Genomic DNA, 116,391 nt, shown 5'->3' on the forward strand with positions numbered 1-116,391 from the left:
TCCATTGCAAAGAATAATGCATAAAGATCAGCCAAAGTGCCGGTATTGCCATCTTCAGGGTGATATCCTCATGCCTAGTAAACAGCTGCTCATGCACACAAAATTAGACATTATGGGAGAGCTGTTAGGGGGGGTGAAGGGTTAAGTCTTAGCCATCATCTTCAGGCAGCGTTTGATTTTCAGATTCCTTTAAGGCTGCAGGGCTTTTCCCCATCGTGTCAGGCAACAGCCACGTCTCCAAATGACAACCTCGCCATCTGCAGGCCAGCAAGACAACTCACAAGGACTGGGGGACAAAACAGCCCCACAAGCTCAGGGGCACCTTGCTTATGGTGGTCTTAGGATTTCTTCTTTTATGCACCAGTTAGCAAAAGGAAATAGCCCTTTGGGCGTTACCCCAAAGAAGTTTAGTGCCTGTCTCTGGGGCTTAAGCCTATTCCAGTGGATTGTTTAAAAAAATGGAAAAAAAAAATTAGACCTGATGTTCTTCAGCGGGCTTATTCTACTCTTGCTAGCAGTCTCCTCATGCCCGATCTTAGCTGCAAGGAGAGAGCATGCTGCATGGCTCCTGCCCCCCTCGGCTTCCCAGCCCAAACCTTAACACCCTCCACTTGCCTACTAGAAATCAGCACCAGTTTCCCTATGAAATATGGTTTCGATTGGAACATACTGTTTCTTCAGCATGTTTTTTCCATGAGAACATGTTTTATTTTTGAAAGATACTAAAACAGGGTGTTTCAGGAAGTTTGAGCTTGCTTTGTCAGGCTGGAGGAATGTTACTGGAATGTATTATTCTACTTGAAATAAATTTTAAGGTGAAATGTTACTTTATTTCTGTGGCTGTCTTGTAGTGCTCATGAATCACAGTTGCATCCAATTAACCATAAAAAGTCAAAACCTAAAGAAAATGTTTCATTTTTATAATATTGATTCAACTCAGCCCTTAAAAAACCCAAGAGGAACCTGAGGCAACCTCAGTTTCACCCCATTTTGAACAAAAGCTATCTCAAAGATGCTGAAAGGAAAACACATGTAGTTTAGCAACAGAAAAGTCTGAAAACACCACAGAGGAAACACAGAATCTGCAGCCCTTCTTTTGCCAGCCCTCTAAGCCATGTCCTCAATACGGCATGCTGATGAGAAACAGCAAAGCCTTGTAACTGCTATGCCTCCTGCCCATAATTCACCACACATTTGGCCCCACTGGTCCTTGCAACTGTGAGTGAGACCCAAGCCCATCTGCCGTGGCCTCCTCTGGCTCTTACCAGAGGTTTGGTGGTGGTCTTGTCCCGCCTGGGGCTTCTGCTGTGGAGGGAGCTGCTCTGCTGCCATAGGATCATAAGGAGGACAGCCAGCAGATGAGGGGCTGCCCAGCGGACCTGTCAAAGCTTCAGGGTCCTGTCACTGCTGGTTGACTTAATACACTCTCACAATCCTTCATCAGTCACAGGGCACTCAGAGAGGAATTTTACCATCTTCACAGAGGCTGTTGTCATCTCATGGCCTTTGGAAGTGAAGCTGAACTGTTTTTCAGCCCCTGGGAAGCGGACAGGAGCCCCTGGGAGCCCCTGTCTCAGTGTAGTTTAATCCCTGAGATTTGCAAACAGCTGATTTTTCATGTAAACCTGGGTTTCTAAAGGAGAAAGCATAAAGAAAGACCTCATTTTGTGTTTCTGTGTGCCTGGAGTTGCGAGTAGTGGCCACTTATTTTTAAAAAGTCCATGAACCCATTTTTTTAGGCAAAACTAAGCCTCAGTGTTACCTTGTTTCAAAGGGAGCATCCAGAGGTTGTGTCTGTGCCACATGTTCGCTTCCAGATGAGTTCTGAAAACGATGGACTGAAGTTAGTAGAAAATAATAAATGTAATCTTCAGTTTCCCACATTGCCTGGAAACTTCAGGTGAGCTCTTGGTTGCAGTCAGATAGGCAGTACATCCATATACATGCATTTGTTGCAGATTGCCATGACCCAAAGAACTTATATATCACGGATACAAAGACAGGCACCAAGGTGAGAGGAAAAGTCATCCATTCTCATTACGCAGATGAAGAAGCAAGGCATAGAAAGAAGCTGATTCTTTTGATGTCAAAAAGACTTACTGTTTTGGGGGGTGGAGGGAGGAGTCCACTTACCTGTATTTTCATCATATTTTCTTAGGAACAGCTTGAGCTTAAGTTCTTGCTTCCATGTGGTACCTATACCAGTCTGTTTCTTCTAATTCTTGGTGACGTTCAGCTTCATACTCACTCCTGCTGGGAATCACGCTCCCACAAACTTTACACAACCCCTTTGTGCCTTTTTCAAACATGGGTTATATGGGTTGGTAAGGAGAAACACCAGATGAACATCAGAAGTCCCCAAGCAACAGCTAGCATAGGTTTAAGTAATAACAGGGGAGTTGCAACTCAATTAAACATACAGCTGAAAGAGTGTTGCCCGTCTACAGGATCTCTTGGATAACCTGCATGTTTGTGTGGGTTGTCTCCCACCACAGCTCTGCTCACTCTGCACCGTACTTCTCCCACTCAGTGGCCATCTCACCTACACATGTCACCTGGAGAATTAACACTGAAAGAGTTGAAGGGAAGGTTAGGATCCGTGGTGGTGGTTTTGGAAGAGGAGTCATGCACAGAACAATGGAAAATGTGGGTGGGCAGCTTCTGTCCTGGTTTCCCTGTGCTGCTCGCATCCAGGTGGGAGGTCCAGGCTGGGTGCTTGCTGGACCCTGGCCACAGCTGGCAGCCGAGCTCCCTGCTGCCTGTTTTGCGTGTCCTCTGTTTTAGGTGGGACATGTGGAGGGATTAAGTACCGACAATTGCACAGTTTGTATCAAGAAGGAACAGAACGGAACCTGGCTCCTCTAAAACATCTTCAGATGGGGCAGGGTGAACCCTCAGCAAGATTCCTCTTTTCCCTTCACTTTTGGCATTTGAGGGAGCAGAAGAAAGGGTCTGGCTTAGGCAAGGGTCAGGTGTCTCCCCAGGGTTTGCTTCTCACAGGCTAGCCCCAGGTTTGTCCGACTGCTCCAGATGAGCAGCAGGCAGGGCTGCAGCACTTCGGTCACCCTGGACTGCTTTGCGGGTAACTATTTCCATGTTCAGAGGTTCAGTTTGCCTGAGTTTTGTGTTCTGGTGGGGAGAGCATCCAGAGTAAATGCTGTTTTCCTTAAAGAAGGAGTAGCTGCCTGAGGCTTTTCTGCAGCTCTAATGCACTAATGTGGTCAGCAAGTTATTGGCTTCTCCTGCCAGCCTTGAATCAGGGGTAACCAAACCTGATCCAGCCCTGCTGCGGCACCAGGTTCATTTCAGGTGTGCATTTAATCAATCCCTTCACCAAGCAAAAGCAAGAACAGACAGTGATGTCAGGTCATGCAGCCCTGGCTGGCTGCCCCCACTCAATGGGCAGCACAGGAGGAGGACGCTGGTCTTTCCAGCCTGATCCTTAGCCTGTCACTGCTCCTATTTTGGTGGCTGGAGTCACCTCCTTGGCATGCAGCCTGCTCTTTGCTCAGGTCTGAGGAGCCAACGGGGCCAGGGCAGCAAGGAGCAAGCTGCAGAAAATGCAGCTTGTCATGTTCTTTTCAAAGCCACAACATTTGCATAATTAATGCTCCATGTTTTCTACCTATTCCCAACTGTCCCATGAAACTCAGCATGTGTCAGCTCTCTTGGGTGTAAGGAAAACAGTTTGCATACTGATGAGATACTTACAGGCGCTGTTTCTCTGTTTCTCATGTTCCTTCCTTGATAATGACAGAATGATTACAAAATCATTATTTTGTACGCTTTTATTATTTTCATCTTCTGAACACACAAATAAGACTCCGTGGTACAAATAAGTAACCCATCTAAGAAAGAAAACAGTTTTATTAAGAAATCTGTATGATATGACAATGGTACAGACTTTTTTGTTACATGGTGGGTGTAATTTAAATGAGTTAATAAAGAAGATGTCTTTTGGGGACTTCTATTCTTCTGTGATAAGTTTCCTGGAGCCTGGAGACAGTTAGAGCTGAGATGCATTTGGTGGGTGCTTATTTGGGTGCTTGGATCACTGCTGCCAGCACTGTTCCCATTCTTCAGAAGAATGTAAGATCTCAGTAACAGCAGCTAGCAATCCAGAGCTGCCTTTGGGTGGTCCATTGCATTGGTACGAATCCCAAGGGTGACAAGAATTTCATTCTGATGGTGTCAGCTTGACAAGAATTTCATTCTGATGGTTTAGCTTGACTAAACACAGCTATTTCTTAGTAAGGATGGACTGGCTCTACAGTGTCCAAGAGTTTTCTTTCTTTGATCATGGGAATCATGATGGGAAGGACTCACCTTCTTTTTAGGCTGTCTCTCAACCGTATAAAAACTCTCACTTCCCTGCAAGGGCCAGAGTGACCAGCTTAGCAAGTGCCATGGTGCAGGCTAAGAAAGTGCGTGGTCTGCACAAAGTGGTTGCAATTCCTTGTGGTAAAAGCAACCTGCACTGGCTGCATTCACGCACAGGGCTGCAGCAAGCTGGCCAGTCCCTGCATGCCAATTCTTTTGTTCACAGTCTTGTTTTTCAGATGTAGAGGCAAGTAGGTATCTGTGAACTCTCCTGTATTTCAGAAATCTGCGTTGGTTTTTTTTTAGAAGGGGCTTTGGTTGCCTAACATGAGGCATCTTATGAAAGAAGCTTAATTTTCAGAAAGCAGGTGCTGAGCCCTTCCCCCAAAAATCAGACCCTTTGATGAAGTGTCCCATGTTGGATATCTGGAGTCACTAACTATTTTTTAAAATATATGCTGTAACAGCTATTTGATGGCTTTGTGAGGATAACCAGTCCAGTGTGATATAGATTTCTACGGTTTTATCTTCTCAGGAAATTTTCCCTCTGGCAGCACATTTGTGCTGTTGTGTGGCATGCACCACTGAGAGCCTGCTGTAGTGCTGCCTTGCCAAGTGACAATGCCACCATCTTACAAAGCTGTTCTTGCTTCTGCAGCTCAGTCGAGTACAAGCAACTGAAGGCACATTAAGGACAAACCAAGTACAATAACAGGAGGTGTGTAGCAATTCCCAAAATGGTTTCAGGTCCTTTGGGTCATAAGAGGTAAAATATTGACCTGCTGATTCTTCGGCTATTCAGTATACAAAAAGTCTTTTAGCTGGCAGGAAAGCAGATACCCAGCAAGACTTTTTTTTTCCTGTGTTGAAAGTTCTCATCAAAGAGTGGAAAATGTTTCATTTTATGAAAAGATGCTCATGGAAATGAAAAGGAGAAATAAAGATTAGAGGAGATGATGCATTTTGGAAACCAAATAGTGAGGGAAGTAGTTAAAATCGTTTCTGCTAATAGCTGATAATACCCTGTGCTGATTTTTCAGGTACCAGCCAATTTACTTTAGCGTTCCAGAGGAACTCCTCACCCCAAAATCCTTAAGGATACCTAGCTGTTACTTGTCGGGTTTCTCTGGTCACACAGACAACCTCCTTTTGGATGGCATGCAGTCCTTAGCGGCACAGGAACAAGATAAGAAATGGTTGCCTACATCTCCCTGCTATTCCCACCGCTGTCCCTACTTTCCCTCCGCTTTCGTCAGCGCTTGCTTGCAACCTGCTTTAAAATTCAGCCATTAGGTGGAGCGTTCCTACTGCCATCAGCCCAGAGCTTTCCTCTGGCATCTCGGGGCTGGGAGGGATGCTTCACCGAAGCGCTGAATAACCCCTGTGTGCTGGGATCTGCTGGCTGCAGGTGGGAACGAGAAAGTTAAAATGGGAGGAAGAAGCTGCATTTTAATGTGAGGTATCTTCTATTCTCTTTAGTGCTTTTTTTCCATTACCAGCTCCATTGACATCCAAAAAAATACAAAGGGGGAAAAAACCTGAGGCAAATCATACAGCTTAAGGTCTTGGTCTCTTTTTTTGTCATGTGTAGTGTGTTAAAGATTGTCTGAGAAACAGCACTAGAAGATGTTGATAAATACTAAGTTATTTCACAGTTCAGAGCTAGAAGTGTGCATTCATTAATTTTTGGTTTCATTTGAACAATTTGGAATTCGACAGCGCTACCGGGACAACAGTTTCTCCCCAATTTTGAGGTCTGGAGAAAAGCAGTGACACATTTCCTACCTTCGATGTGGACTGGTCGTGCCTTATGGTATAGCACTGGCCTGAGTACTTCCACTAGCTAGAACTTCTCAGGGCTTGGGCTCTTTATGCTTTATATCCCCTCTTTCAATTAAAAAAAAATATTGGGAACATTTCATTAGTCTCGTGGAGACAATACTCATCCAGCATGGCTTAGCAGCCCTTCCTGAGCTGGCGGGGGGGGGAGGGAGCTCTCAGATCTTCCCCTGGACTCTCTGAGCTCTCTCAGCGCCTGAAACCCCAGAAATATGGGCATCACATTCACTTCATGAAACTTCTGGAGAAAGTGGTGGTCTCTGTACAAAGCTGGGGCTCTGAGGCCTGGATTTGTCCCACTCAGCCCCGAGCACCTCAGTCAAGGGATGTGTTGCTGTAGAAGATGGAGGGAGAGCAGGGCACATCCAGAGGGCCATTGACCTTGTGCTGAGTTTGGGGACCAAAGGCAGAGAGGTTAGTCCTTCAGTCAGAAATGTGGGAGAACGAATGGGGCTGCTGGAGATGATGGGCGTGTGTTCGACAGTGGGAAAGGGGGCTGTGCTACCTGCCGTACTGGTGTGCAGTTTGTTCAGGTCCAGGCTTGGCTATCCAAATCATCCCAAACCAATCCCTTGGTGATTCCCATATTACTGAGCTTACCTGAGAGGTGTGCTGCTGATGTGAAGTGACTAGGGGAGATTTTACTATCTTCTAATTAGAGAGGACATAAAAAATCTGACAGACTTCACTGATGACTGCTACTGGAAGCCTGCCTGGATTCTCTGCTTGTCCTGATCTCTGCGCCACCACTAACCACTGAACTCCTCTCAGACCTGCTTTTTCAGCTGGGAACCTTTTAGGTACCCTAGTTTGGGCTCTTTAAACACCTCTTTTATTTGGGCTTCCAAAAACTCCTGGAAAGCTACACTTTGGAAAATCCAGAGCAATGGGCCATTGCCAGGGAAATTACATGGTCATTCATTGTGCCCAATCCCCTTAAAAAAAAATCTCTGTGGGAGTCTAATTCCATAAGAATCTGAGATTTTAAATGATGTCACCACAGAGGGGTAACCTTGAAAAACCTTGTCTACCTGGGCTTTGTTCTTTCTTTCTTTTCCTTGTGCCTGGCCTGGTTTTGGTTATCTGTCTGTATGTACAGCTAGCCAGGGCTTTAAGGAGGCATTACTAAAACTGGCAAAAAAAATTTCCTGCTGCGTTTAGTGCTTGCGAAGGACCTAATGCCTTCAGTGACCTTGAGAGATGCATTTTAGTAATGCAGAGACCTGGAGCATGGTGAAGGAACAGAACGGTACAAAACTACACCTGTTGTGCAAAACCACGAAAGCCGAGAGATGTGCTGGCAGGAGCACCAAAAAGATCTGCTGTTAGGTCAGACAAAGTGAGGTAGCAGCCCAGGAAGGCTCCCTTCACTGCCTCTCCGGTCACAGGGTGGGGGATGTGCTTAATGGAAAGCAGAGCCACGAGGCCTCTCCTCCTAGTGTGAAGGAGGCTGGGAAAGACTCCTGGAGACTGGGAATGACACTGTTTTCTGTTGTGTGTCTCCCTCAGGCAAGGGTCTCATCAGGGTTCAAGCCTGGCCATTTGCACACCTGGCACGGCTGACATTGATACACGTACCACTCCTTAAACTCCAGTTCTTTTGGAAATACCCATTTCTGGCATTTCTTTGCTTATCACCAGTGCTAAATTTCCTGTCAGCATGGTCTGGGGTGGCTTGTTTTGGACTGTTGACTGCAAGACACACCGAGTTTCTACTGCTCTTCCAGCCATCACCACAGGAATTTGTAAGGCCTTGCTCTCTCCTTCCTGAGGGATTAATTGTGTTAACTCCTGAAATGAAGTGATTTCCTTAAGTGAGGCATTACCCTTAAGGATGCATTCAGTGCAAATCTCTGTCACATTTTAAGTGCACTTCAGGGAGGAATGGCCAATTGACTTGGATAGGTGATTTACATTTTACCAGGGAGATTAAGGCATGCAGCAACCTAAAAGTTAATCCCCACAGGATGACTTCGGGAATTGTCCTGAACACAGGGTGCTGTGTTTTAGCCTCCTGGTGCTTTATCTCTGTTGAGAAAAATAGACATTGCGGTGTAAACTGGAACAGCTGAGGGTCTCCCGGTGCCCGCTGACTGGCTCTCCTGGAGGGTACCTGCCTAACACTTGGGTAACTTTCTGGCAGACAGAAGAAGTCCTTTAAGTTTTAAAGGGTAGTGATTTCCAGGTGTGAATAAGGGGCAAGCCCCCCCCCCCCCCCCCCGTAAATGTCTTTTAAAAGATTAGAAAAAGAATAATTAAAATGGCCTCTCCTGTGCTGGCAGGAGAAGCCAGCTAATAGAGCATTTACTATTCAAGTCTGGTGCAAACGCTCTATGTTGTAAGGAACTTTCTCAAATGGGTAATGAAATCATGGACAATAAAAAGTAAATTATGGTTTAGGTTTAGTACAAAGTGGGCTTTATGGTTGCCAGCTCATAAAAGCTCAGTGGGTGAAGTGCACCTCTGCATTTCTGCACACCTCTGCACAGAAGGGCAGTCTTCCATCTCCAATAAATTCTGCTGGGCCTCTGTTTTGAGGACTGGTGTGAAATACAAACGTGATTTTGATTTTGTGAGCCTCTGGATGCCAGAAAGCCAAATTCTTGACATGTTGTGAAGGGAAAGAAGTCTAACTCTAAGCCTTTTCAGTGGTCAGGGGACATGATGTTCATGTCCCCTTTTCCTCCTGGCAGCATCACCGTCAGGGCCAGCCCAGTTGTCACGTATGTGACTCACGCGCATTGTGCTGGCAGACGGGTTTGATCTCAGCTTGCTGCCAGCCTGTTCTTCTCCCTGTCCCCTCGCTGGCAGTGGGTCAGGGCGTTCTGCCAGCCTGGGCTGGAGGAATGGTCAGCCCCAGGCTGCACAGAGTGAAGTCTTGGAAAGCGTCGTAAAAATCGAAGGCAGGTCACTGCCATGGGGGAGCAGGATCTCGCTTGTGCAAATCCTCTCTCTTTCTGGATAGCTCTGCAGCTTTCTGAAGGTGGGACCTTAGAATATGCCTTTAGGGTTCCTCCACAGTAAGTTTTAACCTGAACACATGGTTACAACGCTAAGCTTAAGTGACATACGGGACAGTGGTACTGTAAGATTCCTCTGCCTGACACAGCTTTGCTACGGCACCCAAGGTGGCAATCCTGCCCTCACTTCTCCAAAACAACATTCATCACACACAAACTTTGCGCAGAAGCAGCTATTACTGTAAACACAAAAAATCCTGTCCCATTAGTAGGGTTCATTGACACCGGCTGCTTCTTACTGCTCCATTGCACGTTGCGTTGTAGAACAAACGCTTCCTAAGACTTTTAATGTGAGCTGTGGCACCTGCCTCCTGTCTGTGTGCCCCAGGCTTTGGAGTGGGACAGATGTCCCAGGAAGAGCTGAATTGCCCTGGCAAAGTGTTGAGTCTCTCTGGCTTACATTGTCCTCAGGAGAGGTCCTCAGGGCCTTTCAGCTTCGAGCTTTTCTGAGCTCTTACACTTGTTGCATCTGCAGTAATTAAGAACCCCTTGAAATGCTGTATCTTTACAGCAATAATGCATACAGTGTATGGCCAAAGTGCAAATAGCTTCAGAGGAGGTTAAATCACTATTTTTCCAATATTAATATTAATGAGGCTGAACATTTGCATTCATGGTAAATCCTCTTGTAGCATCAATGTCCTTTGAGGTTTTTTCTGCAGATAAATGAAGCATTCCCCTCCTTCCCTCACTACTTTTGCTAAGTGTCACTCAGTGCAGCAATAAATCAACAGTTCCTGCTAATCTGTGAAAAGGCAGAGTTTAGAATAAGTGGGTTTTGACATAATTAAAGCTGACACTGCCTACCACCATTCCTGGAAGAAGTACTAGCAGAGTTTCATTAGAATAAGTAAATACAAATAGAATTCACCCTGAACAGTCGTCTTTGTTACAAACAAAACCCATTAGTTAGCAGGGAGAGTCTGGAGCAGGGCTGAATTCACGCTGATCTCAAAACCCTTCTCATATTTAATTTATAAACTGATGATTAATTCAGTGATTAGCTAATTCACTTGCAGTGATTAATTTAATTCATGTCTTCAGGCTAAAGTTTAAGAAAGAAAAAAGCCCAGCTCAGATAGATGCACATCAATGTCCTTGTGATTAAAAAATGATAATATAATGCCCTGGAGAGTGAGGGAAAAAAGAAAGATCAAGAGAACTGGTGCCATGACCAGTTGTAAGTTCTTGCCTAAGCTGTAGCCATATTTTTTAGCTCTGATGTTTAAACGTGTCGGTTACTCTAATGATCAGTGGTTTGAAAGATGAATCTAAGGGTCTTTCACTGTAGCTTTCTACTGTGTATTTCGAGAGTGGCGCTGCTTTAGAGCAGTCCTCCAGTTCTGCTTTTTTCTCACTTGTTTTGCCAGCTGCCTGCCAGCTCCCCTCCCTTTCATCAATATCTTTCTCACACCTCACCAAATTCTTTGATGAGAGCGTTTGGTACTTCTTCAATCCAGGCTGTTTTTTTCTATTTCCAGCAGGATTTTCCTCATCTTTTGTTGCAACATGAAATGAGGATGATTTGGGGAACTTCTCTTCGGTAAGAAAACTGCTCTCTTTTGGGTTGGTATTGCTTTTACAATTTGTGCCATCACTTGGCAAGGGAGCTTGGTAGCTCTTGAACTTGCCCACAGGGCCTTCCTTTCCTGAGCCGTCATTGCTGTGCTTCTCTGATTGACCTGAAAAGCGTAGCTGATATTTCTTTCTTCTCTCAGATTCACTCTTATTTTCCGGACTACCAGTTTTATAAGTTGTTTTTTCATCAGGTGGTGGTGGCAATTGCTTAGTTTTGGCTGTGGTGTTCTCTTCTTGAGGCTTCACCAGTGAATTTGAAGATGGGGACTGGCGCATCCCAGAACCTGGATCTTTGCTTTGATCTTTTACAGCACTTGCATCAGGCTTTGTAAAACTTTCAGATACAGTTTGTTGTTTTTCTTTTCCTGGAGGATTTTTCTCAGCCTTTGATGATTTCCTGGAAGGAGGTACCTGATGGTTCCCAGAACCCTGGTATTTATCATTCTCTTTTACAGCCTTTGTTTCAGGTGACCTGATGTCTTCTGCTGCTGGTGTCTTTTGCTTTCTGTCTCCTGAAGTATTTTTTTCTTGGGGCTTCAGCACTTTGCTTGAAGAAGGTGACTTCCTGGAATTTGGATCTCCACCTTTTTGTTTTACAGTATTAGTACCAAGCTTCTTAAAACCTGCAGAAGCTGATGTTTGTTGCTTTTGCTCTGGAGTGTCATTTTCTTGAGGCTTAACCAATGTTTCTGACGATACTGATCGGTACTTCCTGGAACTTGGAAATTTGTCCTTCTCTTTTGCAGCATTCGCATCAGGCATGGTAAAATCTTCAAATCTCGTTTGCTGCTTGTCTCCCCTTGGATTGTTTTCCTCAGGCTTTGCTGATTTTCTTGAAGGAGGTAGCTGGTACTTCCCAGAATGCTGGTGCTCATTATCCTCTTTTACTGCCTTTGTTTCAGGTGGCTTGATATCCTCTGCTGCTGGTGTCTTTTGCTTCCTCTCTCCTGAAGAACTTCTTTTTTGAGGCTTCAGCACTTTGTTTGAAGGTGACTGGAGCTTCTCAGAGGTATGTTTAGTCTTTTTTTCAACCGGCTTAGTTTCAGGCTTTACAAAGTCACCTGGTGACTTCTGTGTCTCTAGAGGAGACGTCTGTTTCTGTGTCTCTAGAGGAGACAATTTCTTGTCTTGCTTCACAGATTGATTTGATAATGGAATTTGATTTTTAGGATCACACAAAGTATTCTTCCCTCCTTCATGACTCTTTTTATGTTGCACTGGTTCATTTTTCAAATTACGAGGGGTATTCTCCTCCTCATTATTGTCCTGCTTTGATGTATTTTTTGGTGGCATAGAATAATTCTTGAAGTTTGACTTGACGTTTTTTTCCCCTGCAATGTCATTTGCATGTTTCATTGGTTCATTTGATGAGGACAAGTGGTGTTCCCCATTATTGCAGCAGATATCTTCATCTACTGTCGTATCATGGCCATGTTTCACAGAATCTCTTGAAGGTGTTAGATGCTTCAAACTCTGCCCAGTATTTTTCAGTCCTTCACTGTTAGTATCACGCTCTGATGAAGGTAACTGGGATGTCTGAGGCCTATGAGCATTCTTCTCATTTGAGGAGTTATTACTATGATACACTGTATCCCTTGGTGTGAATAGTTGTTCCTCCTCAGATTTATGCAAGACATTTCTCTCCTCTCTCTCATCTGTCTCTATCCTATCACTCTCACGCTTCCCATTGTCATCTGATGACACAAGCTTATCCTTTGTATGTATGGAAACCTTATTTCTACCTTTTGCATGCTTCTTCTGGTCTGAGACCAATTCAGTTGATAAAGGAAACAGGTTCTTTTCCAGCATATCACTTCCTTGCTTCATGGTGTCATCTGAAGTTGGTGTTCGGTTCTTCTTCAAAAGTAATAGGGGCTTTCTTGCTAGCGCGGTTTTATTTTCATGTTTTCCTGGCTTCTTGGTTGAAAGTGAAAGACAGTTCTCAAATCCCTGACATGTATTTGTCTCTTCAGCTGCAGAGGTTTCATTTTCAGTTGCATGATCTGGGGACAGCACTTGGTTCTTCAAATCACACGTAGTTTCCTTCTCCACCATTGTATCATTCCCACAGTTTGTCAACTCATCTGAAGAGGGTAGTGGATGCTTCTCAGAGCCATGCTCATCCCCCAGATCACTAGCTCCCTGTCTCACCAGATCAATAGGTGGAAGGGCTGGGGTATTTCCAAGAGTGTGATGGATTCTTTGTCCTGCAATCCCACTCATTTGTGTTGGCAGAGGGGCTGAGGAGGGTGACTGCCCTACCTCAGAGTCAGGCCAGGGCATCTCATCTGCAGTGGCCTCTTCACGCTGAATGAAAGATTTGAATGGTTTGTGGCAGGTCTCCAGGTCTGTCAAGGTACTCCTGTGCAGGGCCCGATTGTTTGCATGATTCATTGCTTCATTTGATGAACTTAATTTGTCCTTCCCAAAATAATCTTCTGCTACATAGGAACTCTGCTTCACAAAGTCACCTGGCAGAGGGCATTGTGTCTTTTCCAAATGAGAAGAGATGTGCTCTTCTTCTGCAGCACCAGGCTTCTGCTCCTGGCTCTCATTTGAGGAGAGAGTGGATTTGGTCTGATTTGCATCTGGATGTGCTATGTCTGCATTGGAATTAACAAAGTTATTTTGTGGGCTGAGCATTTGAGGAGGCTGTGGCTGCTTGGTTTTGGATTCATTTTGCATTTGGCTGTTGGGTGTTTTATTTTCTTCTTCCTTTTTAGTTGGGACATCGCTATCTTTTTTGCCAGAAGTAGAGGATATTTTGTCTTCACTGTGATATTTCGCTCCTTCTTTGGCTTCCTCAGAACATCTGCCTCTTAAACCTGGTATCTTTTTTTGGACTATTGGTGGCCTTTTGCCAGAAGCTGGCATTAGGGCAGTTAGCTGTCGATCTTCCATTAGAGGCTCAACTTCACAAGCTGCTTGAACTCCTGGAGAATGAAATGGCAGGGTGTTTTCCAGTGCTTTCTGCTCTGGAAAAAATTTTTGGCCTGCAAACAAAATATCTTTTTCTGGCTCTGTGAGCTCTGTGTCAGCTTCCTCTGAACTGTATACATACATAGTTATTTCAGGAATCTCACCTGTTTCAGTATCCTGAGGACTTCGCTCATGGGCTCCTTCAGCTGTGCTAGAGTAAGGCAAGTTAGAAGGTGGGTTGTCTTCCTTAACATGTTGCCCAGCATTGGTAATCCACAACAGTGAAGATGTATCAGGCCCAGCTGTCATGTTATGCCTGTTGCAGTCTAGACTATGATCAGACAAGGGAAGAATGCTGTCTGCAGGAGCTTTGTTTTTACAGGTAGAAGAAGAGCTGTCTAGATTAGGATTAAAGTTGGGTGCTTGCTTTGTGGAATCTACTTTAGCTTCAGCACGGTCCTTTACATCAGATATGGCCTCAGGTGCCACCAGTAACTCTTCCTTGTCCTCCCTGTCCTGTGCTGCATTTGCCAGTGTTTTGTTCTTACCAGGTTCTTTGTTGGATCCCCCCTTTTCCTTCAGTGGTGTGTCATGACTGAAAGGCTGCTTTGCAGCATTATTTTTTGACCAGCTCCAAGGATGGTTAATTTCGGTAGCAATGCTGAGTTTGGGCACCGGGACTGTGGAGCACACTAAATATTGGGACTCTGGGCTGTTTATGCCTGTGGTTGTCATCGCTGCCGTGCGCAGCACTCTGACCTCTGGCTTACGAATAGTTTTTCTCTTTGGGAAGATTTTTGTCTTTTTCTCAGCTTTACGCAAGACCGGCGCTTTCACCTCTGCAGCTGAGCAGAGAGCGTTTCGTTCAAACTGCTCCTTCAGTATGGACAGGACCGAACTCCTGTTGACTATTTTGGGCAAACCACTCTTTGCCTCTTTCTTCTTCCAGATGGCAGACTTCTCCTTGGCTTCTTTTTCTTCGGCAGCTAAAAATTTCTTCAGGATGCTCTTCACCGTGTTTTTCCCACTCCACCTGGCCCTCTCGCTGGGCACCGTGTCTGCATCCTCCTCCACTGCTTTTCCATCTCCTTTCCTGTCTCTGCTTCTGTCCAGCTTGTTACCAGCCCTGCTCACCCACAGCTTCTCCTTAATGACCAGTTTGCCGACTTCTCTTCTTTTCTTGGTGTATGGCTCGCGATTGTTGTTTAGAAACCTGGACCGCAAGAGCTGAAACCGGGTGGGATGCTGTCCCCTGTTTGGATCTGGACATGGCTTGTTACAACTCACCTTGTTTTCTTTACCTTCCGCCCATTTTGTCCTCTTGCTGCTGAGCTGTGGGTCGCCAGCTGCGAGCTCGGTGACGTACAGCAGCAGGCTGCTGAGAACAGCAAAGGCCCCTTGCTCTGTTGCCATCCTATTGAGCTTCTTCTTCAGCACCAAAGGGTCTACCAGCACCTTATTATCTCCACAAAAGCGTGTGCTTTTTGTGCTGCACAAGAGAAAACATGAATGTTCTTTCAATCATCAACATTGCTGCTACCTCTTAACTTTGCTTTAATAGCATGCTGCCGCGCGTAAAATGGAAAAAAATACTCCAGTTTATAACTTCTCAAGAGAGTTGTTGTTAGTGGCCTGTTAAAAAGCATGCAAAGTGCTTTACAAGCTTCGTGAGGCATGGTGTAGCAGGAGCGCGCAGGGCTTCGCATGGTCCCATATGGCACTGCCGGCTCTGTCTTCTGCGCTTTGTGGGCAGTGGAAGCGCTTTGGTGGGCAAGCAACGCTCGTCGGGGTGACCACATCTCCTCTGGGCCACTCCTCACTCATTTAATATCACCGTGTCCTAATGAGAGGGCAACAAGGAAGGTGTTTTCCTTTCCTGCTAGGTAAAGCATAGGCAAAGATAAAACTGATGAGAACGCAGTTAGCAGGAAAACATAGTTCTGCCTCTGGGTTACAAAAACAGAGTCAAACCATTAAAACCAAATTTCAAGGCTGAGGAGCACAAATGTGCAGCTGATAGTTTTTGCTATTGGCACAGGTTAAAAGTCAGTAGGTACCTCTCCAGACTTAAAAAAAAAACACCACAGGATTTGGATTATTTGTTTTCTGAAACCCCACATCAGGACTATGCTCTTAAATCTGCTTTGTGAAGGGTAACATCACAACAGCCACACTGGCAATGTCCCTTGACAACAACACCCTTTAATCTGGAGGAAGAAGGCTGATACGTTGGACCTACACTTGAGTTTGAAGAATCAGACGCTTGGACAGCTGGGGATTTAGGCAATGCTTTAATTGCTGTGGATCAGTTACTGAACTAAATACTAAACCCAGCACAAAAGCGGGAGCCTACAGTCAATAACAATAGCTGGGGCTAGGAGAGGGAAAGGCAAGAGGTGTCAGCTGTCTGACACCATGAAAAGCTGCAAGGTTACTTCACTGTGCAGTGAAATAGCTTCATGTGCAGAATGCAGCCGGCATACCGGGAGGGGATTAATTTTTATGAGCAGAAGTGGAATAAAAAATTCTTTAAATTAAGCCCACATGTAGAAAATGCAGAAAGGCTGCAAAGAGGCTCATGCTTTAGGGAGTGTCAGGCTCGAAAGGTGCGGAAGGCCCAGCTGTGCCCCAGCAGCTGGCACCCCATGGACTCGGGAAGAGACTGGACCTGCCTGTCCCCCTGCGATATTATGGAGACTGCAAAGTGGGGGGCTAGTTCTTGTCCAGTCAAGTCGTAAAATTTGGATTTCACTTGGCTGCATTTCAAACGCACATGTTGAAAATTACATCCCTCAGCAGTGGGATGAAGTTGCCATCTTGAATGGGAGAAGGTCTATTTATAATGACTTTGTAGATATTTTTAAAGGCCAATAAAAGAAAAAAGCATGACAACTGGCCCGTGTCTAATGTGACAAACAATACTTCAAAGGTTTTTATTGGGAATAACCACATTTCAGCATAGCACAGGTGCATGCTCTCACGTGCATAATGGGGCAACACCCAGCCTTTCCTTTACTGAACTGACCACAGCTAAAGAGGCAAGGCTCCCATGTTACACCAAGATCCCCATTTGTCACAACTATGAGAATTTTCAAAATAAAGAAAAAAACAGAATTCACGGTATAATTGTCTAAAAGTATCCTGCTTCACTCTCTTTTCTATAGCCAGTCTGCTGATATTTGGACTGAAAGCTTGCCATGGCAGAAGACCACTTGTCTCCCCCCTAAGAAGTGCCTGGTGCATTCAGAAACACATGTGGGGCCATCAGCCAGCGTGATTTAGGTTATCTCTGATCTCTCAACACAGCAGTGGAACCAGATGCCCTGCTTACCTCTCCCTCCTGGGCTACTTTGGATATAGTAAATGGCTACAGTAAAATATAGATTAGTCCTGCTTTCAGTGAGGTCAGCACAGCCAAACCACTATTGATTGTGAAGGGATGAAGATCAGACCCTCTCTGCAAGGAATATTCACAGTCATTAGTCACTTATGAGCTACAAAATTCGAACAGCTTCATTAAAATGTATTACTGGTGAGCCCTGTTCAGGATTCTCCTTTTCTATGCTGGAGTGTTCTTGCAGGATGCCATCTGAAATAGAGCATTTGTGGGAGTACTGCATTGCCTAAAGTACCAAGACATGTTGCACAGGTTGAGTATTTGATCCATATTTACCAGCAAGCAGCAGAAAATGATCAAACAGCTATGGCACCTATTCAGGGCATGTGCAGGTCTTCCAAGATGACCTCACCTGCAAACCAGCATCATGACTGTGTAAATCTGAAATACATTCTGTGCAAGGGCTGTGGTACAATGACACTGAATTCTGTGACCACCACAAAAAATGTGGGTAGTGATGAGTCTGTGTTGTCCCAATGTTTGGAAAACACCATGCCTCCCTCTCAGGGAAGGAGGGTGAAATCAAAGGATTTCTCAGGTCTGGGAGCATGACCACCATTTTCAACAGACCAAGACATCATCCCTAATATTTCTTCACCATCTTTTCCCAACTGGCATCCTGCTGTTCTTAAACTATGTGACCTATCAATGAATTATAGTAACCTCTATATCAACTACGGATAGCCAACTCTACTCCCACCTATGGCCAGCAGGAACTAGGCAGGTATCCCCCGTGTACAAGGAGGGATCTGCCAGATGACAAGGCAGATACTTGGGTTCCTCCCTGATGCTGTGAAATGGCCTAATGTGGACTTCAGCCTCCTCACTCCTCTCCTCCCATGGAGACACTGGTTTTTATTGCTTCTAATGTGCGTGATGGTGCCTCAATGTGCTGCTGGTTTCTGGAAGTGCTGCTGCATGGTTTTCAGTGTCTGGAGGACAGACCAGTTGGACCTCCAGAGGAGACAAGGCCACCTTCAAAAGTTTCCTGTCTTCTTGGCCCACGAATAATTAAGATGCATAACACAGGCAGCTTAGTTATTTGTTCTTTGACACTTAGCATGGCAGCATCAGAGTGGCAACAGCCTGATATGCTAACAGGTAGCAGTGCAACCCTATCCTGCTGGCTGGCCTGCTCCAGGGAAACCTCTGCAGCAGACACCACTGTGTTGTGGAGCAGAGGAAAGCTGACGTGCCACGGCAGAGGGACAGGAGCTGGCACTGTCCCACCGCCCTGTATGCACCCTCCTGCACCACCGCATCCAGCCTTTCCACTCAGCCAGGGGTCTGGAGGCTGCTCAGCAGTGTGGTGTGGTGGCATCCTGTGGTGTCTGCTAAAAGCATACGGCTGCTGGAGCTTCTGGATTAGTCTCCGATGTGGAGAAAAGAAGGCCCTGTCCCTCCACTCTGAATTACATGTGAAATATCCAACCACCATTCTGCACGCCCTGGCAGCCTGAAGAACTAGCTACTGTGTGGGCAGCACTCAGGGCAGGGGCAGCGGCAGGAGAAGGCAGCACTACAGAGACTTCATCAAAAGACAGGAAAACATATTGGAAACCACTGTCCAACTCATAGAAGCTGCCAGAGATCAATGGATTGCTCTTGGTTGACTCTGGGGAAATGGCCACAAGCTGGAGCGTGTGAGGTGCTGCATCCCGTAGGCCCCCTCGTCCCTGGGCATTCCGTCACTGCCCAGCTCTGCCGTGGTGTTTGGTCCAACGACCTGCCCCTAGATAAGGAAGGCAACCGGGATTGGCTCTGCCTGCTCGGACGGATGCACAGGCCTTCATAGTGTTTTCAGTGAAATGGTGGCCAACACGCCGCTTGCCTTAACAGCTGCAGAAATGATGCTTTATAGGTTCAGTCTTTGGGAACCACCTTTTAAATTAGTTTCTCTCACTTGTCTGAAACAAAACTTGGTCCTCCCCAGCCTGGATTGAAGGTAAAGTGGGAACAGTTATGAATGCTCTTCAACTTTTTTTGTGATTATTTTTTTCTAAGGGAAGAAGAAAAGCCAAAATACTAGAGAAAAATCCTACCTTATGCAGGATATGTTCTTCTCTCTTCTCTACTGCTGAATTTATTACAGGTATGCTAGAGGCATCCTAAACTAGAAGGAATGTTTTTATAAAGTCTTGATATTCTCTTAAATCAAAAGCTACTGACCAAATGCTCCTTTTCCCCCCCCACATATCTCTGAAGCAAACATGAAAGCACCTTGCAAAGCTGCCAAGAGAAAACATGCTAAAACAACAGCTCATAGTACAGAAAACATTTTCATACGGATATTGTCATGCAGGCTGCTAATCATAATGACAGGCATCACCTGCTCCTCTTTCTGCCACATAACATCCCAATGACAATTCCAGCAATTGCTTACATGGAAAAAGGAGTAGGAAAGTACTTATGTATTTTTAGCTATCTTTTTAAAACACAGTTCAGCAGCTGGAGGAGGACAGGAGAAACCAACACCATTAGGCACTTACTCAAAGTGGAGATTGGAAAGTGCTATGTAGACCTCAGTTTCTGAACTTCTGAGGTAAAACATAAGTTTAAACACCAGGGACAGATTCTGCGCTCACTTCTTCTGTGTCATTTCATTGAGGATTCCAGATTTGTGCCCGTGCTGCTGTAGGGGCATCAGAATCTCCTTCACCGGGGTTTACTATTTACTTTGCAGGAACTTTTAAGTGAATCATAATTTGTTGGTTTTCTTGAAAAATAAAAGTAAAACATTGGGGAAAAAAAGGAAAAGGGGAAAAAGGAAAATGAAAAAAAAAGAAAATGGAAAGGGAAATGGAAAATAAGAGAAGAAAAATAAAAAAAGAAAAAAGAAAAAGGAAAAGGATAAGAAAAATGAAAAAAAAAAGAAGGAAAAGAAAAAGAAAAAATAAAAAGAAAGAAAAAGAAAGAAAGAAGAAAAGGAAAGGGAAAAGAAGAAGTTGAAGAAGTTGGAGAGGACATGTGAGGCAAGGCAAGGCAAAGTAAGGCAAGAAAGAGGAAAAATGGGAATAAAGGAAAAAGGAAAAAAAAAAGGAAAAAGGAAAGAGGAAAGAGGAAAAAGGTAAAGCAGTTGTAACTCTTCTTCTTGAGGTTTTTGTGGTGCTCAGACTTGTGGAATGTATCACAGCCTGACTGCTGACCTATTACAACTGCTTGAAGACCTCGGCCAAAATTTCTGATACTGATACAGCAACATGTAATCTGCTCAATCTAAAAATAAAGAATGATGCTTAGGAAATAGTGTAAGATTAATTTATTTACAAACATTTCAGCCAGTTATATTTAAAAAAAACCCTTTTGTTCTGAAGACTGAAGAAGAGTAAAAGCATAATTCAGAAATTTTAGACACACTGAAGCTTTGCTGTTCCTTGGGAGTATTTTTAGTGTTGGGTTTTCCTTTTCTGGAAGCTTCAATTGTAACAATACCTTGCACCACAGAACTGGTGTGGAGTTCAGTGGTTTATTAAAAGCTAATCCGTGAGACATTAGGTTTACAAGTGTCACAGACACATTAGATTTGAGAAGAAGGAGGAACACAGTGGTGAAAGGATTGTCAAATATACAGAGAATATCCCCATAAGTGGCTCCTACCATTAGTTTTGCAGGAAAGCATTAGTTCTGAAAATTAATTTCATATGTGTGATTGCTGGTCACAGCTGCTTAGGAAGTGGTATTATAGCAAGTTAGACTGAAATCAGTCAAAAGAGGTTTCATTTATTTTTTTCCATTTGAGATTGTCTCACTGGTTTGAGCAGCACTCTTTATACTCAGAAATCACTACATCTGTAAAAAAACCACAAAGACCATAAATATCAGTCCTGAATAATTCAGCTATCTTCACCTACTAACTCTCGACTAATTCCTTCGCTATGGATGTCGGTCAGTTATCTACAGCGTTTGATATAGTCTTTATAGAAAGAGAAAATGGCAGAAGCCGCTTTACTTTTCCTCCATGGATAGCCGGTAAAGATTCTCGCCCAAGTACTCGAGCCTCTCCCTTTGTTCCAGGTCCTGGTACAAGCCTCTGGGGACCTTGCTCAGGCCATAAACCAAGCCGTAGAGGCAGCCGGCAATGGACCCAGTCGCTGCACTTTCTCCTGCAGGTTTAAGCACAATTGCAATGGTCTCAGTGTCACCAGCACATACAGAACCAAACCTGTGCTGCACAGAGGTGGAAATACAAAACTGCTGCGGGGGCATGGTGGTGGCACGGTGAGTCGGTCCCAATGGCTTGCACCACCCCACGTACTGCCTCCGGTAGCACAGGTGAGGATGCCCAGGGAAGGGAGCAAGGCAAGCACGTGATGATGCCTCTGCAGCATGTGCTCCTGGGCTAGGAGCTTCTACAGTGTGGGGAAAATTCACTCCAACACAGCAGCTTTTGTGAGCAGCTAGCCATCATTAGGAATAAAGGAGGGGAAAGTAGTTGCAGGGCTCCCTGCTACACAGAAAATGTCCTGGACTGGAGTGTCTCTTCCTTCCTCACAGCACAGTGTGGCACTGCACGTGCTTTAAAGCCTCCAGCCATGGTGAGCAGCACTGATGCTCCATGCAGTGCCCGCGGGCTCGTGCCTGCTGGGCTCTGCGGTGAGGGGCTGTGAGCTCTCACCGCTGTGTTGGGGCGAGTGAGCAACCCAGCAGCTTTGCAAAGGGCCCATGCCAGGCTGGGAGGGAGGGAGTGATTTGGGGCTGGGGTCCTTTCCCCCCAGCTACGCTGGCCCTCTGGAAAGCCCAGCAGGATGCAGCTGCCAGTGAGAGAGTTATCTCTTGCGAAGCTGTAGAAGTAATAAATTGTGTGCTTTAAAGTGCTAGGTTTCATCTGCCTGGCACTGGTTGGGCACTGTATTATTTTTCTCCCTTACTTGGTTTTGCTATGTGCAGCTAAGAGGTTCCTTTACCTGAGGGACTAACATTTTGGTGGGGGAAGATGCCAGCCCTTTACAAAGCCATGCTGGATTTACTCCTTGTGCACCTCTGGCGAAACCATGAGACTTGGATGGAATAGCATTTGAAAAGCACCGTAAATGGCTTGTGCGGCAGCTGCTGCTACAAGAAGGGGGTTTGTTTGGTGGGTAAAACCAGGGGCACAGATACAACAGGCAACGTGGAAGATCGGCCAACAGCAGCAGCCGACAGCCAGGAGGACTCTCTCCCACCCTTGGCAAGGGTGCAGAGCATGGGAGGTGCAGGGGGGGCCTCACCTCCGTGGAACATGGAGCGGTTGCAGAGCTCCGTCCAGTCCCCGCCGCAGCCCAGCAAGGCATCGTAAGCAATCATGGGGGCATCGTGGCCTCGTCTGCCCCCCCGGCCTTCGGAGCTCCATCTCCTGTACGTCTGTGGGAGAGACGGTGGCATCAAGGTAGGGCATTGACAATGGGGGCGGGAGGCACACGGCTGTGCCAGGGTGACTTCTGCCCTGCTGGGTGGCAATAGCTCACCTCGCGGGGAAAAGGCAGTAGGCAGCCGCATTGCCCTTGTTGCCCACATTGCCCGCATTGCCCACATTGCCTGCACTGCCAGCATTGCCCGCACTGCCCGCACTGCCCGCATTGCCCACACCGCTGCCTGCGGCACAGGGTGAGACAGCACGGCCGCAGCTACCGCAGCACGGGTGGTGCCCGAGGTGCAGGTGTAAGCCTGCACCCCAGCTTAACGCACCAAGCTCTTGGCTGGCCATGAAGCTGGCTCAATTTAAGCAAGCCCAGAAGGCCAAAAAGTAGGTGACATAGATTCCAAGTTCACACCTTTGAAATATCTTATTATTTAAAAAACTCGGGTTGGTAAGGACTTACTTTGTCGGTCCTTTTCCTGCCTCTTGGAAATATTCTCAACTCCCCTTGTCACACATTTGCAAATGTTTCAATTAGCCAAGTTTTACATGGAGGGTGGAAAAGTTCCAATTCAGTTATTTCTTTAGGGGCTCAATTTCAGACTATGTTATCTTAAGCCCCTTCTCTGAATTTTTCTTGACAAGACTTTTCCCTCCTCTTCTACAAGTATTTGTTAAATAAAAGGGAAAATACTTTGCAAATGTAAGAAAAGTTTCTTCCTCAGGAGGAGAAAGAAGAAAAAAAAACCAAACCCACAGAGAGGTTTGCAGAGGAAAACCAGATTTTCTCTAGAAGAGGTAGCTCCAGAACTCACTTTTTCCTGCATCAAATCCCCAAATTAAATCAACGCTGATAAATTTACAGTAAAATAGTACCTCCCTTTAAAGGAAATGGGCAGCTTTGTTTCCTGAACTTTAAGTTTCATTACATTAGATCCACTTGTTGCTGCTTGGCTGGCTCTTGGTTTCTGCAACCCATATGCAGGGTTTACCTTTATATCTGTTCACGTTACCCTCAGCCATTACACACATGATTGTGGTTTATGTGCATATACATCAAACAAAGCAGAGTTGGACTGCAGCTTTACTCTGCTGCTGTCGGGGTTTTTGTTTGTTTGTTTGGTTGATTGGTTGTTTTTGGTTGTGGGGGTTTTTTTTTCCCCATCTATAAAGTATTTCTGTCTTTATCCTGTCCTCTGACACATGCAAACTTTCCAGCCTTCTTGCTGCAGCTCAGAAGCTGGTGGAGCAGTACTGGCCCATGTGTAATACTACCAAAGGCAAGAGGACTAAGCGTGGAGGTGCTATTCTGGGTGCGCAGGCAGGAGGCTCAAGTGTTCCTGCATTTAGCCCTTAAGACCCCATACGCTTCTGCACATGTCTGATGTCATCCCACCTGGCTGAAACAACTTTACATTAGGGATAGATGTCCTCGTGGCCGAGCCTGGGGGGACTTAACTGCACCAAGGCAGCCCTTCTCAAACTTCGCAGCCCTGTCGTGTGGCACCAGCCCAGCTTCCCTAGGGTGGGTGGGCAAGGACCCGTATCACAGAGTGCGTGGACTGGAGTGTCAATACCCACTCCTTCCTGCTGAAGGCACTGAGCTGCTGCCAAGCCCTGGAGGTAATTCACAGGTCCTCTCCTCGCTGCAAACCCCTGCAGTCAGTAATCACAGCTGCCTCTGACTTCCTCACCCTCCAGGAGCTGACCCACTACTGGCTAGCACTCCCTTTCCATCTTTCCTTTTCCTTTTCCACCCCTTTTTGGGTCCTTGCACAGTGCTGGTTTAAGCAACTCCATCTTAAGGGGATGAGCTCCTCAGAGTCTAATTGGCCTGGGTCACACACCGTGTCCAGCATGGGAAAGTGAGCAGGGTGACAGATTTATTTGCAGAAGCAAGGCTGACCTCAAGTGCAGAGCAATGTCTGCCTGCTGACTGTGTATCTAGTATGTTCCAAACATGTACCACTGAAAAATGATTTATCCTACATTGGCTCATCTTGTATTTATCCATTCAAGAAGGAGTAATTTGCCTTTTTTCTAGTTTTCTCCAAATTTAAGCTGTATACCTGCTTATAGAGAATGTGACCATTGCTGCTTAGAATTTTGAGGTGTCATTTCTTTTAGAGAGGGAAATTGCCCTTGTGATGTACTTGGATCAATCCAAGCCACATTTGAAGGCTTCACTTTCACAGCTCCTAAGCTGGTACATGCCTGCGAAAAGGCGCACATGGTCAAGCAGGAACATGTGTACAGTGACCTGCTGGCAAGAGTGGTGCCAGATATTGGTGCTTTAGTAATGGCCTGCAGAAAGGCGATCAGCTATACCTCCAGACACAAGTGGCCTGCTAGTTTGGAGGGAATGCAAAGGAAAACACTCCTGGGAAAAAGGCAGGCAGGATGGTGACCTTCTCCTCATTTATTCTTTCCATGGCTATTAACATGCTCAGCTTACAAGCATATTAAGTCTCTGGACTTTTGTCAGGCTGTGATCTCTGGCTGGCGGTGGAGTTTGAGGGTCAAGCAACATTTACCTTTGTTGTGCATCAAAATAAATAGCTCAATAGGCTAAATTAGTTGGGCTGGGGTGGTGAAAGTAAATTTTGTTTCTGCGTTAGGAATTCATGCAGTTCTCTCTTGAAATGATCATGGGGAAATACTATTTTAGTTTCTCCTAAAGCTAAGACTCTGGTAGAACTGGAAGGAACAAAAAGCTGGTAGTGAATTCATGGCACTGAATTAATAAATAAACCTGGAAGGGGATTTATTCTTTATGTTTAGAGTGAGCAATTTCTTATTATCCACAGTCAATCTATCTTCCATTGGCACCTTTCACTGCATAGATAAGCACCTAAAAATATACTAATTGACTTCTCAGAATAGAACTGTTTTAATAGTCTGGAAAAAGGATTGATTTATGGGAAAGGGTGACAAGAATCACAGACTCATTGCTTAGCTGCTAAGTGGAGAGTTTTGAGAGGTGCCAGCACATATCAGAAAGCTGTGAACACCAGGGAAGAAGACACATTCTTTCTCTTGAGTTAAGAAAATATAACCAGAATTGATGAGGCAAAGGAAAGATCATGTATGCTATAAAGTAGTATCCCATGGGACGTGGTGAAACACCATCTCTTGAGACACTTAAAACTAGTCTGGGCACAGCCTGCCTTGGCAGAGAATTGTGTAGGATGGCTGTCGTCTGTTCAGAGGACCATGACTAAGTCCAGCTCCTAGTATCCAGGGGGATTTCTGTGGGACTTGGGCCACAGCTCCATTAGGATCCATCCAGTGACATGTTTGCCCTCTCCACCCTCAAATAGCTGTGGCTTACGTTTTGTGCCTGCTCTGGGTGTCAATACATGTGACATTCAGTCGGCCTCTCTGCCATGTTTCCTCCCATTGCAGCAACCCCAGGACTGGTGACAACTGCTTTCTTACGCTAACACATACCAGGGCCAAGAATGGGAGTTGTTTTTTCTTGCTTGAAGAAAAAGAAAGACTTCCTGACTACTCTGGCACTGGGAACAGCTGAAAAATCCTGGTGTGTCTCTTTGAAAATACCTCTCTGGGTTTAAAGGCTTTCCGAGCGCTTCCTGAAATTCCAGTTACCTTTTCTCTCTCCTCTGCGTCGTAGTTGTCTGGAAAGACAGGTTTATTCTGATTTTCCTCATTGATTTCTCTCTCCTCCAAATAAAACTGCCACTTGGCTTCAAAATAAAACCAGTGCTCCTGATATTCTGAATACAAAAGAAATTAATGATGAAGTATTTCATCTTGGCAATCTTTTCAGTTTTACTTCAATACATGTTAAAGAAAATTACAGTATCGACTGACCCAGAACCCTAGGTATTTTACAGTAATGTACATTAAGCAGGCTTAGGTACTAAGTATGCATTTTAATATGGAGTGGGACATCTAACTGGAAACAGAAGATGTGAACGAAGGGAATATTTTCAGTCTTGTGGTATTTTTATGGTGTATTAAAATTACATTAAGATACATCAATATGAGATTTTTAGAGAACTTACTGAGAAATGATCCAAAGAAAAGGTAAGAGTCAACAAAAAGAGAAAAAAAATCAATATTATGCCAATTTTTATATTCCTTTCTTATGAGTAAAGAATATCTGAAAATGCTTACATGTCCTAAATGCAAATTGCCTCCTGCCTCAGTTATCACTTTTTAATCACGTAATTTCTCCAGTATTTCTGTTCTGTTTTCACAGAGTTTCTATGTGATCTTTCAGGAAAAGGCAGATAGGAAAGGCCAAATTTTCCATTTGCATATATTATAATACCTATCAAATGTAGTAGAAGGGATAAACAGCACACACATCTGCTATCTGTGCCCACAGAAATAAGCCTTTTTTAATAACCATAGGTCTTTCGCCTTTTTCTGTCACTATTGGAAGAGTATCTCTAATCACGCTTAACACTGTGCGTGTAAATAATCTTATGAAATTCAGTTTATTCTCAAACCAATGCTCTGGCTCAACCTTTTTATAAAAGATTATAAAGGTGTGTAAGTCACCCCGACCTGTTAAGCACACACACATGCACCCGTCTGCAGAAACGAGGCCTGAGTGAAACCTGGCCTGGGAAGCCCATGGGGATATGGAATTAGAAAGCAGTGACATGGACCGGGCGGCTAAGTGTGCCAAGGCAAACTAGCAATTCAGTATGGGACTGCTGGTGTACAGTTTAAAATAAAACTGAGCATTGCCATTTTTTCCCTGGCTCTGTCCTGCTTGGTCACTCCGTTGTGTGCTGCAAGTGGCTGAGGAGCATGCACACAGCCAATTTCTCTGAAGGACGTAATCTGATTTTGCTTATTTGCCTAAATTGCCTCTTTGGCAATTAAAATCTTTAAAGCAGTTCAACTCCTTGCAAAAAAATCCAAGCTGCCTTGTAGGACCTGATAGTCTCCCAAGGCTGCTGGCTCCCCAGCCCCAGACAGGGATGAGCCTTCAGCCACATGCCCTCTATGCGGGTGAATGCCCAGCTGCCCTTCTTCTGAGTCCATGCCCCAGTTTTGCCTGATCACAAGGAAGCCATTCACTAGAACCCTAAAAAACTAGGGTGGGGGTTAGAAAACAGAGTGAAAGTGCACTCACAGCCATCAGGCCAAGAGAGCATCTTGAGGGGAAAAAAAAAGTCACATGAAGAAAATGTTGGCAGTTGAAGTGAACTACCAGCACCCACTCCAGCAGCTGGTTGCAAGACTGCTTTTAGAAATGCAGGTGACCTGACAGGTTTCTTTCTTTTTTTTTTCTTCCCCTACTTCCCTCACAACCATAAGTGATGAATGCATCAAAACCAAATGTTTGCTATGAAGTGCCTCAACAAGCAAGGAAGTGTGATTATTCCAATGCACAGGTTCAGAAACAAAGGGATAAAGCAGCTGCAGGAGATCTGTGTTGCATGGGCGACCTGTAGCATGGTCAGAAATCCCTTGAGCCCAGCCTGAGACGATGGTCACATTTAGGCCCACAGGACTACCTGGGAAGTGATTGCAACTGAGTATTGGAGTGGTGTGTTGAATCAAGCCCTCTGCAACTGAACGCTGTGTTTGTTCCTCATGGGGGATAATGCAGCTAAAAAAGAGTTTTCTAAAACTGGAAGGCTCTGGCAGGGTGTCTTTGCAGTGCATCTCACCAGCCAAGTAGCTTAACCTTAATGCAGGAGATTTTTCCCACTACCAAAATAGGATGAAGCTCAACAATATGGGCACTAGCCGGAGAGCGTGCCTCAGGAGTCCAACATGCATACCTCCATGCTGAGGGGTCCTGCTCGGGTGGAGTGACAGGGACCTGCTGCAAAGCCACTCAGAGAGGAGCTCGCTCACGCTAATCCTGCACCTGCTCCTCATAGGTCTCGGCTAAAAAAATCCTGGTGCACCATGAGGCACAGACGAAAATGCGGGGTCTTTCAGAAAGGCTCCCTGGTGTTCCTTTCAGATTTTAAAGCAGCAGCTTTCCTTCCTGGGTAAATCTTCATTTCTGAGTGCTCTCAAGGAAAGGTTTCCATTGAATTCAATCTTTCTCAACAGCTGCCCCTTGAGATTAACAGGAAAACCTCTTTCCTCGATTGTTTAATGTAACAACACTTGTCTGTCCATGGCAGGTCTCACCGTTGCAAATGCCTCACTCCCTGGCAAGAGGGGATTAAAATACCTTTGCCGTGAAGATCACATACTTTAGTAAAGTAGCAATGTCAAGTTCAGTAGTTGTGCTATGCTCAGTTGTTTTAAAACAAGGATACAACAGGTTGTATTTTAATATTGGTTCAGAAAAGCAACAAGTCAAATCTGGATTTGTGGTCAAAAGCTAACTCTTGGTCAGGTGGTATCTGCAGGTGAACTTTTCCAGGCAAAATGAAGAACATCAGTGGGTTTTCTTATGGAAAATATTAGATGGTGCTAACTGATGGAAGGGAGATGAATAATTCATATCTCAGCAGTTAGTTTGCCTAATAACCTGCTAAATATCATTTCCTCCCTCCCCCCTGCCCAGCAATCTTTGAAGACTTCCTAAAAATAAAACTGTGCAGTAGGGCATTATCATTGCTATTTCTCTTCGTATTTTTGCCACTAGTATACCAGGCAACTAACAGACAGTAGAAGAAGGTGGTACCACTTGTGAAGAGCTGACAGTCTGAGCAGAGAAAGCAGAAGGGCAGCCTGTGGAGATGGGAGAGTGGGGAAAGCAGCAAAATGGACAGACTGGGGAGCGATGTCTCTTTGGTGTCTTTTTAGCAAACATAATTTTAAGAAAAATAACTCTTTTGATTCAGATACATTACCTGCCATGTGGCGAATGGTCTTCTTGCAGTATTCTTCAGCCATCGGCACAACCTTCATCATCTCTCTTCCCCACTGCGCAAGGGGTTTCCCTTGTATTGCATATGCCACAAAGAGAGCTGTGCATAGGGACCCTAGAAAGCCTGGAATTCATTGGTAGAAATGATTAATTAATGCACGGTCTGTGCTTGTACCATCCTTGTCATGTCCTTTGTAAAATCATTAGTGGAATGCCTCATGGCTGTTGGGTAAGATTAATGAATGTATATGACCTATCCCTGCCCGTTTGCAGGCTGGCTCGTGGCATGTTGAGATCCTTGGCTAACATGTGGTGCCCATTGGGTTACAACTTACTTTACATAGAAGGGAGCCTCTGTTCTCTGTGGTGTGATATGACAGAAATTGAGGTAGCATTCAAAAATAAACATAATCCACTAATGTGATACCAAAAATCTTCTGATTGAAATAACTGACTTGCGCAAAGTGATTCAATTACAAGCTATACCACGTCACTTACAGATTCATCCAGCCCAAGGGCTGTGGTTGTTAGATCTAACACTACTTCTGGCTCATTTTACTCTAAAGGGACAAGTCCATGTCCTGCTTGGACAATTGCTTCTTTCCTCTAAGGGGACAAGCCCATGTTCCAAAGAAGCAATTGTCCAAGACATGCTGTCGTCTGCCTAGCTGCGTCTTCCACTTTGGAAATGAATATACTTAAGATGAACTTGCTGTTGATGGGCACTGAACACTTCCATGATATCAGAAACAGAGGGGCTCATTTCTTGTCTTTTTTTGTGCTCATGGTATTCCGTCAAAGGCAACAAAACCAACCCCGTGCAACGTGCAAAAGAAACTTAAGCAAACAACTCAGTCATTTAAACAAGCCCCAGGTGAGCGAAGTATTGACGCGTGTGCATCTCAGTGCATGGGTACAAAAGCGCTCACTCGTGCGCAGAGGTAGTAAGGTAAGCATGAACTTTGTGCGTTTTGCTAAAGGTAAACCCAAATTATTTTAGGAGGTTAGAAGTCCAGATGAGACTATTACTAATTCTCTCTGCCATAAGACCTGCGATACTGCTCCAGGCCCAAGGCACATCTAACCCAGAATCTAACAGATGCTTTCATAAAGAATAAAACCCCAGGTAAAGCCAGCTCAAAGGGCCTCACCTGGGTAGGGAGCATCTAACCCAACTGCCATAAGGATCCTTGAGTGCCACATTCAGCGTGAGGGCGGCAGCAGAGGCTTTAGAGGGTGAAGCAAAGGGCAGCGGGACAAGTCACTGCAGAGGGTGGCAGAGGTTGAGGTGTGCCCAGAGGGTTTTGGGGGGGGGCTGGCAGTCTCTTTCTGCCTGTTCCCCAGGCAGCCCCCTCCCCCTGCTGCTATCACCCTGCTCCCCCTCCTTGCAGCAGCCCTCGCACAGCCTGCTGCCCCTCACCAGGGAAGGAAGCAAGCCCCAGCAGAGGGTTCTGGCTCTGCAAATTATGCCAATAGGGAGCGAGCCTAATTGGCCTGGCTTCTCCACACCCCAGAGCTTCTAGAGTAGCTCTAGGGCAATTTTAATTACACAGCTTGATTGCTTTTAATGGTGACAGCCTTTCTTGTCCGTTTGCCTGATCCCCTTTGAACAGAGGCGTATCTGTGGACTTTGCAGCTGCCTGTAGCAGCAAGGTCTGTGGCTTAACTGCGCACCACACAGGGAGGGATTTCCTTTGTCTGCTTGTTTCAGTCCTGACTGACACATCAGTTGGTTTTTTTCAGACTTTGAGTTATGAGAATTGCAACTGACATTTCCCTGACACCTTTCAGAATGGCGGTGAGGTCCATGGTGGCCCTTCCACCCCTCCTCTCCACCTCCCCGCTGTGCCACTTGCCTCTTTCCCCAGCTGAAAACTCCTTCTGGGTGAAATGCCTCCTTGTACGGAAGGTGTTTGACAAGGTGGATGCTCCTTGCTGCCTTTTTCTGGCTCTGCTAAGTCCTTTCTGAGGTGGGAGACCCGAACTGCAAGCAGTCTTACTGCTGCTAATGCACCATAGATTTATATATTGGCTTAATACTATTTTCTGCTTTGCTTTGAATTCTTTTCCTCTAATATTATACCATCCTGATGGCTTTTCTGACTGCTTCAGAGCACTGAGTGTGTTGAACATGTCACCATTCATTATGGTTTTATTTATTGCTGTTTAAAGCAGACAGAACGAATACACACTTACACAGCATAAAATTATCAGAATGACAGACCTGAATATTCAAAACAACTTCAAATCTATTTATTTATGTTTTGTTTAGAGAACGTTTCAGATTGTGTCCTAAAATGTGTGGAGTTAGATTTTTTTTGGCTTTCTACCTTTGCCTACAGTGATTGGATATGACAAAACCTGTCAAGAGAAAAATGTTATTATCTCCTGAACCATAAACTCGCTTGATAACAGTGAGTCATCTAGATGTACATGAAACCTAAAATTTGATCAGGGCAAGTGACATGAACACGATCCAGACATTGGACTCTTTAGTTATTGGTATTTTAGGAAGGAAAACTTCTATGCCTGAGGTTGTTGTCTGCATAATATATGAGCAAATACATAATCCTATGTAAATATTGTATACATCTATATACTACTCAAGCAAAATTCAAACCAAGGCCTTAGAGTCTGCAAAGCAGAATCAATTTAACCAGGTGAATTCACAGCCTTAGGGACATCAGCACACCAATACGTCAGTGGGCATTACCTGTAGGGTGGTTATGAGTCATTCGTCCGCATTCAATGCTCACTTCAATCAGCGACTCCAGCCTTTCCGGCTTCCAGTATCGCATCCCTAAACACATGGCTTTTGTGGATGCTCCAAATCCAGAACCTAAAGTAAAAAAATAATGCCAAGCATTTTAAAGGAGACTAATAGTACACAAATATGTTGATAAAATGTGAAACAAGCACATTTTATCAATTCAACTCATGTGTGGGAACTCCCCAGGGAATGGGAAATTAGCATGCAACACTAGTTACAAGTTTTGGAAGTTTCTTGCAAATAGTTTTGCTTCTACACAGCCATTCTGGTTTTACAGTTATTTTCCAATATTCTCAAGTGCTATGAAGAGAATAGTGGGTTCAGAAAGCAGTGTGCTTTCTCGTTCACAGACCTTGTTCAAACTCTCATGCTATCTTTACTCATTCCTGGCTAATAAGCACCGTTTTGCTTGCTCCAGATGCCAGCACTAGAAACAGAAGTTTGAGAAACAGATACACGCTTACTATCCGCTTGTTTTAGTAGTCTTCATGCTGAGATCATGATTAAAACACTTTATATGAGTATCACAGTTGATCTTTCAATTTTAATATGTTTCATCCTAGAGAGTCCCACAGGTAGTTAAAATAGTTTCTGTGACATACTAAAATATTGTCCAAAAAGAACCCAAGGGCTATGGAGCCAAATCATCCTAAGCTGGGCAATGTCAGAGCTGAGGTTTTCCGTGTGACCTGAATTAGTGCTTGTGAGCACACTCACGCTACAGCCTACACTTACTGAGCTTGGTCTTGGGAATTTCTGCCTTGTGCAGCACAGACTTCATTTATGGAATAGCTAATTCAGAATTTCTTTCAGTCCTCGGCATTGAGTGCATGATTCCAGGTGTTCAACTTTTAAACGCTTTATTGAATGGAGAGTTAAATTTACTAATGAGTTTCTCTGTGGTACTTATCACAGTAATATCAGGATGCTACAGAAGTTTTAATGAGCTTATCTTTGCAAGACACCAGTGAGGTGATTATCTCCTCTTTGCAACTGGTGAGACAAATGTGCCCAAAAAAGCATTAACTCATTGCAGGAGCCCACCCTGAGATAGATAGGGTTTGATTTTTCAAAGTACTTGGCATTTTTCAGCACTGTCTTTGCTCAATCACACTTCCCTGTGACCTTGGGTATAGCTGAGAGCAATCAGCATTTCTCTCCTTGGCCCCTGGAAGATAACGGGCATATTTATGCCACCTAATTTTAGCCTCTGTGGACCCTGCATTAGGAGCACAGTCTCTCTGTCTTTCCCAGACAGGCAGCATGGAGAAAGGCTGTATCTCTGTTAGCCAGTCTGATGGTGTAGTAGGAGCAATTCATGGGCTGGAGCGAACTGAAGCAGCAGATGCCAAAGAGCCAGGGTCAGGGCTTCTAGTCACCTCTTTTGAGAAGAGCCCTCAGCTGTTCCCCTGGGCTGTGGCTGCTGTGGGTGCAGAGCGCCAGGGGCTCTCTTGGAGCACTGCTTGTTGTTTAGCATCGTCTCAAGCAGCTCCAGCTCAGGTGTCCTAGGATCATGAGTGTGATCAGAGTGTGGTAATGGGGCTGGCAGGAAGATTTATTTCAAGCCAAAGTGAAGCCTGAGTGAAACTAACATAAGCCACCCATTGGCATCTCCAGGTTCAATACAGACTGACTAGGATCTGAATTTCTCCCTTGGGAAATGAACTCTTCTCCCAGAAAAGCAGCTATCCTGAGTGAGCACCCTGGCTAGGTGATGGAATTAGGTTAGCTGAAGGCATTTCTTCCCTTCCTCCTCAAAATCTGATGTGCAAATTTGCATGCAATAACTCTTCCAAATAAGGCTGAACACCTGATAAATGTGACATGAAAGGGTTTGCAAAATACCATTTTATTCCCTGCAAGCTCAGAGCTTGCTTCCCCATTCCTTGCTAGCCTTCCTGATAACAGTGAAAGGGGCCCTCTCCAGAATGCCTTTGGCCACTGCTCCTCATGAAAAGGCTGGATACTCGTTCTGCAAATGGCATGTTTGCTCCTGTTATGTCACATACGCTACCTCTGTAGTGCCTGATTATGAAGGAGCCAGGAGCAGAAAAAACTGTCTGCCTATCCCACAAATCACACAGAAACCACCAGGAAGAGTCAGGAAAGAAATCCAGTCTTCCAGAGTACCAGTCAGCTTAACTGGGAGAATGTATCTTCTCCCGCTTACAAGACCAAACTGTTCATTAAACTGTCTGCTGCCGTAGAGCAGTGGATGAGTCTTTTTCACTATGCAGTCCTGGTTCCTCCAAAGCACGCAGTCCACGCTGGTTATCCAAGAGGGAAGGGTGTTGCACTACACAGAGATGTTAATTAAATGACATCTCTTAGCATATACAAAGTGGAGGATGCACTACTGTAATCTGTCTGCTGCTCTGAAGAACCTTGTCTTTGCAACGTCATTGTGTTCCTCCAGTCTAGGAAGTTATATTAAAACCTTCTGCAGAATTAGAGAAACAAACTTGGTAACAAAAAATTCCATGACAGGGAGTAACATTAAGCCTAGACAGGGCTCCAGGTGATTAGCAGCTGTTAGCTTCCATGTCTCCCTGTCTACCATTTGAATCAATGAAGTAAAGGACAGCAAGACTAGTCCAAGCAACAGGTGAGACACATGTGTAAGAACATAAGGACTGTCCTGCATGATCACACCAAAGGTTGACCTAACTTACCATGTGTGATAGTGGCTAATGGAGAGGATACTTAAGAAAGAGCAAAAGAAAAGTATGATGATGCTACCCCCTTGTACTAAGCTGCTGTCAATTTGTGGCCCTGGTCCAGGAGGCAGCTGGCTATCCATCTTTCTGCTTAATAACCTTTGAAGGATTTCCTTTGGGTGAATTTTCCCAGCTCTATTTTGAACTCACATGAACTGTAGCATCTGCTCATCAGCATTGGAAAATATATTTTTTCATAATTAGGTGTTGTGTGAAGAAGTTCTTCCTTTTGCTTCCTTTGAACTCATGATCTGCCAGTTTCATTTGGAGTCTCTGGTTTCTGTGCTGGAGGAGACTGAGTTTTCTGTGTCCCTATTCATGTTCTCCAAATTATCTATGACTTTACAGCTCTCTATCGTACTACCTCAGACATCACAGCTTATGGATACTAGTCCAACCATCCTCTCTCATACTCTTTCTAGTTCTCTTACATCCTTTGGGGGGGGGGGGGCGGGGAGGGAGGGACCAGATTATATACAGTGATCAAGGAACAGCAGCTATGGATTTATACCATAGTGCAAACATGTTTTGTGTTTTGTTGTCTGTTCCTTTCCCATTAATTTCTGATAGTCTATTTGCTTTCTGGCTCTTATGGAGCAATGAAGTGATGAACTACTTTAGCTCCACGATCCCTTCCCTGAGTGGTAACTGAGTCAGCAATTGCAACTACATATATAAAATTAGGATTTCCCTCCCTGCTCACCTATGGCTTTTCACTTATCTGCATTGCATCTGGTACTGCTACTGTGCCACATGGTTATTCATCATTGTGAGCATCTTCCACAAGTTGGCATTATATTATATTTGACTTTGCTGATCCACTATACACTTGCATTTCTGGTTTGTTTGTGGACACGTTGAACAACAGAGGTTCAGCACAGGTACCTCCTTCTCCGTGGAGAAGACAGACTGCAATCTCCTGCTCTTCATTTACTGTCTTTTAACCAGTTGTCCATCCTCAGGAGACCTTTTCACCATCCAGCTTAGTGCCTCATCACTTAGTGCCTTTGGTGAGGGACCTCGTTGAGAGTCTTTTGGAAATCCTAACAGACCATCTTCACAATGGCTCCTTTATTCTTCCTGTTTCTTGGCTACTTCATGAGCTTTCTAATAGCATTCTGAGTTGTGAATTCTTGTCACAAAAGCTGTGTTGACACTTTCTTATTACATCATTTTAAATTGTGCACTATATTATTCTCTTGCAGTATATAACTCAGTGTGCTTTTCTTCACTCTACATCTGTAGAATAATAAAGATCAGCTTAGTGGCTGCTAAGCCCTGAAGAGGATGTGTCTTTTGTGACTACAGACTGTTCTGCATGAGACCGTAGAGCCTGGCACCTTTTTCTCCTGCCTGTCTGCGGTTTATCCTTCACTTTTGTTCCCCAACTTTCCACATTTAACTCATACTCTTTCCTCATGCTCCTCTACCAATGCCACCAGCAAAAAGGCACTGTTCTCAAGTGCCACGAGGAAGCCCAGCAGCTGCTCCGGTAGGTGTAGATAAGGACCTGTTTGGATGCTGCAGCCTCAGCCTGGAATACACACAGTGCAGGCAGAGCCAAGCTGCTGTTTGACTGACTTTTCAGTCATTTCAGTCAGATTCTGAAGGCACATCTCTGGCTCAAGGGGTACCACCCTACTCAGATTTTGGTTCCAGCTCTCAAACATCAGTGATTCTCCTCTGAAAAATTTGATTTTTTGGCAATGGAACAAAACATTTTTACCACGTCTCAGAAATGGTAGACTTATCTGTATCAAAACCTTGAACAACCGCTGACAGACGGAGGCAAACAGTGGAGAAAATTTTAGCCTTGAGCTTATCAACATCATAAACTGGAAACAAACTCTTAAAACAGAAGGTGTTAGACAGCCTTGGACAGGTCTTCTGGCCATCACAGGAATCTCACCAGCCTTTAACATAAACCAGGTACCTCTGCCATGAGTGTGGCATGAGCATGGCACGAGGTCGCAGAGAGACACGCCGGGCAGCCTGACTTAAGAATTCATGCTGCTGACTACGCCCACAAGAACTTGAGTGGAGGAGCATTGTATAAGGCAACACAAAATTACCTAAGCTAAGATTTCACTGGTCCATGAGGGCTGGCACATGAATTCTTGCTAGAAGTGAGGTAAGACAGAATAACCACAGGAAAACAGCATTTTGGTTCCAGCTCATCCAAGATATCATCCATCTGTTAGGCATCCAGTGCCCGTGGAATGTCTTTGCCTCAAGAAGAAATAAATGAAAGTTCAATTTCAAAGTTAATTATGCCCATAGCAGTGTCAAGTTGCACAGTAGGCTGAACATCGTCACCTCAGGTCACTGCTTCTTTTGCTCTCAGGGTGAAAAAAAGGCTTCTTGAGACATTCAGGACTATATTTGTCAGAGCACACGGAGCAGGTGGGCTTTAGCTGCCAGGTCTTGAAACAGGAATTAATTTTAGATCCTTCTAGTCCAGAGTATCCCAAAAGCAAATAGTTTGTTGTGGAAAGCTGGGGAGGAGGAAGGCTAAGAGAAGAGTTGTAGCTCCAACACAGCAATGGGCCAGGGAACAGCCATGCTCCACTGCTGGAGGTGTTGAGAACTGCTCAGGGCCAGCAGCAGCTCCCACAATTGTTCTGACCAAATTTTACCCATGGTCAGTCATAAAATATACGACAACGGCTGAAGAGGCACTTTCCTAGATTTGCCTGGCTAATAGCAGGGTGGGCAGAATACATGGGGAGGGGATCCTTTTCCCTCACAGCAGCTGTTGTGAGGAGTGGGGGCGGAGTGAAGGATGCTTTTTGTGTCAGACTGACTGCAGAGACCCAGAAATAGCCATGGCATTGTGCCACTGGGTCTTTGCCACCATGTTGCATCAATGCACAATGCGGTTGAGCGGTGCCAGTATGTACTGTGGTGGTACAGCATCACACTGACAGTGCAATGTCTGTGTGAGCTGCCATCACCTTCTGGCTGTCTAGGTCTGCTTCACCTGGTGATGCAGTGTCTCAACGGGCTTTCAAGGTTAATTGCACTCTATGGCTATATGCGTACTTGTGTGCGTGTAATTGCATGCATGTTATTTAACTTGAAGTAGAAATTCAATTTATCATAAAATGAAATGATCATAAAGAGAAAGAAAAAGAGGTTCAGGGGTAGTGAAACAGGGCTAGGAATATTAAGGGTTATCAGCAAAAGTCATAGTTGTTAGCAGGGCATCCACCTGGAGAAAAGCCTCTGCTTTCCCTCCAGTGAATGCATAGGTGCTGAAAGCAATTTAGAGGCTTGGTTTTTGTTTCAGATATGCCATCACTAAAGAGATCCAAGACTACAAATGTTTAAACAAAAAATGGCAGAAAATATTTCTTAGTGTAACCATTAAACTCAAGGACAAAGATCTGGACCCCGAGGCACAGAGCCAAGAACAAAGTCTCTTTAAATAGATGTTAAAGCGGGAAGGGTTAGTTTACGAGAGGACATAGTGCCCTACAGAAGGAATTCCTGGCAGACCTCCTGCCATCCTCAGGCAAGCATGGAAACGTTTCAGGGGTAGTAGCCTTTGATGTCAGGGGGAAAAAGGAAACAATTTCCATATAGGCACAAACACTGAAAGCATGCATTATTCCAGCCAGGATCTGTAAATGGAAAGTGGTACTGTACCCTTTTCATTGAATGGTGTGTGCCAAGCAAGAAGGTAGTTGTCTGGTTTTAATTCCCTGCAGCCTTCGATGGTAGCGGGGTCTGGCCGCCTCCCCGGGAGCTTGTCGATAGCGTCCACGTAGCGTTTTACCAGCTCCCGGTACAGGTCCTCTAAACACCAGTAATCTGCTCGGAGGAGGGAAGAGAAGGTTGCTGTGTGAAGGCAGAAGAGCAAGAGGGCACTGACGACAAACAAGCAAGCTCACTATGCATTTAAGAAACATTCCTATTTCCACTTCCAATACACTGAGTTGTGTTTCTGGTGCCACTTTCACCACATTTTTGCACCCTCTGAGAGCGGGCTGGAGGGAGAACAGTCTCGTCTCTCTGTTCTCAACCCACTTTTAATTCCTTTAATCCAAAGATGAAGGCATTCTGTTCGTCAGCAGTAGCTGCTCAGGGGCTTTATTTAGACTCCGTGGTGTGAAGTATTTACAGAGGTGTCTAACCGTAAGGTGGGTGCATGGCTGTCGTGGGCGCTGGGTGTGTGCATGAAGCCAGCTGCACCCAGCTCAGCCTGTTATTTGCAGATGGGGATCCAATTTAAAAGTGAAAACCTATTTTTTGAAAACTACCATCAAATTATGTTGAAGAGGTATGTATGATTAAACACAAAAGAAAATTACTGACCTTATTTTTAATCTATATTTTATATTTAATTTGTTCAAAATTTTTAGGTCTTTCATGCAGAGATCCCAGTATCCTATGTCAGCACAGTAACCAGAACTGTGAGCGTTCATAAAAATGTTTATAAAGATTAATAAGAGTAGTAAATCCATAGAGTCTGTAGTATTTCCAGCAGATAAATTTCTTTCTGGAATATGTCCACTAACAACATCTGTTTATTGATTACTATTACCAAGGTCTACAGTCTTGCCTAAGCAGGAACCTTCCCCCTGTTAAACATACGCTGTTTCTTCCGTATAGCTGCTTCTCTCAGCTGCTGTTGCATGTTGTTGGGCTTGGAGAGCCCTGCCCTCAGCTCTTGCTGAGGAAAAGCTTCCACCGGCATCTATTACAGTTGTGTAATCAGTGGGAACTGAGGAGGCAGTCGGGATTTGTCCATTTATATCTTTTCTACAAATGTAGAGAAACTCCATTTAATACTTGGTTTGATGCACAGATTGAATGACACAGTAGGGGAAGTTCTTCTAAAAACATCTTCATTTTGTGATGCATGATCAAGATGGTGATTTCTTGAAATCCGCGCAAGGTTTAATTTAAGAGAAAGTCTGAAGCCCCATAATCCAGAGCTGCTCACAAATGCCAGTGAAGCAGACAGGCAAATAAAGAAGATGCAGGGTAAAACCAAGATTCCCCTCTTTTCACATAAAAAAAATACCCTATCAGTTACGCTGGCCATCCCACGTACAATCCTAAAGGAACAAGATACTTTCAAGCTGCTGACCCTTTCCAGATTTAGGAATCAGGTGTCAGTTTATCTGGATTGGAGCCAGGAGTAGGATTTACTGCCCAGCAGCTTCTGCAGAAGTCTTGTCCCCAGAGCCAGAGTCCCTGTGGTCCAGCACCTCTGGGATGCCTGAGCCCACCATGGCTCCTGCACCTGGAGCCAGGCTGCTGTCTCAGCTGTCAAGCCAATCAGGCAGGTTCTTTAGAAATGAACTCTTACATTTTTTAAACCTGTGTTTAAGTCAGGGAGGAAAAGGCTTTCCTTGTTGCAGGGATAATTCACCTGGCTCTGGTGATGCTGTTCTTGTTCCTCCCTTGTGGGACAGGTTCCTGCTGGAAGCAGAAGTTTCATTCATCCTTCATTGTCGGATCGACCTTTCAGTCTGTGCACGTGGTGGATTTGGGGAGCGCCACTTCTGTCTGCAGCAGTGCCCACAGCCCCCACCTGCTTCTGGCCATGGCCTTCCTTGGGACATCTTCCATGCAGCTGGCAAAACTGGCCAGAATCACCTCCCCAGGTGAGAACTGCCTTTGTCCTTAACACAAACCTCCACCTTGTGCTTGGCTGCTGCCACAGGCTCAGGCTGGGAGCTCTCCCAAGGGCAGCGCTCTGGCAATGGGACTTCACAGTGAGCCTGAGCCTTGGACATGTCCGTCCCAGCCTGCCAGCATCCCGCATGTTCCTGCAGGCACGCACCTGCACCCAGGGGATGCTGCGGGGGCAGGTGAACAGGAGGTGTGGGGAGAAGGGCAGGAGGGACAGGAATATTCCTATTGCTTATTCACCCTCCTTTCCCTTGCTCCCCACCTTTTTTTTTTTTGGCTGGTAATGTTCCAGACACACAATATACTCTTTAGAATCGCAGCTTCCGTGGCAGTGAGGGCTCCCCACTCCAGGTCACCAGGGCTAGGGGTGGCTGCCTTCAGCCCCACGGACCCACGTTCACCTTCCTGAGCTTCACTCTGCTGACCTGGGTGACGTGGCACACAGCCTGCGCCATGAACAAGCCCAGTGGCTTTTTTGCATTCCCCTTGCCAGGAGGAGACACTGCTTCAGGCAGGAAGCAGAGAGAAAGACTCTCTTTCCCCCATTCACCAATGTTACTGTGAAAAGAAGTTTTCTTACTAAAATTCTGCACTCCAGCTTGTTGCTTTCTCACCAGCCCATAAAATCACTTTTTAAATAAGCTTGTCTGATCAGGACAAATAAATGAGAGTGTAGGATAAACACAGCCGATGGGAATTATAGCTGAGACATTTTTTCTTTAGAGCCATAGTGCTCCTGCTATATTTAAGTAATAAGATTTATTATTTCACTGTTAGTCTAACTGGCTTGATTACCCAGAAGTTATAGGTTTAAAGAGTTTAATAAGAAAGAAACATATGATACGTATTTAATCATAGCCTATATTCAGAAATATGTTAGTCATCTTTTTTCTTGATAGGCTGACATCTTGCCCTTATCTTTAGTGTATTAGCCACCCCTTAAACCATTGGTTAGCTAATAGCCAAGTATGAAGTGTCCAACACACTCTTCAACTGATCTCTATGTACTAAATTTAGAGCAGATTGGAAGCAGGCAGATAAAGTGGTGAAACAGAAGCACAAGGGAGGTTTCATTGACGTGAAGGATAGTTAGCCACGTTGTGAGCTTCTGCTACTGTTAGTTATCCAGCGTTACGCGTGTTTTTTTTTTTTAAATCAGGGGTATTTTTGCAGAAATTAAAAAAATTGATTCATTCTGAAGAGGCAAAATATTGCTGAATGGTCACTGTCTTCTGGTGTACTTTGGATGATGATCTTGGCAACCTCAGAAAGCTCTAGTTCGATGGGTAAGGTGTTGATACACATATCACTCTATCTTACAAAAGACTATTCCTACCTTAAGAAAAAACAAACATTCTCAAACTATCGTGATTTTAGGAGAGACATATTAATAACTTCCACTATTCTGATAGACTTCATTATAAGCATTGTGTGTTAGAATATTTTTTAGACTAAAGACACAGAGCTTTCCTTATAAAGCAAATTGTTCTTTTTCTGGCCTTGCAGGTGCAACATTTTGCCCGAGGGGCAGCAAAGAGGAGACAGAAATAGTGATTTTAGCCTGAAAGAGATATTAAGGTGACTTTACTCCAGCTTGGAGTTTTGGACACAAACATGTTAAAAATGTGCTTAGGAGAGCTCTTATCGTTTACAGAAGACTCTCTAGTGGCTATATTATTCCCTGCCATACTCCAGTGCACAGATAATTTACTTAGCAATTATTTTTGTTGTGCTGGACATGCGGTTTTTAGTCTTTAAACTTTAACAAATTGCATAAACCTAGGGAAAATACAGGGAGAGCCCCTTCACATTCAAGAAATCGAAACTCCCCAGTTTGTGTGATGGCTGCAGGATTACGCTCACGGAGGAGACAAGCTAATGCACAACATCAAGCGCATAAGCAGCATTTGTGACGCTTTCTCACAACTTCCCCAGTACTAAGGCTTATTCTAAGAAATGCAGCAGTTTGACAATTTTGCTCCTTTCCAGACTGCGTTTGCTAGTCCCATCGTACCTACCTGTGATGACAGCCTCTGCTGTAGCCATGTGCATGAGCGTGTTGTCACTTACTGGCCACTTGTCAGGAGAGAGCACCAGGTTCTCAAGCCCTCCAATTTCCTTCAGCTCCTGCTGGATTTTTGCACCTAAAGCATTGTTTTCTCGGGAAAAATTGCGATAACCAAGAGCATCCCCTACCCCAGCCAGCACAAACGCAGCCTTAAATTTATCCATCCCTGAGACGTTTTCCACTTTCCTTTTGTCTGAGACAGACACCACCAAATCCTGATCTTCCTTTGTTCCTTTGCCTTCAGCTCAGCTCCCCCGACACTTTATATCAGCCATTGTGTCACACCGAGAGTGCTCTCTATAAGGCAAGGACTTCCTTTTCTGGCTCTGCAGATGCCATCCCTTGTCTGGGACCCGACAGAGAGGAAATATTTCATAAGCCAGGGATCTTGCAGGGGCTTTGTTCAATGAAACTGCAAGAGCAGATCCACAAAGTGAAGTGCAAAAGCCTTGTTTCTGCAACCCAGCGTAAAGCAAGCCAGGAGAGCCTTAGCCCTACCCCGCGTAAGTAACTCTACACTCAGAAAAACAGATGCCTCCACAGGGGTGCTTACTTATTTAATAACTTGTAAAATATATTTTCCTGCTCTTTTCTGACATGATGGAGTCAGCCTCCCTTCCAGGGACCAGTCAGAAGGAAAGCCTGTTATAAAAGGAGTTTCCAGACTCTGTAAACACCAGAGTGAGGCGTTAGGCAGTAAAAAATCTAGTCAAATGTAGACGACCTCTCCCATTTCTAATTATGCCCTACGGTGATTTTCTGTCAACAGCCTTCTTGCTCTGTTCCACCTAGTACAAGGATGTTTTGCTAATCCAATGCACCCCTGGTTGAACACTGAGCAGAACACCAGCTTCACTCCCAAGCCTCTTACTCGTTGGCAAAGAGTGACTTTTTCCTAAGGCTGAGCTCAGGTGCAGCCCACATTTGGACTCTGGAAAAACTATTTTGAAAGATGTATTTAAATGGCATCCTGTGAATCTAAGGAAGTTCATGTATGAAGAAATACCACTTAGTGAGAACCAAGCTTTATTAATACCATCCTTTCAAACTTGATACTTTTGCAATTATGTGCTTCTTTCTGCTATTGCATTTTTTTCTGTGCTTCTGCCATGCAGTGCAAGAAGGGGCTCTGTGGTCTTGCAGCTTTTTAAATGCATTATGTCCACAAAGACATCCCTGTGTAGGCTCAACACCTCCCTTTCAAGGGGTCTGCTGAGACTGACTCTGTGGTTCTGAGTCACCATCCATGCTTTCCTAAAGGCTCACAAGTTACTACTACTTTACAGATAGAAATACAAAAGTAGATATAAACTTAGGCAGATAAACAGAAAGCTTTGATCGGCTTAACTGTAATTTTGATAAAGGGTACCTGGGGAAAGGTCTTTATTCTTCTTGGATCTTTTTCAGAAAGCGATACTGATTGCTGTTGGGATGGAAAAGGCCAGCGGTGTAAAGGACGCATCCTCCTATCACCCAGAGCGATAAGCAGTTAATGACAGAGTTATTAACACGTGTGGAAATATCACTGTACTTCATGAGAAACCTTAATCGAGTTTCAGAACACAGATAAGCATCACCATCCCTATCCTGCATTCGAAGAAATAAGGTGCCAGAGCGGTGAAAGCAGCCTCTGTTAGTACACTCCTGTTTTAAAGATCAGAATTTGGGTAACCAAGTGCTGAATATTAGGAAGAGGACACTGAGACTGTCTCTTCACTGTTAGGAAGGAGCAACTCTGCACTGAAAAAGCAAATATAAAGGGCAATTATACCTTAGGATACCAGGGGCATTATGTAGGGACGAGAGAAGATGCAGGGCCAAGTATTCTGCCGTGGGGCCAAGGCCAGCCTCCTCCGGAGATGGCTGGCCACAGGTGGCAAGGATGCTGGCTCTTCTGCCCTGCACGGCTATGGGAACAGGCGTCACCTCCCACAGCCGGGGCATTTAAGCAACACAGAGGCAATCTTAGCGTCACCGCTGCACTGTCAGGTTCAGCAGAACCTCAGGTTCTGTGTGTCTTTAAGTGAACACTCCAAATGGAAAACTAAGGCCATGGCAGCTTACAAAAACCACACCAGGCAGAAGCACTGATGTTAATGTCTCCGTTAGTGGTCCACGCACCCTCCTGCGGCACCCACCCCTTCTCTGTTCCTGCAGAACATTATGGTTTGGAAGCATGTGGGAATTTGAACTTGCCAAGCAAGGACAGGAGAAACCACCTGCTGAGACGCTGCGGAGAGCTAGTAAGGGCCTCATCAGGTGGAAGGTTCCCTCCTGAAAATGGGCAAAGCTATTCTTAGTTTTCCATTTACCTCTTCCTTCTGAATGTGGCTGGCAGTTGCACTGCCCTTTTGCCTCCCGTGGACTTTGCCCTGTTGCATGCACACTTGGCTGCTCATAACACAGCCCAAATTAGGAATAAAATCCTTGGCTTTAGAACTAAGGCTATAATGAAAACCCAGAGAAAATTTCAGAGACATTCTATTATTCAACACTGCAAAACAGAACACATCACAAAGAATTTAGTTTTTATTTAATTTGTTAGTTGCATGTGATCTCCTTTTTATGTGGTACTTCCAGCCACTGTGAGCTTTCTGGGCAGTACATTAGGCACACTGACACCTACCCCTGCTCCCAGCAGAGGAGACAATTATTTGTAAAACACCACACTTGCATGGCTTAAACACAGCCAAAATACAGTAACTCCATTAAGATGGATAAGCATTTGCTTATCATACCTATTTACAATAGGAAAAAAAAGCCAAGTGGAGCTGGCAAAAAAATGTTTGATGAAAGTTACATCAGATAAACGCAGCTTTGGTGTCCTTTCGGTACACACGACTGCTTTCAGATGGGGAGAATCCAGAAGAAAAAGAACAGGAAGGCAGGACAGAGAAAAGACTCGCTCCTGTTGGTGGCAACACGCTGTTCTTTCAGCCCAACTGCATTTGAAACCCTACGTGAGAACATGAAAGCATGCCTTCAGCAAATGTGGCTCCATCTGCTGCCTCCCACGAAGGGGATGCAAATCGCTGATCTCCATCACCCAGGAGAAGGCTCCCAGGCAATAAGGGCACTGCTGTCTTCTACTGAATAAACGATCTGGAGAACGGAGCATGGGCTGAGACCACTCTGGCAGCACAAGCCCTTCAGCGTTTTAAGTCAGAAGACGACGACTACACCCCAAGTACTTCACCCACGAGTAAGTGAGCAAGTTGTACTTGCCCATTCAAAGACACTCAGCAGAGAAATGCTCTGGATTGCAAGCTCACCGATCCGAAGGATGCAGAGCCATATCCTGGAAAAGTAGGGTTGATACCAGATAGGTATCAGCCTTCTGTCAGAACTGCACCTTTGCAACTACTGAAGCGAAGGGCTTCCCTCTGGCAACGGGGACATTCTTTTAGGAATGATACAAATTATAGAACACATTCATTGAGATGCAGGAAAAAATAGACCAGTTTTACTCAATTCTTTAATAGTGGGGATGAACCATTTCCATACAGCTTTACACCACTGCCTTAAAGGAAAACTATGCCTTTAAAAACACAGCATGGACTTCTTTCTTCTTCACCCTCTCGACAGGTCTATGTCATGACATGAAGCCTATAGGGTTTGCCTAATTTCACTGCTTGTAAAAGAGGCACAAGAAAAAACACATAGGAATTTGTCAAGTATACACACCAACAGGAGAAAGCATCTCAACAATTATACTCAACCAACATCTGAATGCCCTTAAGCTTCCCCAGGCTTTTCTCATTCAGAGGTGAATGTTGTACACTCCTGTCTGAAACACAGAATTTTCTGCATGTGGTTTTAAGAGGTAGCTGCAGTTGCAGATCCCTCTGTCCATAGTTTATAACAAAAAAAAGCCTGTTTTAGAGGTGTGTCAACCTCACCTAATTCAACCCAGCATACTGTACATAATGCACAGGTCAGAAAACATGTTCTGTTGAATACTTTTTTAAAAAAGGTTCTCATGGCTGTAAAACATTACTTTTTTCCTTTCAGAAGGGCTGGGCCTTTTGATGTGCCAGATGCTGGTTGGTATCAGCTGAGGAAAGCTACTGGAGCTGACACTTAAAAGGAAAAGAACTTACCATTGTTCAAGTATCAGCATCAGCAGTTTTACTGCTACAGGAGAAGGCAGACAGACTCACTTGACACCAAAGCAGCCAGTGGCTGATGAAACCACTGGAAAGGGATGCCAGCTGGGAGAGTACAGAGGACAACTTCATTATTTTGATTTAAGCTTTCAGAAGATATTTAAGGAAGTCAAATACATAGCTCTGAAGGTCTTTGCACAGACTTCTGAGTGTGCTGCTTCTCCTACAGTGCCCTGTGCCTAGGACTGAGCAAGACTTTCCCTGCAATTACACCTCTCGTTGCCAGTATGAACCAATGACACAAATTGCAGAGTTTGGTCGCTAGGTACACGTAGTGGATGCAGCATTGCAGCTAAACACTGAGCTTCTAAAAAGCTTAAAGGTGGCACAGAAGAGCAAAACAGACATTTATAATAACTACTCAAAAATTAACAAATTACATCCTTGCCCTCTTCTGACTTGATGGAATAATAATGCAAGAATCTAGTAAATTAACCACAAAAGAAAAAAAACCAACACCCATGGGCCTTTGTAAGGCTTCCAAATCAGAAAGTGGACAAAACCCATACAGACGTCTCACACAGCTGACTTCAGTCCTTTATGTGATACTCCCTTTATTCCTTTTTCCATTGCCGCAAAATTTACACACATACAGCTTACTCAGCAGCAAATCTCTCAGGTGCATTGAATGAGTAGATGCCTGCAGGTTTGCTCTCCTTGGCATGACATACATGATAAATTACATTTAAATTTAGAATTGGCAAGTACAAATCCTATGGCTCAGTTTCAAACGCTCTAGGCTGTAAAACCAACCAACTTGGCACCAAGTTCAAAAATACATACAGCATATCTAGGAATTGATACTGTATGCACTGAGCAACTTGAAGGCATCTGTACCATTTATGATTATAAATTGATCAGCCTAGGTGTTACCACTGTACCAGCTTACCTAAAAAGTGAGTCGGAGGGCCCTGTAAAGTGAAACTGTGGACAGCAACAAAAAAAATTATTAAAATATGTAAGGAACTCATAATTTGAAAGCAGTTTATTTGCATTTATTGTTATGATTGTTCAAATGTGAAGGTGTTCCTCCATGATATAGTTTACGGGCATTTAAAATGTCTATGTGGTTTCAACTGGGTGGAAATCTAGGAAAAAAAAAAAAAAAAAGCACACTATGCCTAGGAAGCTGGCTGATAAGGACCAGCTTCTATCTTGAGAGTATTTTGCCCAGTCTTACTCTGCCAGAAGGTGTCTTCCATGAAGGATCCTCACAGGACTGAGGCTTAAGAGTAAATGAGTAAGTGTGTATATATAGAAACTGAATACTCTGATAAGCACCTTCCTTCTTCAGATTAACAAGGCAAAAAACCCTTGACCCACGTGCATTTTTTATTCTATTTATTTTAAAATGTAGAAGGTTGATTTGAAGGAGTTTTCAGCATGAACAAATGTTTCACAAGCTCTAGCGCTATGAAACTATTCAGTTACATCACATACCAACAGATTAAACTATTTCTGGTCAGTTACATTATAGCTATATATTTTAAGTGGCAATTGTGTGACTATCAAGCATCCCACTGCTTTGGGCGGGATAAAATGCACTTGATGTTATGAGATGTTACACATTCTCCAAAAGCCTACAGGACAGATACAGAAATGGCTGGTTTGGGGAAGGAAGACTAGGTAAATCAAATGCATTAAAAAGAGCATAATACAGTTTTAAAATCTTGTTGACTTCTGTAGAGGCAGTGGACTTATGTACACAAATGCACTTCTAAAGAGATGTAGTCAGAAACTAATAATTTGGCTTAGTATTACTCTGTAACTCTACGCTGAAGAGAGCAGCACCTGAAGACAGAGACACTGACATCTAGTGTCTGCCATGCAAGTTTTAACATTTACAAACACTGCCTGGGGTAAAAAGATTACTATTACTAAATCACTCATGGGGCATTTGCAACTTGCCTGCTATATTCTTATTAACAGAAAATTTGCTAATTTGTTCAGATTTGTCCTACTCCTGCTTTCTAAACATCATGCACAACTGAAATTCTCTCAAGCAGAAGAATGAAGGTAATCTTTCTGTACGCAGCATGTACATTTGTTCTTGTAGGTTGCATTGACATAAATGAAAGCTAACTGCTTATATGAACCTATAAGTATCAGAGTTCCAGAGACTATTGTAAGCTTTTATACCCCTCACAACTACAAAATAAAACAGTATGCTGTCATGCAATACTTAAATGATCTGATATGATACAAACAGATATAAATTATATAACTTAATGCATTATTTTATCCAAAATTGTTGCATCTATTCAGCTCTGATTACAGAAGATTTATCGATCATAGCTGTACATACTCTTTAGCAACGCTTCGCTTTAACAAACTTTTACAGTGGCTACGACAAACTCATTTTGATGAGGTAGCATTTAAAAGAGCCCTGTGTGAAAACATGTTGAATAGTTTCTGGTAAAACTTCTTTGTGCTTAGGTATTGGAAGACACTGTTGAGAAAGAGGAGACTGACCTCTGTACACCTTATAATCGATGGCTGGTGAAAGAGGCAAAAGAAATGACCAAACAAATTCAGATTTGGTGAAAACCGGTCCAATTCCACTAGCCTTGAGATCAATGATACTGCAGTAACTTACTCTTCCCCCCCCTTAATTATATAAAATTGAATGCACATATATCCAAAGGCATGAATGCCAATCATCATTAACATAAAGTCTCCTTACCCCTAACTACTTCTCCAAAGTGGAAGCCAATTAGTTAAGTCTTTGGGCTTATTCACATTTATTTTCTGTGAGAAGTGCCAGGAATTGCATTTATAACTATGTTGCATTTAGCTAGAATTTATGGTATGTTTCAGGCTACAAATAAAACTGGAAGTTATATTCCATCAGTTCATTATTTAAAATAAATAAAACATAATTGAAGACTTAACTGAATTATGATAATCAAACATGAGTTGTAAAAGCATCTTTGGTTGTTTAATAACTACTTTAAGATGGTTAATAGAAAAAAGCTAGAGTTGCAACACCACATAAAGCAGCAGCCCTTCCTCAGCAATGCTACTGTTACATGTCCAAGCACTTCAAGAAAAATAATGAGGAAGTTAATCTCACTGGGAAAAACCAAGAGGCTGTATGTAATCAATCTATACATCTAGGACCCAAAAATACAAATTTTAAATTTTGGCAACAAGTAAAAAAAGCGTAAGTGTTATTTGTTTTGTTACATTTCTACATTAGGACAGATCCATGGAACTAACTTTTATAAAAATACAACATACTGCATAAGTTTTATTTAGGGATTTAATTTATATACCACAAATACTGCTCTTAATATAAGTACAATATAATACAGTTTTATTTATGTAACTGCTGGTGTTCACTTTGGATCATGAACTGAATGGCATGCTGTGCTGTCAAAACTTTAATAAAACGGCCTCTAGGTAAACTTCTCCAAAGTATAAAATCATGCAAAATCTACATCCTATATGATACAACCAGTACAATGATTGAAGCCAATAGCCTACAAACAGCCTGGACTATCTTCCGAGTTTGTTCTTGAAGTGTTCAAGAGTCAGCAATCATTTTCTTTAGGCAGAAAGGAAGAATTTCAGTTTTGTCTGCAGAACCTCATCACGACCACCGAAACCAGCATCAATGTGCACAGTTATCAGTTAACAAATCTTCATTACCTAATGCAGTTCAGAGCGCATGTTTAGTCCAAACTGACAAGTCTGGGGTTAGGAAGTTTTACGTTTTCCTCCTGTGACTACTGGTCGTGCATATTCCACGAAATCATCTATAAGAACAGGCCATGCTCCTAAAAAGAAGTCAAGCAATTCAGAAATTAATGTATAATTTTCAGCAATAAATGGATGTAGTCTTTAAATACAAAGGAGCAGAAGCTCACTGACATTTCTGGCCTAGTCTAGCTTTAACTTGCATGAGATTATAAACACATGAAAAAAAGCATCTAACTAATAAATTAGACATTTGAACCTCTTCTTGCAGCTATAGTTCTAAGTGTATTTAAAGCATAAAACCCCCACGCTGCCAAGTTTATAAACATCAGCTGATAGCAAAACCATAGCATTCCTATTAGAGCCATTCATAACTTGAGAAATATTTCTGTACACAGTCATTCCAAAACAGGGTTTGCAGGATTAGTAGCAAAGTGTAAATTGCTTCTAGATTAATAAAAAAAAAATGCCCGTATAGACATTCCTGCCATTAGAAAAATGATGTATTTCCTTGCAAGTAGCAAAAAATACAGTTTCACTGCAACTCTGATAGCATAACAGGTTCAAACAGCATGCGCTATAACATGGTGTGATAGTATCTTTACTTCTGTTTACACACTACACCAAACTAGTTCACCTTCTTATCTTTACCGTTTTGGCAACAAGTATGACACTATATTTGCAGCTAAATCTCTAAAGGTAAACAAATTAAGACAGAAGGTAGCAGCACACTCAGTTGTTCATTTACAGCAATATTTTAATTCCACTGTACCCATTTTTGAAGATATTCAAGTACTGCTTACCTTCTTCATCATAGTTGGACATATCATCTGCAATCATATTTCCAAAGTCTAACAAAAGATTCCAAGTATCTTTTGGAATTGATCTTTTATGATGTTCCTATAAAGGAGGAAAAATGGTACTGTTCAATCCAAACTATTTTCAAATTCCACACCAGTATTTTATATTGATGAATACAGAAATACATGTTTTAAGTATTTTTTTCTTCTTGTCTACATCTTTTTTTTAATTATTAAATAAAGTTCAGAGCTTCCAAAGAAAGCTACAAGGTAAACTGCAACTAAAGGAGGCAAAAAAGTGTAAGAAGTCTTTAACAGATGTATTTCTTCCACTTCTTCCATTCTGCTTTTAGGGTGTGTGTGTTCCTAACTCACTATGAAAAAGAATAAACCAAATGCACTTTATACTTCTACTTACTGGCATCCATTCCAGGTTCTGAAACTGTGCAGCCATGGGTTAGCATTCTGTCATTTCAACCCGAGTCCTTTTTTCCTTATCCCAGTTTCTCTTTCAACTTGTTGGTTATAGTTGCACCTATGCTCTTCTCACTCCCAGACTGCCTTCCGAACACGCCACCTCAGCCTCTCTTCAGCTAGCTATTTTCTCCTTCACCACAATGCACTACCTGCATCTGCTCCACTTCTGCCCAGTCTCCTTTTTCCCAGTCTGTTCTGTCCTCCACTACCATCTCCTTGACTAATTTCAGATGCGCTTTCTGCATCACCCCATTCACAAGTACTAGTTACCACCCCGGCCAGTTTGAGCAGCACTCATAAAACTTCAGTTCTAGTCAGCGTTCTCTCAGCTTTTAAATTTAACACTCCCAAGAACAGAGAGTGTGTGGGGAAGCACAATTACTAAGCAGTTGAGAGCTATAGGATCAAGTCAGGCGATTCACATCTCCCGTCATCTGTTGATACTGTTATACTACCTGAAGACAGCAGGTGATTAATAGGGAATTAAATTTCAACACCTAGTTCTGGTTTACAGTAAAAAGTTGCAACTGCATGAAAAAACTTGCTCAGTGAAGGGTTGGGTTTTTTTGTGTTTGTGGTTTTGGTTTTGTATTGTGGGGCAGGTTTTTTTTTTTTTGTTGTTTGTATTGAGAAGAATAAATCACATTTCAAAAATCTGGAACTCTATCAAAATGAGCATGTTGTCCAACACAACAGCAAACGTGCCTTCTCATTCAAGGCAAAGGTCGTATCTTGACTGCAAGAAACATGACAAGCAAACATACCTTCTGGAAAAGGTTCCTTAAAATAAGCAAAATGCAAACAATAAAAAAAACCCCAACCCCATCCTAAAGAATCCCAACCTGCTTCCTTCTGAGGTTGAATTTTTTTTAATCTAAACATTTTTTCTGAAGTAAACATACAGGTTAAATATTTGTAGCAAAGTAAGACATTTTATACCAGATCATCTAGATTATTGCTTGAAGCAGAGATCTGCCAAACCGTATGTTGTAACAAACTTGATCACATAGCCAAGTGGGAAAAAAAGTTAAAGACTTTTTCTTCAGTTACATCTATAGATCTGAATTTGGATGTGTTAAGTGTGAAACATGAAATGTCACAAGTTCTCCTGATGAAAGTGGCACATTATTCAGTGAATAATAAATATACTGTCCAAAGATTTAGAAGAAACTTCAGAAAACACTGTGAAAAATATACACTTCCCCTATTAAGCACTGGTGATTATGGGACAAAATGCAGAAAGACTTCCTAGTTCTCCTAAATTACAGATAAAAAGATAGATTGGGGAAAAAAAAAGGTAAATTATACATTATGTAACATTATATAAGGTGGATTTTTTTTTTCAAGTGCATAGAAATGCAAATTTAGAAACATGGATGAATGAATCAGGTCTTTAATAAGAGTATTTTGCAATTCCTAAAGTTTAATTTATGCATCTTTACTGTGCTGCCCACAGAATTAAAACCAGTAATAGAAAACTGTCAAGATCAGCTCACAACTATTATCTAAAAAATGAGTCAAAATAACTACTCAGGCAGAACTTCCACTTAAAAAGAGAAGTCTCTCAGGTTAAGTCAGTCATAACAGGATTGACATTTAAAAAAAGACTGGAGTTTACGCATTAATACCACAGAAGGGAGGGCATGGTAAAATACTTGATTGACAATCATCACAGCTACCTTGAGAAAAAAGACAACATAAGTTCAATCTACAATCATGACTTCCTTTCATGCAGAAGCTTTTCTTAAGTAGGAGGATGCAGTATCAAGCAAGCAGAATGCTTTATTGCTTTACTATATCTTTTTGCATTCTTCTTGATCAGAAAATTATACAGAGAAGATTTAGTTTGGCTTGATTTAAGACTATTTTATATCAGTTTCCAAAAAGGAACAAGTTTGAAGGAAGTATTCAGACATCCTGTCTTTTTCTTTATTGTAAGCACATAGCCTACAGGCCAGACAACTGTAGACTAAGACAGTCAGGAAGCAATATGGTACATACTTACCATCAAAAATTTATTCCAAAGATCTAGAAATTTAAACCTTCCTGACAAGACTAAATTCCAATATGCAATTGCCATTTCTAGATCTGCAAGAGAAAGCAACATGTAAACATTACAGCACATTATATGCAATAAAACAATACTACATTCAGTACATTATGATACAAATGAATAACATTATTCTAAAATCACTACAAAAATTATAAGGAATGTTTTCTACTCTCACTAAACCCAAAAAACTCAGGACAAGCAGTAATGGTATAAATTGCATATTGAACATCACAGTCATAAAGATTAAAATTTTTCTGTCACCATCCAACAGTGCAAGATTAAAGCTACTTTCAGTCTACAGAAACAGAACAAAGCAGTTATCACTAACTTTGCCTACAAATAAAAAAAATACAAACACAACAATATTGACAGAAACCCAAGCGTTTAAGTCTGCAGGTGCCAATTCCCGTTAATTTATCACATTTTAGACACACTTGACTTTAAAGGGAATTTAAGGACACAAGGGAATTAAAAAAACATACTTGTCTGGGGCATGGTAATTCCTCAGACCCCTTACAGTAATAATTCTCTTCTTCTGGAATCATTCAACAGACCAACACCTACACCCAATACTGAAAATAGAAGTCCAAGAAAGCAGCCCTTGTTCTGCACCATGACCAGTGATGTGAAAGCAGAGTTCAGCTCATGCATGCCAACAGGAGGATGCAGCACCGCCGCACATTCAAGTGGAAAAGTAGGAGCAATATTAGATGCAGCATAAGAGTAAAAAGGATGTTTTCTTGAAGGCCTGTTTTCATCCTCAGCAACTCACAATACCTAATGCCTTCTGGGCTTGGTCCCACAGGTAACGGCACTAAATGTATGCATACTGCTGTGCAACCACAAAACAAAGCACAGCCTTTCTGAAACCACAAAAAGATTTCACGTTGTGCTTTCAGTGTAAAGTAAGTATAAACAAAATATGAAACTTAATAGCAAGTACTGTCATAGCAGGTAAGGCAGAAGCTTGACCTACACCTACAAGAAAGGAACAAGGTATTTGAAGTTGTACACACCACATTACAAACCAAAGGACACTGTCACCTGAAATCAAGTTTCAGGTCTGAAAGGGATGTTCCAGATTTTAACATAGCTAGTTCCCTGGAGTCTGTATCATAGAGGGCTGAGGCCCAGACAAAGTGCAAGATTTGCAAGATGCAGAGAAATGCAATATGCCTATACCTGGCTATAGAGACAGGGCTGCCAGTGCCTGTTCTACTACAATCAAACTGCTTTTCAGTACAGAACTTGCTTTATGCCCTAATAAACTTCTTTCAGTCCTTCCTGTCTTTGCCACCATGCTCACTTTTCACAGAAAATAAGAGAATAGTTAATAGTGTTTACTTGCTGTTTAGATATGCAGATTACTCAGATCAGTTATCCCAGATGAAAAGCAAAAGAAATGGGAAGGGAGAAACTTTAATAATCTTAAGGGTTTTTAAACTTCACTGTGAAGTGACCAGCTTTGATCCCATTCACTCAGGCTTCTTTAGGAAGACTCAACCTTTCCAAGACAATCTTGCAAATCTTATCATGTGACAACATTAAGGAGAATGATCCTGAAGAAAAAACACCTTAATAGCAGAACAGTTTTTATACTTCTGATGGAAATATTCATTGGAAAAAGGAAGATGGTACAGGTAAAGAAACAAAGATGGTTACAGATGCCACAATAAAATTAAAGGGGAAGGAAGAGGCCATACTTCCTCGTTCGTTTGGGTATGTGTAAAATTTAGTATTATATTAGGGTAAACTTGATTATTGCAAAATTGCATTTAACACAATGCATGTGAAGTACTATCTTAATTAAGTTGATACTTGAGGGATACAGTATATGTGTGTGCAAATGGATTCTCCTGCACAAAGATACAGGAATTATTTGTTATAATGTAAAACAAAATCATACCCTGCTGAGTATGCTGTTCTGTAGTGGCCGAAACTGGTCCACATGAGAGCTGCTCTCCCCATCAAGCACACTGACAGAACACCTGATCTTGGTTAAAATTAGCTCAAGAAAATAATAAAAAAAGTAAATCTTCCCCATCTGATTCCCTGCAATCACAGAAACCCACGAACTAACGCAGGAGACACTTGAACAAAAGGACTAGATGGGACTATCGCTTTTGGTAGTAGTGCCAGTTTATGCAGTCTTAAAGCTCTCAAGAAAACTAGGCCTTCAGGTGTGCTGCACCCTCAGGGGATATGGCTGACATACTGAAGATAATTCCCTACCTAGGCTGAAAAACTTAGCACCACAGGAGAGAAAAGAGAATTTTTCTGCTTTAAATGGAAAACCTAGTTACAGAGTTCCAGCTCGACATTAGGATGCTGATAGTAGTATCAGTAACAGAATGCTGTGGTGTTCATGCATCAGCTACAATTAGTGCAGCACTAAAAAGAGAAAACAAACAAAAAAAGCCTTATGCCATCCAAGTTCTGCATCCTCATAGGAAGATGTGTTTGCAAGGCATGGATTCCTTAGGCAGGCTTAGGCATACCTGTTTCAATGCTGCATAGATATGAAGGCATCACTACAAATAAAATAAAACCAGAAGTACATTACAAAAATGCTGGTTTTGTACCAAAAATATGTTTCCCACATTACAGGCTAAGTTTTATAAATGGAAAAGACAGCTGCATGAATCTCTAGAAACTCACACCTAAGCAAGGACCAGTTTACAAGAGACTTCACTGCAAACATCCATGTTCACACTCAAAACATAAAAATTGTAAGCAGTTAATGTTTAAAGAACATCATAAAAATACCAGGTCATTTACTGTAACTTACACAACAGTTTGAGATTTCCCTTCACCCCAAAATATTTGCAGTGTCAATATCTAGTGAGTATTATATATCATGCAGCCCCTTCTGTATAATGGTTTTATACTCCAAAGTTTTTACATACATTGAAAGCAAGCTTCAATACCTAGATATTCACCTTTCTGGATATCTAGTCTAGTTGTGGCTACATACTACAGAAAGCTTTATAGATGCTGTAAAACCCTAAGAACTGAGTCACCTAAAAGCGATACCAATTACCATTGCAAAATTATTAAAACTAGATTTAAAAAAATTTAAATATATATAATATCTAAATAAAACAAGTTCAAGGAGGAGGAGAAGGTTAGTATAATAATGTTCTGATTTAAAACATTTTGTTGAATTGTGTTTATTTTAGTAAATATGTTTTAGTATGTTTTAAAAGTTCTTTACATTTTTGAATTATTTAAACAATCAGCTTTCCACAAAGTGAGCTACTCACAGAAGTAAGGCATTTTGAAGTATGATTTATTCTGAAACATTAAAGCCTCATTATATAATTGTTTAACCCCCCCCCCAGTTACTTCTACCTTGTGTAAACATAAAGCTTGACGTGAAAACTTGAAGTGATAACAAATTAGCACAATTAATGCAGAAGGAAAAATAAATTATCAGTTAGACAGCCTGTGTCTACTTTCAGGATTTGATCAAATGTTTATCTTGATCAAAGATAAATCAACAAAATCATATCATAAAAAAAATAATCAAATGAAGTTCCTCATCCCTTTGCTATGATTTTGGACAAGGGCAATGAAGTCATTGAACACAAGTAATCAAGGAAATGAGAAGACAGAAAGATAAATCAACAGATAGCAAGGAACTGGCTGAAGAGTAGGATTTATGAGGAACATGAAATGAAGTTCATTCAGACCTGCTGTGTCGAAACAGTACACTGGGACTGCAGCACTTGTCATCCTCTGCCAAACAGAGCTCTCCAGCGCTCAGACTGCCCTACTATCAAGAGCTGTTTGTGCAGTCATGTTTGAAGCTGTGAGAATATTAAAACTAATTCACCAAAGTTACTGATACAATTTAAAAGCAAAAAAGACTAAAGGCATTACATTGGCTTCCTAATGACATTTTGAAATCTTTGAAGTTATTTATAAGACTACTTCAATAGTAGCCACCGTTGTCCTCAGAATCCCTAGATAGCATATTAACTAGGAGCTGTACATTATGATGGTAGAGTCTATCATGTTTTAGAGCTTGGAAACAAGTAATTTATTTTAAATGCATCTTTTGAGTTTAACTCATTGTCCCAATGTTGCCTTTTCTTCCTTTATTGATGTGGGATCATCTCATCAATATTGTAAAGCTTTGCTACTTCATATGTCATCTCTAGGAGAGACTCTGGGCAGCTTGTTATAAGCATCAGTGCTCACCAATAAGTTTCATTCAGAGACTACTCTCTCAAACTACATAGGCAGCTTTTTTTTTTTTTTTACTCCAAAATAGCAGGATGCATCAGCTTTACACAGTACATCTACAAAAAAAAAAAATAAAAATCCCCCATATTAGTAAAGAATGTAACAAAGCTTGTAGGAGGAAAAAGTTAATTTTATTAGCCTTGTTAGTGAAAAAAAAAAAAAAAAAGACAAAAAAAAATTTGGAAATGAAAGTTTTAGAGCCAAGAGCCCTTTGTTTGAGGCTTTCTCTCCACAGTGCTTTAACCAAAACTTACTCTACAAATGTGAAAACAAAAAGAGCAGCCCACAAACTCTCCTGTTCCTCATAATGCATAAAAAATTAATTTGGACAGGCACAAGACACAGAGACCTATTTTTTCATTCAACCACCTTGTAAAAATACATATAGCTTCTGTAAGATGCTGAACTTCAGATGTTTGCTTTTATAGTCAGTCATACAGTTTGCCCTAAAGTATCATTTGGTTGATACTGTTTAATCTCTCTCCTCTTGATTTCTCACTGGGACCCCAGGCAACTGTCACATAAAGCTTAAACAAAAGCATAAAGTTACTTTGTTTCAATAAAATTCCTGGACACCCTGCCAAAATTGGTGCCGATGTGGCAACAGTGGAAACTGTTGTCAATCTGCCTCAACAACTGGACTATCACACTACCTGTCCAACAAATATCAAATGAATACTTGCAAGATTGAGTGAGTTACTCGATTCCTTGTTTCCTCATCTGTGAATGATTTTAAGAGTCTTCTTTGGCCTCCAAATTACTAAGAACATGGACACAAAAATTAGTTTCTTTCCCAATCAGAAGGTTTTCTTCTTCTACAAACAAATAAAATCTATACAGCAAAATAACCAGAAAATATCATCAGGGTTCAGCCTAAAACCCCTTCACCAAATTGCCAAAAGTTTAGAGCAAAATAGCCCTTATCTGCAATTAGGAGCTCCCCAACAAAAAGAGAGAAGAGGGAAAACAGGTGAAGGGTATGATACAAACAGAGGAAGTGGCTGAAAACTCAGGGTCCAGCTGAGCTGGATCCATTCATCCCTGCAAAGCTGTAAGCAAAGACCTTCCCAGCACTCTACGTTAGGGGATGTATAATGCACAGCACCAGCGTTAAGTCCCTGTGGTAGACAGGGGAGAGTGGTGAAGCACAGCATGTGGATATCAGAAGAGCTCAGCGGGAATCAGGCAGGGTCTGACTGTGCTTATTAATGCTTATCTCAGCATCTGCCATGGTGAAGCAGGCTGATTCCATGCAGAAGCTTTCATGTTTATTATCTTGAGTATCAACTGTACAAAAGCAGATAAACTGCTTCTGAATGTGAGGTAGGCTTAGAAGATGATAGCTATCTAAACATCAATTTGAGTGCAGCCTAATGAACTTGACTGTAGCCAGTTTCAAAATCCTTCCGTCTCAGCAAATCTCTCCATGTACAATTGAGATAAACTACAACAGATGACTTAAAGTTGACTGGATATACACTTCCTAAGTAAGAGGCAAACACGAGTAAAGGAATCAATGAGGCATTGCTAGAATTGGCCGTTATGCCACTCTCTTGCTGCTATTGGCCTTTTTTGGTCAGATGCACCCTGCTCTATACTAAGCTTCTTTTAGATTGCTGGTATTTTCAGAAAGAAAAACATGCCCAAAAATAAAGCAAGGACCATACACACAGACCAAGGCCATTGAAACACCTAAAATAAGGCATTCACAGACCTCTTCCAAAATAAACATGAAACTCATTTATTGAACTCCCTCCTCAGCTTCTTCCATCCACTCACTTTTACAAATGGATCAATCTAATTCTTCATTGAAAGTGGAGGAAATCTTGATAACTAGTTGGGGGGTGGGGCGGGGGGAAATCCTTCCCTAAAGTCTAGGTGTCTCTTCAAAGAGTCTTGAGATACTGCTATGATGAAAGCCAAAGCTGATGTTGCTTCAATTAAAAAGAGCATATTATACTCATCTGCTCATAGAAGATGCAACCTCCTTGAAGTCCACATACCGGATGCAAAGATAGTCATTCTTCTGGTCTTGAGGTAATATTTGATTCAAGTCTGAATGCCCTCCTCATGTATCATCTCTTGCTTGATCCCAGGAAACTGGCAGAGAGAAGGAAGCACAACCTTTTGAGCCAGCAAGCAGGCGAAGGGACCACAAAGGAGTGATGAAGGACCAAATTTGCTTTTTGTTTCCATTTTGGAAGTCGAAGACCATGAAAGAATGAATTAAGTTCCTCCACGGTGCTGAAACAAACTGTGGTAAACTCCTGAGATGAGGAATCTCCTGAACATGTCTTGTCAGGGCTCAAAGGGAGACCCATCAAGAGACTCACAGTAAGTATCCAGTTACACACACACACAAAAAAAAAAAAAAAAGAAAAAAAGATGGAGCTAAGGTCTTGTTTTGAGCTTGAACAGTGTCCTTAGAAATCTCAACTGCTCTGTATACAACATGACAAAAGATCTACAACCCTCTTCTTCAGTGCACTTATCAACCAAGAGCTAGGATGCATAATCTCACTCAGATTGCAGTAGAAAAAGCTAAAGCTTGGGAGCACAAGGTGAGATAAACCTCTCCAAGTCTGCACCCTGCAAATCTTACAGATTTATTGTACTAAATATAGTAGTGAGAACATGAGAGAGCAGGTTAGACAGAATCATAGTTATCCATAACACTTTGTGAATGTCTCCTGACAAACCAGACCTTAAACTACACCTTTTATGTTATCTCAAAATACAGACAAAAAACCCACTCAGATGAAGTTTAATATATCAAAATATTATGCCTGCCAGGTCCAACATGCAGTCAGTGAGATGGCACTGCTGTGTTGAAATCTTGCAATCTTTTTTCCTGAATTCCGTCCACCACTTAGAGAGCAATAGTCTTAACAGTTATAAGCATCCATCTTTTTCTTAGATAATAATCAAACCTATCCCAATGTATTTGAAAGACACGTGACGGTTCGGTCCTGAGTAACATCAATCAGAACATAATTTTCTGCTTAAAGAAAATCACAGTAGATCTCATGCAACATGCTTTTCCTTCCTGCATCTCATTACTTAGATGAGCTATCACCTAGGGGGCACTGGTACTACTTTTACGTTTCCAAACAGCACGTGTCCAGACTGAAGCACACTACTTGACAATATTAAGCTAACAAAAGTAAATTTTATTTCTTTTTTTTATTTCTAACATTCAAGTTGGATAAGACTATAGAGACAGAAGTCCTGCAGATATAAAGAGAAATAAAGAATCCCTAGTACCACCACACAAACTACAGAAAAAGAGAGACTCCTATAAAAGGCAGCCCTACTTCTAGGAATGAGTATTCTGAATGAGAATTCTAGGAATGGTATATTGAACACTGTGCCTGTTTTGGGGAATGACAGAATACATGCAACTTAATTTACTGGAGAGGATTCTTCCAATCTAATTACATAAAAGCAGAATTTCTTGAATTGGTTTTGAGGGAAGCTGTAGAATAAGAAGAAATTAAAAAACAATGGAAGACAGGCTGTTCTAAAAATGAACTAAACACAAAACTGCACACACACACCTCTCTCCTCCGGGCCACTTTTCTGGAGCAAACTCTGCTGCATTGTGAAGATGACGGTGTTGGGTATCACCAAAATAATTTCTAAGAATGGCTTCTGTGCCTTCCCACTCCCACCTGTACAAATGGCGGCTGGTTTAATAAAAGGTACTATGCATCCTGCTAAAATTTCTGGAAAGAAAAATGTTTGGGATACACAGAGATTTTCTTCAATATATGCTCCAGGCAAAAGGGTTCAATGAAAACTGACAGTAATCTCAGAAACGACTTCTAGAAATTCAGTCTGAAAGTGCTGGTACCCAAAGTGAAGCTAGACATGGTGAAATTCATCTTGGTATGCCAAAGGAACCTCAGACTGCTACCTACCATCTTTAAGATTTCACAGAGATTAAAAGGAGGTTCTAAAAGAACCTCAGTGGTTTTCTGCCAAATTGGGAGAAAATAACTCATCCATGGGGGTCAGTCCTGTATCTAACATCATCTATGACTCAACTAACTCAGCTGATACAACAAAGAAAACCTGTATTAAATCTGCAACTTATACAAAACCTACAAAAAGTATAGCATGGTAGAGGACAGGATTAGAATTCAAAATTATTTGGACAAGCTGAAAAACCACTTGGAAGTAAGAAAGATTTCATTAAAGAGAAGTACAAAGTCTATAGCTAGTGGGAATAATCAACTGCAGAAATGCAAGATCAGAATTAAGTGGGTGCATTGCAGTTCTGCAGAAACCCGATAATATAATAGGTCACAAACCGCAGACAGTGCCAGTGTTATAAACATAATCAAACTCAAAAATGGGATGTAAAAAACCCCAAAAATATTTAAGGTGCATGGAAGATACCTAGGCCTGTTGGGTACTACAAGACATGAGAAAGTTAGATCAATTGGACTGCAAGGGAAAAGAGAGTTGGAAGATATAATTCCATCATTACAGATTTGGAAGATAAAATTTTTCAGGGTAGTCTGTTTTACTCAGTCTAGATACTATGGGAAGATGCAGACACACTTGCCAAACATAGAAAAAGTTGTTACTAACTCTAAGGAAACGTATTCTGCATATTTACCCTGGATGGTTAAGTACTGAAATGGAGAATTCAGGAACAAAGATTTAAGGTATATGCTAGAAAAAGAAAAAAAAAATAAATCTAACAATAGGTTTGAACAAGTGTGGGCATAGACATGAGACCTGCCATCAGAAATTCAAGATGATATTATTATATGAAGGCAGCGGCACTCAAACTTTCAGCCAGAGGACCAGTGCCAATCAGAACTCAAATCTTGCTGATAACTATTGAAACTGAAAAGGCAAGTTAGTATATATTGCTAGCATACCACTGAACATTTGGTTAGAAAAACATCTGCCAGGAATGGTTTTGGTAGATGTCTATCCTGTCTGGCACAAGGCAATACACTATACAAGTTTTTCTCTATCTTTTAAATGTAAAGACCACCTGGAATCCATGAATCACTATTTCCTGATGTTCTTCAAGGGAGATGGGGCAAAAAATAAAGTAATAACTGCTGCTTATCACTTCTTAAAACAGCAGAAATTTTAAAAAAGTAATCTGAAACATATTAAAATACTGAGAGAGCAATGAACATGACTCATAACCAAAGCATCGCTGTTTCAACATTTTAGAGGTATTTCAGCAATTTCTTATAGTTTCAATATGTTAAGATAATAAACGTGAAAAATAATTGCAGAAATGAGTCTTCTATGCCTAGCAGACATTTTTCTGGTGAGCTCTATTCTCAAGAGTTATTTCTGTTAAAAAAACCCACATGTGTTAGCACTTAGCCTGAAGGATCCAACAGAAGGACCATTTTAATTATGTCTTTTTTTATAAAAAAGTTTTTATTAACAATCTGCTAAGAATAAGAATTTCCCATGTGTTACTGGCACTATGTCAAATTTACTTAGTTTTCAAACAGGCGTATTCATAGATCATGTGTATACCTGAGAATCAAGCAATATTCTTTTAGCCTACAGACGACTCCCCTAAAGCAATGAATGCAACAGCTACCAGACTTGGTGATTTCAGCTCCAAGTGTAATAAGAGGAAGCACTGGATACTTCACCCCCCAGAAAAATCACATGAAAATGTTCTGTAATTGAATGTTCGGAAAGAATTCCTTTGATTATTTCCACTTCATTAATTAAAAGCATTCACTTTTATTCCTACTTGACATAAACTTACTGACCTCTTAGTCTTCAAGTCATAATTCAAATGTGAACATATGGGAATGAGCAAGCAAGCACTATCATGGGAGCACATCACCAGAAACATTTTACGGCAAGCACATAGGGCAGCAGCTTCGCAGCATCCTACACTTAGGCAGCACTGCGGGGTCATCTAACACACATGTGGGGAAGAAGGGGAGGTCAACACCTGACAACGACCTAGACAAGAGATTTATACAAGCTTATTTGGTAACAAATCTAATTATACGTTCTCTTTAACTATCTGGACTAAATTCATAAAAGCATCCTAAGCCAAGGCTCCAAACTTAGTGATAGAGAAACAAAACTTCGTACACAGATGAGAGAAAACTCCCACATCTCCTTGACAATAGGGCACACAATCATTGGTACACAAATACCAAACACCTCTGGAGAGAGGGAGGGAAGATGGACAGTTTCTCATCCTAAAAGAAAATACATAGTGTATACAGAGTAAAAGATGCAAAATAAAAAAGCACCTAGGTCCATATTAAATGTAGCTGAAGCAACTAGAATTCTCAGCTCATACTGACACTCTTGTAAGATAACTAATTTTTTTTCCTTGCTGAACACTTTTTTGCTGAAAGAGAACAGACGTAGCTCTTAGAATACTATCACAGCAGGAAGCAGTACATTGTACATGGCAACCTGTAAACTTATTAACTCCATCTCCTTGCTCCACTGAATATAATGGCATTTGCTGAAAAGATTTCAAATCCAAACCTATACAGTGTTAATTTTTATTTGGATATGCTATCACTGACCTTGGTCACTCCACAATGTCCTATTAGTCAACATGCTTGCTCAACATTCTCTTTCTACTTGACCTATAGCGACCCAAGTTCACATCAGACAGAGATATGGTGTATCTCCACTGAAATGAAACCAGTGGCACCTGCTTATATTTAATATTTGGAATCACTTTAGAAAAAACAGTCGGACAAAACAGTATCACCAAAATACTGCCATGCAAGAACTAAGCACTATTTGGAATTAAGAAACAGTATTACAAGAATTATTAAAATTCCTGAAAACTGAGATCACCAACAGTTCCAATCAATACTTTCTATAGTTTATTTTAAGCTTTACTTTCATTTTTGCACTTCTTTCTTTCTCCTGCTAATACTTCAGCTCTTAGCGCAAGAAGGCACTTAGGTGTTCTATTGCCAAAAAGTACCATTTGTACACAACAAAGACAGACTTACAAACGAAAGGGACTCCATGCCAAATAAACAGAAGTAATGGAAACCAAGTAAGTTTCCTTTTTCCTCCTCATGTCAAATAAACAGTACATTCACTTCCACGATCTGGGTTGGGCTGCCTTCCCTCCTCCTCCTCTTTGTACAGGCTTAGGTGAAAAACTTCTGAGACATATTTCCCAAGTACGTGAGTTTCATATTGGAACTGATCCAATTAAAACAGGAAGCCATTTGTGACATTACTTTAGGTACCTCAAATTCCAGCTTCAGCTGTAACTGACTTACCTTTTCCACAATATGAAAGTACTAGGCTTTTTAATGAAGAGCGGCAAGAAACTGAACAACTAGCTAAGGGACCTGAATTCCAACCACCCTCACAGAACCACTACAAGACACTTTCATTTTTGCATCTGGAAAGGTGACATGTGACCCATGAAAGAGTGACACACAGAACGAAGAATGAAATTGCTGCAAAATATAAGGAAAAATGGTAACTGGCTAAGAGCTACCCACAGCTTAAAAAAGAAAAGAAAAAACCAGACACCAGGAAAGACAAGAGATACTATTCAAAGGAATTCCAAAGAAAAAAATGTGGAACAGACGCCTCTGGTTGGGGAGGTCTAAATCAACATTCTGCTCCCTCATCTCACTACTCTTCTAACAATTTTCGAGAAAAAGTGTTTATTAACAAGCTTGCCAAGTAACGCAGACACAGAGTTAAAGTGGCTATGCTAACACCCCCCCCCTTTCCTCTCACTCACAGCACAAAGAACTGGTACGGTGCTATTTGACATAAAAAACAGTTTAATTCCTCCCTACACAGTGTCTTTTGAAAGTGAACATTCAAAAAATTTGAAAGGATATCAGATTTCATCTTACAGATTTTTTCATCTATTCACAAACTATAGATAATTTTGATTTGAAGAGAAGAAAACATTGGAATTTAAATAATACATGCATTTTACTTCAGCAATACAAAACATGGGTTGGGATAAATCTCAGACTTCATAAAGAAAAATAATGTTATACTGTATAAACTGTATGCCTATTTCTAGTCATTATATTTGAACCAAGTCCATAATATTCTTTTTATAAGCTTTACATAAAAACTGTAAGCTAAAACTAAAAATTCTTGTAACAGTAACTTTTGCACAGAGTTTTCTCCCTCTTTTTAAGCCAATATGGACATCTTGTTTCAGTTGTTCTGAACAAAATGGAAAACACAAGGAGCTCACTAGCTCAGTCTTTAAAAAAAAAAAAAAAATTATGACAGGTCTCTAAGAACTGCAGGAACTTCCCTTGACAAGATGAGAAAGAATGTCAATACTACAGAAACCCCCATTAAATTATCTGTACCAAGGGTACATTAAAGAAGAGATTAATTTAAAGATAGGAAAAAGGAGAAGTCAGTGAAAAATCAATAATGAATTTACTATAAAATCACCAATGAGAAAACTGTATTATTGGAAGTATTGGGAATTGACTTCACTGTCTGTAGATGATTCCTCGATTTTTTTCTACTTACCTAGACCTTTTTGTCCAGGGTTTTTAGCAAAGTTAAAAGTAAACTGATAAAAATCTTTAAACTTTGTTGGATCTTTTAGCTCTTGTTCCAGTCTTGGCAATAGAGCTTTTAGTTTTTCTGTGGTGTCACACCTGTTCAAAAGAGGTTACGTTATTTGTAAATATTTGACATTTTTTTCTCCCCCCCCTTAACTTCTAGTTTCAGAGCAAAATAAAACAGCAGTTAAGAAAAAAATAGAGTTTAAGTATACATATAGGGTATAAGATAAAAATAGAGTAATATTAAAAATGTAAACACTCATATGCCTTTACTAAACTGTTTTAAGTGGAACATTATATACAGGCATTCATTAAGTACACAACCCAAACAGGATTCAGTGGTTTAACTTTTCTCAGACTCTTCACAAGTTTATGAACTCAAACAACACTTGTTATTCTGTTCTTAAAGGCATACAGACCTCACTGACATCTGCTATCCTTTCCCCTTTTATAGCTCTTGTAACACAAGGTTGTGAGATTTTGCTTTAATCTAGATAGACCTTATTCCCTGCTCTACCTAAAAGAGCTACATACTACATTTACAGTTAGATTAGAGTTCCCAGCAAAATGAACTATTATTTGCAGTCATCCTCTCCCCACCATAGGACACTTGCAGATAAAAAAAGGAAAAGGGAAAAAAAAAAAAAAAAAAGAGCTTTTGACAATAGCTTGAAGGCTGGCAAACTGCTTAACAGCCTGGCACAGGTAAGCTAAGATAGAATACATTACTGAGATTCTAACAGAAACACATTCCTTAGTAACACAAGACAGAAGCATTTCCAGTGAAAGCACCTGAGCTGACAATATGTAGTTTTAAAAGAAAGGGTTTCCTCCATAACAAGGAATAAAATGAATATTCAAGGTTTATAGGACATTACCAATACTTTGATTTGTACCTAGAAACTCAAAGCAAAGGAAGCAGGTTTCAAAGAAGCAGCTATCACAAATAACTGGCATTTAAAAGTTCTCAGTAGCTAAACATTTGTAGTTATTCTAAAGATTCAAGAGTAATTTTATTAAAGGATGGCTAACTATTGCAGAATCCATAAAAAAAAATGCAGATACAGTTTTAACTGTCTTGCATGGTACAGATAAAAATAAGTACCTTTCTGGCTTCCAGCAGTACCTGGTGGAGAAAAAGATAACGAATTCTGCCAACAGTCTTCACCTGACAACTTCATGGGGGCTCGATCTAGTTAACAATAGGGACATATATCATACCTTCCCATAGGTTTCTTAAAGGTGCTATATGAACTAAGCCTCAGGGAATTCTTTTCATTCACATCTTCACCTATCTTCAATGCTAAAAACTGCAGACACTACACCTTCAGTATGTAACAAAACCATTGCAAATTCTCAATAGGCACTATACCATGGCAAGCAGATACGATCGGATCATGCTCTCAAGAACACTATAACGCATGCTGAACAGAAGGAGATAAAAATCACAGACCTCAGTGGAACTGTATGAGAGACAGTCATAAGGACATAGGAGCAATGGGAAAATAAAGTTACAAAACAAAATCCAAGCCAAAAGACACAGGTGGTTTAGCAAAACCTTTTTAATCAGCTATATCAAATAATGCTGGCAGCCTTTAATGTAGCAGCATGAGCACTTGATTGCTGTCCATGGCTAGAAAATTGTAATTATTCTTAGAATTTCTATCCAAAGGGACAAAACAAAGCACTGGACTTCAGGTGATACCAAAAGTTATTTCATCACAATTTCTGAACACCCTTACCTAAACAGGAAAGCTTCGAAAGAAGTCAGTAACTGATGAGATCATTAACAATAATACTGCTAGGATCTCATCTCAAACCGCCACATTTGCTAGATGCTAGTCTGTTGTAGAACAGTGTTGGTAACGCACCATTCTAAGATCAAATGAAATTATTTAGCTACAAAAATTATGCACAAGTAATAAACTGTAATTCTCCACCTTTCTATTACAATCTGTTTAAAAAAATAATCATTTTGACACCTCTATGTACTAGAAATACTGCACCTCTTCCAAGGAAAAGTTATACACAAAATATTATTTTATGGTGATAAATGCTTGACTTTATTGCTAAACAGAGGCAACACCATTTAACCTCAAAGTCTATTAGCCAGAACAGTTCCATAATCAAGAAAAAAAAAAATTATCAATTACATCACAGTCAAACTAAACAACCTTTTCTATTACCAATACCCTCACTTTTATTTCAGTTTTTCATAAGATATTCTGTACAAATGGAGTATCCAGTATACAAGGCATAAGAGAAAATTGTGGTCTGTAAAACTCGTAAAAAGAAAAAAAGTCCTATTTGGTGGTGGTAAGGTAAAGGGAAAGAATTGAAGGTTCTTTTCTGCTTTCCTGTTTCTTTTCTTTGTCAACACTAACGGAATTTCTTTTTTATTCATGCATCTCCAGTGACTTTCAGCTTTTAACGACCCACAGTCCAACTCAAAATCTTAACACAACCATGTGTATGTTTACTGTGAATCACATAGAATCAGCATATCCACTGCCTTCCTTGCTGTACAGGTAAGAATTATTTTGCTTCACCCTTTTGCAGTCATTGTTAAGGTTTTGCAGTAAAGCAGCAAATGAATGAAGATGAGACACTACAGGCATTTAGCACTTATTATGCTTGGCACCCACCTTACCAGCTTTTTGAAGCTTCACACTTGATTCAATTAAAAATGCTTTCAACAGAAACCGAGCTCAGGTCTTACATTATGAACTATGCAGAAATGAATACTTACCCCAATTCTGTCATGCCATCTACAAATTCCTTTTTACTGAATTCACATTGAGTAGCTGCCCTGAACTTCCATGCTACAACCAGAACACTGATACTGGCTGGGTCTAGGCTTAAATCATCACAGAACTGTTGAATCCCATCAATGCCAATTTTATTTTCATCTTGTGGGTCTGCAGTTCAAAATACAAAGAAGAGAATTGTAATTATTCACAAAAATATTTACAAATAATCATCCACATAGCTTTTATGTACTTCACAAATGTTTTCACTTGAAATCTAGTTAACATCAGTCTTGAAGAGTAGCTGCGAATAGATTAAGTATTCTGCAGACTCTCCTAGAAATTGGTTTGCAACTCCTTCCTAAATTCATAGCTAACAAATGAAATAGTTTTGTCTTCTTTCCACAATGCTCTATAAAAGATCTGAATTAACTGAGGAAATGCCTGACTACAGCTAAAAGCAGTAAGGCTGATAAACACATCAAAATGTACAACATACTTATTGGTTAGCATGTATTAAACTTTAAAAGAAAAAAGAAAATAAAAATAAACCCAAACCCAACAAAAATACATCTATCAAGTGAGCTCACAGATTTTTTTTTCCTCATAGGTATATAAGAGAATCCACTAACTGTTTAAAGACTACACTAAGTCAAATACTTTTTGGTTTTTAAATTCTAAGTCAGGAAAATCGCCAAAATATTGCTTAAATAATGCCTTAGCATTACAGGGTCTTAAGCTAAAGAATACATCATAGGAAATACTACATTTCACTAGAACTAAGTAATACCTTTTTCGAATGTCAGAGCCACACCTGGTAAATAACTTCCTCAGGGTGGATGTCACTAACAATTCTGCAACTGTAACAATTCTCTCTCAAAACCCCCCACAAACAAATAAAACAACCCCCCCTCTGCACGTAAACTTAAATTATTGGGGGAGAAAACAAGCTAACAAAATCATACCATTAGTTTTCAAAGCTTGACAGTTTACAAACTACAAAACTGTCTTTTCCAGCTTTTGATAGGAAGACATTTCAGTATTGTAAGTTGACTATGTAGAAAAGTGTCCCTCCAGTAAATCTAAGACTAACTCCTTCAGCTGGTTAAGATTCTCAGCCATGCTATTTTTAATTCCTTATGCAATGAGTTGATAAAAAAAAAAAAATAATCAATCAACTCTAAAGAAAACTTTATTTTTTGGGGGTCTTAAGACTCATTGTCTTCTGCTTTTCCAGCCAATACTACAGTGGAAGAAATGTTAAAATGCAGAGAGGAAGTTAATTTAGCAAATAAAGACTTATACCCATTAAAGAATTACAGTCATGGTATAATTTAGGGACCTTTGAGCAGGAATAACAAACATCTATCCCACTATGTGCCTGATCTAGTTCCAAGACATGTAAAATACATTTCTTGTATATTTGGGAAGTAATTGAAGAATCAAAGGCAAAAACCATGCTGGTGTTGAAACCAGTGGAAAAATTCGGATTGACTTCAACAAGGACTGTTTCATCCTTATCATGTTTCACATCATCCAGGTAACCAGGAACAAAGACAAAATTGGTTTTTTGACAGAGTTGCTGGATAAACAACCAAGAAAACTAACAAAAGGACAGCACAGAAAATGAAAGATCTCTCATCTCAGATTTCAAATACAGGGCAACGTATGGAACATTCTGTAGGCCCTGTAGGACAAATGAATACCTTGTTCTTGTGTGGCCAATGACTCAGGTTTAAGTGACATATTTAAAAAGGAAAGATGCTTAACCAAAACTTTTACAGTTTTTTTCTGACATCTTGTGAAGGGTTTGTTCAAGTTTACAGCTTTACTTAAGTATTAAGGGTGCTAGAACTGCAAAGGTGTGCTGCTAACCAAAACACAGACATAAAACTGACTAAACTTCCTTTCACAAAAGCCAAGCCATGCAGCTTGCCACTGCTATAAACTTATGAATAATAAATAACATTCGTGATTTTTTCCATTTTAGATATCCTTAGCAGCATTTACAAATTGTATATAATTTTGACTGAGCAATCTCCAAGACTGACATGCAAGGCAAGATGTAGATATACGTTTCATATCTATGTACATCTCTCTCTCTCCCCTCCCCCACCGCCCCAAACAAATTTTAAAAGCGCTTGTCTTTTTTTTTTTTCTTTTTCCACAAAGGAAATGCTATAGTGTTGATGGCTCTTTGTCCCTACACAACTCATTACCACATAATAATGAAATATTAAGGAATGTCTATTCTTAAAATAGAACCCATTAGGTAAAGAGTAACAATACAATAAAGAGGTGGAAACAATATCATGAAGACAGCTTAAAGTGTATACAGGGCATGCCATATACTGCAATTCAAAAAGTACACAAAATCATAGTTGAGGAATTGTTAACAGTTCATTTTTTAAAACACGAGGTGCATGGATCTCAGCAGGGGCTGGTAATGGTTCCAGCCCACACTGCTCTAACATGTAATGAACAATGCACACATTCATGTCAGATGGCCACATTTCAGAAAGCACTTCTACCTGGATCTTGTACATTCTTATATTTACATGGCTATCTTTTCCTTTTATTTTTTTCCTGTTCTTGTTAACAACACTGTAAAAAAAAAAATGGAAAAGAAACAACTCTGCCTTTAATCCACTTCTCTGTGGCTTCCCCTCCAAGCCTTTCTGAACAGACACATCACTTTTGCTGTAATATGCCAGCACAAAGAAATAAGGGTGGAGTTTCTATGACTAGTTTTTGAGATTTCTTATTTGACTGTTTTGTCAGACTCCTAGCTGTAACATTATCTGAAACATTTTTTATTTTGATGTATAGAACTGCTACTATCTTTGAACAAAACTAACTCCCTCAAATATTAGTATAATTAGTATTATTTTGCTACACAAAGTACACTGTACATATATTTAACAGCAGCCACTGGCAAAAAATTAAGTTGCATAATAAGCTTTACTCTCCAACATATGCAGCTGACACTACTTCCTCATTATAGATTTAATTTCCTACTGCGAATTTACTTTAAGCTCTACAGGAATATCTACAGAAGTTGTGTACTGAACAATAAGAGCATTTAAAAGCTTTTTCATTCTTATCTCACTACCACAAAGTGAGAATCAAAAGCTAGCAATTTCTCCTTAGAAATCCTTAAGGATGGCAGAAGGAAAAACAGAAATTACACCCAAATGAAATAATTAGAACAAATACCCAAACCCCACAACTAAAAAAAAAGCCTTACCTTTGTATCGATTATACAATTGTTCTAATTTCTTCCTGTCTACTGAATTTTTCATGGATTCTTTGTAGTACAAGTCTGGATTCTGGAAGTAGTTGTCTGTTGCCACTTCTAGTTTCCACTCATTCTGCATTAAGCAGTATATAGCAGTCCTTTCACCAGCCTGGGTAAATGCCATAAACTGGCGGACCTTGTCCTTCTGAGACGATTTAAGCTTATGCTTTGGGATGCAAAAGAAGCAGGAAAGCCAATGAAGCTAATCCAGAAGTTTGTTTCAGCATTCTACTACTAATGCCTATCTTTAAATGGTTTTAGTTTTCTTGTTGATGACAACTTTCACTTCAGAATTACAGGAAGACAAAGCCTTGTTCTTCTGCAGTTAAAAACACAGCATTTTCTTCTGAAAATTGAAATAACAGCATCTATATATACATTTTTAGCAGCACATATTCTAGCAGTATTAAACTTGTATTTCTGCTTTATTGCTCACATATGCATGTTTTTCTGTTCTGCAACAGCAGTAAACAAGTTCCATCCCATAACAATATGGTTATCTTCCGAAAAATATGCCTAGTGGTTATACAAACAAGAAATGAAGAAGGCACAACTTAGAGATTCTGCGCAAGTCCTTCATACATGGAGGAAAACTGCTCAAGAGTTCTCCTAATATTTTCCTAGCAACAACGAACAATGTGAAATTTAATCATTTTAAGTGATCAGCTGAAAAAGGCAGAAGCGTTTCTCACATTTTTACGTTAGAAACCACTGCCAACAGAAGACAGGAGACAAAAAGAAAATAGGCAAAGTGGACATGTCGGAGATTTGCTGAATGTTAGAACAAGACTATGAAGTTGCTATAAATGAGATCCAGAACTTTAACTCTGAAAACGATGTTTATACTATTAATATGTTAAACAAAACTGCCTATTAAAGTGGTACACAGGAACCAACGTTTCTCTTAATGGCAGCGACCGTATTGACACATCCCTAAACTTCTGCAACACCCAAGAGGTAGGTAGGAACAGGGATTCTATAGGGAGCAAATTTGCTATTAACATAATTCAACATTATTCTTTACATGAAGTTGGAAGAAGGAAATAGCTTAAATCAGACTCTGGGTTTAATGATATTCTGATCCTTTCCAAAGTTGTTAAACCATACTTAACATGTTCCAGGCCAACAATTAAGCTGAGAAATTTGCCTAAGTTCATCACTACTGCTTAAGTCATCAGGTATAACAGAAAATGTACTAGTCACTTGAATATCAGGGAAAAACTGAATCTTGATTCAGTGAGCAGTAAACATAGGACCATCTTTCAGTTTACATGTTATCTCTTGTACACATATGGGCGGTGACATCTTGACTACAGATGGTCCTGAGACAAGAAACACATCATGTAAACATGATAAGGACTGTGGCCTTTCCTACAAGATTTTTCAATTTTATGTCAGAAGAAACATGCAAAGTTTCTTTTTATACAAGAAGCAGCACGTAAAACGGGAAAAGAGCTGAAAAAATAACTACATCGTATTTTGGCAAGAAAAAACTCAATAATCCTTTGCAAGCTCTGCGTAACCTCCTCCTCCTCCCTGCCCCCCCCCCGCCCCCCCAATTTTCATTAAAGCCTAACTACAACAGTCTCTGCGCTAAGATCTTCCTCCGTTCCATAAACTTCGTTTGAACAACAAACTTAGCGACGACCACTTTGAAACAGAGGTCTCGGACAACAATTCCCAAGTAAACCCCGCGTCCTCTTACGAGACTGCTTCCCACCGGGCATTTCTTAGGGATCTTTTCTAGGTTCAGAATGAAACGCCAAGTTATCTGAAGGCATGGGAGATAAGAAGCACGCTCGGCTGCCCGATCTGCTGCTCTGCCACGTCGTACGGCTGGTGCTCAGCGCCCTGCAGACAGCGGTACCTACACCACGGGGCGCAGGGGGTTCCAGCGTGCCCTCTACCCCGGGACCCCCAGCGAGCACCCAGGCACCAGGAAGCCACATCTGAGAAGCCCCCGCAAGCCGGGGAGCTGCCCCACACCGCAAACCCGGCGGGGGAGCCGATGCTGGGGCAGCGCGGGCGGCGGCGGCAGCCGCCCTACGAACCCCGCACGGGGCAGCGCGCCCGCTCCTGCCGCCCCCCGCCCCGGGACGGGGCCGCGCACCGCGCCTCTCCCGCCGCTGCACCTGCCGCCTCCGGGGCTGGGGGGCCCGGCCGGTGCCGGAGCCCGGGACGCGGCGCGGCGGGGACCTGCCCCGCGAGCCCCAAGCCCAAAAAAGGGAAAGGCACGCGCCGCGCCGGCGGCCGGCGCTCGAAATACCCGCGGCGGCGCCCGCCCCGCCCGGCCCCCTCCCCCCGCTCCCGGTGACCTTCCCCGCTCCCGGCACCGGCGGAGGGGCGGCGGGAGGGTGACCCCGCACGGTGCGCGCGCCCTCCCGCGCGCCGCTCAGCCCCCCCTCGCCCCCGGCCCGCGCGGACCCCGCCGCCCTGTGTGTCCCCCCCGCCCCGAGTAGGGGAGCGGGACCCGGCGCCGAGGGAGGGGAGGGGAGCGGCGGGGGCGCTCAGCCCGCAGGGCCGGGCGGCTGGGGCTCGTCCCTTCACCCAGCCCCGCAGTTTCCCTACCCCCCAACCCAACAACCTACCATTTTATCACAGGCGCTTTGACCAACTTCGCTGCCCGGCGCCGCCTCCCGCGCAGGCGCGCACCGGCCCGCCCTCGCCGCCTATCGCCGGCCGCGCCGCGGGGACCCGGCGCAAGGGCGGAGCGCGGGGACGAGCCACCCGCCCGCCCGCGGGGCCGGTGGAGCCCGCGGCCCTCCCTGCACCGCTGCCCGCGGGGGGAGGCGGCGGCCGCCGTGCCCCGGCGCGCCGACCTCGGCTCCCGGCGTGCGCCGCGTCGGGCCCGGCGGCGACTACGGCTCCCGGCGTGCGCCGCGGAGCTGGGGGCGGGAGAGCGCGCTCTACGGTTGCCGTGAGGCGCCGCTAGGAGGCGCTCGGACTACATATCCCGTCTGACTCTGCGCTTAAAGGTGCCGCACCGGCGAGCGGCGCAGGGCCGGGGGGCGGGAGAGGCTGCTGGCGAGGACGGGGCTCCTCGGCACCTTCCGTCAGCGGCCGCAGCCGCCGTACCGGTCCCGGCCTTCCCGCGCTCCCCTGGTCGCTGCCGGCCGGCCGGCCTCCCGCAGGTGAGCGGGGCGGGGGAAGGAAACGGCGCCCGGGGCCGGTGCCTCTCTCTGTCTCCTGCCGCTTGGCGGTCGGGCTAGCCGCAGCCCTGAGGTGGGCGCCGGGCGGCTGCCGGCGGGGGGGTGTGGGGGCCGCGAAGAGCCAGCGGCGGGTTTGGCCTCACCGCGGGGCTGGGGAGTTGAGCGCCGCTGCCGGGTGGGCTGCGGGGCGGCGGGCTCGTTGCCTCTCTCCCTCCCTCCCTCCGCCGCCATGAGGGGGCGGGGAAGGGGCTGCTCGCACCCGCGCTCTCCTGATCTCTTCCCGTTCTCCCCCGCCGGCCTTCTCCAGGGAGAGGTACCGGCAGGCGCCGCCCGGGCGCCCGCGAAGAGCAGGCGGCGGTGCTGGGCGCTGCCCGCCGGCCGCCATCGCGCTCAGGTGGGTGCGCGCCGGGGCAGCGGTGCCCGGGGACAGCGGGCGGCGCCCCCGCCTCGGCGGGTCCCGGGGAGGAGCTCGGACTGGGGGAACCGGAGGGTGGCGGCCGGCGGGCCGCTGCGGGAAGGACTGGCGGGAGGGGGCAAGGGCTCGCACCGGCGGCGCGGTCTGAAGGCAGCCGGACGAAACCTGGTACGGCGGCGTCGTGGTCAGGAAAGAAAAATCCGGAAGATGAGCTGCGGTCCGTCAGAAGACGAACTGTGCTTTAAAAGGACTCCAAACGACAGGAGTTCCCTCAAATTAGATACCTACTAGGTGCCTGGAGAAGCGTGTGGGGGTTTTTTCTCTTTATCAGCACTCTGAAATACATACATTTTTATACATACGGTCGGTTTTCCCTTAAGAGCTTTTGAGCACTGCCCCAGGTGCCACTTTTCTAAATAGTCTTTGCTAGCCCAGTAAAAAACACTTGCTGAAACAAAACTGTACTGTGTCTGAGCCACGGCGGTGAGGTTACATGGTGCAACAACGTGCAAGCTCACTAGTTTGCTCAGAGTTTAGGTATGCAGTTTGACATACTGCCTAAGTCGTGCAGTAGAGTTTTTTTACTCGACTCCCTGCAGATGGAAGCTTGAGTATACACTAGGTGTTTTCTTCTCCCCCTTTCTTGCAGGAATAGGTTGTAATATATTCAGAAAAATCTCTCCCTCAAACTTGTTGAACAGGAAGAGTATTACTTTGTATATGTGAAGAAGTATTTCCTTAAATATCACACTAGAATTTTGCCAGGTGGAGAGGATTGCTGTTTTTTCCAGGTCTCTTAAAAATAGTAAACCCGTAGCTTTGTCCAAGGTTTGAAATATTTCTACTTTACTATTTTGTTGATACTAAGAGTATGTAGATATGCTTTTGCTGTGATATTAAGAGTACGCTTTTACTACTTCAATTACCTGTTAGTTCTTAATTTTAAAAGTTTTAGCTCTTCATGTTATTAAACTCTAGCCTATAGTCCGCTATTGATAGCTAAATAGCTTGGCTTGTATTTCCTGCGTTGAAAAGAAATAATCCAACCCACAGACAGGTTTCCTCAGTTGTCTCTGAAGCAGAGATGGAAGGGCATTTAAAAATGAGGGTCGTGCATGGCTGTGCTTGCCATCTTCCCTTCCCGTACTATATATTGACAAAGGCTGGCTTGGATACTGGTGATTGTGACTGCTGCTGCATTATAGGAAAAGATTATCTTTTGGGTAGACTGCTTCCAGATGGCTGTGTCCATATGTTAGCTCCTGATTAAAGCTGTTGGCCCAGAGATCAAGATTGCAGCTAAAGTTTTAGGCAAATACCTGCTTTATTACTGATCTACTAATGTGTAGTGTATGTTGTACATTTTTAGAATGCCATACTTAAGTGATAAATGTATGTTTTGTACCTACATTTATGCACTGTTATCATGGGGTGTGGGTGTTGGTTTTTTTTAATGGTGTTTTGTGTTTGTTTGAGGTTATTTTTAAAAGAAAATGTAACTGTTACTTTACAATAAGGTCAGTATTTTCCTGTAGGATCTGGGGGAAGGAAATTAGTTCTTAGTTGTGAAACTATCCTGCTTGGTGATAAAAGCAAATACACCAGTTTAAATATAGACCTTCAAGTAGCTTCTGGGAAATGAACTTATGAATGAATTGATTTTACTCTTAGTGTTCCTATAACCATTTTAGAATCGTGAGGATCAATGATTAGCTTTGAAGTAAAACACCTCAAGGCCATGTACCCTTTCAGGTGAAGGTCTTTGATCCAAACTAGTAGTGCTCAGAAGTCCAGGAAGTTTTGCTGTTTTTTCTTTACTGTAGAAATGTTTCTTTCACAAATATGATTTATAATATAATCCATTTCAGTTAAGCTTTTTTCATTATGTTTTGTATAGTTGAGTGTGTTAATGCTTTTGAGGCTGTATAAATAAATGATACAATTTTTTAGGATGCTCTTGAAAAAAGACAAAAGGTTTACTAATAGATAAGAATAATGAGTTCTGGTGCTAGGTTCAAGTACAGCCTATGGCATTGTGACTTAGTATTTTTAACGGTTTTTCTCTCATATAAGAAGTGCAGGTGACTACTGTGTGAAATGACTAAGCTTTCCATTCAGTGTTTTTAAAACAAGATGATACATAGAAAATAGTCAAGGGGAAAATGAAATTTCATATATATCAATATCCTTGGGCTCTTTCTTGGTCTTGATAACTGTTGACTGATGGAGAACATATACATTCTGTTGAAGATCATAGTGCAGGATCACAGATTCAATCATATAATGCAGTCTTACATTTGTTTTCTACATTTATTTAACCTAATGGCCCAACTTTATCATGTTTGATAACCAATTGGTACTGTCTTGCAGCCTGGTACACATACTGGACATGCAGAAGCCATGTAGCAGAAAGTTTTGAGCAGTTGCGGATTATCAGTTGCTCCTGACAGCAATAAAAAGTGAAGAAGAATGAAGGTGACTGGCTTTATTCCCCTATGGATGTTGGTTTCGCTACCTTGTGGCCAGTTAGCAAACCCTGGAGAGCATGAAGATGTAGTAAAGCATGCAATAAAGCTGCACCGTGGAAAAGGAGCCATTATCACTCAGAGAAAGCAATGGGTGTTGGAGAGCTGCAGAAAATTATCTGGTCTTCTTCGCCAAAAGAACGTTGTTCTCAACAAACTAAAAAATGCTATGAGAGCTGTTGAGAAGGATGCAGGACTGTCAGATGAAGAGAAACTTTTTCAGGTGCATACCTTTGAAATTTTCCAAAAGGAGCTAAATGAAAGTGAAAACTCAGTCTTTCAAGCAATCCATGGCCTCCAGAGAGCTCTACAGGGTGATTACAAAGATGTTGTAAATATGAAAGAAAGCAGTAGACAGAGACTGGAAGCCTTGAGAGAAGCTGCAATTAAGGTTAGTTCCCCCATGTATATTACTAGAGTATTAATTTTCTACTTGTGATTTTAATTGTATTATGGCACGACTTCAGTCTGTTTTAATAAAAAAGAGGTTCTACTTAAAACTTGCAATGTTTACTGTTTAAGATGGATTTTGAATGAAGTATTTGTTCTCATTAGTAAAATTAGAAGTAATTCTGGCATAGAGCTTAAAGCTTACTAGCAGTCAATAGTTCTTATTTCAAAACAAAGCTAAGCATAATCATGAGACCTATGGCAATTATTACGTTAAAGGAAAAGGAATACAAGAAGTGAGTCAGTGCACATAGCACAGTTGCACTAGCCAAGCCAGTGGGATTATCAGAGTGGAAATAATACCATACATTGACAAAATACTGGTTTTTCCACTTTAAATGAGAATTGCTCAACCAAAATCTGCAACTTAAACAGGATGACTTCTTGCCTTTTATTTCTATATTCCTGTAGATACGGGTAGAAGGGACATGCAAAATATGAGATGACTAGTTTTTTAATCTCAGTGTAGCACTCCTAACCTAGGAAGTACAGGTTTGAAAAACAGTGCTTCCAAGAAAGAGACAGCTGAAATATCTGTGCTTTCCTTGGTAAAGTTGAGTAACAGTTGAGCACAAGTATTTCATGGAAAATTTGAGTTCCCATGTCGATGCAGACCTGTTAGGGTGTGCACAATCTGCCACTGTCTGCTGGACTTGATAGTGCTGAGATTGCGTACCGAAAGTCTCCCATTGAGAGAAAATGTCATTTAATTGATCTGGTATTTAAATTGGTCTTTTCTTTGCTCTACCCCTCAACCACTGGACTAATATAGTAAGGTTTTTCTTTGTCTTCTGTCTCCTAAAAGAATAGGATGCCCTTGCTCAAGGGATCAAGAGAAGGTAAAAAATGTAATTGGGATATAGGATCTGAGCTGGGAGAATCTCTGAAAGGCATTTGTGTAAGAGATGTGCAGATCTCCAGGGATGAAGGTGGCAAGGGATTGTGTACAAGAAGGGTGTGCAGTGAGTTGTGGCAAGAAGGGCTAGTGGAAGTATAAGTTGGGATGCAGACTTGAGAGACTGCAGCAGTTTGTGCTGTGAAAACCAAGACTGAATTACAACAGATTTGGATAGGGAGTAGGTTGGATCTAGGTGTGTTCGAAGGAAATGCTCAATATGACTTTGATATTGGCATTTAATGGTAGTGCCAGCCTCTGCTGCTTAGAAATGGTAGCAATTGTCATGAAATACTGAAGTGATCTATCCTTGAACTTGAGGATGGCGCTTCCTCATTTTTCTCATAAAATGAGGTCTGCGTGTGTAATGATGTTTTTAGATGCGTCCTGTCAAAACTCTACTGCAGAGGTGGATTGTGTAGGCTTTTTTTGTATCATCATATCCAGATATTTACTTGAATGAGCAATCTTTTACACCCTTCCATCTTACATCATGTGCATGATTTTTTGAACAGTGTATTTGTTGTTCTAACCTTACAACTGTTATATAAGTGAAACAAAGGATAGTGGCAAAATGCATGCCAAAAGAATGTAATTTACATGGGAAACGTTTTTTTGGATGACTACTTACTTCAGAAAACACACATTAGGTTCAGTTTTGTTCCAGTTTAATTTTATTGTAATGATTACTTTGTTGGTGTACTCATAAGATGTCCTTTCCATTTTTTTAAACGGTGATTGAATGGAAAATACAAATGACTGTAGAGGATGCTGGATTCTTCCCTTCATTTTATTTCTGTTAAGTATTTGAAAGTCTTTAGTGTTGGGATATGTATGCATGTCTGATGTATTTCATGCTGGTTCTGCTGCTGGGAAAAGGTATAGTGCACAATCCTTATCTGTATTACCTTGCTTGAAAGATTGCTTGGTATGTACCTTGTGATCCAATGTCTCCAATCCCAGCATGAGTTGTGGAATACTGTTTGTACTGTGATGCACTTCTGCTTTAACACGTAGCAGGCTGTTAGAGATAGCTTGTTCTTTTTACAGACACTGTTCTCAGATTATCCCATTCTACTGCCATGTCACTGGTCTGTAGGTGAAAACAGAGATGCCGCTTTAATAGACTACAAAAACCTTTATCTTCACTATTTTTCAAAGCTCTTCTACCTCGCTAGTCAGAAAAAGTTAACTTCTTGCAAATTAGTGTTATTTATTTTTCTGCAGTTTACCTCTAGCTCTGTTCAGCCTGTTTGGCTCAGCTGACAGAAAGGTCTGATTGGCACTCTCCACTCAAAACCTGTTCCATTTTTGAGGGGAAAGAGTCTAAGCCTTGTCAATTCCCTCTTGCTGACTGAGGAAAGAATCTGCAGCTCATGTGGGGGCTGTTTTTTACATCTTTCAAGCAATGTCTGTTAGCAGAGAACAACAGATAGGAAATGTTTTTCCTTGAGGCTGTATGAGAGTGACTGTCTCTCCTATGTGTTGCATATGAACTAAAGCAGTTGACATTGGGCCAAATGCATTAATAGTTACGTTTTTCCCAGCTCCAAATTATTTTGGGAACTGGGTAATTTTCATCGTGCTGTTGTAACTATGGCAATTTTAAACACCAACATACAACAATTCTGTGGTTTCACCACAACTAGAGGTATTCATCTGACAGGATTTTAAGAGTTAAGCTACGGTTACTGTACTGAACATTCTCTTGTCTGGGTGTCAAGGAGTTGATTAAATTATATGCATGTTCTTGCAGGTTTCAAGGGGAAACATGTGGAGGAGGGGACACTCCAGTTATTTAAGCATAGGAGTTTAGGATCATTTTAGATGCCCAGGTTATGTAAGATATCTTTGTGGAATAAAACGGATAAAGCACACAACCTAAGAGACACTTGTGTTCTGTTTGATTTCCAACTGGGTTGGATATGGCAGGGCATCTAAAATGGAGATAGAAACTTGTGTTTTCTGGGAATTCAGTCTGACCTAGAGATTGCTTATATTTTTTGCCTGGTCTGTTTTTTCTCTTGGTAATAATATTGGCTTACTTGATGAGACAGACCCTACATCTGTTCTTTTAAATATTCTCAGCATCCTGAATCTAACTGAAAGGAAGAAGCCTGCCTTTGCATATGTTTCCTCATTCATAGTTGTTCTGTCTCTCCATCACTGCACCTTTAAAAGAACATAGGCATGTAAAGTGAAACATCTTTTTTTTTAAAAAAAAAACCACCTCAAATTATACTCTGTCAATGTACAAAGTATTCTTTATTGTCTTGATAAGCACGTAGAAGGTGCAGTGTTAGGTCCTGTATTAATTGGTAAATAAAACTTTCTAGCTTTGGATGTTTCAGGTTCAAAACCAGAGAAATGAAACATAAGAACTTTTATCAGGGAAGTTACTGAAATATTTTTGCACCAAGTCAAACCACATCAGCATTTTTTATTTTCTTACTTCTGAGTCCTAGAAATGGATTTCAGAAGACATTAGTGCAAGCTCGTAAGTGGCCCAAATGGAAAAGACTGACAAAGTCAAGTATTTTACTTCTGATAGGAAAAATGCTTCTTGTGAAACATAAACAGGAACCTCAGCTAGAGTGCTTGACTGCTCATCTGTACTTTCTTCTAACTGCTTTTATTTTTTTGTAGCTGTTTCCACAGTACTTGTAATTTTTCAAAACCATAAACAGACCTCTTCCCATGTTTATAAAATGGCTTATAAAATTAGGATTCATTGTGTTTTCCTCCCAGTTTGTCTGTTTGTAGCTAGTAAAATTATGCTTTCAAGGTTATTATGCTTCCCTGCTAAAGCACTGAGCTCTAAACTTTACTTTGCTCTGAAATATTTCCTTGAGTTCCTCAAAGTAGTTCCTTTCTTGTATTTTCTGGATTGTAACCTTGGGGGCAGCTCTACTGTTTAATGGATAAGAAAAGGTGATTGGTAGGTATTTTGTTTGGTGGTTGTTTTTCTTGCCCACTTCCCCCACTGAAAATCAGCACAAGAGAAAGCAATCTCCAAATACCATTATAAAGTCTATATTGCTTTTGTAATTCCACTTGTAAGATGTTTTGTGTCAAAGAAGTGTCCATTTGTCAGATGGTTTTCTACTTGAAGGCCTGACCAGTACTTAGTATCTCTGTGTTGTAAAATTGAACAGGAAGAAATGGAATATGTTGAACTCCTAGCAGCGGAAAAACATCAGGTTGAAGCCCTTAAGAATATGCAGCATCAAAACAAAAGCCTGTCAATGCTTGATGAAATTCTAGAGGATGTCAGGAAGGCAGCTGATAGATTGGAAGAGGAAATCGAAGAGCATGCCTTTGATGACAACAAATCTGTAAGTGGCGTTTTAGACTCAGTCTTTTTCTTTTCATTGGCGTGCATTTATTTCTTAGTTGATATTTGCACTGTAGGGGTGTTTCTCTTGTGTTATATAGTTGTTAGGATTCTAATGACTACTTTAAAAAAACAGTTTTGCTCTATGTTTTTTTTTTTTGCTTCTCAACAGAAGAAATTTAGTGGTAGAATGATTGCTCATTAGGAGTAGCAAACAGGAATAATTACTCCTTTTTCCTAGTGATTTCTGGTTTTGATTTGAAAGTCCTCTCTGCAGCTGCCACTTCAACAGTGATAAGTGTAATCTATCTCACTGATACAGCCCATGAGAGCTGTAACATCTCGGTGGTGGTGGTGACAGTGATACTTAGACTTGGTAGGATACAGAGTTACCATGTTAAGCATAGTCTCCGCTTTTTTCTCTTTCGTTTTGTTGAGAAAGTTATGGGAGAACAAGAATCCTTGCAGTTAGTTTTCACAGTCTGGGAGAAGATACATTGTTTAAGGTAAGGACTGGAAATGTGTTTGTGGTGTTGCTTTGTTCCGCTTCAGACTTCCTCTGCTTTTTCTACCTTGGCTTATTGTTCATTGTTTCTATGTTGAACGATGGACAGTACCACTCAGGTAAGGCTGTATATATTAAGAACTTGGAGTATATCAGTTTATTCTAGTGTCTCATTGTGCTGTCCTCAGAGACTGACTCTCTAAACTGGTCCTGTTTGCATAAACGTGGGTTGCAATTTTACTTGGTTTTTGCTTTTGGAAGGCTTTTGTTGATTTGCAGGTTGACTTCTGAGGCGAGCATAGCTCTTGAATTCTGCTGAGAAGAAAAAACAGTTGCTCAGTAGTAGAAAGCCAGGCCATTTTTTGTAGTTGATCTTGTATTGAGAGAAAGTGAAAGCAGCTTTTTACTTTGTATGTATGCCCGATCGCAGCACTTGTACCCAGTGGGAATCCTACCTAGCAGGACTGACAGCGGGGAAGGGATGAGCTGGCTGGAGTGCCCTCTTCCGTTCCGCCGGCGTATAACGGCACGTTTGAAAGAGACCAGGAAGGAGGCTTCTTCCACTACACCTGTCAGTTGGCCAAACGCCAAAGCATCTTTTTTTCTGCAGTGTACCTCCTTGGTTTTCTGTTTGTATTTCTATTCATGAAAGAAAAGGAATCGTGAAATGCGACCTGGAGGACTATTTACATCTCCATCTTTGCAAGAAATGTTTAGCGTGTTTTCTCTGAAGCTAGAACACTGGGACAATAGAACAAAGAAGCTCTAATAGATTCATCAGTAATCTGATAAAGATACAAAAGTTTGTATTAAAATATAATCAGAGAAGTGTAGTAGGTAAAAATGGGGGGGGGGGGAGAAGAAAGAATCTGAGCTAACCCACTTAATGCAAGACAAGAGTATTTGCACACTGTATTCTGTTAAGTACAACCTGTTTTCAGGAATTGCTGTTTTAGGAAATAAAGTCCTGAAGAGAACTTTTTTCTCTCATGTCCTCAAATTTATTAGTGTTTAAAAGCTCATCTGAAGCTGTGACATCTACTCTTGTTCTTGTAGCATAGTCTGTCTTTTGGTGGCTCCCTTCTCTTTTCTAAATGCACCATAATATCCATACAGTGTATGATTTTTATATATATAACACAGAAAAACAAAAAAAAATTTCATAATTTTCTTAATCTTATAAACATCTTCCTTTTTTTCCTAATATTGTTGCTCAGCAAGACTCTGAACTCCACTAGATGAGGAATGTGCTTATCAGATTGCATTGCTTTCGTGTGGTGTTTGATACATTTTTAATGTTGATGCAGAGAAGTTTGGTTAGAGTCCGGACACACAAGCTACCAAGTACAAAGGAACATATAACAAACTCCATATGGATTTGGAGTTCCAGAGCTTCAAAGTAGATGCTTCATTACTGATGTATTTTTATAAGATAGTTTTGCTTGGTGAACACTATTGCTGATGTCATAACATTAAATTCCCAAGAAGGTACTAGAACAGATGTTGGCTTACTAGCATTTTGATTTTTAGGCAAAGTAGTAGTCATCTGCAAGATGGGGATACTGCACTGAACTGTGAAATAATTCCAGTGTGAAAGTCAGTGTAAAGTATGTTTTATGTTGCAGAGCCAACATTTAACAGTAAGCTCTAAGCTCTGTTTTAGTATCCCTGGAGTAAGAATGAGGCTGTAGGAGAGGGTGTCAGGAGGAAAGTTTACAAAACCAGTAGGATTGGGCACTTAAGTTTGTATCTGATTAGAAACAGTTCTTCCTGTTTGCTGACTGTAGGGAGGCCTTTCTTCTGTGCTCCAATACTGTCAGAATAGTTTGCATGTATGTGGCATGCATCTGCTCCTGCTTTCTCCCATCAGCTGAAAAGGTGAAAACATGGTTTGGTTTGATCTCTTAGACTTGGCAATGGACACCTCATTCTGGACTGCAAAATAGCCTGGTAAGTGGGGAGCTTAGCGAAGGTAAAGGCAAGATATATTTAAAAGGCCGAGGTTTGGGCAAAAAAGAGTAAAAAGACAACTTTTATAATGCATAAAAAGAGAATGATTGTAAGCCTCCCAGTCCAATAGCTAAAAACACTCATGTATGAAGCAGATATTTTGCGTTTCTGAATAATTCTGCAATCTTCATAATATGTTTCAAATTCCTTTGTCTCCCCCTCTGTCTGATTCTTACTGACTTCCAATTCTTTAGAGGTCTGTCAAATTGCACAAAGAAGATAATCAGAGGGCTGAAGCATGTCTCATATAAAGACAGGCTGAGAGACTTGGGGTTGTTCAGCCTGGAGGAGAGAAGGCTCTGGGGAGACCTTCCAGTACCTAAAGGGGGCTTATGAGAGAGATGGAGAAGGGCTTTTTACAAGGGCATGTAGTGATAGGATAAGGGGGATGGCTTTAAACTGAAGGGGGTAGATTTAGATTAGAGATAAGGAAGAAATTCTTTACTGTGAGGGTGGCAAGACACTGGCACAGGTTGCCCAGAGAAGCTGCTGATGCCAGTGCTGAAGGCCAGGCTGGATGGGACTTTAAGCAACCTTGTCCAGTGGAAGGTGTCCCTGGCCAGGGGGGTGGGTGGGGTGGGGTGGGGGTGTTGGACCTAGATGATGCTGAAGGTCCCTTCCAACTCAAACCATTCTGTGATGTACAAAACCAGGGGAAGAGGTCATTCCCACAATAGAAGGTTTCTGTAATTATACACACACAAATGTAAGCAGTGGAAGAAAAGGATAAAAATTGCAGGTTAAATATTAAATATTGAAAATGCAATATTTATCTGAACAGTTTGGGGAAATGTGCTGGGGAACTGGCAAAGAAAAATAGGAGGCTGCTTTATAGATGGCTTATATGAATGCATTTTTTCATTAAATTGGGGAATTGCTTGGGCCAAATATGGCAGTCCAGAAAAGCTGATATTTTCTAATCAGTCACTGGAATGACAAGAGCCTGCTCTCTTTACCGGAGTCTAAAATAAGTAACAACCTGAACTGTTTCTGAATATTGATAAAATACACATTATTTAAAATAAGGGAATAATAAAGACACTGGGATGATTTCCACTTTGTAATTACCGGCACTGAAGACAGAGCCAAGTAGAAAAAGTTCTTAATCTCTCTCCTTCAACTTTACAGGACAGTGACTTTTTCTTGACTTGGAATGTAGTCCTTTCACATTTTTTTTAAACTGAATATCACTTTGTAATCTCTTTGGTTTTGTTCAAGGGAATAAAATATTACATTTCAATCCAACCTTTTGTGTTCTAGATGTGATAAAGCTTTTTTTTAAAAAAAATATTTCAGATTAGATGCAATTGAAAATACTGAATTGGAATTTTACAGCTTTGATACCCTGTCTATATTTTTTTTGTTGGGCAACTTGGGCAAAGTGGTTTGGAAACCCCCTTGGTTTTAAAATGTAAAGCAAATTATAGCCTTTTCACTTCTGGACATACGGTTTTGATAAAGAGACTGAAAGACTTCTCTAAGAAGAAACTGCAGTATTTTTAGTCACTGTCAAATTCTGGAGCAATTTCAAGTACAGCTAAACATCCCTTTTTACTGTATGCTTCACTGACCCCCATTTTTTGGTTGTTTGATTTCTTTTTCTTACAGGTAAGAGGTGTAAACTTTGAAGCAGTTTTAAGGGTGGAAGAAGATGAAGCCAACTCCAAAAGAAATGCTTCAAAAAGAGAAGTAGAGGATGACTTAGGTCTTAGTATGCTTATTGATTCCCAGAACAATCAGTATATCCTTACCAAGCCCAGAGATTCAACCATTCCTCGTGCTGATCATCATTTCATAAAGGTAATAATTTGAGAGGCATTCCACTAGTTTGTATGCTAGTACTGGTTGGTTGAATTGAATATAGTTTCAGCATTTCCCCATCTAAATTTATGCTAGCATTCATGATTCCTCTGTCTGCTGGTGATCTGGCCAGTATGTTCCCAACTCCTGGTATAGTCTTAACAAGAATGATCATGCTGCTTGCATGATTCTTCTCTGGGTTTATTTGATTTAACTTGTTGCACCTTTGGGACACCGTCCCTTCTCTTGGACTGCATTGGTGTTAAAGCAAGCTACTGCTGTACCTCATAAGCCACTTGCACGTTGTCACTAGAGAGAATATATCTGTTCATGTCATATAATGAAAAAAGGGATGCTGGAAAATACATAGGCATGATTTTTTTTATTGTATTTGTGCTTTATCAAGAATAACTGGATTGGGATATTTTTAAAATAAAAAAGCCAAAACCTGATCGTTTCACCGTTTTGTTTTAATGCAAAGTGTCATTCCCCCCATGATTCCCCAGGAAACAGTCTACTTCCTGTAATATATTTCAAATATTTAATAAATTGATCAAAAGCCCTTAAAGCTACCAGTTACTTAATATCAGTACCTCACCTGCTTCATCTGCAAAACCACAGTGCTTACATCTACAACGAAGTGTGCAGGTTAGTTTACTGAAGTTGTTTTCTTTTCATTATAGGCAGTAGTCTATATTTAATTTTTAAAGACAGTAGTCTTTAATTTTATCACCAAATTGTGTCATTTATATTAATGCATTTGTAAATCTTACATATTTAGGATATTGTGACAATAGGAATGTTGTCTTTGCCATGTGGCTGGCTGTGCACAACAATAGGATTGCCGACCATGTTTGGGTATATCATCTGTGGAGTACTCCTAGGACCATCAGGGCTAAATAGCATCAAGGTAAGCGTGCAAGTTGCTTCTTGACTGATTTCTTTTGTTGAAATCTTTCAAAGTAGTTTTAAAAGAGTATGGTACTGCCAACCTCAAATGTATTAAAAAAACCCCAAAAAAACCCCACAAACAAAACCCAAAAACAAACAAACAAAAAAACCAACAAAAAAACCCTAAACCTTGAGCTTTGCAAAAGGAGGCCTTACAATTTTATGTCTTTAAATCACTTTGCTCTGGTTTATTTTCTCCTATATAATCATGACATAAGCAGTTGTTGAAAGTGAAAGCTGAAAGTTGTGTGTTGTGGGCTGTTTTTTTGGGGTTTTTTTTTCTTTTCTTTTTGTCTTTAATCATAAAACATCACGTTTGAGAGCCAGATTATTTAAATGAATGAAATACTCAGACCTGTAGTTTCCCGAGTAGCATAGCGTGGCTTCCTAGAGAATTATTTTTCATTTCCATAGCTCTTTCATCCATCCTAGTCACCCTAGTTATTTTCCATTCCCCTGCCCACATTCCTGAAATCTTTTGAACCTTTCTAGCTCCATCACATGTACCCTGATTACTAGCTCATGTGAAACCATGGGCTGTGGTTGGCTAGACATGACACATTTTGATTAGTGGTCTGGTGTGCATTAACAAATTGTTTAGCTAGCAGGCAAAACAGAACATGTGTTAAGGTTGCATGGTAATGTCAAGTTAAGTTAAATGTGTCTGTTACATTGATATCCACGTAGCTGCTTGGAACTTACTGTCTTTGCAACATATGCTTTTATGGGGACTTCTGTTGAAAATGACTGTTGGGCTCAAAAGTAAGTAGGGATGAGTAGAAATTGTAGGATTTTGTCATTCTCTTATTGGAAGAGAAGGCTACAAATACTACACTTTAAAAATTTCATATTCTAAAATTGAGATTAAATAATAAACTTTGTGTGGTACATAACTTCTGTGTTGAGAAGGTCTGGAAAGCTTGACCACTGAGACAGAAACAAATTTCTAAGTTTCCATTAGAAAGAGATTAAACAATGAATTGTCAGAGGCTTACACTGAGGAAGATGATGTGGTCAGAACAGACATAAGAGACATTTCTTAAGGACAGTTTCTTAGTGAGCTGCCTGTGTCTTTTGGAACTGTGATTAAATATTACTCATCTGGATAATGTTCACGTTGACTGGGTCTTTTGTGTTTGCTCCCTCCTTTTGTCTCTTCTATATTTCATAAAAAACCTGAATGTTGGAGGAACTGAGGAGGCAGGCAGATTCTAATTTGGCAGGGAAGAGTTTCCATCTCTGCTTCTCTATGATTGATGATAGACCATGTCCTCTTCTGCTCTGGACTGTAAATACATAAAAAGGAAGTGTTAGATTTTTAGAATAAAGTATTTTCAGTTCGAAGGGACCTACGATTGTCTAGTCCAGCTGCTTGACCAATTCAGGGCTGACCAAAAGTTAAAGCACGTTATTAAGGGCATTGTGCAAATGCCTTTTAAACACTGACAGGCTTGGGGCACCAACCAGCTCTCTAGGAAGCCTGCTGTGTCCAGTCCAAACCTCCCCTGGAGCAGCCTTGAGCCATTCCCACCTGTCACTGGGTACCAGGGAGAAGAGATCAGCACCTCCCTCTCCACTTCCCCTCCTCAGGAAGCTGTAGAGAGCAAGGAGGTCACCCCTCAGCCTCCTTTCCTCCAGATTAGACGTGCTCAGCCACCCCTCATAGGACATTCCTTCCAGCCTTTTCACCAGCTTTGTTGCCCTCCTCTGGACGCATTCAGGGACCTTCACCTCCTCCTTCAGTCGTGGGGCCCAGAACTGCACAGTGCTGCAGGTGAGGCCGCACCAGCGCTGAACGCAGCGGGATAATCATCTCTCTTGGCCGGCTGGTTATGCTGTGTTTGGTGCACCCCAGGATGCTGTTTGCCCTCTTGGCTGCCACGGCACGCTGCTGACCCATACTGAGCTGCTGTCAGCCAGCACCCCCAGATCTCTTTCTGCAGGGCTGCTCTCCAGCCACTCCTCTCCCAGTTTATGATTGTGCCCAGCATTACTCCATCCTAGGTGTATTTCAATTTGTTAAATTTCATCCCATTAATGATTGACCAGTGCTCCGTGTTTCTAGATCCCTCTGCAAGGCCTCTTGAACCTTTTTAGCTCCATCACGTGTACCCTGATTACTAGCGCATGTGAAACGATGGGCTGTGGTTAGCTATAAAAATCACATTTTGATTAGTGGCCTGGTGTCCCTCAAGAAAGTCAACAGCACCTCCAGTTTGGTATCATCAGCAAAAAAAATGGTGCATTTAAGTGCTGTGTCTAGATCATTGATAAATACAATGGACTGAACTGCCCCTAGAATTGCAACTCATCACCAGCAGCATTCCTCAGGGTTTCAGGCAGATGTAGCCCCATTTTTATTTTGTGACAAGGATGACAACCACTTTTCTTGCTGTTGTACCCTTCTCTCTGAAGTGGAAAGGCTGGTAGTCATACTGGTCTGAGTGATGGATGCATGGAGTCCAGGATGGAGCACAGAACAGCAACTACAGTCTAGCAGAAGGATTATACTAGTAGACCAATAAAATAACTAGCCAGAAATAAACCCCCAAGGCTTGCATTCCAGAAGTTAATAGCATATGTATAAAATGTAACCTCTTCATTTTCAGCAAGCAAGCAAGCTTACCTAGATCAATGCATGTGTGCATTTTGGATGACCAGCACTATCCAACCAAACTATCTAGTAGCAGCCAGGTGATGGGAATAATGTTTGAACCCTGAAGATGCTGAGGGAACTTCTGGTGTCATATGACCAGGAAGTGAAGTACCTATGGAAACATAATGAGAAACAATTTGTTTTGTAAGAGGACTTATTTGTATTATAAGTAGACTGCTGTGCACTGATTTTATTTTTTTTAAAGTCTATTGTACAGGTGGAAACATTAGGAGAGTTTGGTGTATTCTTCACTCTCTTTCTAGTTGGTCTGGAATTTTCTCCTGAAAGATTAAGAAAGGTATTTTTGTGTACTACCTTTATATTACGGGATTTAATTGTTAACATTCAAATTATCAGTTATTTCAGATTAACTTTATATGTTTTTCAAAAGAGAAATACAACATTTGCTTCTGCTCCTTAAGTCTCTGGAAAGAACAGAACGCATTATTTATTTGGTGTCTCAAAAAAACCCAAAACTTTACTATTTCTCTTCTTTTTAGTAAAACAGTTTGATTACTAGAAGAATCTCACACTATTTATGGCAATCCATCTTTGCTTTATTTTAACATGCAGCAACATGCAGTTGCTGTTATGGAGTATCCAGTGATGTGTGCTAGTCCTGTTACAAAAAAAAATGTATCAGTTAAAGTACTGCATACTGAATTAATGATACATGCTGTACCGACAAATAAACTGATTCTGCAAGTATGTTAGTACAATCTGACATATTACATGATGTGACCATCAGGATTCAGCAAAAAGGTACTTTTTAAAAAAAAAAAAGTTATCTCGTAAACCACCTAGAATTTTAATAGTGGAAAATACTGCTGCAAAATATGTGAAGAATGTGTGTATGTAAAAAGTTGCATTGTGTGATTTGTTCCTAAACTAATGGTTTGGAGTTCATGACACTATAAACACTTTAATTGAAGTGTGTTAAAATTTATGAGCATTCAGCTTAATCTGCTATTTCTAGTCCATCTAAAGCCAAAGATAAAAATTGGTAATTCAAGTGTTCCTAAACTGTAATATGTAAACTACTACTTCAGAATTCCCTGCACGGTAGTGTGGGATGGGCTGCTGGTATTGATGATGGCCTTTGTGACTCCTATTTTTCTCCCAATCTGGAATCGCATCAAATAAATCATTACATGGAAGATCAGTTTAATATATTCCAACCCATACTGGACCTTTGGCCCTTAATTTGTCTGTGAGTTCTGGGAAATTGACCTAATTTCTGGTAGTGAGCCTTCTGGCCTAGAATATCTACTAGGCATAGTAACTTAAGAGTTTTAGGATGTATAGCATGATAGCCTGTTACTTCTGTGGCCCAGTACTGCAGCCCCAAATCATGCAACTTTAACTGATTATTTCTGCTGAAAATCATTGCAACTTATCAGTGAGAAGAGTGTCATCAGGCTTTATCATAAGAACTTGTCTTCTTCCCAAGGTATGGAAAATATCTTTGCAAGGACCCTGCTACATGACAGTTCTGATGATTGCCTTTGGTTTACTATGGGGACACTTACTCCAAATTAGACCAACTCAAAGTGTCTTCATTTCCACTTGTTTATCTTTATCAAGCACACCACTGGTGTCAAGATTTCTTGCAGGTAGTGTTCGAGGCGATAAAGAAGGTAAGTATGATTTTAAAAACGGACTACTGTATTATCTACAAAAAATTTGAAATAAGTCAACTTTGTAATATTACGAGAGAGAGTAGTTAAAAAAACAAAACAAAACCCACTGTTAAGTCTAGTTTACAAGTGATCATTCTCCTTTAACACCAGCCAGCATTGTGTATATTCTTGTTATGAGGTGTACCTGCTATTTACATCGTCAGTCCTCTTTGGAGGCAGTGCAGGCAAATCGGTACTCTCCATGTTAAGAACTGACTTTACTAATAGTCTGAAATCCTTGTGCTTTGTAAGGGGTTACTGGGTTAGATCATTGCTACCAGTCTGTCATCAGGGCAAAGAAATAATTCACATCCTTCTTCAGCAAACTAAGACCAGCTCAGGTAGTCTTTCATAGCAAACAGCTCTTCAAGTAAGTACCTTCAAGTGCCATATTGCTAGCTTGTCAAATGCTTCCAAGTGTTTCCTTTCAGAAGTTTTGCCAGCCTGCTTTCTTCCACTTAAAGCTCCCTTATATGTACTGCATTAAAGTTCTCCCCACCCTCTAGAATGTTCATATTCTAATGCCTAAATTAAAAGTATACGTTTTACACATGCTGCTTTTACATCTGTCTGTTACTCTAAAGACTGTATGTTTTCAGTAAAGGAGTTCCAGTAAATGCATAAATAGTGCTTAACTGCTAAGCAAAGTCTTTATTTTTATTGTGTAACAGAAGCTTCATATGAATATTTTATATTTTTAATATGTCTTTATATATGTATATTAATTTACTTACTAGTGTGTGTGTGTGGGGAACCAGAATACCTTGAATGACCTCACCCCATTGAGAACTACACTTAGCATCCATTTGGTTAAGACATTTCTAGATTTCTGAGCACTGCAAGCATTCATAGACTCTGATGGATGTTTCCATGACTGCTTTGCTGGCGTACAGGGGATATTGACTACAGCAGCGTACTGCTTGGCATGTTGGTGATGCAGGATGTGCAGCTTGGTTTATTTATAGCCGTCATGCCTACACTTATTCAAGCAGGAGTAAGCACACATTCCAGGTAAAAAAAAAATAGTGTATATCTCTTCCCCCCTACACCCTTCCAATTAGTATGTGATCACCAATATGAGTATGAGTGTGCTACAGTTAATGTCAGTTCTATGAAAAATATGCACTCTGTGAGTTCCCTTTACTATTTGTACTCACCATGTTGTATGAGATTATTCTTTCTGCTCTAGCTGCCTCAGTCCTGTCCAGTACGTAAAATTTGTGGTGAAAAGTTTGATATTGTGTGTATATATATAAAAGTTAATTTCTTCAGTTACTTTATTCCCTCAGGACATATTTTTGTCAAAGACTCTGCAATAGTATTACTGAGCCTGATGGCTTCCCTTGAAGATCAATCAACAAAAATCTTTTTTCAAATCAACACAGAAGTAAATTCTAAGCTGTAAAAGAGATTGCTGGGCACTCAGCAGATTTAGTACTCATTTTGTTTACTAATGTATCTAAATATCTTACTGTAGCTACTCATGTTTTGAACATCTGTGGAATTAGATCTTTTCACTCAAGGGGAACTGGTTGGGAGTCATGAGAGCACTTGAAAGAAATGTTTTGTTTGTTCTTCTCTTCCAGCATTTTCAAGGAAATACTGAGAATACTGATACTGATTGGCCAAATTCTCTTTACTCTGGCTGCTGTTTTTCTTATAAGTCTTGTTATAAAGACTTACCTCATAGGACCGTATTATCGCAAGTTGCATGCGGAAAGCAAAGGGAACAAAGAAATCCTCATTCTAGGAATAACTGCATTCATCTTCCTTATGTTAACGGTAATCTTTTACATTAATAAAACATTTTGATAGATGTGGTAGTTTACTGCATCAGTATCACAGAAACCATCAGACTTACTGTTATTGCATAGCCATGTACCTCTGTAGTTAACTGGTTTTAAAATGTTTTAAAACATCTCCTATATGCACAAACGATTTATGCATTACAGCATAGATGAGTAAGAAGAGATAAAATTTTAAATTCTATCAGCTGAACTTCTGCTGGTAACTTTTAATACAGCCAGTTAAAGGATCATGATTCTATTTTTAATTTTGGGCTACTTCATGCATTTGAAAATAACTTAGGATGGGTTTTGAGATACTGATAATGGCTGATTGTGACATTTTCTCACAAGTTTCTTTTCGATAGCTAATTCTCAACATGGTTTTTATAAAATAATTTTCTGTGGGAGATAGACTGGTGGCATGAAGTTGAGAAAGTAAAGAAATGTCTTAAGGTTCATAGGTCTTGATATCCCTTGTGGGTTTGGTTCGTTTTCCTCTGAATCTCCCTCCTATTTGTTTGTATCTTATGTTTCAGCCCTCTGAAAAGCTATTCTGCTGGGGAGCAGAATGTGACAGTCGCTGATAATGTTGTGGGTTTGAAACTCCATTATCCTGGATGTGCAGATTGTTATGTGTTCTGAGAATTTCTGAGAAAAAATATCCCAAAAAGTTCCTGTGCATGTGCCTTTTTTTCTAGAGGTATTTGCTTAATTATTACAGGTCCAACAGAGAAAGCTGACCTCCTCCAGGAAGAAGGTCAAGGAAGAAGTTAGTGAGAACATAGCTTTACAATTTGTTGATTTCTATTGTATAGGTTGAAAATGCCATCCCTCTAATTGGCTAATCACTTTCCAAACGTGTCATCTAATGAGGGAAAGAATAGAACTAGTTTCTCCTTTTTACTTTCTAACAAGCAGACTTCACATTTGTAGAACAACTTCAATAAAGAACAACAACCAAACCACAAAAGTTGCATAAAATATTATGGTATGTAGAAGCAGTCTTACTTTCATTAAAAATATAGCCTACTTAGTCTGATGTGATTGAATTGGGTGTCTTGTGCCCAAATCATAACAAATGTACAAGGAGTTTGTCTATATGACTTTACATAATAGATGTGTGTGTATACAAACCCGAGGGAGTATATGCTTGGGTGGTGGATTCATGCTGTGAAAACAGAATGCTTCTTCAGCATGGGAAGCATTTGTGAAGGAGCAAATATTTTGTGTGCTTTAAGTGAAAACGATTTTCCTTTTAAAGTTGATAAATAATGTATAAAAGGGAACAGTATAAAGGATACTGCGTGTAACCTCAGTAAACCAGTTGAGGTGCTTGCTATTCACTGACAGTGATACGTTCATTATAGTAATGCTACAAGCTACGGTTTGAGCACAAAGACTTTAAAAAAGAAAGAAAAAAAAAGCCCCCAAAACAAATAAGTATTTAGTTGTCCAGCTGAACAGATCAATAAAAAAATTTTCTGGAAAACAAATCTTAATTGGTGTAGAGGCCCTACTGTGTCAGGAATAGAAACGTAGGGTGGGGGATGGTAATCTAATTTGTAAAAATGTTGCATGTGTTTGGAAAGGATAAATTAAGGGTTTTGGGTACCAGCTAGGAAAGCAATTATCTTTCTCCATGGAAAACCAAGCCTAATTATCAATGGAGTTTGTATAATTATCTGCAAACACAGAATTTTCCATGCTGGTGTAATTCTAAAAAAGCTTTTGAATTTGTAGGAGGAATATGAGAGTGCATATTTTAGTGGCCTTAGCCAAAGATGACTCTGCAGCTCCATTTAGAAAACTTGTTTTTAAACAAAATATTTTAACTCGACTCACTTTCTAGCATGTGAGTTATTCTGCAGGCCACATCCTTTCCAGTACATGACAAAGAGGGTAGGAATGATATAATTTTCCTGCTTCATGCATACAGTTACTTGTTACGTGCTGCAGTGTTGAATGGATTTCTGGGGTACACCAAAGTTTATCCTGTATTGGGGTTCATCTGTAACACTAGCACATGTAATGCACATTATATATATTTATAAACTTATTTTACTTGTTTTCAGTGTTTGAGAAACTCAGATGACTGATTAAACAAGAATTGCCTTTTGTCTACCAATAAGGGCAAGTTCTATATGGGAAAGCAAGAGGGAGGATAGGACAGAAGAGGTTCCTACACTGCAGCATGAGTAAGCAATTTTGATGTAGGAATTATCTTGTCAGTTGAAGAACTTCCTGTATGGAAGTGACTTTTGAGCATTTCTGAACTGCTTAGCTCATTGGATAACATTGCAACGCACTAAATCTGAAATGGGATCGTAAATACGTTTCTTCTTGATAAACTATCTTAAATGTAAAAGATGCACCAAACCTCAAATATGAGATTTTATTTTTACCAGGATTTGGAGCTTAAGATACCCCTTTCTCTTCCCAAGTATACTGGGAACTGAAATTCCCCTCCCTTTTGTTCCTCAACTAGATAGGCAGATCAGGTTGGGGGATCATGTCAAGTGCCAATCCTATAAAAGTCTAGCTGACTTTGAGACGCAGTTGTGCATCTTTTAATCATGTACCTTGTCATCAGTAGCAAAGGTTCAGTAGATCATTACTACATCTTCTTTTCAGGCTTTGAATTATGCAGACACTCTTTTTTTTTTTTTTTTTTAAAAAAAAAAATACTGGGGAACTGTTCTCTAGAATCACAATGTAAAGGGCAAATGTAGCATATGGTTTTAAATATGACCATTTTAGGATTGATGGCCAAACTGGTACTTCTAGGGTGAGATACATACCACAGTGAGCTGAAGAACATGTTATAAGTCAGCCAGAGTGTTCACTGGTGTAGTGTTGCTTTTTCATGTTCTGTATGTACAGAAACATTACAAGGAAAATTGTTTTAAACACTATCCTGATAACGAATTGTAGTATTAGATATCTGCTGATGAACAGTGGTCAGTTTTGTTTTGTTTTAAAACTACCTCGCTGAATGTAATGAAGGAATTGGATAAAAATAAAACCTGACCTGACAAAAAGGTTAGTAGTTATATTTACATATTTATAGAACTGTGCATACACATGGGGTTGGAGGGAAAGTGGCTTCCAGTTTGACTGCGTTCTTGTTGTCCTGGGATGATGGCAGCAGATAGAAACTGCCAGCTTGTTTTATATACCAAAAAGATGAAAAGAGAATAGAGCTATGTTATTGCAGTACTCTATATGTGAAAATGTACGTACTTTTTCCTGCAGTGTATTAGGAATGTCATTCCTGGTTTGCCTGGTGTATTTCTCAATGGTTCATAACCTGCTTATGAACTCCTATCAATTAAAAGGAGAAGATTAAGGAAGAACTGTAATCTTAAATATTCTAGTTAATTATTTCATAAAATGCAGTTGAGATGGTGTTTTTACAAGACTCACTAAAAATTGTTTTCATTTCTATTAGACTTTACTTTCTTAAAATGCAAGCTTAGAATTCATTTCTTTACTCATGGGCAAATTCAAGTTACTAAAGCCTGAAATTCTAATACATTTGTTTCCATCAGGAATTTCTTTAATTTTACTGGCTTACCATATTCATTAAGCTTCTATGATGATTAAAAAGTAGCAATAAGATACACATTATTAGAGAATATAGGTAAAACAACTGCTGAATAAATAGTTGAAATTCAACTGGAACATGTTATAGCAGTAATGTTTTTTTCTTTATTGCTGTGGTAGAACATTTGAACATAAAAATCCAATATTCTAGTGAAAACGAAGCAATCTTTTCTGAATTAGAGTAAAATGAGACCTTTGAAAACAACTGAAAACTAAATTGTATTGGGAAAAACATGTAAATTGACAAAACTTTTCATGTCATTATGACTGCAAAGCTTTCTGTAATGTAAGAGTTGAGAAAAGGACAGTGCAGAGAGCCCAGGGATTAGTAATCGTTAGAACCCTGTTTGGTAAAGGCAAAACATTAAAAATGATGCAAGCAGAGAGGGAATACTAAATGCAAAATATTTTTCAAGTTTTACTCGTATAAGAAATCTTGCTTGAAATGCCCTCTTGCCAGTAAAACAAACCCTCTCCTGTGTATGTGTGTGTGCACGTATGCCCACACATTATAAGTAATAAATCCTGATGCTATAGATTTAGTTGAGGAAATGTGTCTACTCATTGGTAATATTATTGGACAACCAGAGACCAGGATGGCAATAATAAAAGGAATCTCTGTATAAATCTAGATAAAAATCTGAAGAACAGATGGTAGGAGGGGGTATGTGGTTAATAAAATAATGTAATTTCTGATTCTTTTCTTGCCCTCTCATCTACTCTACACTTTTTGGTGTATAGAGCAACCTGTAGATTTTGTAGACCTGAAGTTGTGTAGTACCTAAAGAGTAGACAAGAAATAGCAAAATTTGTCTTTTTATCTACCAGGCCCTTGAGCTGTTTGCCATAGTGTGAAGACATAGAATTCAGTTTCTATGCTGTGGGAGCAAACCTAACCAGACATACAGTTCCTTCTAGTTATGTCTGATGCTTTCTGAACAAGCATGTTTCTTTCACGCTTAAATTGCTCCTTGCCTGAACAGCAATTCTCATAACAGCACAGTATTATGCAGTTCTGATATCAGAGATCCTAAATAATTTCTTATAAAATAACCTAACAATGTACATGGGAGTACCTAAAATATTAGCTATAAAAGTTTTGATCTGGAGCTCTATTATGGCTGATAACAATAAAAATAATTTCAACTTTATTTGAAGAGGCTATATTGGATCTTAATCATACTCAAACATGGGATTGAGAAGAGCTTAAAGGAAACAGTTATGAATAGGAAACATTTATATTATTCATCTTTTGGTGATTTTAAAGCCTTTCATATAGATTTCCTTCTTCCCTCTTACAATTTGAGATTGTGGTGAAAAGCACTGAAACTTTTTCTTTTTTTAAGATGAGAGTAATACTACAATGTTGTTGGTTTTGCCTGATTAGCACCTATTTGCATTAGTAGACACAACCAATTCATTGTCTTAAATGTCTTGCGATAAATTACGGATTGTTAGCACAGACGGAGTTATGTGATGAGCATTCAGACATTTATACTTCAATACACAAAATTCTGGCATTTAGGTAGCATTTTATACATAGCTTGGAGACTTGTTTATTGTGTCTTTTGCTCTCTTCCATTAATTTCAAGTCACTTGAGTTTTAGCTTCATACCTTACAGTGTAACACCATTCATGATGTGGTGAATGTTGTAAATAAATGTACTATGGTATATTGTTGTTTAAATTAGTTTGGAAATAAGTCTTCACTTTTAAATGTTCCATTAATATTCATACCATTGCCCTTCCTCAGTAAGATGACCATCTGCAGAAGCATGGTCTTAAAGTAATTATTTTAAAATTTATTTTATACAGACTAAAGTACTGCTTGCTTTTTTTAATGTTCCGAGCATTGTATTAAGCAGTTGTTTTGTTTTTAGTTCAGTCTCTTTACATATATTTCATCTCTTCCTTCTAGTACTGTATTCAAATAATAAAAAAGAATGAAGCAGTCTGAATTCTTTCAAACAGATATTGTGCTTCATTTCAGCAGTTTGCTTCACATACTTAAATACATCCCTTTTCAGTAAAGTACACAGGCACATTTAAGTCCTGTTTACAATAATAAAATGTAATTTATGTGTGGGACTTCTGCTAAATTGAAAGTATTCTCCCAAATTACAAGCTTTGATTTTTATTTTTTCCCCTTATTTGACAGCTGGAAAATATGCTGTTCTTACATTGAGGTTGTGAAATAAAGCAGTATTATGTAATCCTGACTCTGAAGCTGTTATAGTCTGTCTTGTTTTTGTGAAATCAGATGCTATCCTTAAGAATGACACAAAGCATTATAGTGTAGATTAAGAAATGTATTTTTGTTTTTTGTGGGGAAGGAGGAAACATGGAGGGCAAGCTGGTTTTGTGAGTCTTGTGCAGCATTGTATTTATACAAAACACTGAAATACATACACTGAATTCCATTTGTTGTTGCACTTGCATAAAGACATAGTAGCTTCCTCTACATTCAGTATAATGTACAGTTTTGTAATTTCACTGTGAAATGGTATATAAAGTCACTCAGGGCTAGAGAACAGCAATAGATTCTCTGTTATTCCTTGACAGATCACAGAGCTGTTGGATGTTTCAATGGAGCTGGGATGCTTCTTAGCCGGAGCTCTGATCTCTTCTCAGGGTCACATGGTTACTGAGGAGATCATGTCCTGTATTGAACCAATACGTGACTTTCTTGCCATCATTTTCTTTGCGTCCATAGGTAACTTCTAAGAAAACTTACTTAAAAATAGTGTTAACCTACAAATGTGGGGGAGGAGAAGAAAGTGGTGTCCATAAATTAATGGGAGGAGATAGACTGTTATTTTGTTGAAATACTGAACTGTTAACTGACCACAATATTGGTTTGCCTTTGCTAAATTTTTAAATGTAACATTAATTTTCTTAAGCAATTTCCATGTTGTACTCTCAATTCTTGTTGTAATGTTAGTTTTTCATTGGTGATTCTGAATTCAAGCTATTTAAAACATAACTAAAAATTTTAAGGGAAAAAGATTTTTGTTTGGCTGTTGGGTTTTGTGTTTTGTGTTTTTTTAAAATGTTCTTCTGTCTTCACAGCTGCTATATTCGTAATTTATACTAAAATTGCATTACTGTTTTGAGTCAATTGGTAGAGTAGATTTCAGGTTCTTGTAGCGTGGTTTTCTCCAGAAGCAGGATATGATAATGGAAACATCATTTTTTATAGTATCTTGTTTCTTTAGTTAGGGAAATGTGATCTGTGTGTTCTCAACACAGGGAAGAAATAATTGAATAAGATGTATCTCAGAGACTACCTGAACTACCAACTGAAATGCAGCATTGGTGCCTAAGGCCAGGAGACTAACTCATAATGCTTGTTATCCAAAACAAGTTAACTCTGAGAATATTTACAATCAGTAGCTTGTTTTGAACTGCTGCGTTCTCTAGCTGTCCATGCATGCCTCAATACACTTTCTCTAAAGGAAACTGAAACAGGTTACTGAAGTGTTTAGGTACAGCAAATGAGGAGACTGGCCCTGTGAAACCACTTGCCTCTCCCTGTGGGTTTTATAGGAGATGTGTGTCCTGTTTTGGGGGCATTGCAAGGTCTAAAACGGGAGATTTGAATGTGGCCCATTGCACAAATCCAACCTCCTTCAGCCTGTGCTTACTCGGACATCCTTAGGGGTTGGGTTTTTTTTGTTGTTATCCCCTGCCCCCAGACCACTCTTGGTTTTTCTTCTGGTTTTAAGTTTTCTATTTATCTTCATATATTTATTCAGATAATAGTGAAGTCACATCATCAGCATAATTTTAATGCCTTTTCTTATGTATCTGTCTAATACCCATTGTCTCATAACAGAAACTAAACCTGTTTCTGGGGATTGTCAAAATAAAAAGGAAATAGTCATGCTTGCCAGTCTTCTTTTTTTTTTTAACCCAGCCCATGATAATACCTTGTGCTGTTCAGTCAGATTGCTTAGTAATATATATATTTATTTGAATAACTTATTTTTTAATAAAGGGAGGAAAGTAGTGAGCAGTGATAAAACTTTCAGGCCCATATATCTGACAGGGTTGGATGAGATATTGCTAAATGCTCACAGGTTAAGCTGTGTATGTGTTTCAATAAAGATGTTGATGGAGCAGATAATGTTATTTGTGATACAAAGCATGACAAGTAATTATAAGCCCAAAGTTAATTTTACAAGGGATTGAACAAAAATACTGTCCTACGCTCCTGTGACTACGTAAATTAAAACTAGAGATAAGACTTGAGAGTACAGGAAAATAGCAAGACCTCAGCTGGCATGCTGGCAGCACTCCGTATAGCCTATGTTATACTGTAAAGAAATTATTTCAGTAGTTCTAGCACAGAATAAAAAAAAATAATCCTTTTAACTGTTGTTATCATTCTAATTGCAAGAAGGGAAAGAAAATAAAATTGCCTAACAAGTTTGTATGTTTTTACAGAAAATGGGTGTCATTCCTGCCTCAGAAGAAAGTTAGCTAAAAATCAGGAAAAGGAGCTATGTTATAAGTCTCTGACAGAATGTGATAATGCTTGCTTGTAAAAACAACAAAACACACAAACAAAACCCCAAACACCATCACCACGACCACCACCCTCTCCATAAATATTATCTCACCCTTCCCCCTTTACTTTCAACTGCTTTCAAATTTTGTGGTTAACAGGAAGTTCTGTGGGGTGGCATGAAGGTAGGTTTTAAAAAGGAGTGATGTGACATTGCAAAGAAAACCTGAGCAGGATAAAAATGATTCCTTGAACTTTTCAAGAAGAAATCTAGTAAGAAAAGACTTCTTGCTTGCTCTCTACTTACATATGTACACATGCAAATTATATGTGTCTATAAATATATGGAGATTCACTATGTGGAATTATGTCAAAGCCACAGTGAAGGATTCTTCTCTCTGGCCTAAAAAGGCTTGTTGCTATACGCAGCAAGCACCCTATTATAGAGAGAAGATACGCTTGAGATCCTCAGGTGGGATGGTACACTACTGCAGTAATGTAATTTCTGTTCCCTTTTAGAGTAAATGAGTAAACAGAAAAAAATCAACTTAATTGAAAACTGATTCTAAATATGTCACTTGGAAAAGTTAGTTCCTATGTTGCTTGTTTTAAATGCCTGCTTTTCTGTTCTCACTACAGAAATCCTTCTGGTGCCTAAAAGCTGGGCTGAATAGTACTTGTTCGTGTAATTTCTGTAACAGTGGTCCTGCCCTTAGCTTGACCTGTGTAATGCTACTGCTTTCAAATTCATGCATGGGTGCATCTGTGGGAATAATACATCTTTGCAGTTAGGCATTAACAACTGCATTTTGAGTTACTCTCCGTACATTCATTTAGGCCTGTCTGTGTTCCTCAAGGTTTCTGGCGCTCTCTATGCTGTCTTCTGAGGTTAGAAAGATTCTGTTAGTCTCTGTCCTCACTAACATTTTTGAGAGACTATCTGGACTGGTCCCTTACAGTCACATTGTCAGAACTTTCTCATTTCTGTTTTGGTACCTAGTACTCAGATCCTTCCCTTTCTACCTCTGCATAATTTCATTTTGTTTTGGTTGTTTTTTGGAAAGATGGAAGGCATCTTTGCATAGACTGTTTGACTTATTTTTAAAGGCAGTATACAAGGGCTTATAATTACTTTGTAGACAAAATTATTTTTTGACAGTCTACAAGGTGTGTTGTCAATGTGCTGCACAGATGTAGTCACTTGCCAGGCTCCATGTTTTCCTTCTGGGTGGTCAGCATTGGACCATGAATGCAAGACGCTGAAAATTCTTTATCAATGAGGTCTTTTTCTTCAGAAGATGGGTGATGCTGACACTGTCAGTGCTACCACTGTCCAGAACAAACACACGCTCAATGTTTCTCTAATAAGCCTCTTAACATTTCTGTTGAATTTGAGAGAAATCAAAGAAAGATCCCAACTGGAATTTGTTAGGTGACATAAATCTCTTATTCATCCAGCTCTACTGCTTTGTTGTCCTGCATGGAACTGAATGAAACTTGGAGGTTTCAAGCTTTCAGAACTGGCATTAGAATCAAGAGGGTTTTCCCCTTTGCAGAAAGATAGAAATGAATGTTGCTTTCCCTCTCCACTGCGTAATAATCTAGCCAGGGATGCAGCATTTATTGCATTTGCTAACTACGATCTCAGGTTCATTAAGGCTATTACTGGAGACAGCATCCTAACGCATTGCTAATGTGATTTTTCTGAGTGATGTCCTGTCTTGAGGATGTGTCAGAAGTAATTCTGCTGGCTCTGATTTGACCAACAGAGTTCTGGTTTCTGTAATCTTGTTTGCCATCAAGGATCTCCAAGATTCCTTTTCTTGATGCTGGATCATCCAAGATGTGGTCGTGACATTTGGATCTTTGCATGCTGTTTAGCAATTATCCAGCAGATCAGTGGAACCTGTCCAACTAGGGGGGAGAGACAGTTTTCTTGTTAAGAAAAAAGTACTTATAAAAAGAATGTGCAAAATCTTGCCTGTAATCATCCATAGAAGAACACAGACCAACTTAAGCAAGTGCTTCTTGGCTTGATGTTAATGCAGGGTCACCTGCGCCTCAAGGCCTCCATTCCAGCTATCCCAGAACACTGCTTAGAATTGAAGTCCAGTGGTTTATGCTCAGCTCTGTAAAAATGTACCTAAGTGATATCCTAACTATTGGTGACTGGCCAGCATGCCATGTGCTACCTGATAACAGTGGTGAAGTTCTTGAGTTATTCAACTGAAGCATTTCTTCCATTTTAGAGAACAAGTCCGTAATGACTCCTGAGCTTAGTCAGGAAGTCTGATTAAAACCATTGAAATAAATGTCCATATTCATGCACTTTCTGTTCACAAAGTTAATCTTTCTGATAATGTTCGTGTTGTCAGGGAGGCTTCATGTCCCTGCATAGTAGTCTGATATGACTTCTGGCCTTATCCAAAGTTTTCATCTAGGGCTGGGGCAAAAGTCTAACCATGAAATTCACTGTGGTGGGATTTATTTTCCCCGAAACGTGTCTGTGTGCTGGGATGTTGGTTTGCTTGCTAAGAATAGCGTATGTAACAGGTTAAGGCTTGCTTCACCTTGCAGACACTTACCCCCATAGGACTGGTAGAAATCTGTGGTAGTTTGTGCCTCAGCTCTTTGGAATATGGTAATAATCTCCATGTCGGGCAACAGTTCAAATGGACTTCAGACTGCCTGTCTGTGCCAGAACTGAAAAGGTATCTCCACCAGGAGTGATGAGAGCACTGGGCCTCCCCCTGAAATCTTCAATTCCAGATGTGGCAGAGCTTTGGCCCTCTTGCCAAACAAGACATTGTTATAGGCTGTAGTATTCTAGTTGTTTTCATGTATGTTTCTGAGACAAGCCTAAAGGTGAATGAGCAACATGCATATGATACACAGTAAAAAAAAGAAACTACTTGTCCCTCCATGTGCATGTGTACACACATTTGGATTTCTTTTTTTGGTGAGGTGTTCATCGCTCTTATTCTGCTATCTCTCCCCTTATTCTGATAGTCTTTTGCATTTATGCTTCAGTAGTTGGAAGGAATTTAAGAAATAAAACAGGGTGTGTACATGCTGACTGGGTATATTACCTGCATAAAAATATCTGATGTACTTGATGTATGTTTCCGTTCAGAAGGGAATGTGCATATGAGCAAATCATTGTGAAGTTACTGTAAGTAACTTCTCTTGTGCACTCAAGAAGAGAAATGACGTAGTTTTCTGTAGTTCTCCAGATCTGTGGTGCGCTATAGGGCAGGAAGGATTAATGAAAACTTGTCTTGCATTAAAGTAAGAAGTTACAGCATTGATTTACATGCCTCATGCTTTAGAAAACTAAACTGTCTTGGCCTTCACTAGAAATAATAGGGTTGGGGAACTGGAGCTATTATGGATTTATGAGGAACACCACCCCTGTTTTGGTTCCTCTTTTTAAGAGCTTTTATGAAAGAGCAATAAGCTTCCAAAGATACAGTTATGTTTGCCAGCACAAGTTCTTCATACCCTAGGAGGAAAAAATGGACTTAGTCAGTTGAGTAACATTCTTTCTGAGTGACTCCAGGACTAATTATTTGGAGACATTCAAAACCCACCTGGATGTGACTCTGTGCAACTTTCTCTGGGAGAACCTGCTGTAGCAGGGGGTTGGACTAGATGATCTCCAGAGGTGCTTTCCAACCCTGATATTTCCATGATTCTGTGTGAATTCTTCAGCAAGTATTTCTTTTTCTTATGTTTAATGTTAGTGGGATTTAGTTTTAAATTTCTGTGTTCTTTATGGTTCTTGTTATCTTGCCTCATACAACTAACAAAGTAAAATGACAGAAGAATTGGGGGGATGGGGGGGGAAGAGACACCTCACCCCTGAAAAAAAACCCAACAACATCATAGCAATGGGGTTTTATATAATTCCTCAATTCTTAGACCATGCTCAGGGGTTTATGACTTGACCCAATTCCAGTCTAAGTGACTTTCCCGGTTCATGTGACTTTCAGCGTTTGCAAGTGAGGGTCATGGGATCAAAACAGTTACACTTTCTGTTGTGGCTGCAGCCTATACAAATACTGAATATCACGTTCGTCCCATAGTGATAGTCCATTACCATCTCATACAAAAATGTTAAATGGCTAGCAAAGTGCATTATAGTCGCTGTGCAGAACAAAGGAATTATTTTCCTGCAGTATTTTTATAGCTTTCATTAGATGTGTGTTTCAGATTTGGATTGTTGACTGGTGTGGAAAAGAGAAAACTTCATAAACAGAAGTGCTCGTGCATCAGTCATACACAATTTAACTCAACTGAGAATATTGTTTGTGTTAAACCACTCCAAAGGAAAAATGGTTGGATAGCGCAGGAAGTGCTTTAGTGATCGAGTAGGTAGTGTTGGTAGGTATGTCAGGGCTTTTTGTTTGTTTGTTTCTGAGAAGAGAGTCTTAATTAAATCTGTTATTAATTCAGAAAATGATCAAATTATGGTGTTGTCCTTAAACTTTGAAATATTGTTTTCTTTCCTCTTAGGACTTCATGTTTTTCCCACATTTGTAATCTATGAACTCACGGTCTTACTATTCCTTACATTGTCTGTGGTCATAATGAAGGTATTTTCTTTTTCTCTTTTTTATCTTTTAATAATCTAAATAATCTTTGTGCTGCATGCCCTAATGAAAATTCTGTGCGAGATCTGAACATCTGATGTAACAGAGAATGTTACTTCTTTATGCAAATCCGTATTTGGAGGAATCTTACTGATTAGAATACGTTTTGATACAACATTCTTAGGGTATTAAAAAAATGAAAGATTTTATTTGAAATTTAAAGTAAGCTACACAGAGAAACATCTACCTATCTAGCTTGAGATTTGTGACAAAATTATCAAGTGTTTTTATTATAGTCAACAAGATACTGCTTTTTACTGTGCAATGTACATTTGTCTCTTTTGGCATTAATACAGAAGATGCATTTATAAGTGTACTAGTTTATGTCCAGAATTACTGCATTAGATGCTATGTATCTTACAAAGATTGTACTGCTTTCTTTATTACACTTCTGTTATTTAAAAACCAAACAAACAAAACAAGCCCACAACAACCCCAAAAAACAACGTTTTTAAAGTTTGTCTTGGCAGTGCTTGTCCTTTCTCTGATTCTTCCAAAGACCAGCCAGTATATCAAGTGGATTGTCTCAGCAGGACTGGCACAAGTCAGTGAATTCTCTTTTGTTCTGGGAAGTAGAGCACGCAGAGCAGGGATCATATCTCGGGAGGTAAGCTGTTCTATAGTTATTAACTTTGCTTTTTGCACCTGAATATTTTACTGGGATTTTGTATTACAGTGTATCTGAAATACCAATACATTCCAATTTTGTGGCATCCTTCAACTGTTAGCATACAAATGGAGACATTTATGTCCCTGACAAGTGTTCTTGGCTCTGTTTTTTACTTGTTTCATACTGTAGTTTAATATTTTAAATAGCAGGGTTTAGTTTTAAATAGCTTAGTTATAAATGCTTTACCTTAACTGCTCTCACTTATAATTTCTTTATTAACTGAGCAGTGAGCTGTAGATAGCACCCACGTCACTAAGACTGAGAAGCTTTTGCTTTTAAAATCTTGATACCGCTATAGAAAGAGGTAACTGAAAGTATAGGGTTTGACTAAGGAAATATTATTAAATAAGAACTACAGAGCAGATATGGTGAAGTGGAAATTGCCTTAACACTTAAACAAGTAAACTTGTAATCTTTACCTGCAAAGCTTGTTTATTTAAAATCCTCTGCAGAAGAAACAACAAGCTTTTTCACTAGTCATGAAAAAATCCCCATGGAGGGAAGTCTTAAACTAAGTTTTATATTGAAGCTGTGAGAACATTATTTTTTTCAAGATGAAGTCTGCTTTGTGAAATTAAGTAAATTATGGCTGTAGAGATACAACAACTGACCTCACTTTGTAGTGCTAGCTGTTTTCTCCTCTGTGTCTCTGCTCACAAAAATACTCTGCTGGCGCTCTGAGCTGTTCATTGTTTGAGCAAGTGGGCTATATAATGCTGGAACAAATTCCAAATAAAGCACATGTGAAAAACTTACCCACATGTGAACAGCATTGTGTATAGGTGACTCATTTTCATGTTTGCTCCTGCATATAATTAGGAGTTATAAACTGTGTTTGTATAGAGTTTCAAGATACCCATACGTGATCACAGAACCAGTTTAGGGGCCCACCCACTGCACTTGGAGGCCTTTAGGCTTCCATTTTTTTCCTGTGGCAGCTCTCACGTGATAATCTACTGTAGAGGTTTATGTAGCTCTGAAATTTCCAAAAGTCATTCTTCTGTTTGAGACCTCAAAACTACTTCCTGCTGCTCTTTTATAAGATTAATTCAGACGATGTAATTAAGATCATTTTCAGAAGATGTGCAGTATGACTTAAAGGGATTTTATTTGGGTTTTTTTTTTAGTGGCAAACTGTTGTTTTATACAGTGAATGTTGCCATTATATCATTAAACTAGAGTAGTTTTGGGTGGGTTTTGTTGTTGTGGTGTTTTGTGGTTGGGTTTTTTTTTGTAATAAAGAGGCGTTTGGCTTTTGACCTTTTAGCAAACATTAAGCTTTCAAAATTACTATAGGTGTAAATAATTGTTTTTCTATAAGCTCATAATGTTGCTTTTGTGATTGTATCTTCAGGTAAACAAATCACTAGATGATTTGAGCATGCACTTGTTTGCTTTTGTAACAATAAGCATAGTTGTTAGGCAGACAGGTGAAGTCTTTTGACGACACCATCTAGAAGAGTCTGATCTCCTCAAACTTCTAATTGGTTCTTAGTTTACCATGTAACTAAGAGGGGTAATGACTTTTATTTGCAATTTTCAGGTGTATCTTCTTATTCTGAGTGTGACTACTCTAAGCCTTTTACTTGCCCCTGCCCTGTGGAGAGCTGCGATTGTGAAATGTGTTCCGAGACCTGAAAGACGCTCAAGTACTTGATTAAGATTTGCACGTATACAAGAATACATCTTGCAAGGAATATCTTGATTTCTCATTGTATTTCTATGCACTTAGAAAACTAGAGGTTTTGGATAGTCAGTCTCCTTAATGTGCACTTGGTCATAAGCCTTATACTGACCTTAAAACAAACAAAATTTAACATTTTAAAAAATTATATAATTTGAATTGCATAGTTTTTACAAAATTTACTTTCTGACAGATTGGAATCTGCCAGAATATTTGTTCCTGACCCAATCAATTATTCAGAGCATAAATTATTTTTTTAAAAATACAGCATCATGCAAACTGTGTTTATTTTTTGCCTGAATGTGCCTTTTGATTTTCATCCTGTTTCTGCTGGTTCATCACCAGATTTTGTTTAAAGAGAAAAAAAATAATATTATGGTGCCTATGGTATCTTCTTTCACTAAATGACTTGAGTCATTTTTCACATTTAGGAGCTTAATATACTAGTATAAAAATTAATTACAAAACACATTTCTAATGGTGAGTAAGAGTGTAGTCCTCTACGCAAAGAAAAAGGTTAAACTGTTTAGCATCAAAGTGTTGTAAGCAGTGAAATACATATTCCAAATGATGCAGCCAAAATTGTATGGTATTTTATTCCAAATTGCAGCATATAATGCATTTTCCTGTTGTGGTAACTTCTATTTGTGTTAGTTCTTGTATTTATTTACATATTTGACTAAAAGTTGACACAAAGAAAGGGCATAACTTAAGTTATATTTGAATACTGACAGTTGTCACCCATTCTTGTTGCTAACTGCTGTTACAGTAATTGTTTACAGGTTTTTTTCTTTGTTTTAAATAAATTTAGTAAAATTGGGAAGTCTAATTTCAAGCAGATGTGAAAAACATCAGTCTGTAACTTTGGAGGTTGGATGTTATATGACACTGTGCTAGCCTTGAAATTATTTTAAGTAAATTAATTTGCACAAAACTGGAAATGACAGACTGGATGTGTATTTGGAACTCCACGTCTTTAGATATTGCATTTACATTGAATAAATTGTTAGTCTCTTTAAAATATCATGACGTTCTAAAAAACAGTGTTTTGAATGTGATCTTTATAAGTGCTCTGTTCTTTAAAACATTGTAAGTAGCTGAATAAGCCTTGTAAAAGCCCATGCTTTAACTGTCATAAAGACAAGGTACTCACAGGCTATAGTCTACTCTGACAAACGGGTTAAAAATCATCTTGAGGTTTATCTGCTAAAAACAATGCTATTGAAGATATAGTAACACTTTAGGTCAGTATTATACTATCATCTGAAATAACTTTGATGCATTTTTCTAACCATTTTGAGTGTATGTTATGTAGGTTTAAATTGTCAATTAAAATGAAAGCGGTCCTCCAAGTAGCAAACCAAAGCTTTGGATGGATGTGTGCTTTATACCTCTTTCCTCTACTGTAGAACCCTCAGTTTCCTCCTGTGTTTTCTCTTGACATCTACTGGGCTTGTCAAAATGAAGCTTGGACTAGCCTGGAGCGTATACATACTGTTAGGACAGGGTACACTTTATCATAGTGGAGTTCTTGTTACTGGATTCAGAGCTTTCTCTCTGGGCACTAATGCTTCATAAAGGTTGCAAGAATGTAGGGCAATTCCACCTCTCCTTGAATTGTTCCAAAAGTTGTCAAGGAACAGTGACAAATGCAAAGGAAAAAGCTGCCCTATAAACAGGGTTTTTTTTAATAAAATGAATCTGTAACACAAAAGACACTTGAAACTGATTTGTCAGTGTATTTCAATATTTTGTTTTCAAAATACAGAAGTAATTAAAAAATTTTATAGTACTGTTTAATAGTCTACTAGCTTAGACCTTTTTATTCTTTTTCAGGTGCCTCACTAAAATAATTTGTTTTTTAACTGTAGTAGGGAAAGAAATGCTTACTCTATCCACTGACTTAGCTTATAGTTTCTGCTTGAAATACAAGCTTCTCTCCTGTATGCCTCATTTTGGTTTTGAAAGATGTTTATTTCACATGTACTCTACCACCTATGTTTCAGGGGAGAATAAGCATCTGTGACAGACCGTGGTAAAGACTTTGTATGGTTTCCATTATGTCAGTTAGTTAGCCCTTGAAACTATTACACAAAGTATTACAGCTGCGATGAGTAAACTTTTTTCCTAAATAAATTGCTGTGGCTAATTGTACTTCTCTGGAAAATTCCAGTTAGAGTAGGAAATACTGATCATTTGTGTCTCTTAAAAGATAATCAAGAAAATGTTTTCTTTCTTTTAAAGGAGCTGGGTGAAGAGTCCTCTTGGTACTGTGTCCAATAAGGAAAACAAATACCTAGATACCTTACTGCTTGCCTGGTCTCTGTCACTTCTTTCCCAAACAAATTTTGATTCAGTCATGACTTGGCTAGGCTTTAGGAGAACTAGGAAAAGAGAAGTAGGAGCCACATCTGAGTATCAATGTTCTGTGCCTTTGTTGACATAGACTTGGATTGCCTGATTGAATATTAGATGCAAGTTCAAATTACTAATTTTATTGGACATATGATAACTTTGTTTACAATCAGATGTCTGAGATCTGCCTCATAGAAATCTGGAGGTATATTGAGGTACTGTAAATGTTTCCTGAGATGCAAATAATGGCACCATGCATGTCAAAATGGGGTAGTTACGTTGAAACAATCTTAGGATAGAAACAATAGACCTTATTCCTGAATGATCAGTCATGCCTGTATGGAAACAGGGAGAATATTTCACAATTGGCCCACTACAATGTAATTGCAGCTTTTCAGGAACCTTATACTTGTACTCTGGAATATTCTCTTTCTGTGTCAGGTAGGTAAAGCAGAGATCTGGAAGCCCTGAAAGGAAGATCTACTGATTTGTTGATGGTTTGTTGAAGAACAGGTGGTCTTTTCTGGAAATTTTTGTTTCAGCTTGTTGGACAGTGGTGCTATCTCATTCATTTATCTAATGATCAGCATCATTAGAATACAGAAAAAGCTGATACAGAGCAGAAACTTTGTAAGTGATGAGAGGGTATTTCCATGGTGAAGCTGAACTGAAGGGACTGGAAAGGAAGGGTCTGCTCTATGCTTGAGTAGCAACTCATTCAGCATACCTGTTTACGGGTTGGTCTTTTTATTTTGTTTGGTTTGTGTCAGAGGTGGGTTGCTTGGTTTGTGTGGCTTTCTCTGAAGATTTGAGTTCTTGCATGTTACCACTTAACTGCTACCTTTGGCCTTTGTTCCCTATGAGGGTGAAGAAACTGAAAGTTTAAAAGCTGGTAGTGTGGGCTACGCTTATACTTTGTGAGTTATTTCCCTGTCTCCAGGGTCAGACTGGTATATACGGACCCACAACCACTCTGCTTACGGGCTCACCCCATACAGAGCAGGCTACCTCAGTGGGTAGCCATCTGGTGGGAGCTGTGAGGTAGGGTCTTGCAACTGTGATTGACATGGGTCTAGGATGGCTCAAGGAATGCTGCCATGGTGGCTCAGTCCATGGAGCTACGTAGCTTTTTAAAAGATATAAGAATTCATATTTCCAATAATCCTCAAACATGAGGTGAAAGCAGCCTCATAATACCTTGGGTTTTGTTTGGCTTACAGTTGGATATCCTCTTTGTGGGCCAGGAGGCATGTGGTGGTGCCTAGCATGACAGAATAGTGCTGTATGATGATGCTTGATGGAGGGTGTGAGAAACCTAGCGCAGCCTTACTGCCGTTGGAGCGAACCCAGGAACAATCTAACCACAAAAGCACTCCTGGGGTTTGTGTAGGGCAGGAATCTGTAGTTCTGCTCTGTAAGGAATCCTGGCAGTGCTCCAACACATGGGCAGTGCCAGAGGTGGAGGAAACTGGACCCCTGAGTGACAGGAGGCAAGCCAGGCTAACAGCCTTAACACCTTTGTGGGAAACAGCAATAGCTTATAAAGAGCAGCAAGTACCACACATCCGCTGTTAAGGTGACTGGACAAACGAGGGAGCCAACAAAAGGAGTGAAGCGAGAAGGAAGAACATTAAGATGTCCTTAGGGCTGGGAGAAGGGTGGCCCACCCTGCCCCAAAGGAAACAAAAGGCAGAGGGGAAAGGCATACCTCTACCAGCATCACTTAGCCCAGGAGGGGCACTGCTGTGGCTCCCCTGCTGCCTCTCTTCAGCAATTCCCACTGCTGGGTGGGAAGAACTGGCTGCCAGGACAGCAGAGACTAGGAAAATCTGGTTGCTGGAGACGACAAACTCGATAATGGTATGGCCAGAGTGGCTTAGGGACAAAGTGATCCTGCCCTGGGGGGACAAAATCTAGACCGGGGAACGGCAACAATTTCAAGGTTATGGTACCAAGCTGTACTTTTTATGTCCTAAAACACAGCAGAAATTTGAGAAAGCTTGTCAGCTGGGATTTGGTCTCCATTTAAGCCAGGAGCTTGCAAAGGTCCCTCCCTTAGGATGGCATGGCTTCCAGTGCTGAAGCGTGCAGGTCAAAGTATGCCCACATGCATATCCTCTGGCGTCTGTGGTAGGTTTCCACATAACCTCTTGAAACGCAGTTTCCTTGTGTCTGTCGCAGAGTTCTGCCACAGTGATGCTGTTTAAGGTTGTGATCCATTCCCCACTTCAAGCACACTTCAGAGGGCGAGGCTGGCCACAGAAAGCAGTTGTGAACCGGAATAGCTTTTCACCACTACAAGTCCTAAAGCTCCAAAATGCCTGAGAAAGGCATGCTTAGAGATCAGAGATGGTTTTTCCACTGCTACAAATACCTCAAATTAGAACAACTGTCTGCTAAAGAAAAAAAAAGTACCTGGGAGTGGCTGTGCTTGGGCAGCTAGTAATGTGTCAAAATAAGTGCTAGCAACTCGGGACACCCTTTCTTGTTCGTGCTTGTTCAGTTGTCTGGCGAGCAGCTCAGGGCAGAGAGGGGCTTACTGGGAAGCACAAGCAGCACAGCAAGATTACGTGACAAGTGAAAATAGAAGAATTGGAATCACTAAAAAAGGTGGTCTTCAGCCACTCTACTGACTAGGGTCAACAAAGCGTCAATTCTGATGTTTGCAGAAAAGCTGGTTTTGTTTTGGTTTGCAAAAGCAGGTAGCTGCGGGAGGTATGTCCTTTGATTGCTGCTGCTCCTCTGTTCTGAAAGCTAGTATAGCCACCTTAGTCCCTACAAGTCACAACTGCTAATGAATTATTTTCTTTTTCATTCGTAAGTTTCTGTCAATTTTGCTTTGTACTAGAGAGGGTAGAAGGTTTCTCTTCAGCCCCAGACTTCTTCCAAATGGCACTGGTCTCTTTGGTAAAACTTGCAACAGCAGAGGAAATGCTTTGTATCTTCGTACAAGTACAGTCGTTTAAATCTACCTTTCCAAAAGCATGTTTGCTTTTTTTTGTAGTTCCTCCTTTACCTTGGGACAGACATACCCTGTTGAGGGTGCAGCCTGGAGACTGCAGGAGATCGGGCAACAGTTTTTTCTACAGTAATTAACATAAAAAGGGGTGTGGGAGGTGTGCGCAGGGGCTTAGATAACACAGGCAGTAGTTTAAGTCCACAGGCACAGCATATATGACCTGGAGGGTGGAGAGCAGCACTGTCAGCTGGAAGAGGTGTCTTTTAAGAAGCAATTGATTGCTCTGCAGTTGGTTTGGGGTGCTTCATGGTTTTGGTTTTTTTTTGTGTGTGTGAAAGTTTTTGCCTCTTACTGAAAAGTTATGAGCAGTTACAAAAATTTTCATTATCTTCATTCTTTGATGTCCACCACCATCAAGCTTAGTCAAGAAGAATGAAGAAAGTGGGTAGTAATGGTTGTTACCAAATCAGGCTACTCCATGAGCAACAGAACCCCAGAGCAGCAAGCAGGGGGTTAATGTGAACGAAAAACTTCAAAGATTGCCATTTATCAAGAAAATTAAGGTAGCTACTGTTTCCTCATTTTTACAAAACACAACTCCTCCAAGGCTTTAAAAAAAAATAAAATGGAGTAAGGTATAAAAGTAATTAAATGTGAATCTAGTCAACTGATGAAATGCACCTCCTCTGGCATCTGTGCTAGATTGTTCGGCTGTTTCCATTAGTGGCTCTGCTGGTTGTGTCTTCTGTTCCTGACTAGTCATCTTTCCCAGCCATGATCAGGGAACAGCATGGTTTTGGAGAAAGAACAAACCTTTTGCTTTCAGCTCCCCTCTTGGTGTTCAGAGCAGTATTGAACAACACAGGCTTGGTATCGCATGCAGAAGCATGTGCAGCTTCCCTCCCTGCCCCCCCCCACCCCCCCCCCACCCCCCCGTCAGTGGTCCCTGCTCCTAGGAGCAACACAGCTTTTCAGCTTTTTGACTTTGCTGTAGTTTCTACCATCAACAGATATGTGTTCACAGCCCCCGCTACACGTGCTGAAAGCGTTTTGCTCCAAACTGCACCATTCTCACGCAGTTGCGTCACACAGCCCGAACTGACGCGCACCGCCGGCACGCGGGGTCCCGCCCGGAGGCAGCGGCCAGCGCGAGCACCGGGTCCTTCGGCGCGGGCCCGGCTGATTCGAGGCCGAGCACTGCAGCCGCCTAACGGAAAACTTCCACTTGGTTTACGGTAAAATGCCGATTTTTTGCTGCAACGATCGCAGCAAGCGCGCTTGCTCAAGTAACGGCCGGCCAAAACGTGATGAGGAAGCACCGGCAGGATGTTGCAGCAACCGGCCGCGCCGC

The 116,391-nt window shown here is 41.0% G+C and overlaps 3 protein-coding genes across 17 annotated transcripts; 1 reads left to right on the top strand and 2 right to left on the bottom strand.

The window, feature by feature from the left end:
* Positions 1–8,386: 8,386 nt before the first annotated feature.
* ADPRHL1 (ADP-ribosylhydrolase like 1) lies at positions 8,387–46,621 on the bottom strand. 4 transcript variants are annotated; one of them, XM_037375804.1, is made up of 10 exons: positions 46,524–46,621; positions 43,793–43,889; positions 42,374–42,835; positions 38,361–38,525; positions 31,939–32,064; positions 29,209–29,349; positions 26,018–26,145; positions 22,281–22,413; positions 21,023–21,176; positions 8,387–15,165 (listed from the first exon to the last, which is right to left on the bottom strand). In XM_037375804.1, the coding sequence occupies exons 3-10, from the start codon at positions 42,585–42,587 to the stop codon at positions 10,392–10,394; spliced, it is 5,835 nt and encodes a 1,944-aa protein (XP_037231701.1). In that variant the 5' UTR covers positions 42,588–42,835; positions 43,793–43,889; positions 46,524–46,621; the 3' UTR covers positions 8,387–10,391. The 4 variants fall into 4 exon arrangements, with proteins under 4 accessions (XP_037231701.1, XP_037231703.1, XP_037231702.1 ...); XM_037375807.1 differs by lacking the exon at positions 8,387–15,165 and having other exon boundaries at positions 20,318–21,176; XM_037375806.1 differs by lacking the exons at positions 42,374–42,835; positions 43,793–43,889 and having other exon boundaries at positions 46,524–46,609.
* Positions 46,622–47,118: 497 nt separating this feature from the next.
* Positions 47,119–75,156, bottom strand: DCUN1D2 (defective in cullin neddylation 1 domain containing 2). Of its 8 annotated transcripts, none has more exons than XM_037375812.1 (8): positions 75,043–75,156; positions 72,404–72,800; positions 69,159–69,327; positions 66,372–66,502; positions 61,424–61,591; positions 53,571–53,653; positions 51,092–51,188; positions 47,119–50,368 (listed from the first exon to the last, which is right to left on the bottom strand). In XM_037375812.1, exons 2-8 carry the CDS (start codon positions 72,576–72,578, stop codon positions 50,289–50,291), a joined length of 903 nt encoding a protein of 300 aa, XP_037231709.1. In that variant the 5' UTR covers positions 72,579–72,800; positions 75,043–75,156; the 3' UTR covers positions 47,119–50,288. The 8 variants fall into 8 exon arrangements, 5 of the variants coding, with proteins under 5 accessions (XP_037231709.1, XP_037231711.1, XP_037231708.1 ...); XM_037375814.1 differs by having other exon boundaries at positions 61,424–61,537; positions 72,404–72,620; positions 75,043–75,146; XM_037375811.1 differs by having other exon boundaries at positions 72,404–72,620; positions 75,043–75,146.
* Positions 75,157–75,272: 116 nt separating this feature from the next.
* TMCO3 (transmembrane and coiled-coil domains 3) lies at positions 75,273–111,091 on the top strand. Of its 5 annotated transcripts, XM_037375808.1 has the most exons (14): positions 75,273–75,585; positions 78,389–78,934; positions 83,044–83,223; positions 87,346–87,537; positions 88,319–88,447; positions 91,350–91,442; positions 92,595–92,781; positions 93,717–93,834; positions 94,410–94,605; positions 95,332–95,379; positions 100,776–100,926; positions 107,236–107,315; positions 107,830–107,979; positions 109,586–111,091. In XM_037375808.1, exons 2-14 carry the CDS (start codon positions 78,488–78,490, stop codon positions 109,697–109,699), a joined length of 2,085 nt encoding a protein of 694 aa, XP_037231705.1. In that variant the 5' UTR covers positions 75,273–75,585; positions 78,389–78,487; the 3' UTR covers positions 109,700–111,091. The 5 variants fall into 5 exon arrangements, 3 of the variants coding, with proteins under 3 accessions (XP_037231705.1, XP_037231706.1, XP_037231707.1); XM_037375809.1 differs by lacking the exon at positions 95,332–95,379; XR_005102379.1 differs by lacking the exons at positions 95,332–95,379; positions 107,236–107,315; positions 107,830–107,979; positions 109,586–111,091 and adding an exon at positions 95,147–95,310 and having other exon boundaries at positions 100,776–100,865.
* The last annotated feature ends 5,300 nt before the right edge of the window (positions 111,092–116,391 follow it).

Source organism: Falco rusticolus, chromosome 2 (genome assembly GCF_015220075.1).
Source record: "Falco rusticolus isolate bFalRus1 chromosome 2, bFalRus1.pri, whole genome shotgun sequence".
Lineage (NCBI taxonomy): Eukaryota > Metazoa > Chordata > Aves > Falconiformes > Falconidae > Falco > Falco rusticolus.

Bases quoted from the DNA above. Each gene is read 5' to 3' on its own strand.
- ADPRHL1 (XM_037375804.1), bottom strand. From the start codon at position 42,587: ATGGATAAATTTAAGGCTGCGTTTGTGCTGGCTGGGGTAGGGGATGCT. The intron at 38,526-42,373 runs GTAGGTACGATG...TCCTCCGAGCAG, and splicing joins AGCAGAGGCTGTCATCACAG to ATTACTGGTGTTTAGAGGAC. The intron at 15,166-21,022 runs GTAAAGCGGCTT...TCTCTTGTGCAG, and splicing joins CGGCTATCCATGGAGGAAAA to CACAAAAAGCACACGCTTTT.
- DCUN1D2 (XM_037375811.1), bottom strand. The intron at 69,328-72,403 runs GTAAGGCTTTTT...TTTGAACTGCAG, and splicing joins ATTGTATAATCGATACAAAG to ACCCACAAGATGAAAATAAA. The intron at 50,369-51,091 runs GTAAGCAGTACT...ACTTCTTTTTAG, and splicing joins GTCCAACTATGATGAAGAAG to GAGCATGGCCTGTTCTTATA.
- TMCO3 (XM_037375808.1), top strand. From the start codon at position 78,488: ATGAAGGTGACTGGCTTTATTCCCCTATGGATGTTGGTTTCGCTACCT. The intron at 88,448-91,349 runs GTAAGCGTGCAA...TTTTTTTTAAAG, and splicing joins CAGGGCTAAATAGCATCAAG to TCTATTGTACAGGTGGAAAC. The intron at 95,380-100,775 runs GTTAGTGAGAAC...ATTCCTTGACAG, and splicing joins GGAAGAAGGTCAAGGAAGAA to ATCACAGAGCTGTTGGATGT.